This window comes from Lepidochelys kempii, chromosome 18, assembly GCF_965140285.1.
Source record: "Lepidochelys kempii isolate rLepKem1 chromosome 18, rLepKem1.hap1, whole genome shotgun sequence".
Taxonomy (NCBI): domain Eukaryota; kingdom Metazoa; phylum Chordata; order Testudines; family Cheloniidae; genus Lepidochelys; species Lepidochelys kempii.
The window spans coordinates 6879522-7002091 of NC_136397.1; the positions used below are offsets into that span (position 1 = coordinate 6879522).

At 41.8% G+C, this 122570-nt stretch overlaps 1 protein-coding gene across 6 annotated transcripts; it reads left to right on the forward strand.

Annotated features, from left to right (window-relative positions):
- Window positions 1-5439: 5439 nt before the first annotated feature.
- SPEN (spen family transcriptional repressor) lies at window positions 5440-111452 on the forward strand. Of its 6 annotated transcripts, none has more exons than XM_073316860.2 (15): window positions 5440-5773; window positions 35208-35528; window positions 39517-39993; window positions 74340-74500; window positions 78140-78340; window positions 79675-79826; window positions 83184-83309; window positions 83946-84059; window positions 85257-85370; window positions 86730-86830; window positions 96754-104656; window positions 105484-105897; window positions 107848-108042; window positions 108601-108759; window positions 110334-111452. In XM_073316860.2, exons 1-15 carry the CDS (start codon window positions 5691-5693, stop codon window positions 110463-110465), a joined length of 10653 nt encoding a protein of 3550 aa, XP_073172961.1. In that variant the 5' UTR covers window positions 5440-5690; the 3' UTR covers window positions 110466-111452. The 6 variants fall into 6 exon arrangements, with proteins under 6 accessions (XP_073172961.1, XP_073172962.1, XP_073172964.1 ...); XM_073316861.2 differs by having other exon boundaries at window positions 74343-74500; XM_073316864.2 differs by lacking the exon at window positions 5440-5773 and adding an exon at window positions 5994-6829.
- Window positions 111453-122570: the final 11118 nt, after the last annotated feature.

A 122570-nucleotide genomic window follows, 5' to 3' on the forward strand; every position in this document is an offset into this window, starting at 1 on the left:
CAAATTTATATAGTCAACGGGCAGGGATACTATATAAAATACTGATTTATTAGCAAGATGGCAGACATAATCAGAAGACTCAAATTAAGAGAAGCTTCAGTGAATTTCTATATCAAGTATTCCTGAGAATACTTCAGCTACCATAACAGATCATGACTGTGTAATAAGCACAGAAGCCTGTTACTTACGATCACTGGTAGAATATAATAATAATTATCTCACTAGATATGACCAATGTTCCATCTAATCTTTTATGCAGACTCTGACATTTGGCCAATGTCTGCTTCAGAGGAAGGCATAACATCTGCCCCCTGATGCGTCTAACTGTGCATTTACTTTATCCTCTGGAGGACTGAAATACAGAATGACTGATAATCCTGAAATGCCCTTAAATAACAGTATGAGAAGTGATAATTTTAGCAAAAGTAACTGCAGTTGCTGTTCTTATTCACTGTCTAATCTGTTTTTGACATGGATGAACTCCTTGCCTCCATAACCTGTGGCAATAAGTTCCACGCATTGGTTAATATGTTGCATAAAAGTGAACTGCTTAACCATTGTCAATATTACCTGTTAATTACATAGGGTGGCCTTTTATTTTTGGGTTAGGGAAACAATAAATAACAGTACCTAATCGTCCTTCTGTGTTCTATTTCTTATTTTATATACTTCTAAGAACATTTTCTTACTCTTCTGATTTCAGAACTATATAGTTCCAGACTTTTTAATAGGTCCATGTATGGAGGCATCTCTTCCCCATGGCTCTAATTGTTGTCGTTCTTTCTGACCTTTCTGGTTTCTGCATCTCTCTTCTTGAGATGAACTTGAACATAATGTTCAGGCTGAGAATGAGAGTGTCTTATACGTCTCCCTTGTTAATATGCGGTTTGACGAGTTATTCCCTTGTGGCTGTTACTGTGTACTGAGCAGATGTTTTCAGTGAGTTGTCCACAAGGGCTCCTAGATCATTTTCTTGAGAGGTGAAGTGTACTTCAGAACCCATTAGTGTGTACAAGTCATTTAAATGGTTCCTTCCAATGTGCATTACCTTGCACTGAATTCCATACGTTTTGGAACAATGGAGACCAGGTCAATCTTGCTAGCATCAATTATGGTGCCAACTATAATCCATTAAAGTTTGTGTGAGAGTTTGATTGCTGTCAGGCTATGCAGGCCAAATTAATCCCTGGAGCATTCTATTGAAGCCAGCAGAGTTACGCCAGGGGTGAATTTGTTGTCATGTCTCTGATGCTGGAGCTTTTTCTGGAGTACGACTGACCTCTGCCTTAGATCCAGTCATGAATCTCAGCACCAATCTGATTTTTTTTCCTCCTCCTCTCTCCAGCCTCCATGGAAGTCCTGCATACGTCTCACCTGTTGTAAAACAGAGTTAGGGGATTCAGTTATAATGCAGTTGTCACAATATTGTGTAGTCTTAGTGTAGATAGGAACTGTTTCCCCACAATCAGGTTAAAGTGTTGGGCAGTCCAAGACTTTACCCCACGTACACATACATGGCTATGTACCATCCCTACTGTTTGTAGTGATAATTAGGCCTTTGAATAACATGACTTAAGCTATTTCCCTTTCCACCGCTGACTGAATAGAGTTGGCTGACTTGCTTTTGTTTTTAGATGGTTCTAATCTGCAGACACCCCTCTTTACCCATAACATGCAGGAATCCACACCCTTGAGAAATGTAGCTATGCCGATGGCTGGTCTACACCAAAAACTGACATTAGTGAGGCTCCTTTTACAGGCCACGCCTACGCTACAAAATTAAGTCAACCCAGGGGTGTGAAAAATCCACACCCCTGTGTGAGATAGTTAAGATGACCTACCCCGGGTGTAAACAGCACTAGGTCGATGGAACAATTCTTCCATCAACTTAGCTACCGCCTCTCAGGAAGGTGGGTTAACTACAGTGATGGGAGAACCCCTACTGTTGCTGTAGTGAGTGTTTACACTGAAGCACTGTGGCAGTGTTGCTGTGGTTAAAGTATAGGCGTAACCTTGGTTTTGCCCCTCAGAGCTCTTGTGTGACAGTAGGGGAGGAGAAGCAGGCAGCGTCATAGCTGAAAACTGCATTCTGAACTGGAAAGTGAAAATCACAACTTGGGAAAACTGTGTAAGAATAAGCAACTTTACTGTAAAACTTGGAATCTTTTACCATTTATCCTGGAATGGATGTTTGTAGAGCTTTTTAAAGGTGTAAAATGCTATATATAGTAAATGCTTATTTATAATGATTACTCTATGTATTTCTGCTTTACAAGTAGCTGGTCAAAGTCTAAAACCCAATTCCATGGAAAAGAAACTGACGTGGTAAACATATCACTGAAGAGAGCTGGTAATATCTTTTGTTGCTTTAACATTTTGAATGCTTTGGTGCACATGGCTTGAGTGAATGTTTGTAAGTGGGTGGTGAACGGGGTCTTACTTAACTCTTGGGTGGGAGGAATAATTTCTCAGCAAGTAAAAGCCTTCAAGCTATAAAGTTAAATGAAAATATTGTGAGCACATTGGGGCAGGGACCCTCTTAATTTGTGCTCAGTACATCCCTGAGCGCATAACTGGGCACTCAGTGGATATTAACAAGCATGGATTGACTATGAATCCAGTGCCATTGAGCTTTGCTCATCCCAGCAAATAAGAATATGGTTTCAATCAATAGAAAAGCATTGTCAGCAAACAGGAGGCTTTGGCCAAAGGAAATGCATTGAAATATTAGTCTTTTTTCTTTGTGCTGTAAGCAGCTAACCAGGCTTATGTGGCGCCAAAAGAAATGATGTCTCTGGATTTGTGTTCAGTTTTACCCTAACCTCGAACTGGTTCACTTGGGGTTTGAATGCAAAATAGTAACTTGAGCGTCTCTTCTTCCAAACTCCTATGAAATAAATTGATTCTACGTGGAAAGGGGCCGTGATGCAGCCGCACCCCCTGGCTTGAAGTAGTAATAACAAACACCAAATACATGGTTTCCATGGCTTCCATCATCAGCACCCCCACTATAAAAATTGTTCCAGCACCCCTGGAAAGGGGAGACGGCTGGATCTTGCTGTCGATAAATCTGTATTGTTGCTCTTTGTTAAATGGGTAACCTTCTCTGAGTGCAAAATCGTACCCAGTTTCCTTCACAGCTGTTAAAAAGCTGCCTTCCAAGGAGAGGATGGGACAAGATGCTGGAGAGGATAGTACAGTGGCCTTATAAGTATTTAGTGTTTAATAGCTACTAGACTCCCTGGAACCAAAGCTTCATATCCAGGCAGGGTTGATTCAGCTCTTCCTTCTTCTGTATTGGGACACTGAGTTACATGTTGCTAAATGACAGGTTTCAGAGTAGCAGCTGTGTTAGTCTGTATTGGCAAAAAGAGTACTTGTGGCACCTTAGAGACTAACAAATTTATTTGAGCATAAGCTTTCGTGAGCTACTGCTCATAATGCATCTGATGAAGTGAGCTGTAGCTCACGAAAGCTTATGCTCAAATAAATTTGTTAGTCTCTAAGCTGCCACAAGTACTCCTTTTCATGTTGCTAAATGTGGCTCATTTAGATGAGACCTTTAAAAAGAAGGTCCTGTCTAATCTGTGTAAACACTAGGGGCCTAATCCTGTAAACAGTTAAGTATGTGAGTAGCTTTACTCTTGCAAGTGGTTCCCAGGATTGGGTGCCTGCAGGATTCAGTGCTAAAGATCCTGTGGCAGTTTGCATAAGAGTCTGCTCTGTTATGTCCTTTGCCAACATTTCTTCTCCCTCCCACTTTTGTGAAAGGTGCTGATTGGTTGTCAACTTCCCCTCAAACCCCAGATGAGGCTTTATATAGTGGTATTGTCGGCATGTGATGGAGATAGAGATGACCAGAGCTATAGAATTGTAAAATAGAGTGTAACATGGAAATCACACTTCTCTAATATAAAATGAACTTGTGCTTACTTTCACATGGAATACTCAATGTAATTAAATTGAGTTAAATTTAATTTTGCTTATACATATTGCATATATCTTTTAGAGGGAGAATGTAAGACTTAAGGCTGGGAAGATTCTTATGGCCCTGATCCTGCAATAACATCTCCATGGGTGGGGCCTAGGGCCCATGCAGCTTCATTTGAAGTTGGTGGGGTGTGCAAGGGTCTCCTGTAAAGATCCAATTGTGACTGGGATCTAAGACTGTAAGAATTGTTCATTCCCTCTGGGACATCTGGCATTGCTAGGTGGACCTTTGGTCTGACCCAGCATGGCCGTTCTTATGTTCTATCTACACCTCTAGTGAGGCACAATTTTTAAAATGTCAATGTGATTGACAGTAATGTTGCACAGGGTTATTACCGTAAAGTGCCTTTGGGGGTGAAAGTTGCTATGTAAATATTTTAAAATATGTGCAATTTGAAACCTGATGCTTTAGGGATTAAGCCAATCTCTAACTATTAGATCAGGATGAGACCTAACATGAGGGACAGATTATCCCACATTTGCCTAGAGCGGGGATGTTTTGTCTTCCTCTGAAGCATTTGGTACTGGCTACTGTCAGACAGGACACTGGACTAGAGGGTCTTGGATGTGATTTTGTCTGTGTTCCTAAATCTAATTTAAAATGTCACCTGGGATGAAAATCTGATTGATTTGTACTCTGTGGTATTCCTGTGGTACGTATCATGCTGGTATTGAAGCACCATATACTGCTATCACTTTTCTACTCTATGGCCAGAGATTGGCTGCTGTGTGTGTGAATAATTTATTCCTAGATGTATAAAAAAAGGGCCCGATGCTGTGCTGTTACACTGGTGTAAATGCTAACTCCCTCCATTTCCATGGAGTAACCCCGGCTTCACACTGGCATTTCTGAGATCAGCATGTGCTTCCAAGGGCTTTGTCGGTGCCAGAAAATTCAAGAGGCCAGGTGGGTGAGGTAATATTTTTTTATTGGTACGGCTCCTGCGGGCGAGAGGAGAGGAGCGCTGGAGCGAGACAGAGCTCTTCTCCGGGAAGTGCAGACCCTTAGTGTCCCTGGCCCTGGAGACCCAGCCAAAGTGGGATGTGGTGCTGCAGTAGGGAGGGCACCAAGTCATAAAGGGTTAAGCGGGCTCCCTGCCCCCCTTCTCCCCTGGATGCAGCCCTCTGGTGTAGAGAGAGCATCAGAGGCCCCAGTCCACTCCCAGGGCCCAAGTGCCCTCCTGAACTCCATAGTACCAAGTGCCCCCCTTGGACGCCAATGGGAGCGGGAGGAGCAGGGACGCCTCGCTCCCTTCCCCCTCTTTCGTTTTTTTTTTTTTTGCGCAGGCGCAGTGGCGTGAGGAAGCAAGCCGTGCGGGAAACGAGTCATTCTAGCTCGGCGCGTGCGCAGTGGGGCCGGGAGGCTGGCGGCCCAGGGCGTTGGGAGCGAGCGAGCGCTCCCCCCTCCGTTCTCTTCCCCCCCCCCCCCGCCCCACTCTGGGCCGGGAGTGCGCCTGCGCCGGGCTTGGCGGCCGTGTGTGAGGGAGCGGGGAGAGCGGAGCCGCCACAGAGCGCGAGAGAGCGCGAGGGGGGAGGGGGCGCCGCGCTGCCGCCGCCGCTGAGGGGAGCCAGGAGAGGAGCCGCAGCCCGCCGGCCCGGAGCAGGGGCCCCAAGGGATGGTGTCCGCCGCCGCCGCGAGGGGAGGCAGCTCCTGGCACTAGGGCACAGGCCGGGGCGCGGGGGGGCCGGCGCGGCGCAGCATGGTCCGGGAAACCAGGCACCTCTGGGTGGGCAACTTACCGGAGAACGTGCGCGAGGAGAAGATCATCGAGCACTTCAAGCGGTGAGTGACCGGGGGGGGGCCGCTCTTGGGGGGGCAGGAGGGGCCCTGAATCCGGGGTGGGGAGCGCAAGGGGGTATCTCCGCCAGGCTCGGTGCGCGCTGCGCTCCCAGTGTATGTGCTGGGGGGAGATCTGCGTGTGGCTCCCCCCCTTCCTGCCCACGGAGCTGTTAAGGGAGGGGGCAGGGTCTGTGCATGCCCCCCTTTCCCCCCCCCAAAATAGCCCAAGCAGCTGGGAGAAAACAGGATCTTCTAGGGCTTCCCCTCACCCAGCCTGGAGCCAGCGGTGAAGGGATGGGAAAATCTGTCTCAGGGTATCATAGCAACTCCTGCGGAGACTCACCCCCATGGACTGTGTGTGGAAATCGCTCTGATCCCAGGCAAGAAGGTGTGTGTGTGTGGGGGGGGGGTTGTGGGTGTCAGAGGAGAACAGAAATATCTGTACGCGTCCCTGCACCGCGGTGAAGATCTTTGTGGTCTCCTGTAAGATAAAATCCTGGAGGTTTATAATGCGGAAGGAGCTTCATGGAGAAATATTGGAGCCTCGCAGAGCCAAGGACTAGCAGGAGCAAAAACAGCCAAGGATGGAAAAGCCAGGTGAAAAGAGGGAATTCGCTATTTTCTACATGGATTGGATGTTTTGTGAGGTGCAATGTGTTGGAAACAATTTTTAATCTCCGAGGCTGGTCATCTTCCTACTTGGTGCCATGATTTTAAAAATCCTTTCTCAGTGTTCAAATGAAAAGGGTTTTTGTTTTACATTTTTTTTTCTTCATATCAACCCATTCCATTACTGAAGGTAGCTGGATGCCCTGCACTCAGGTGTGAGCAAGTGACTGTAACGGCGGTGCATCTTTGGTTAGATGCTTTTTAATGAAATTAACTAAGAGGTTTGTAAAGTGGATGGTGGGAACTTAAGTGCTTGGAAATACAAAGGTGAAATTGAAGATCATGGAAGTGTTTGAAGAAGCCAACTCCCAGTGGATCCTTTCACTAAGAAACAGTGTTCTGGAATTTATAATACTGGAGCGTGGACTGGTATTGTTTTAGAGAGACAAGGTGGGTGAGGTAATACCTTTTATTGGACCAACTTCGGTTGGTGAAAGAATCAAGCTTACACAGAGCTCTTCAGAGCTGGTGTTGTTTTTTACGTTTATAAATTCTGTATTTATTCTCTCTGTCTCTCTCTATTCTGTAACCCCCATCACATAGGCCATAATGGAACAGTAGTTTGCATGATTTTATATTTTTCCTCACCTCTTCCATATCTTCTCTTAAATGATCAAAGTTTAAAAAAAAGGTTTGTGTTCATCTGTCTCTTAGTGGTATTTACGCAAATATTTTTTTTACCTGTTTTGAGGGATTACATTTAGTTGGGTGGAAGAATAAACAGCACTCTTTGGAAATGTGGTCATTATAAGGTGAACAAATTGCACTAGAACCTTGTTAAAAGTGTAAGGAAAAAAGTAGTAGTTCTAGGTGTGTATTATAAATAGCCAGGATTGGGTCTGCTCTCATGCTCCAAAAGGGTTCTTAGGCTTCTTTTTAATCTTTCTTACTACTGCTTAGTGTAGGAACATTATAGAGCGTCCTTAATAGTGAGTCACCATGGGAAAAATAGACTTGGTTACTAACACATGAGGAGCTTGGACAGGGAAATGGAAGAAGGAGCAGGAGAGCTGCCCTATGGCTTTTTTTAAGCCTGATTATTTTGGTTGTTGCTTGATCTAAGATATTAAATCTTCATCTTGGAAGCATACATGTCTGCATGTAAAGCAGGGTTTGTGAATAGTAAGTTCATTCATAACCACTTAAACTAGGCATAGTGTGTGTGTGTGTGTGTGCGCCTGCGCCCATTTGTAATCAGTCCCCCATTATTTTAAACTAGGAAGTGAATAAAGCAAGGGATTGTGATTTGAATAGGAATTAGGCAGGGTTATTTAGTAAGAAGCGTTAGTTGGGCTTTCCCCGCTTGCTACCTTAAAATCCTTGCATATGAAATATTTAATTTGTAGGCGAATGAGCAGATTTAATGCATATTGTTGGAGTGGATATATGTAAATGTGTTAGTATTTTGCTCTCAATCATCTTCCTCATAAGGGATGTCTGTCTTGTCATTGCACTGTTTTCAGTGGATGGGAAATTCACATGCATAAATGTGCAAACACGTGCATTGCAGCATTTGCTGATCGGTGACATGCTGCTAGCCTTGTCCCTTGGCAGCTCTGCCTATCTGAGAGAGGCATTTGCATGCTTTTTGGTGTGTCCCTTTTATAGTGCAGAGGCAGGGAAAGGGAAGGAGGAAACATTCAAAGAGATTTCTTTTCAAGTGGTGGATGGTGCAGTGGTCTGGCTTGTGTGAATGACTTTCTAAAATGGCGGCTAGGACTCAGTTTATGTGGGAAAGAGCAGAGCAGATCTCCTACTGCACAGAAGGAGGTGGGGAAACTGCAAAAGGAGGCAGCAGGAGCTGCGTAGCAAGAGGGTTCGCTAGGCTCCCTGATCATAACTGCATTTAGTTGCAAGACTTACTTTTATTTTCCTTTGCACATCTTAGACTGTCAAGAAATGAGTAGAGTTGTGTGTGTACAAGGATGTGATCTCTAAAGGAGTCCCTTCAGGTCTTTTTAGGCACCAACTAGGTGGTTTGGTAGAGGCTCATTCCTGATATATTCATACTTAGTGTTCAAATTTGGATTGTATGAGTAGTGTAAATTGTGTTAGGATGGGGCAGAAAATTAATCAAAATGGTTTAAAACTAGGTACTAGCATAATAATTACTCAGAGCAGGGAGGAAATACAGCCATACAGATCTGTTAACATTGTATGAAATTAAAGGAAACAACCCTTCTCTGCCTTTGGATCCCGATCATTAATTACATTGATAATATTAATCAGAAATTAATATTCCTGGGATTAAGTTTTACATACAGAACATTTACATTTCTCTTCAGGGTAGTGAGAGTCTGTATTAACCATAATTTTAGTTACGTAGGTGATCAGGGAATATATAAATACTTGGGTTACTCTAGAATATATACTCTAAAACTCTTAGTTCCAAGCACGATTGAATTTAAATAGCAAAGATGAGGAGTACTCAAATGAAATGGAAAATTTGGCATTCTGGTATTTTTCCTTTTTTCACGTGACATTTTTAAAGCAGGAAAAAGCTGCCATGGTACTGTTGCTTAGAGAGGGATCAAGAAAATGGCAGGATTTGAATTGTTAATTGCTTTTTTTTTGTTTTGTTTTTACCTTTCTGAATTTTGATCAGTGGTTTTGGAAGGAAATGCAAGTTCGCTTAGCCGAAACCTTTCATTTCTGCACAACCTGAGTCTTTTTTACAATTTAGATTTTTAGCTGTTTCTTAAAAACAAAAATCCCACTCCCAAACCATGCATTTATATATATGTGTACACACTCCAAATAAGTAAAAGAGGTGTGAAAATCTAAACATTTGGTCACTGATATAGGTATTTAATATTTTTATTTAATACATTGTTTTGAGCTGTGTTTAGCTCTCTAAATTACTAAATATTTGTTGCTTAAAATGGTTAAGTACATATCTGTTGAATGAAGTTTCAGTTAGCAGCGGGATCATCAAGGGTACTGTATGTGCACAATGGAGCAAGCCTTTCTTTGTATGTTGGTTAGTTGAGTGGGGGAAGGGCCAATTTACCCAATAATTGTATTGCAGTCTTGTTTTATTGTGGCAGCAGCTTAGCTGTGCTGGACATATACATATGAAAGGCAGCTTGCCTGAGCTTGGATATGTAATGTATAAGGTTGGCTTCTTGGAAAGACCAGCTCTTTAGTTTGGAGCTCTTTTCAGATTTAGCTGATCTTGGCTAAATCAAGTTCCCACCCATCCCCCAGTCTGAGAACAGGAAAGAATATGCAAAGAAGCTGACCAAGCAGTATTACAAAGTTGTAGTTACAGAAGCAGAAAAGAGAATTTGTCAAAAATACATCACTACAATAAATGCTTGCCAAGGAACAGCCAATGTCAGTTATATATATATAACTTCAGTGTACCAATATTTATACTAATTTTTCCAGTTGATACCTGTAAAATATATTGCAATTTCCATATATAAGCATGTGTGCAAATTAAATCTTTGCGATTACAATCTTATGCTAAATATTTATTTTCAATACTGTACTGTAACTGAAATGGCTGGTTTTAAGAAGAAAATTGATACACCCTTTAAGACGCAGTAAATGTACTCCCGTGTGAGAGACTTTCATTTTTATTTATTGTAACTTAGCCAAATTTGCTCACTTTGTTTTGAAGTCTGTCTTCGTATTTTGGGAGGGTTGTTTATCTAGGCACAAATATAAGTGCTTTGTAGCAGCAGTTTCTTCCAATATTTTATCTATACTGTTCTTTTTAAATTCAGTTTTCTTTTGCATAAATTGAAGTGAGATTCTTTGGTGGTAAATGCTGGTTTTAAATTGGAGAATAGTGGAGTTGTCAAGAATTGTGACTGATGGTTGACTTCTGTGCCTAGGGTATCTTTAAAAATCTTTTTTCAAATCATATTTCTGTCTTGCTGTTTTGAAGAGGTTGCTGATAAATTACCAGTTGTGAATTTAAAAATATTTGGGTCAGCTTGTGTGTGCGCACATCGTATTTGTGTAGTTTTCATGTAGGTTTCAAAATATACAATTACTGACCGATTACATTTAGTTTTCCATTGTGTCTCAGACCTTTTCTTTAAACTCTTGCAAGGCTTTAAACTAGCACAGGAAATCAGGGAAGCTTGTTCTTAAAATAGTATATTTCATGCTATGATCTCTGATGCTGGAATTCAGTCTTCATTAAAACAGTAGTTAGCTGTGAGTGAAGGTGTTTCTTCATTGCAATAATTAAAATGAGCCCAGATTATTGCACTCTTGAATAGTAGAAAAAAGTCATTCACCATTACTGAAACAGATGCACAGCAGCTTGTGGAACAAGGAGACTAAATATAGTAACATTTGTCCATAGCACAAATGCTACTCTTCCATACTTTTCCCTTGTTTTTACCCTTTGGTTATCCAAAGACCTGTTGCTTTGCCTCAGCTATTTGCATTTTAAATGGAAAAGACCAGTGAGACCCGTTAAATCATTAGGAGTCATGTAATTTTGATATGCAGACTTTTATTGTGTGCGAAATATTAGCCTGTGTAGAGGGAAGATGTTCTCAGAGCCAATATTGTGAGTTTGAGAAACACAAATACTATTTTAAATTTCAGTTCTTATGGTTACAGCTCAAAAAAGGCCTAATGCAAATATTTTACATAACTGTTAATGTTCTTCTAAGCCCGTTTTAGAAACCTTGTGTTCTTTGGCTTCAGGTTGTCTTCACTTCATTGTTGAGGGCAAGGTGGAAGTAATATGAATTGTTAAATAATAGATTCTACTTTGAAATATGGTTACTCTTTGAAGAGTCAGTCCGTAAAAGTGGCATTGTGGCAGTTCCATGTTTGTTTTCATTTACTTCCATATCTCATTTTGCTCAGTTTACAAAAAAACAATAATTTTTTTTTTAATGGCCAACACTGCAAACTCATTCTAGCCTTGCAACATAAAGTCAAGCTGTGTGCTTTATGGCTTATGAGTCGCCACTGGTAAATAAAGATTATACAGTTGAAGTTGGTCGTCAATTCTGTGAATGGTGTAAGGGGCAGAATAGAATCCAGTGTGGTCTCCAATGACTGTATTGGCTCTGTACTGCTAACCAGAGCAAACTTTGCTTTGTCAGAAAGCCAGGCAGATATGATCTGGAGCGTGTACAGGGGTCAGAACTGTTGACTAAGAAATTACCATTTTTTTAACAGAGATGCTTTTCTGAACATAGCATTGGCAGACTTTGCCATTGATTTAAATGAGAACCGGCTTGGACAATAATAGTAATAGTTTTCCTAGTAAAACTCTCCAACCATGCAACCAAAGTACTATGTTCCCAGGTCTGCAAAACAAGTTTTGTTACTTATAATTAGCAATGGTTCTTTGGTACGTCAGTTCAAATGTAAACATAAAGATGACCTCACTAAATCAACTATATAGTCAGAATAAAACTGAACATTCCTGTCCAGGCTTAATATTTGGGGAGAATTTTTTTATAAAAAGGGGGTCATAGTGAATTCTGATCTCTTATTTTGAATGAAATAACATTTTGTGGCTTGTTTTTAACTTCAAACAAGTAAAAGTGCTTTGGTATTTCATTAACAAATCCCCTCATCAGCAGTGAAACTTGTGAGTAGTTTATGGCTGTACTTCCTTGTTGAAAGCAGCCATTAAGCACATTTTAAAATATGCTTCAGCACTTAATTTAAAGGTGGGCTTTCTTAAGGTGCAGGGCGGGAGGAATAAAGCTAAGGGTAGGATGTGTTTTATTACAGTAGTGCCTAGAGTCTCTGGTCAATTTCAGGGCCCACTTTTGCTGAGCTCTGTACATATGCATAGTAAGACAGTCCCAAATCCAAAGAATTTAAAATCTAGATAGGGAAGATGGAGGAAAAAGGTGGGAGAGGAAGTAGTATTCCCATTTTTCAGGTGGGGAGCTGAAAGATTAGATGACTTGCCCAAGGTAATTCAGGAAACCTCTGGCATACAGGAATTTGAACCCAGCTCTCATGAGTCTCAGTCCAGTGCCTTAAACCACAAGACTTTTTCCCAAATAGGTTTCCCCATTGCTAAGGCTATGTCATCAGAACTTTTGTGGCTCAGAGGTGTGAATAAACAACCCCCGAAGGGACATAAGTAACACTGATGTAGGTGGTGGTGTGGATAGCGCTATGTCAGTGGGAGAGCTTCTCCCATCAACATGGCTTCTGCCGCTCACAGAGGTGATTTTATTATGCCGAGGAGAGAGTTGTCTCCCATCGGCATAGAGCATCTTTGCCAAACGTGCTGCAGCTCTGTATGTGCCTTAAGTGTTGAATGAAGCCTCATTTGAATATATCTATCCATGGGGCAGTCAGTGTTACTGGTCCCAGTGGAGTTTCTCCTGTTTCTTGATGATTTTGACTTAATCTCCTAAACTTGGTGTGCATCTGTTCCTAACTAAGCTTGATCCCCTGAAGGCCATGAGCACAGATTTCTAAATATCCTTTTAAGTTTCTGTGTTGGAGTTGCAAGTGGTTGTCTGCAACCACCCACTTCTTCCCCAAGACTTAGTCATTTCAATAGCTTATGATCCATGAATCTTCCAGCTGCTTCAGACTTTATTTCTCGTATATAGGTGAGGTGTTGCAGCTTGTTGAGACCAGACTTTGGTTTGGGAAACTCCTGTATATTTGTATTAGCAAGAAACTCATGAAAAACTGCAAAAAACACAAATCTTGACTGAGCTTCCATTAAGCATTTTTATATCATTAGCTGGCTAAGAAAGATGAAGTGGTGTCACTGGACTACAGTTTTCTGTAATCTGGTGAGCCTTTTTAATATCTTCAGTGAAGTATTTTCACAGATCCTTGTTACATTTGATTTGATTTAGCATAGCTTCTGTTATCACTGCAAGGGCTACTTCTAAGTTATGTCATATTTTAGTATTTCTGTGGGTCCTTCCAGCTCCCTTTGATGTTGTTATAAAGTAATTCCATGTTTCCATAATGTTTCCGTAACGGCTTTTCAGACAGATTGTGCTATTATTGATGCTTTATTGTATAAGTTGCTTGGTTTATTCAAAAACTAAGCATCGTACACACCTCTTTTGGTGACATTTTTGAAGTAACTGTTTAGAACAGTGTTCTTCACTGCAAGGCCTGTGAGCCAGTGGCAGCTCCCATGGACCCTAAGTGTGGCTCCCTGTTGATCACCCTCTCCAGTGGCACAGTGAGGCTGCAGCTAAGGCAGGCTCTCTGCCTACCCTGGCCCCACGCCACTCCTGGAAGTGGCCAGCATGCCCCTGTGGCCCTAGAGAGGTAAAGGGGGGAGCAGAGGTCTCTGTGCACTGCTCCCATCTGCAAACACTGCCCCCACAGCTCCCATTGGCTGGGAACGGGGAACTGTGGCCAATGGGAGTTGTGCGGGTGGTGCCTGCAGAGAGGGGCAGTGCTCAGAGCCATATGCCCACACAGATGCACGTTGGCCCCTTCCAGGAGTGGCGTGGGGCTGCCCAAAGTAGGTGCCGCCCCCTTCAATGGGCAGGTTCTGAATAGCTCTTCCAGCAGCCTCCCGGAGCCAGCCCCCCATATACCCTCTTGTACCCCAAGCCCTTGCCCCAGCACTGAGCCCCCTCCCAGAGCCTGCACCCCATAACCCCCTCCTGCATCTGAACACTCTGCCCTAGCCTGAAGTCCCCTCCTGCACCAAACTCCCTCCCAGAATTTGCCCCCTGAGCCCCCTCCCAGAGCCAGCCCCCCATGCACCCTCCTGCACCCCAAGCAATATTACCAATAATGGTAATATTACCATATCAACCAACAGAGAACTCTGAATGCTCAACTGTCTGTGTCGACTATGTGTTCAACCGTCTGTGTCGGGTTGATGTGACTCTCACATTGAAGGTTTCTTTGCTGAAGTGGCCCCCTCTTCAAAAATAGTGAAGAGCACTTGGTTAGATCATATTAACTGCTAAATTTTGGTTCTGTTGGGATAATTGTTGGACTCTGATTCCATTTGGATCCTTTCTTAAAGATTTATTCTCGTGCTGATTTGTGGTTATGGAGATTTCATAATTTTGAGTGTCTTGGGAGATGCACATATATTAAATCCATTCCTCAATTTACAGTAGTGGAATATTATTTACTTCAAAGTTTTAACGTTGCAGTGCAAACAGAATCCTGATGCCATGTCATTTTACATGCAGTGTAAACTCCTGTAAAGCTCTTTGGGCATGTGATCCTGTCATCCCAAGGTGCATCCATACAAGGGCCTTGGCTTCATTAATGGGGAAAAAAAAAAAGTGTGCTCTTACCTGGTCCACTAACAAGTAGTAAACACAAGGTAACATCCTAGTGAAGGTAAGGTAATTTGCAGTTGATGGATAATTTGCAGTGTTTACTTCATATGGCAGCTACAAACAGCTTTGTGTATGATTTTTACCTTGGGTTAGTTAACATATGTTGGCTAACATAACGTAAGAATGCACCTTGCTTCTTATTGAAGATGCACTGTTGAAATAGTGTTTTCTTACCATGTGTTAGTGAACGCATTCAGTTTGAAGTAAACACTCAAGGAGCAGTGACGGACAGTTACGTGGATGACTTAAACGTGCCAGGAGGGGGAAAAGGTAAGTCAGATTTAAGATTTTAGTAACCCAGAACTACATTAGATATGTTAGAGAAATAGGCATGTATGTCTCTCAGTGATAATGGATTACTCTGGATTCTTTACAATGTAATCTTACATTTTTGGATTGCATGTTGGTGATCAGTGACTTCCTGCACCACCATTGATTCTACCAGCAAAAGGAAGAATATAACCAAGAAGGGTGCTAGGTTGTCAGTAATATGGTATAAGGTAACCCATCTACTTAAACCACGTCAGAGAGCATGTAAGAGAGTTGGTCCATGAGCGAACATGGACATTTTTTTTTAATATTGAAAACTCAACTAACATCTAATAGGGTACTGTGATCAGTATAATTTATGCTAGAGGAGTAGAGTATACGCCGGGAGTCCTACAGACTTTCAGCATTACAAGAGGCTGCTGAGGGTGTTGATCATATTTCATTTCCTAGAAACCTGTCTGTATCCTATCTATCCAAATATCAGCGGTCTCTCTAAGAATGTGCAACTGTTTTCTCTAAGAAATAGAGAAGATGTGTGAGATAATTTCTTTTATTGGTCCAACTTGTTTTGATGAGAGAGACAAGCTTTCGCACTTACACTGACCACCTCTTCAGGTCTGGAAAACTTGCTCAGTGATATAGATACAAGTCACAGTGTCATACAAATTGGAACAGATTGTTTAGCATAAGTGGCATCCATCAAGGGTTGAGATGATTATATATCCGTATAGCTGTAGCACCTTCATGTTTTCCCAGCAAACAAGGACTGGCCTCATTAAATCCACTTCCAAAGTAGAAATAATCAGTTTAAAAAGATTATTCCTTGGTGAATCCTTGAGGAAGTGGGGAAACGTCAGAATAAAGTTGTACAGATATTTCTGTCCCTTCTCCACTATCTTTCAGCACTGTAGTGAAGAGCAGATTGCTTGGTTCATGGAGGAGGAGTTTGGAACTGAGACTTTCAGAAGCTGCCTTGTGAAGCTGCTGCTGTGTTGGTTGAGTTTTGTTTTTGCTACCAAGTGCCCACTAGCAAAAGCTGTCTTGTTAGTTATTTAGTGCATTCTTCATTGGAGGGTGATTAATTGTGAGCTTTCATGGTGTTCTTAGATGACAATAATTGAAGAAAAAGGAAAATATTTAAACAGTGAACTAAGGAATAAATTGAAAATATAATTATTTAATCACTATAATCTGATTTGTTTAGCCACCTCTTCAGCATGCCAATTTAAAACTCTTGGGAAACGTGATCCTGAAGCTGGAAAATCAAACATTGTGCAACCAGTTAATGGCTTACATTCATAAGATCTTTGTGTTGTTCTGTTGGTCATTGTAAATGGTTAGCTTTAGACAAAGGTCACTGTTTTGTAAACTGGACTAACAAATAGCTTGCTTGTCATCTTTAAAACCTAATGATCCTACTGGGATAATAGTGGAACTACAGAAGTGTTTCACCTCCCTGTTTGTTTGAAGTATTCTCAATATTCTGTTTGTGGGTTTTCTTTAATATTGGGCTCCCCCAGTATGACTAAAACTTCATTAATGTTTTACAGTGATGTCTTAGGGTGGAGTGAGGGCTTTACTTAAAGTGCTAATTGTGTCATAGCTTCAATATTTTGATGGTTTTTATTCAATCTGCTGTACTCTATAATTGCAGCACATGTTATATAAAAACTTGTAATGAAGGAATAAAAATCTAAACTTTTTTAGAGAGGCCTGTCCATGTAACAAATAAAAACACAGTGGTCCTTAAAAACACAACACAACATTAAAGTCTTACTCCTAGATTTCAAGGTCAGAAAGGACCATCATGATGATGTAGTCAGATCTCCTGCACATTGCAGGTCACAGAACCTCACCCACCCACTCCAGTAATAGACCCATAACCTCTGGCTGAGTTACTGAAGTCCTCAAATAATGATTTAAAGACCTCAAGTTACAGAGAATCCACCATTTACTACTTTAAATCTGCAAGTGACCACCAAGGCTTCTGCCGATCTGTCCTGGGGGAAAATTCCTTCCCAACCCCAAATAGGTTGATCAATTAGACCAGGGGTCTCAAACTCAAATGACAATGAGGGCCACATGAGGACTAGTACATTGGCCTGAGGGCCGCACCACTGACACCCCCCACCCTGCTGCCCCAGCCCTGCCCCCACTCCACCCCTTCCGTGAGGCCCCATCCCTGCTCCACCTCTTCCCACCCCTTCTCTGCCCCCATTCCAACCCCTTTCCTGAACTCCCCACCCAACTCTGCCCCCTCCCTGCCCCCAGGGGGTGCAGGAGGGGGCTCAGGGCAGGGCGTCAGGGTGCAGGAGGGGTGAGGCAAGGGGCTTAGGGCAGGGGGTCGGGGTGCAGCAGGGGGCTCAGGGCAGGGGGTTCGGCTGCAAGAGGGGTTCGGGGGGGGGGTCTGGACCAGCGCACACCAGGGGCAGGGCAGTCTCCCTCTCCGCCCTGCCCCCTCTCCGGGAAGCGGCTGGGACCTGGGAGAGAGGGGCACAGGGGTCTGTGTGTTGCCCTGGCTGCTGCTCTGCCAATGGGAGCTTTGGGGGAGGTACCTGGAGGAGTGGCCAGGGCAACACACAGACCCCTATGCCCCCCTTCCTGCAGGTCTCAGCTGCTTCCCGGAGCGATGCAGGGGTGGGGCAGGCAGGCAGGGAGGGAGCCTGCCCTGCCCCTGGTGTGCAGAGGGCCGGAGCCGCTCTAGGTAAATGCTGGGGGGGGGGCAAGGGGGTCATGGGGAGCTGGCGGGCCACAGAAAATAACCACGTGCACGGGCCGCATGTTTGAGACCCCTGAGTTAGACCCTGAGTATGTCAGCAAGACCCAACAGCCAGACCATCTGGGAAAGAGTTCTGTAGTGTTCCTTCATCAGCCACTGTAGATATTTGCTTCTTTTTAAAGAATAAACTCCCATGTACCAAAGTATAAAGGACAACTGGTAACTAACCTGGTAACAGAATAAAATTGATAATATGAAGACTGTGTATGAAGTAATCTGAAACATATTTCATAAAACAGAACTCTTGGAAATGCACTCTGTGTAAAATTTATATTGTTGGCATCTGCTATACTTTTCTCTGGCTCCTACATTAGCAAAGACCCAAGTCTTCAATGTCAACCTAAAGGTAGGTTGTGACCTGGCCCAAGCCGGGGAAGCTAATGATCCATCCAGTAGACCAAATCCTGGTCATGTGCCACCTAAGGCACGTTGTGCATACACTGAGAAGAGTGGGGAATCATGAAATATGTAGTGTGTTTGAATTGGAAAAGTTTCTTTATTCTCTTAAAAACTAGCTACAAAAGCTCACCACATAGGCAAGATGGTATTTGACTTGCATGTGATCTAAGAGCCTTCATCAACAATGTTAGCTTCTGTTTAAAGATACAGACTTTTGTGTTAAAGGCAAAGGAAACTATGCTTTTGTTCGCATTTTTTTTTAAAAAGGAACAGTATGACAAAGACAACTTTGAAAAATATTTTAATTCTGTAAACTAATGCTAAAACTTTCTTAGTCTCATTTTTGATGTGATGTACTAAGTGTGTGCCTAGTCACAAAGCATGAACTTCTAAATCTTATCAAAGCAATATTGGAACTGCTCAGCATAAACCATTTCAAAGCCAGAAGATTAAATAGTGGCAGAGCTGTTTTGGCAGAATAATAATTGATCTCCAGCATCATCTTATACTACACCAAGTGGGTTTACTTCCGTATACCCATAGCTGGAGACAGTACCAAATTGGTTGTAGGGACCTCTTGTCCATGAGTTACGGAGGATGATGGTAGGCATATAAAGTACATAATTGGGAGTCAGATCTGGATGCCAGCTGGGTTTTCATCATTTAATATCATGGGTAGCTAATAAGTTCTCCTTTCTGAAATGGATCCTCCTTTAGCTACCTCAAAAAAAATCAGTGATTTCAAATTTATAATTTCATTTAGCATATGTTGGCTTTGGAGTGGTGTAAATTTGAGTGAGAGATTCATTCCATCTAGATAGGTAAAAGTATATTGCTTTCAACCAAACATGAGATTGAGCTAATATTAATGTCTCCACCACAGGGTGGATGAAAATAATTTAGGAAAAATGACTGTATTTGAATCAACATAATATTTTAATTGAGATTTTTTTTATTTATATGTTGCTGTTTCTTCCTGTTCTATAGTTGTAAATGACAAACATGGATGTTTTGTACTTGATTCTTGTTGGCAGAATTTCAGATTTTACATAATTGTTTTCTAAGAAGTTTCACATTTAAAATGCTCATCCATGCTACAAAAGATATGTAAAAGTTCTCATTAACCTCCTTACTGTGAGACCAACACCAACTCAAACAAAATTGATAGGCAACTACCCTCTATTATATTTGCAATCTACCTTCTGATTGAATTTTCATAAGTCAACAAAGCTGAAATACTTTAACCAGGCTATACTGCTCCTCCTGGGTTTGTAGTCAGTGGGACTTGTTCTTTTAAATCACTTAGGTTGTTTTGCAAATCCTACTTAAATAGGCTCATAATCCCATATTTAGGTGGGATTTCCAGAATTACCAAACACACAGTGGCTGTGAACTGAGAAATAACTCTTAAGTTTCAGGGTGATAGGGGAAGTTTTCCTCTTTGAATTGAAAATTAGTGAAATTCCAGGAGTAGGTGAACTTCCAGAATTCGTGACTATGCCTGCAAGTCCTGTGATATGTTGTAGCTTTTCCTACTTAAGAATACTCGGAAATGGCATGGAGGCTACCAAACTATCTTGGTTACAAGGCAGTTGATTAACTTTTCCTATAAAGACCACTTTACAAAGATGACAGGAATGGGTAGCCTCTCAACAGCAATGAGCAGTTGCTGGGAGGAAACTATTTATTTTAATAGGTCCATGTGAAATCTTCCCTATAGCTAGGGCACTACCACATCCAGGTCCATTTTGGTCAATTTCATGGCCATAGGATTTTTAAAATAGTAAATTTCATGATTTCAGTTATTTAAGTCTGAAATTTCATTATGTTTGTAATTGTAGGGGTCCTGACCCAAAAAGGAGTTGTGAGGTGGTCGCAAGGTTATTGTGTGTGGGGGGGGTTGCACTACTGCTACCCTGACTACTTCACTGCTGCTGGTGGTGGCGCTGCCTTCAAAGCTGAGCAGCTGGAGAGCTGCTGCTGCTGGACAGGAGCCCAGCTTTTAAGGCAGAACCACCACCAGCAGCAGCGCAGAAGTAAGGATGGCATGCTATGGTGTTGCCACCCTTACGTCTGTGCTGCTGCCGGCGGGGCGCTACCTTCTGAGCTGGCAGCCTGGGTAACAGCTCTCTGGCCGCCCAGCTCTGAAATCAGCACAGAAGTAATGGTGGTAATATCATGACCCCCTAAAATAACCTTGACTCCCCTGCAACTCCCTTTTGGGTCAGGACCCCAATTTGAGAAATGCTGGTCTCCCCCTTGGAATCTGCAAAATATAGAGTAAAAGCACACAAAAGACCAGATTTCACCGTTGATGTATGTTTCATGGCTGTTAATTTAGAGAGACTGGAGAAGAATTACAACTGTGTTCTTTCCTCAGTCTGCTACTGAATGGATGTAAACCCACTTGACTGGAGGTCTTGGAGAATCAGACTTACCAGATAAGGAGTGCAGCAATGAAAACTTCATTATGATGTACTGTGTCTTTAAATGTAATTCAGACAAATCCTAGCATATACTACAAAAAGGAAAAATTAATTTATGGAAGTTTTTTTATTTAGAAGATGTTTTATGCACATTACTAATTTAAACTTCTATAGAGTACATTCAGAATTTACACAAATGAAACTACATCTGAATGTGATGGCTCTTTTTCTTGTACACAGAATTGCAGTGTTACATTATTATTTCTAACCTAAACAGCTGAGTATCTCTTTGAGATTACAGGGCCAATTCAAGTTGATAATCTAATTCTAAAAACTAGAATAAAGCCAATGCACCTCTAATCCTAAGAAAAATTCATTGGGATTGTCGGGTCTTGTCTGCATGCAGTTATACTGGTATAATTTAGGATGTGATTTCTTCCCCCGCCCCGAAATGTATATGCTGCTAAAACCTCTTGTTTGAGTGCCGGTATGCTGGTATTGTTTATTTTCTTTACTGTATGGGAATAGATGTATAGTATATAGCACCTTTAATACAGATATAAGTGTCTTTAGTAGGGGATTGTACTGCTTAACTATACTTGTATAGTTAAAGCAGTACAACTTTTGCGTGTAGACAAGCTCTCGGTTACCACACAGTCAAAATTTTGGTTTTACCCCTGCAGCATCAGTATTCTGAATGTATTGTGAATTCAGTAAAAATTCTGAAACAATTGAATTGCAATTTATACAAGTAATGATCTATCACATTGTTAAACTAGATATAGCAGAGTGTTAAGGTTACATGAAAATGTGGGTGCTAAAAGGACTCCTTGTTTGTGTTGTTAGCTTTAAAAGTTTTGATACAAACTTAAGTTAATCCTGCCTTTTTTTAAAAAAGACACACATTAATGGAATTTGCTTCAGAGCCTCTTCATTTCAAGTCGTATTGCAGTATTTCCAAGAATCCTTTGTGTTCAGTCTTTATCAACCTTTCCTCACATGTGAATCACTACTGCACTGGAAATGTTCAGTGGCTCAGAGCAGGTTTGTGTGCATGTGTATGCCTGCAGAGCCATGCTATATTTTCTGTGTGCGCTAAGAACATTACACTGAAGGAATGAGGGCCAGAACTGTGGCTGGGAGTGGGGCTGGGGCTGCCCATGGGGGCTGGCCTGGGCTACATCCCCATACCAGGTTGCGTCCCACAGTTTGGGGATCACTGGACTAGATGATCACAATGGTCCCTTCTGGCTTTAAAGTCTGAGTCTATGGACTTCGCATCTGCAGTAACAACTCCATTTACTCCTACCGTTTGTTCTAACGCTCCTCTTTTTCCTCTTCCCTCTCCTGAAAAAGGCCCTAGCTTAAGAACTAACTTCCAAACTTTAATTTATTAATAGTGGCTAATGGTCTAATAGTAAAACTCTGCACAGAAAGATTAGAATAGCTTTTTAAAATGGCTGAGACAGCACTCCTTCAGTTCTAGGGGATTGGGGATAAGTGAACGTCTGTTCACTCAATCACAGGGCTTGTCTTCATGTACAGCGCTACAACAGTGCTGCACTTTAGTGAGGATGATCCTATGCCGCCGGGAGAGCTTCTCCTCTTGGCGTAGTTATTTGACCTCCCTGTAAAGCAGTAGCTATGTTGATGGGAAAAGCTCTCCTGACGAAATAGTTCTGTCTACACGGGGGGGATTGATTTAAATCAGGGAAATTTAAATAATCAAATTGAAAGCCTTGGTTTAAATAATATATTTTAATCAACTTTTCCATTTGTACTTAATTTCTAAAGAAAGATGCATTCTCATTGGTTGAGATAAGCATGTCGATTTGCAACTAAGAGCCTTCACATTATATTTGGTACATCTTTTTACTACCTAGGAGGGTACACTATAAGTATATATTTAAGCAATTATATAGTTTAATATTTTCAGATTCTATCAATTTTTCATTTTTGGTATGTTAGAAAATGGTGAAGAATATATTGCTTATTTACTAGATTAACTTTTTGCTCATGATTTGTGTCAAGTTGTATTAGGATGGTAACTGGAATTTATATGTTTTGTATGTTCAAATAAATTTTATTTTTATTGAACAAAATAAGCCCTTAATACAGTACATGAACTATTGTGCCAATTGGTGAAGCGTGACCTCAAAAGTTGGATGTTTCTTTTCCTGATTCTTTCTTTATATAGAAAAGTAGCCTTTAACTCAAAGCTTTTTTGATAGAGGCTCATGGACTTATGGATTTATTTTTTTGTTTAAATGTTTTAAGAGTTTATAATTTTAGGCCTTCTATTTTGTATTGTATTCAGATTTCATTTTAAGCAAGTTTATTTGTAAAAATTTATTATAACTTAAAATAAACAATTTAAATAAAACAAATTTTCTTTATTTAAATCATTAATATGTATCCACCTTGGCGGCTGGAAGCTCAATAAAAGCCTCTGTAAATAAATGTTGGAGAAGCAGAGCTGGAAGAATATTGCTATCCAGAAGCACTGCTACTGGAAAACAGTAGGAATGGGATAATTAAGGCACTTTTCTGAATCATTGCCTTCATACTGTCTATTCCCATAGTAAAATCAGGATGCTAGCGTTCCCATGATGTCAGTAGCTTAATTCTTGCATGGTATGCTGATGAAGCTAATATAAAATTTCTCAAACTTTTGTATAGAGTGAACCAGATCTAAAGAGAACTCTCCCAGTCATAATCATGCAGACCACCTCCCCTCTCACTCACAATTGCTTTAACATCCCTATGGCAACTACAGCTGCTTACAGGGAAAAGTAATATTAGAAAAGTCTTTGATATATATTTTAGCTGTCTTTAATGTGATATACCATCTTGGAAACATGGAAAGCCAGCACCATGAGACCAGTCTGCTGTACAGAGCCTTTCAGCAAGTACTCCATAGATTACTGGTTGCCTCTGTTACCTTTACTTTAAACCTAGTGCTTTAATTTTACACCCCAAGTTTCTCTTTACAAGGTGTTGGTCCAGAAATCTGCTCCACTTTGGACTTCTGGTGTTGAGAAAGATACAGTATTTGGATCAGTGGTATAAACTGGCCTTGCTGGTTGCTTGCCTCTTAACATCTATATTTGTTTTACAAGAATGTTTTAACATCATTTCAATCCTGCAGTATTTTGTTACATTTCAAAAGAAAATAAAAACTTGTTCAGTAGATCAGATCAAGGATATCAAAGGGTATCATTTGATATTTGTAATAAGCAGAAATGGTTACATTAAAGATATTTTCCACATTTCCAAAGTAGGCAGATTTATCTTGAAGGGACAGCAGCATGAATGAGGTTAGTAGTCTGCTACAAGTAGTCATTAAATCAAGCTGTTTTTGGTATATCTGTGATGTCAAGAACCAATATAGAACCTGATCCAAAGGTCATTGAATTCAATGGAAAGTCACCTATTGACTTCCGTTGACTTTGGATGAGGCCTGTAGTAATTAAGATTTGGATAGAGATGTTTATAGTAGATAGTGCTCTTGGCTTCTTTTAAGTTCAGCTGCTTGGCGGGTTCAGCAGCCGTATGTAAGTTTCTGTATTTGTAAATCAGCTTTTGAGATCTAATTTAACAAATTATAACACTCTCTCTGAGGTTGTTTTGAGTGGCGGTGCAGTAATGATTAGCAGCTGAATTCATCAGGTTACTTTTCTTTGAATGTTTATTTAAACTTGGCTTGAAATGTACATTTTAGTGGATGTAGTGAATTCAGTTTTGTATCTATGATAATGTAGACAGAATTGAATTGTTAAAATTTGTATATTTACAAGCTTGGGAATATAGTTCTGATTAACTTGTTGGTTTTTTTCCCTTATGAATGAAAACGCCATGGAAATATTTTTTCACCACATGGCTCAATTTGAAGTAAAGCAGAAATCAAATTTTAGGCCTGATATTTAAAATGGAAAATTTTGGATTTCCATTTGTTAGAAACCAGATAAGCATATTTCATTCAATTTCCAAAATATCTGATGGAGTGTTCTGTAGCTATTCACCAGCTATTAACGTTGAAGGAGTTGCACAGCTAAAATCAACCACCTTAATTTGGGGTTCTCTGAAAATTGAAAGAAGTTGGCATTTGTGTGGTGCAAAGAAATGTAAAATATCCTGTTGGTCTAATGAAAGTGCCAACTAAAGTTTTATGCGGGCTTTAACTGTAAAACTCAGCAGTCAGTCCTTGTGTATTTAATAACCTGCACTTTGTATTTATAACATCAGTTAGTTTTCAGGTTGCTTAGGGTCAGATTAACAATTATGAATATGCACTGCAGGATTAATTTGGAGACCAAAGAAAAGCTGATTCTAGCAGGAAAAGAACTCTTAACCTCTTCGTTCTCCTTTTATGTAATTTCAGAAGTCCCAATATAAAAATGCAGAGGTATTTTGTTGGGCTGTATTTTTCACCAGGCTAATGGAAATTGCATAATGATACTTATCTTTATATAGTGTTGTCTGTAGAGCACTGTGCAAAACTTTGCATATAGATATTTTGGAAATTGAATGAAATATGCTTATTCATAGATACTAAGGTCAGAAGGGTCCATTATGATCATCTAGTCTGACCTCCTGCACAACGCAGGCCACAGAATTTCACCCACCCACTCCTGTGGAAAAACCTCTCACCTATATCTGAGCTATTGAAGTCCTCAAATTGTGGTTTAAAGACTTCAAGGAGCAGAGAATCCTCCAGCAAGTGACCCGTACCCCATGCTACAGAGGAAGGCGAAAAACCTCCAGGGCCTCTTCCAATCTGCCCTGGAGGAAAATTTCTTCCTGACCCCAAATATGGCGATCCGCTAAACCCTGAGCATATGGGCAAGATTCACCTGCCAGATACTACAGAAAATTCTTTCCTGGGTAACTCAGATCCCACCCCATCTAACATCCCATCACAGGCCATTAGGCTTATCTGGTTTCTAACAAGGAATCCGGTGTTTCTAACAAATGGAAATCCAAAATTTCCTAATTGCCTAGGAAAATTGCCTAATATTTGTTTTCTGCTTTACTTCAAATTGAGCCATGTGGTGAAAAAATATTTCCATGGCGTTTTCATTCATAAGGGGAAAAAACCCAACAAGTTAATCAGAACTATATTCCCAAGCTTGTAAATACACAAATTTTAACAATTCAATTCTGTCTACATTATCAGAGATACAAAACTGAATTCACTACATCCACTAAAATGTACATTTCAAGCCAAGTTTAAATAAACATTCAAAGAAGGGTAACCTGATGAACTCAGCTGCTAATCATTCAATCAAAGACATCCTTTGCAAATAGACAAGGACACAATTAAAAAAAGAATCCACTGTGTCTTGTTCATTTGACATGTAGTACTTGATGTACGTAAATGCAAAACTCAACCTTAATTATTGGACTGCAACTGGAAACTTCATAGTGTAGTATGGTGGGTAATTTGGTAGAGTAATGAAGCCTTAATAATAGATCTCACTACAGCATCTGTTAAGTCCTTACTAAGAAGTAGAGTGCATCTGCCATTTTTCATGTGAATTATGGAGTTTGTAAATTAGAGCATCTAGAGTTGAAGCTTTTCTTTTTCCCTCCTGCCTGTTCTGAATTTTACACCAATAATCTGGGTAGCCTGCAAAGGATGGGGACCAAGGTTATATTTTTGTTTACTATTTGCCTCCCAGGCTACTCTGTCTTAACGGCAAACTTTTCAGTTTTGGCCCTGGGCAACATAACTGAAGTTGATACATTTATTTTCATGCCATCTTTCATCTCAGAGTATCCCTAAGTGTTACACAGCCTATATGTATCTGATAATTACTATGTAAATTGCTTCCACACCACTGAAATGCAGCCACTTCTGGGATGGAAAGGAAGTACACTCAATTTTTAAAATATTTTTATATTATCTTGCTTCTCCCTACCCTGAAAATCTTGTAAAGCCATTTTTAAAATTTATTTTTCCTTCCTTTTTTACCATTTTCAACTTTTTCACTTTTTTTTTCAAGTCACCTTGATTATTTTAGAGTTCTTGTTTTCTTCTGTTTGCTGCTTTTTGTATCCATATTTTAAAAGTTTTCTTCCAGATTCAATATTTTCCAGTATTTCTATCAGTGCCTCTTTCAAGCTTCTGTTTGTTTCAGATTTGCTTCAGGTCTTTTTCTGTATCTATTTATAAGCTCTCTTCTCTTTTTTCTTTCCTACCAGTGCATTACCATTTTGTCAGATTTCAAGGGGAGCACTGGACTTAGCAGAGTGGAATTCACAACACTTGTATTTCTGATGCTCCTCTGGTCTCAGGGTGACTAAATGTGTGCAGGGTCTTGTAAGTTTTGTGCCACTTTTGGCATAATGTAACTGTTGATGCAGAAAATAATAAAATTACAAACAGAAAAATACTTTGAGATATGTAGTATATAGGACAAGTAAATGTATGCAGCGATTAATACAGATGAAGATAAAAAATATACACAAGTATCAGGTCAGGCATGTTATTTTTATTCTGTGGTGTATTTTTATTTCATATTTATATTAATGCCCAAAGGCCCTAATCAAGATCAGGGCCATATAGTGCTAGACCATGTTCAGACACAAGTCACAGCTTTCTCTCTCTCTCTCCTCTCTTCCCCCCCCCCCCCCCCCCCCGGAATCTCAGATCCCATACTGACTTGGGCTAGCACTATGGGGCTAAAAATAGCAGTGTAGCTGTTGCTGTTGGGGCTGGAGCCCAGGCTTGGAAACTTGGTAAGTGGGGAGGCTCTCCAATTCTGGGCTCCAGACTCAGCTGGAATGTCTACACTGCTATTTTTAGACCCTTAATGAGTCCAAATCAGTTGACCCATGCTCTGAGACTCGCTATGGTATTATTTTTTACATTGTTCTATGCATACTCTAAGTCTCTTCATGTTGTAGTCTCATGGCCTTTGTCTTCAGCTGTGGGTGTTGAAAACTTTTACAGATTGTGTCGACAAGACCGTTTTTGGTACAGTTCATGTAATGGTGCGGAAGATGGTTTTGTCCCTTCTACATTGTTAGACTTTTAAACCATAAACCATAGTTAAACCTTTTAAGCACTGCTTCCTTGGGATTTGTTCGTGACAGCTGTTGTCAAAAGTGATTCCTGACTCTGTACTAGGTTATAGACTAAGCTAGGGTGTGCAGTGATTCAACTGGAAATTCTGTTATTCCTCTGGCATGTAAGAAGCATTTACATTGATCAACAGTAGTTCCTTATTGTCCTGTTCTGCGAGGCAAAAAAATGTCACAAAGGATTTAGGAGTATAAAACTGATGTGTCCTGAATAGCGGAATACTCTAGAACTCAAGTGAATAGAAGCTCTGGATTAAAAAAGCTCTGCTAGGCTAGCTAAAAAAAATCCAAAGGAATGAATCTATAAGCCTGTGTTACAATATAGCATGTGTATATTTTCCATTGCTGTGCCTTTTAACCAGTAAAGTTTTCTTTAATATGAAAGAGAGCACAGATTTAGAATAGTCCCTGGCATCTAATTTTTGGACTAGTCTAAAGTTATAAAATGGGTCAGGCTGATCTAGCCATCTGGATAATGATTATATCAGTTAATGTTGTTTTATTATAAAAAATATCAGTGGGAAAAGAAGAATGATTGGTCAACAAAGCTTCAGACTGTGAGAGCACTCGAACAAGTCAGGATCTGTGTCCTTCAGTTATATCATAATTTAAAAAGAGGGAGAGTTTGGGCATTGCACAGGTAGAATAGCTGCATTTCTCAGGAGGCTGAAGGTATTTGCCTTTTCATTTTGTACCTTACAAATGAATTTCAGATGTACAGGTGTCCTGCTGTAACAGCACACCTTGTGATGTGTCATGGTCAATATCTAGTGTTGGAGAAATACATGGAAATGATAAATTAGTTTTTTGTTTGCTGTTGTGTCTTGTTACTGTAAGTAGGATTTTTATTATGCTAACTGATAATGAGATTGAAGCAAAATGTAAAGAGGCTTTTCTGCACCTGGGATTGAAATTACACATTTTTGTGGTGTTGAAAATATCTGCATATGGGGCTGGTGTACTTGCTGAGAGCTCCTCTTGAGATTACAGGAGTTAAGGGGATAAGGGAGGCAGGACATTTTATTTTATTTCTATAATATGTCTAATTCAAGAAATGTGTTTTTTTTTTTTGAAATGTCAGTAAAAACTGGTTCTTTGCCTTCTATTTCTTAAAGCAGAATTTGCCTGAAATACAGGTAATAAGATTTGAGAGCCTAACTAATTTATATGAGTAAAACCAAATTAAAATATTTGTTTAAATCTTTTGCCATCCAGCTCCTTTACAGTAGCCCTGTGTTTAAAAATATTTACTTAAGGAATAGTTGAAACTGTTCAGAAGAGTGAATAGTTGTGATAAATATCTAATTTGTGGTGAAACCAAGTGGCTAATTGTTGCAGTGAAAAACGTCAGCCATGCAAAGGTACCCTTCTGACCCAGCAATGGCTATAGCCTTTAGCTTTTTAATTTCCTTGTTACTGATTTGCTTAAAGAAAGTTGTTTAGGGAGAGATGACTTTGGCAAACTGCTGCCTTGTCTCTTCTGTCTCCTCCCCAGTCAGCAGGGCTTTGTCTCAGTGACACGTTGGTCCTAGGGAGGAGGAGAGAGGCTGGCTTTGGATTGGTGGAGGGAAGTGTTTCCCAGACTGGCCATTGTTTGCCTGTTTGTGAGGCAAAGATGCGGGCGGGGGGATGATGTTGAGGGACGGAGAAACGGGCGCGCACAGCAGCCATATCGAGAGTCCAGAGACATTTTAGTTGCTTGATTATAGAGATGCTGGCTGTACAATGAATACAACAGAGTTTAAATCATTAATTCCTCTTCCGCGTTTGAAAAGCTGGATTAGTGTAGGTGGAGCTTAGTCGGATTGAACAATAATGATCTAGCAATAAAAAAAAAAGGGCACCCCACTTTTGTTTACAGTCCCTTGTTGCAATCCTGCACTGACAGCGAGGGGGACTCAGTGACCTAATCGGTCTCTTCCATCTCTGTATTTTAGAATTCTAGTTTGCTTCTTCAGACAGAGAAAGATATGGCCTCTGCATTCTTCTTTACAGAATAATCAGAAAACAACAGTTCCTGAAGTTTCAGCTTCCTGCTGCGAGTCACTGAAATGCTGCATTGTGTAGCGAGATTAATAACTGCCCGTCGACACCCTGGTAGTTACTGATTAATCAGCATGAGGTAGACATGGGAAGAGGCATTAAAAAGCCTTGTTTTCTTTAGGGTTGGTAGAGTTTAGAGCACAGCAAACGATCTTCTTTGTTTTCAGATCTGTCTGCCTGTGATTGTGAAACAGTCTTATTGGAAAGGACTGACGCATAAATATAAATACACGACCTGAAGCTTTCAGAGGAGCCCCTCCCTCTGCCAACGTTACCGAAGGTCGTGACGGCTTTTGTTGTCCTCTTGTCCCCTCTTCCCAGCCCTTCCGATTGTGGACAAAGGTTGCACCACACGAAGTCCCTGTTTGCTCTGCTGCTGCTCCTTGCAGTGTATCTCCCGCCATCTTGCATTAACTTGCGACCACAATATTGAAATGTATCCTTAGTGCTGCTTCTCCTCCCCCAACTCTCTAGAAAGTATCATTTTCTTGTAATGTATTGTTCTGCTGCAGTAACCTGCCTTGTGATGCAGCATTGCAGATCTCCCCTCCTCTCCCTTTAGGATCAAATAGCATGGAGCAATGCAGTTCCCCTTCTATCAGCAACTGCAAAACCAGGAGCAGCCCGGAGAGCAGCCAATGGGTGGGGCTGGATCGGATCACTAGACAGATTAATCTTCACGATGGGGTACTATAGAATGTGTGTAATCAAAGGGCATAGACCGCGTTGGGGCAAGGAAAATGCAAATCTTCCTGTGTCAGCAACTGGCTTTGGATGCTTAGCGCGCGCTCTCCTCTTTTTTTTTTCTCTTTCTTTTTTCTTCTCCCCTTGCTTGCTTGTCAACCCCCGGCCCCCTCCAAGAAAGGCAATTATCACAAGTCATCCCCATTGCACCTCACGGCTATAGTGCAGCATACTCAAGCTGCACATACATTTTAGCATCTAGATGGTGGAGAGATTAAAATGATTCATCTCAATTAAAGTTGGATTATTTAGGACTATTGCTGCCATAGAAGTAGGATACCAGAGTAATTTAAATTGCTCATGCTTTTGCCTGCCTAAACAGCCCACTGGGAAAATCCATGGGTTTTTGTGCAGTGAAGTTATCTGTTCCTCTAACATTTAAGGACGACTATTTCAGGCATTCAGCAAAGATCAATTGTATTATCAGACTATTTAAAAGTATTGCACTAAATCTCCTGTAAATTTGTAATCTAAGATACAAGAGATTGAACAAAGTATTTTTTGTTTGAAATAAATAAAATTATGATTCTGCATTTCACAGCACTCAAAGTAGTTTTTTACACAAGAATTAAAACCATTTGTCAAGCAAATTGTTGTTTGAGCATGCCATTTTTAGTATAAAACTTGCTAATAGATGATTTGGGTATAAAAGACATAGTATTGTTCTTTGCTTCTTTGGTGTGCATGAGGATCAAATTCTGTTGATGTACGGCATGTACTGCACTTCTTGTTCTCCCATAACTTAAATAAAAGTATAGATGAACATTTGGTAGATTACTAGATCTCAGTTTATCCTATGGTGAGTACAAGCAGCTCCTGGATTTTTTTTAAATAAATTTTTATAAACTTGAAAGTGCCATAACTAGCAAAATGGGAAAATAAAAAGCTTGTCAGGATAGTAAGTGGAAACCAGTATTTTAAGAGCACTTGTGTGAAATGTAACTGACAGATGGCACTACTTCATTGTTAGCTAGGCTATATATAATTGTACTCACAAAGGTCCTTGGGATTATATTTTTTGTGAGGAGTTCATGATTCAGTTGTTGCTGAAAACAAAGTATGGAAAAACACTGTCAATTTGGATTTGTGAATGTTGAGAAAATAAAAATGCAAATTGATACACTTAGTACTACACGCTGAATTCATAAACTCAAAGGAAAACAAAATCGAAACACTCAGCGCTGTCTCATCTTTTCCTTTTTTAGTCTTGTAGGGGGCCAGTGTGGTGGGTTTTTTTTTTGTTTGTTTAAATGTTCTGGTGGGAATCAGATGATATTGACTGGTTTGACTGAAATACTAGATTGCCATAAATGACCATGAGGACAGTTAATCTCACTTTACCCAAAGGGCCTCTGCTCACTTTTTTCCTTCCATCCTCTCCTTTTTACTCTTAAACATCTTGTTTCTTTGTACGTTCTTATTATCCCCCTCACTATTTCTCTACCATATTCCTTTTTCTTTTGGTCTCTGCAAATATTGTTTTAAATGCAAGTCCTAATACAACTATCCCACGTACCACAACCTCTGAGCTGGCGGGAAACTTTGAGAAGCCCCTCCTTCTGAAAGTAGCCTTCGAATATTCTGTAAATACAGAAAAACTGAGAGTGAAAATTGTGGATTTTGAGAATTTATTCCAGTGCAATTTTTCTAGTGATTTTGGTATAACCTTCTGAGGGTTTTTGTAAAGTGCTTTTAAATTGTAATATTAATATCTGTGATACCCCCCCAGGGTGCCATCTGGACTGTTGAACAACTGTGTCCCGTCAGTTCTCCGACCGAGGGTTCCTTTTATGCTGCGAGAGCAACCATTCCTGATCTGCTCTGACAATATCTAGCATGTAAATTACTCCCAGCTACGTTGTATGAGTTCTGTGGCCAGCCACTCTTGAATTACACTGCAGAGTAACACCAGCAAATTCCCAGTCCCAGACTTTCCCCAAGAAATGTGTGTCTTGGCCAGGAGAGGGCTGGGTAGTACAACACAAGCGCATATAAAGTCTGTCTTTTTATTAATAGAAAATGATATGCACAAATCCTGTTATCTCAAATGGAGTTTCCCAAGCACTTCAATCCAAGCACACTGGTTTAAATAAAACAAGTTAGATTTTTAAGTGATTACAAGAAATGAGGCATAAAAGTCAGAATTTGTATAAGAAAATGAAAAGTAAAACGTAACTAATATCTAACTTAACACGCTAAGTGAATTCAAAGCAAAGGTCTCTCACCACATGTTTTAGCAGTCTTACTGGCTGGACTCTTTTCGGTCAGGATCTCTTCCCCCAATTCAGTGCTGCCGCCTTTGTTCTTCAGATCTTGTTGATGTCATGTGGGTAGATAGAGAAGCAGAGATATAACTTGAGGTCTGACCCTTATTCTTATACTTGAAGAATTTATTCTTATTCTTTGAGAATCTTCTTCAGTGAGGGTTCAGGAGACGACAGATTGTGGGGATAGGAACCTCCAGCTGTTTGTTTGCCAAGGTGTAAATTTCTCTCTCACCGTTTTTCCTGCCAAAGAATTATCACTAAACCAGGTGGTGGTCCCTTGGATTTTGTTGACCCCTGGCTAAGGCATCAGTTTGCCTTTTGTCTCTGAGGAACTGGTTTGTGGCTGCTTTTCTAAACTTGGACTATGTCTCAGTAATGTCATAAAGTAGAATTTTATAATTTTACATATAGTGTTGCTGATCATTATTGTTCTGGTAAAATGTGTGTGGCAAATTGTGTTTTCAAATGATACCTCACAAGGCATACTTTGTACAAAACTTCATAGTCTTGTAAAAGGGGTGAACATCAAGGTACAGACTGTTACTTTTCCTTTAATTTAAGGCAAATGGCAGTACCTGTATCTGTTTTAAAGTGCCAGACACTGGAAGCTCTGTTTTCACACTTAGGCAGTCTACACTGCCAATTTCAGCGCTAAAACTTTTGTCGTTCAGGGGTGTGAAAAAACACCCCCTCGAGCAACAAAAGTTTTAGCTCTGAAAAGCGCCATTATAGACACTACCACCATTCATTTGGGGTGTGTGGTGTGGTGTTTTTGTTTTTTGTTTTTAAATTGCTGGGAGAGCTCTCCTCCGGTGATAAAGCGTGACTATACTGCCCTTCTCACAGTGCTGGCGCTGCTGTGGCAGTGCTGTAATGTGGGCAGTGTAGACATACCCTAAGTTCTGTCTCCTCCATGCTGCTTTTCATTCACAGTGCTGCCCAAAGCTTTTATGGTTAACCAGCAACCTGTTCACTTAATTTTAAAGATGCTTTTGTTAACTACATGTACTATTTACTGAATAGTGAATAGTATGTTTGGTACTGTATGAAACAGAGGAAGATAGAATCTACATCTAGATTTCAATAGCATATGATTGGGAAGTCCACTCGTGGAGTAGCTTTTGCAATTTTATTTAAACTGTTAATGAAATTCATGCATGTAACGCAGTTAAACATAGCTCCTGAAATAATCTTCTCCCATGAGATGCTTGCTATTGATTGTGACCTCTTTTTCCTCCTGGAGCAAGTAGCTGAGAACAGTTTTGATATTGCTTAAGGTTTAACTGTGTGTAATTTTACCTTTTTATCACAAATTTTATAACAACTTACTGTATCCTCATGAATCAGTCATACTAATTTTTGTAATCCTTGTCTTTACGATTTATAAATATTTCTTACTCTTTCTCTTGCAAATTCCAACCCAGTTTGTCAAGAGCTTCCAAATTCTACATTTTACATTTTGGAACTCTTTTATTTTTTGTAACTGATTAACGTATGCAATAAAATGCCATTATCTGCTTTTTAAAAACGTCTTGACTGAGTGAATTGGCTGTTCAAAATTTTAATGTGGAGCTTGGCATACATAGTGCCTCTAAACTGTTTCAAAAATATACTTAACACTAGATAGTCTTCATCTTCCTGTCTTTTAAATTTTTTTGTTTATCAGTTTATACAAGTTATTGTAGTATGTTGCTTGTAGTTTTTTTGCAAGGAGGTGAATTCATATCCATAATTGATTAAATCCTTGCTATTATTAATAAGCCATGGTTACAACTTATACTGCGTTGCAGTTACTTAACATCAGGGTCATGTCATATTACTTAAAGCTTTCATGAATGTAACTGGTGTGTTGTTGTTTCATAGTGGGGAGTTTAAAGTTGAATTCTAGTAGCATAGTTCAGTGGTGAATTTGTAGGTCACACTTTAAAATCAAACTGAGAAGCTATTGTAAATAAGTTTGAGATCAGAAATCAGTATCAGAATTAACAACATTATTTTAACACTGAATTATCTAAATTTAGATCAGAGTAGTAAAATAGCTGTCAAGTTTTTTCTTAGTGTTACAACTTTATTTGTAATTATTTTTGCAGTTTTGGAAGGTTAATTATGTCGAGATTGTCAAATCAGATTAAAAATTAGGAGTACGTTTGCAACTATAAATGCCTTTTTATTTCTTAGGATGTTGTTGTTTGGGAATATATTCTATTAAGATGGATCTCTTAGTAGCCTAACCAGAAATGCTTCTCTGATCAAAAAGGAAAGAAGCCTGAAAATAGTTACTGAAAGTATAAATGGTAATTTTCCTCTTAAACAGCCACCTAGAAAAACAAACAAATCCTTATTTTGAAATTAGTTTACTTACTATTTAGAAGACTCAATTGTTTGAATATGTATTTTTTTTACACTTCAGTATTTTTAATGTGATCTTTTGTATTAGCATTAATATATTTGCTTTGCTTTGTTTTTTTGCAGATATGGACGTGTTGAAAGTGTCAAAATTCTCCCCAAAAGGGGGTCAGAAGGTGGAGTGGCGGCCTTTGTGGATTTTGTGGACATCAAAAGTGCACAGAAGGCACACAATTCTGTCAACAAAATGGGAGATAGAGACCTACGGACGGATTATAATGAACCAGGAACCATTCCGAGTGCTGCTCGGGGATTGGATGATACAGTTTCCATAGCATCTCGTAGTAGAGAGGTTTCTGGGTTCAGAGGAGGTGGGGGGGGCCCCACTTATGGCCCCCCACCATCACTTCATGCACGGGAAGGACGTTATGAGCGGAGACTTGATGGGTAAGTTCCAAGGTTTCTCTAGGCAGGTATTTTGTATTTGATATGGTGAGAAACGCAAACTCATATATAGGGCCCCCAGATGGATTTAAAAGTTTGGGAATTATCTATGTTTCCTATTTTGGGTTGGAAACGGAAGTGATTCCTATCCCAGTGGCTGGTATCTTGTGGATCCATAGAGGATGTTTTCTGCAGCTGGTTGGATATCTACTCTTGAAATAAGGTGATCTTAAGATTGAAGATTTCCTGTGGCCAGCATCGATATTGGAGTTATTCTTCTAGAAGTAATGATTACATTTTTTTGGATAAAATTCAGGCCTTATTCGGATGTATCCCGGCTACCAGATGGAACTCTATTGCTGCAGCACAAGTTCTATATGGAGTATCTTCGGAATATTAGAAAATAAGATTTGAAAGCTTGATGCTTAGCCCTCAGTTTTTACTATATACAGTTTTTATATATTAATTGGATTGTCACCAAAAATTTCTAGTAGACTTCAGTGATGCAGCATCTTGGATTCTACAAACAACATTTAGGCATGGAAACATGTATTGGATGAAGAAGATTGAAGGCAGCTTTTGATGTTTCCATTTTGGATCTACATCAGTTCCAGATTTTTGGGATTATTCTTCCTGATGGTATTGTCAAAAAAAAAAAAAAAGATGAACATTTCTAAAATTTGGAAATTATAGTCATTCTAAAAGTACTGGAATAAGAACCACTGCCTTGAATTTATGGGATGCTTTACAGCCAAGATGTATATGATGGTGTACAGCCAAGGGGAGTGGATTACTATCTAGTATCTTAAAAAGCCATTTGCTACTGCACAGTTAAAGGTACTTTAGTTTTAAGGACATGGTGCTAATTATCAGTTTGTGGATACATCAATCAAAATTGACTGGGCTGGATGGTTACAAAGATGGATAGAGGATACCGGCTGGCCAGCCATGATGCATTCCCTCAAACATTGGGTGTACTTCTACCAGCTGCTTGATTCAGACTTAGGGCTGGAAATTAAAATAATGGATGCATTTCTAAGTGTCAACTCTCAAGAAAGAAGTCTGGGGGTTTCAGAGTTATGGTTTCAGTTTGGGACTACTTGCTTCCTGTGGATTTTTTTTATCTTGTCACTCAGATGTTTTTCTTGTTGGTTCATCTAAAATATCATTTGACACCCTTACCCATTAAGAAGGTGGATTACCCCTATAAGAGGGGCCAAAATTGGGGAAGTTATGGTCACAGTTCTCTCCCTAGATTTAATTGGGAATATAGGTCGTGTTTCCACACTTGGAAAAGGTTGGTATGCCCTGCCCTGTGTATATTAGCCCCTCTCCTAACCCAAGTCAAACCCTCTCTTTCCACTAACTCCAGTAGTTCTTTGTACTAATAGATAAATCAGAAAAGCACTGTAGCCATTAGATGTTCAGCTCTGCTAGCTCTTGTCTGTCTTCTGTGTCCTTTTAATGGATAAGGACTTTGTTCTTTTATGTCAGCTATAACAGTAACCTTCTAGCAGTATTGCTTTTTCTGTTACATCATTAAATTATCTTTCACTGGCTAACATTTGATAGGATGCTAAATGCAATCATTGATAAAATTGTTGATCTTGTTCCTTCAAAAGGGTGAAAGAAAGAGAAACTCTTATTTGTTAGGCCTGGAAATAGTGTTCTAATCCATAGTTACAAGCAACAGACATGTAAGTAGAAGAATATGTAATGAATTTTAAATAGGACAGAAGTTTGTAAAATAAAATTCCAATTTTTGTTAGCGTCGTTAGCTTTTTTTTTAAAGAGAGTTGGGAGGAAAAAATGCAGTCTAGGCAGGCACTTACTGGTATGCAACCTTAAGGTGAGGCAGAGTGTAAGAAATATAGGATAGGTATAGTGTAGGAATTATGGATCCAGGGCTTCCGTGGGGCATATTTGTAAATTACTGAGGTAACTTTTGAAGATATTCATCAAGGAAGATTCTAATCCAACTACCAGTTTGAAAAAACTGAAATATTTCCATGATTTTTGATAGAAGACAAATCCTATGATGTGGCAGAAGAGGAGGAACTATGGAGTGAGTTGGGTTATTAAGATCCAGGGAATTGATAATTAATTGGTTCTCCAGGAAGAATCTGAGACGGTAGAGGGGAGAGGTTAAAATGTTCCTCATAAAATGGATAATTAGAGTTTGAAGTTAACATAGACACTGGCATATTTATAATTGTGAAAATATGTTTTTCAATCATTTGATGTGTTCTCTATCATTCTTAATCTGTCATTTTGTAGACATGTCTTGAAGACGTACCGTCCTGGTACCTGACTAAAGTAGAATACTAAGCTATCTGAAATATTCTGTTAACTTCATCTTTCAATTTTTGTTTTACCCTTAATTGAGATAGCACACTAACATTCATAGAACATACAGCTGTCCTCCAATGATGTACAAAATGTTTTTAATATTGAAACACAGAATGGGCCTTAGCTACTTTAAACCAATGTGTTTCAGTGGCAGAGGGAGGATATATAAATCCTTTGACTGCAATAACGAATTGAAAATCTTAATTAAATTAGCTTTTTTGGGTATGTTTATATCTCTTCATGTGAGGTTTTAATACTTTTTGGGACTTCCATCCTCTTTGATAGTTAGTTATCCTTGAGATTTAGCCATTTATTTTTTCTGATATTAGCAATCAAAATATTTGTTTAGGAGGAGCAACATACCCAGGACTCTAGGTGTAGAATTCTGATAATATCAAAACTCCTTGTAATGAGGATGGAAACATTTTAAAGAAAACCTAATTTTCTGGGTTTCTCTGTGGGAGCTAACTAAGACCGTATCTGAATCACGGAATGATCTTCAAATAATTGTGGCTGATTTGTGGACAAGACATGGACAATTGTGGAAAAGTAATAATGGGCCTTTATTAACAGCAATAATTTGGAAAAGCCACAGTAGACCTATTTGTTTAAAAAAAAATTTGCTGGAACAATATAAACACTCAACTGTTATGTTATCCTTGTGAATTTTTTGATAACCAGACAATTTGCTGCAAGTACAGGGCTGTAATGAGGGCAGGGCAAGCTGCCGGGGGTGTGGGGAGAAGGGCAGAGAGCATAAAAATGAGGAAGGAAACTGGTAGGGGGCAGAGCCCTGCAGCGGGCATGGTAATGCCCACCTTACTTCTGTGCTGCTCTACCCCCTACTGTTTTTTTCCCATAATTTTTCTGCCCATTCTCTTCCCCCCACTTTGTGCCTGGGTGGCTGCCCTGCTCACCCCACCCTGGTTAAAAGCCCTGCCCAAAATGCTCCAAGATCATTTAATGTACTAATGGGGTGGGAAAAGTGTGTGGTGCAAACCTTAAAATGTATGCAAAATTGGGGACTGCAGAGCAAGCGAATTTAAAACAAAATTGCGGTGGAAGCCTAATATTGCTGAATCTGCAATGTCCACAATATCACGAAAGAAGTAGGACCTTAGATATAACCCCTTTTGAAAGCAGCTTCTTACTTCCGGGTCATGCTTTGCACTGAGGCTTTCATGGCTGTAGCCTAATTTGTAATGATATTTCTGCAGAAACATAATCATAAAATGGAAAATAAATGTTAAAGTTCATTAACATTTTTAAAAATTAGACGAAAGATGCGGAAAAAAATGGTTTCACTTAAGTTATAAAGGCTTACTTTAAAAAAAAAATTCAAATTCCACATGAAAATGTGGAAAAAAAATTGATATATTTGTGCTTTGAAGGACACTGGTCATGAAAGCCCAGTTTATGATTAAAGCAAAATGGTTGCTCAGCTCTACTGTGTATAAATATAACTTTGGAATCAAGTAAAACGTTTAAGTGTGTCAGTGTTTGCTTAATAGGTTATTGCTGTTTAGTGGAGAACCAGTTGCAAAAATAAAGTCAGTGCTGAAGTAAATGTTTGCATGACTTGCCTTTTGTTTTGCTTACCCTTCTCTGATTGATTAAATATTTTTCCCCCTTATAAATACAGGGCTTCAGATAACAGGGAGCGTGCTTATGAACATAGTGCCTATGGACACCATGAACGGGGGACGGGAGGATTTGATCGGACAAGACATTACGATCAGGATTACTATAGAGACCCTCGAGAGCGGACATTACAACATGGGCTCTATTATACTTCCCGGAGTCGAAGTCCAAACCGTTTTGATGCTCATGACCCCCGTTATGAATCTAGGGCCCGGGAGCAGTTTACATTGCCCAGTGTGGTACACAGGGATATCTACAGGGATGATATTACGCGGGAGGTACGAGGCAGAAGGCCAGAACGGAATTACCAGCACAGCAGGAGTCGGTCACCACATTCGTCCCAGTCTAGGACCCAGTCTCCCCAGAGGCTGGCTAGTCAAGCATCTAGACCCACCAGGTCCCCTAGCGGCAGCGGCTCCAGAAGTAGATCGTCAAGTAGTGATTCAATCAGCAGCAGCAGTAGTACCAGCAGCGACAGGTAGGTTAACAGCTTTTGGTTATCATGGGTGCATTGTTAAATGAAACCAAACAGTGATCAGCTCGGTGTGAAGAAAATTGCTACAGAACAGTAATCCTTTTCTCTGGACAGCATCCGTAGTAAGCAAACATGAGGAACAGAAACCTCAGCTATCAAAATGTGGCACTAATCCCCAGTAATATCTGGGGAGGTCCACTACAGATTATTCTGAATTTTGTGCATGAATGTAGAAGTGAACAGGCATGAAACATAAGGACAATGCATTGTAAAACAGACTTGAATTATTAGACAAAAATGGAGTGTAATAGTTACTGATTCTTCAAACACTAGTGAATTTTCTGTAGTATACTGTGTAAAAATAATTAAGTCATATTAATGAGATGTCACTACAGTCCTTTGAGAAGTTTTATCAATTTCTTTACAAGAAAACCTTACACTTCTAAAAGAGTGTGCTTGTCGAAAAATCTTTAATATTCAATTCCTAGGAACTTCATATAGTCAGCTGCATGATTGCTTCAATATTTCTGCTATTTCAGTATTGCAGTATAAAGTGTATGTGGTCAAAATTAGAGTAGTAATAATAAACCTATCAAGGAGCTGAATTTCTTTCAACAAGCTGAAATATCCTGTTGAACTCCTCCTTGTTCACCTTCTTGAATTGTGATCAACACTGTAAATGGATTTAGAGACTTAACAGCCTAACAGAAAAGTAATCATAGAAAAGTAGGGCTGGAAAGGACCCTGAGAGGTCATCTAGTCAGTCTATCCTTCTGTGCTGAAGCAGGACCAAATGTACTTAGACCAGCGGTCCTCAGCCTTTCTGTGGGAATAGCATATTGCTATTCCCAGATGACTGTGGCCGGCGCCAGACACCATGCCACTGAGAAGCAGCAGCGGCAAGAAGCACTGCCACCGAAATGCCGCTGAGAAACAGCAACGCTTCTCGGTGGCATTTCGGCAGTGCGGTGTCCTGCGGGCCCCAGTGGGTGCTCAGGCGCCTGCGGGCACCGCATTGGGGACCACTGACCTAGACAGTCCCTGAGTGATGATTGTCTAGCCTGTTCTTAAAATCCTTCAGTGACAGGGATTCCACAATGATGGTATTGCAAAATGTAACTGAACTGTTCGGTAAAGAGCTCAGTTGCTGAGTAAGTAAGGCAGGTTTAGAGCTGAAAATATTTCTCTTGCTGGGCAATTATTTTCCAAATTCAAAAATACTGAAAACTCTTATTTTTAAGACATTCGTTATGACCATAATATTAATTTGGATAGTCTGATTATCTCTTAGTGAACAGAATCTTACAACTGGTAACTCTCTAATCAAAATAATTACTTTAATCAAACATAACGGTTTGAACTCATTCCAGAAGATAGAATGATTTTGAAGGGAACCTGTAAAGGGAAAGAAAACAACTGAGTTTCTGCTCCTTTTGGCTTCTTCATGATGTATGAAAAGGCCCCAAGAGGGTTTCTTTCCTTGTGTTTTTCTAATTTATTTTAAGGAGTTTTTGCTGTGTTTTTTTTTTTTTAATTGAGAAATTCAGATATTATCTAGGCTGGAAGACTATGATGAGTGGAGAATTAGTGAAATGGTGACATCACAAGAGCAATTAAGAAGAGAAAGAGACAAGCCAACCATAAAACAGCCTCATTTAGTATCCTATCTCCTATTTTTCAGCGACAAATTAACATTTTAAATAAAGGAAACATTTTGTTAAATATTTAACACCTTCAGACATGTTAGAACTTGAAATAAACATCACTGAGACCTCTCAGAGGTCTCCAGCAAAACTAGAGAGGATCAAATGTGACATGCCTGATCTCTCTTAGGCTTAAAATATAAGCAAGAAAAATATCTGTACTTTGGGGTGAGTTTTATCCATCATAAAAAAAGAAAAGAAACAGCAGAAGCCCAGCTCACCTACATATTTACTGGATACAAGTGTTGAGGCATTAAAATCTCCAACCTGGGGTGAAGAATTCAGAAATTCATAACACGAAGTATTGCTCCAATGGAACAAAATGATATTTTTAATAAGAAACTATCAATATCAGTTATGTTTTGGTAGTTCATTTTCCCTGTAACTTTTATCTTAATGTTGCAAGATTAGATGTGTCTCTGGAAAAGAAATGTTGATGCTCTGATCTTATTAACCAGAGCAGTGAATTTAGACTCAATGAAGTACTAGTAAGTTTTAAGGGTAGTGCCTTACATCCTGAAAGAACACACAATGCTTTTTACACACTTTACAAACTGTGGAATAGAAAATAATAAACATTATATCATTTGCATTATAAAACATGTACATTACATCATAACATTACATTTCAAGAATAACTACTTTTTAAAGGGTTTCAGAGTAGCAGCCGTGTTAGTCTGTATTTGCAAAAAGAAAAGGAGTACTAGTGGCACCTTAGAGACTAACCAATTTATTTGAGCATCGGATGAAGTGAGCTGTAGCTCATGAAAGCTTATGCTCAAATAAATTGGTTTAGTCTCTAAGGTGCCACTAGTACTCCTTTTTCTTTTTACTTTTTAAAAAGAAAAAGCACCTTCTTACTCAGTAGACCTCTTGTTACTTTTTTTTATTCCTGTTAACAATGCAGAGCTATGGAGAATGAAATGCATCCTGTTATGGTTTGTATAATCTATAGAATTGTTTACCAAGTTCCAGATGCATTTCCCATTGTTTTCAATGGGATTGTAGAGATGTAACTGGACACAGAATTTCTCCTGCAATAAACATAGATGCGATTGGTTGACTCAGAAATTAAACTCTGAAACTATAGTAGGGTGTCTCAGTGCTTTTGGAATACTTGAGATTCTTTTATGGCTTATTAATAGTGAAAGATGTGATCTTTTAAAAATATTTGGAAATTTACAGAAACACTATGAATTCTGTGGTTAATTGGCAATAACTAGTTAAAATCACCGGTAGCGCTCAAGATAATTCTCTACATCAAGCCTCTTTTTCATGTCTGTCTCTCACTTTCTCCATTGTCAGTTGTGAAGTTAACTGTATTTTTGTACAGCGGTAGGTCACTTCTAGACCCAAATGTACGTATTTAGGGTCAAATTTTGGGAGCTACTGGGAAAAAAAAAGGGCGGGGGGGTTTAGGTAGTTTTCCGAAAGCTACCATGGAAAAATGATCAGAAAACTAACTGAGTCAAAATATGGTGTATTTTAGTTTCATTCTTTGAAAGACATAAACTATAGCAAGGGTCATACAGACTAAATATAATGTTAAGATTAGAAGATTTCCCCTAATTGGACAAAGTTGTGAGGAAAGATGCTCTGCATGTTTTCAAAATGTAAACATTTTGTCTTACGTAGGTTTGGAGTGTGTTGATTCCACTTCAGTTAAGCTTAGTTTTATGTATATGTTTTAAGAGGTCTTTTGTTACTGTTGGATGCTTTCTTTAGGGTTTTGTGATGAGAACTGCAAATAAATAAATTAGAACATAAAAGACCAAAAAGGACATTATTCTCTTTCAGAATATCAGAGAGGAAAGCTGACTTATGTGAAAATCTCTGAATGATTCCGTTTTTTTAAGTAGTAATTTTGTAAAGTCAAATGAGTTAGCACATTTCTTGTAGTTGCATGTGTTATGTCATTGATTTTAAAATCTTCATTTAGCAACATATTGAAGCACGTGGCATTGAGGTCCGTGCCACTGCTTGTGTTTAAAATGTGGAAATACCTTTTCAATCAGGGCTTAAATGTCTTCCCAAATTCTGGTAGAAGTGTTTTAGATCTCCTATGATACTTCAGTTCAGTGAGGGAGCTTTCATGGCAGAGACTAAAAACGTAAGAGAAATCATTCAGAATATTGTGTGCACACATATAAAGTAACTAGAGTTCCTTCCACTTCTTTTTTGCAAGAATGTTTGGTCAGTGTTTAAGTTCAAGGTACAGTGGTTGTTTTTTGGTTTATTAGCTAGTTGCATAATTAGCTGTGATTCGCACCATAAGCTGCAAGCTCCTGTCCAAATATTATAGCACCAGACTCGGCATATATGCAAAGTAGTTATGTTCATAGGGATAGGATACAGAGGGACCTAGACAAATTAGAGGATTGGGCCAAAAGAAATCTGATGAGGTTCAACAAGCACAAGTGCAGATTCTTTGCATGGGATTCTACCATCCTCTGCTACAGAATAGGGACCGAGCGGCTAGGCAGCAGTTCTTCAGAAAAGGACCTAGGGGTTACAGTGGACGAGAAGCTAGATATGAGTCAACAGTGTGCCCTTGTTGCCAAGACTGCTAATGGCATTTTGGGCTGTATAAGTAGGGGCATTGCCAGCAGATCGAGGGACGTGATTGTTCCCCTCTATTCGACACTGGTGAGGCCTCATCTGGAGTACTGTGTCTGGTTTTGGGCCCCACACTACAAAGAAGGATGTGGAAAAATTAGAAAACGTCCGGCGGAGGGCAACAAAAATGATTAGGGGACTGGAACACATGACTTCTGAGGAGAGGCTGAGGGAACTGGGATTATTTAGTCTGCAGAAGAGAAGAATGAGGGGGGATTTGATAGCTGCTTTCAACTACCTGAAAGGGGGTTACAAAGAGAATGGATCTAGACTGTTCTCAATGGTACCAGATGACAAAATGAGGAGTAATAGTCTCAAGTTGCAGTGCGGGAGGTTGAGGTTGGATATTAGGAAAAACTTTTTCACTAGGAGGGTGGTGAAGCACTGGAGTGGGTTGCCCAGGGAGGTGGTGGAATCTCCTTCCTTTGAGGTTTTTAAGGTCAGGCTTGACAAAGCCCTGTCTGGGATGATTTAGTTGGGGATTGGTCCTGCTTTGAGCAGGGGGTTGGACTAGATGACCTCCTGAGGTCCCTTCCAACCCTGATATTCTATGATTCATTCTCAGAAAGCATCTGTATAATTTGTTTTTGTAGCACTGAATGAAATGTACAGCAGGAAATTCTACTTAGTGTCTGAAAGTGAATTTGAGTATTATGCCATTTATAAGGTGTTCCCAAAGTTGTAATAACAGGGAATTTATAGATTAATTAGGTTGTTGTTAAAAAATTTACTTGAATTGATCAGTATTGAAGTTCCTCTTTGCAGAGCATCAGAAACTGTAGAAAATAAAAGCATTAATGTTGCTTATGATACTTTAACACAAAATATACAAACAAAATCAAGAACTAATGCATTTTAATCACAGGAAAAACAAGTGCAACAAAAAGTTGGGGAGCATGGAGTCTAGACCAGTGGTTCTCAAAGCCGGTCCACCGCTTGTTCAGGGAAAGCCCCAGCGCGCCAGACCGGTTTGTTTACGTGCCATGTCCGCAGGTTTGGCCAGTCGTGGCTCCCACTGTCCGTGGTTTGCCGCTCCAGGCCAATGGGGGCTGTGGGAAGCAGCGGCCAGCATGTCCCTTGGCCCACGCCACGGCCAGTGGGAGCGGCGAACTGCGGCCAGTGGGAGCCGCGATCAGCCGAACCTGCGGACATGGCACTTAAACAAACCGGTCTGGCGCGCCGGGGCTTTCCCCGAACAAGTGGCGGACCAGCTTTGAGAACCACTGGTCTAGAATACATTCTGTTTTGTTTGTTTGGTGAATGCAGAAATTAGCAAATTTAGTTTCGTTACATAATACCAACTTTTCCCTATCATTGTCCCCTTCTCCTTCTCTTCTGCTTAGTTTGTCTTCCAGCTAGTGATGAGTCGTTGATTTAAAATGGGATTTATGATTTTTGAGTGGGTTAGGAGATGTCTCTGCATGGGACAGTTGAAAAATTTATTTGGGATTTAGGCTAACTGCAAATGTAGATACTTGGATACTTTTGGGCTGGTTATGGTGATCACTGAGTAAAAGAATTCCATACAGATAAGTTATATGGAATGAAGAACTTTACTGGAATGAAGAGTTTAGCTGAATGGTACTTTTGTATCTCTTTCTTTAATACATGAAAAGTAGGTCATGGCTGTTTACATTAATTTAGTGTATATTCCTATAGTAGTGGAGAGAGACTGGGGCAGAGAATTTTTTTTTTAAATTGCTTTCATTTTAAGTATTTATAGCAAAGGCAATAATTATCCGGAAGATGAAAATTTCTGATCTTCACCTTTTTGTTCAGATAAAGCCATATGCCACTTTGATGTTATCTTAGACTTAGGAAATGTGAATTATGGAAAGAAATATTAACTATAAGAAATCCAACTCTCGTGTCTTCAGTTTTGTAGCAGCCATCCAACAGTCTCATTTTTTTCTTCCCTGTGCTTTTGTTCATGTTTCTGTGTCTGTGCTATGTCTAATCTAAATATAACCAGATCAGCCTCTTAAAAAATGTCACCCTCGGGAGTATATCAAATTTCTTCAAATTGACTACAAGCAGAAATTTTTCAGATGGCTTTAAAGAAGGAAGAGGTGCCTTGCTCTTGAGAGACAGAAATAGAGAGAGTAAGACATCTCTTCCTTCTTTTAAAGACATCTGAAAATTTCCTGCCTGTAGTCTGTATAAGTCTATATGTATATATATGTATTTTTTGTGTGTTGGTGTATACACAAAATAGTTTGCTATATGATTTACACAGATGGTCAGTAATGCTGATGTTGACATATGCAAAATACATTACATGACCATTATATGATTTCCTCCTAGCTGGTAAACTAATTCTAAAGCCATGTCTGCACTATCACTTATGTCAGCAAAACTTATGTCGCTCAAGGGTGTGAAAAAACCATCCCCCTGAGTGACATAAGTTTCATCCGCAAAAGCGGTAGTGTGCCGCCACTCGTTGGGGATGGTTCATCGGCATAGAGTGGCTACATGAGACATCTTACAGTGGCGCAGCTGCATTGGTATAGCTGTGCCTCTGTAAGCTCTCTAGTGTAGACATAGACTAAATGTTGAGGTTTAGGCTCTTCTCCGGGATAGAAACCAGGATAAGGCTATTCGCCATCTCATTGTATGAGGGTGATGACTATTTCTTTCTCGTTCAGAAATACATAAATTTGACACTAAAACTGTTGGCTGTTTACAGAGAAGACGGGAGAAAACATGCACATTGTATTAGTTCATCTGGATCCCTTTAGAGTAATCAATTAAAAATAAATATTGCATAATAGGTTTTACCTTTTTCTGAAAATCTGCTTCTTTTAGTTGCCTGACACTTTCCAGAGACATAATCATTTATTGTGTTTATACCCTACTGTGAACTAGTCAGCAAAATGGTGTAGCTACTTTGGGGCGTTTTTGGTCAAAAATACAGCAGTATTAATCACTTTTATTGCAAATAGTATATTATTGATGTTCAAGTGCTGAATAAACAGCATTTTGGATTTGTTATTCTGGGGATTGCTGGCATTTATTCTTATATAGTGCAGCCTTTATTTAGCTCTGTTAAGTGATATATTCAACATCATTACCCATATTTGTGACACATCTTCATTTGTGATTAAAAATACCCCATTTTTAAGTGTTTCTCTGGGTTTAAACCTCCCAAAGGTATATTTGCAATCAAAACGGGGACTGAATGACTGTTCAGCCTCTTTTCTGATAGAGTTCATGTGAAGCTTTGCTACAATTTCTTGAACTGGTTACTTCAGTGCATGTGGGTAGAGGAAGGTATACCTGTGTTGGGAATTTCCCAGTCTCTTAATATGTACTTTAGAGAGCTATGATTTTTCTGGGAATAAAATGAGAACAAGTCAGACAGCAGTTTTCAGAGTATATAAACAGAGAGGATTGTATGCTGAGAGAGTTTGCTGCATTTGAATAGTGGGGATTGGGGAAGCAAGGAACTGCTTGTTTGTGTCTCCAGAACCAGTCTGAACTGGAATCATGCAGTTTGATTTGGCTGAATGCCACCTCCCAGAGGCTGTATGTGAGCTGTGCTTCCTCCTTCTGCCTAACTTCTACAGAGCAGGAGGGGGAAGGGCAGGGAGAGAGCCAGCAGGGTTCCAGCCATGTGACAAGCAGGAGTCTTGTGGTTTGCATTGTGGGGGAAGGGATGTGCTTACAAATGCTAAGTGAAATGGTAGCCAATTAACCCGGATATGTTACTGGGAAGGTGGCATTTTAGTTAACAGCAGTGATGAGCGTGGGATACAAAAATAAGCAGAAGTTACTTCAGAAGCCTCCCACCTTACCTTCTTTTTGAATGAAAAAGTTAAACTTGTAAACCCCCTTCACACTGAAATTTTCCTTCTGCCATATGTTGCATGCGCATTGCAGTGTGTTGAATGTGTAATTAGAACATCAGAAATTAATTATAGCTGCCCCAGTAGGGCCTTTATAGTTAGAAGAAAAGGAGTACTTGCGGCACCTTAGAGACTAACCAATTTATTTGAGCATAAGCTTTCGTGAGCTCACGAAAGCTTATGCTCAGATAAATTGGTTAGTCTCTAAGGTGCCGCAAGTACTCCTTTTCTTTTTGCGAATACAGACTAACACGGCTGTTCCTCTGAAACCTGCCTTTGTAGTTGGGTCTGAGTAATTTTTTTTAATCAATTCCCTTATTTTTGTTAGGGTTTAAATGTTGCTGTTAAATTGTGCTTTGGACTAAAAATTTCCTATATACATTTTTGGCTTAGAAGCAATTCATTTCAAAATTACTTTTTTAAAAATAAACTGAATACCTTTCAGTTTTATACAACACCCTATTTAAAAGATTTGAGGGTCTGATATAACTCAAAAGCAAGGAAACTCAGAACAAAAGATGAAATTTGGTATTAAACATATCCTTGTTATGCCTAGGTATTTTAGCATCCTATGAGGATTGTAATGACTATACAATTCAAATAAAGTATCATCATTGTACTGTGAAATGTTAATATTTGAAGGTAAAGCTGTGTAATAAATTTAACTATGGTAACAATACTGAAATCTTTACATTTGTATCAGACTTTTTAACTATAATGGATTATTTCATTTTTGGTTGAAGTATCTCTTGGTTATCTAGCATTCGCTGTGTTAAATAAACAAAGTATCTCTTTCACGTCTGACCAAAAGCAGACTCTCGACAAGAGAAGAACTTCCCAAATTTATAGACATGCAAGTTATAAACATAGCACAATATGAAACCACAAAAAAGGGACAACTTCAAAGCACTTTGCCCTATTGTTTTATGGTAACCCCCAGTAGTTCTTACTCAGTAGTAGTGGAAAGCTGCCAACACACAGTTGCAAAGGAGTACAAGTGATTTTATGTAATCTAGCGCTGGCTTCTCTCTTTTGAAAAACGTGTTAGGACTTTTCTGTATTGATAAAAGTCTAGATCACTTTGTTATTCATATTGTCAGTTTAAGTCATCCTTACTATGGTCTTTTTTTGTATTTAAATTTACGTTAGTGTGCATATTCTCTTAATATTCTCTGCTTGGATTAGTTATAATTTCAGAAGGGGGTGGACACTTTCTGTAGTTTAAAAACTGGGTTGTTACCCAAACATAGTTTGTATGTTACACTAAGTGTTAGCTCTGTTTTTGTTACCTTTATCTGTCACTTTCTAAATCTGTAACTGTAGTAATTTATCTTATTCATGACCATCAGTCTTTACACTGGATTTCCCTTCTGCACCTGTACTTGGTAACAGAGACCAGAACTTTACAGCTCCTGTTGGGACTTAAGGCTCCTTTTCAAAAAACATTCCCAGAATTCTTTGCCTCCAAAGGATTGCATACAGACAAAGCCAGACCTCTCTTTGTGCAGAGCCCTTTTCTTACCTAAATTTAAAGTTTGGAGTTTAACGAATGCATCGTTTAGGGAGTCCTAAGTTTATATGTGTGTATCTTATTAAAATTATGTAGATATTTGAATGGGCTTTGGGCTATTCTGTACCCTCTGAGGGCATCCTTGTGTTGGGGATAGACCTATTTATTTGGGTCTGAGGACTGTCAGGAGTTCAGACTTCTTTGGGATATGGTGCTTTGTTCCTGATAGTTAAGCCCCCTGTTTTATCACCTAGGCCCTTCACATGAGATTCCTTCATCTTCATTGGTTCCCCTCCTTTAAGAGGAAGCACCACAGAGGTTGGTGCCTCAGGTTCATCAGTAAGACACCACTTCTTGCTCACCTGCAGGCAGCAGCTGTTCTAAAGAAGTGGGAATTGGTATCTGACATGGAGTTCAGCAGTCTGCAAATTCTGGCTGTCTTACGGGGGTAAGCAATTCCTCTTTCTGTAGTTTTATCCTTTATAGCTGCCACCTTTCCAGTAATTCTGCTACAATGGCAAAAGCAATTGAACTCTGTGTTACAACTTCCACAACTGCCTTCATTGGGGCTGCACATCTAGTGAGTTACAGGTCCCATGTAATCTTTCTGTTCAAGCCATGGAATGGAAATTTCCTTCTGTGAATCATGAAGCTACTGGAATTGTATTTTCTACAAATGATATGTTGAGCACGTGGGTGGATTTTATTATTATTTTTACTGCAGTCTTCTGGCTTCAAGTTTTGGTCCAAGAAGTCTTGCACAAAGGATCTAGACAAGGCCAAGAAAAGGGAGATAATTAACTGAGGTCTTATTTGCGTGATGAAGAGCTTCTGCTATGCTCTAGAAGTGAACATCATCACTCTCTGGGACCGGTACTCAAAGGCAGGAAGAGATCTGGTTCTTCTGATTCGTTTTCTAAAGAACAAAAGAGAAGAAATCCATATCTAGGTAGAAAAAATGAGTAAAAGAACATCTTTCCTTCTCTTTCAGGAGGGATATTCCCATCTGGAGAAGGAAGAAGTACAGGGTAGGCTGTGAAGTTTTTGAAAGAGTTGGCAGCATAGTAGTTCACGTTTGATATTCACATGGAAGAATTAAAAAGAAAAGAAGAAAGGCCTACTTAAAAACTTCCTGGAAAATACGAGCCATTACAATTAAAGGGAAAATTCTCATTCCGTGTCCATCTTGCCTTAAACGATGCAACTAAAACAGAGATGGAACATCCCTGTAAATCTTGGATTAAAATTGCAAATTTAGAGTCTGTGTTGTCCCCAAAAATAAAACAATTTTTTGATTTCCCTGAAGATATAGATGTAGTAGTGGACATTCCTAGTTAGGCACTGTAATACCTTCCATAGGAGAACTTCCTCCTTAAAGAACTAAGGTACAGGAAGGTAGAGTTCTCTGTGAGCCAGGGCTATGAGGCTGTAGCACTCATCTTAAAAACAACATGCTATGCTCAAGCTGTTCTGGCCTGGACATGAACTGATGGCAATCAACCTGCAATGGAAAAAAGCTGAAAACCATCTCCCAAAAGATCTTACAGGCGTTATCCTTCAATTTGGATGTTTCATTGGATCAGATTTGCGGGTTACTTCAAATCACCATGCTATAGAAGACACATCTGAGTTAGCTCCGGGAATGCAAATTCTCAAGTGATGAAAGTACTAATGATTGCATCAAAGTATTTAGTGGTACAGCTTTTAGTGTGCCACTAGATATCCCTCTACAGAACATCAGACGGAATGTCAGACCAATCTATTTGAGTAGGTAGCCATTTCAGAGCTAACCGTACTCTCAATTTCTGCAGAGAGACTCCAACGATGGGAGAGGAAAAGAAAACAGATTTGGAAGAGGTCATTTCTTTGGTACACAAATAAATCTGCCTCCACTCAGAAAAATTCTGTGTAACTGTGCACTGATGCAACCATTCTGAGTGGAGGTTGTAACATAAACATCAGTAGAAAATCACAGCCTTGTCCCCTAGGGCAGATTCTTAACATCTCAGATATCAAGAAAATAATGAAAGCAGCAATGTTCAAAAGAAGCAACATCACACTTTTTTCCAAAAAGATACCACTGCCAGATCTTGATTATGTGCTATATTTTTGTAGTGCACCCCAAAAAAGGGATCAGAATTATACTGGAGTCAAATCTTTAAACAATCAACAAGGTCAAGTTACACATGGAAACTGAAGTCTGTTGTAGCCATTTCCTCCAGATTTCTTAACCTCAGTAGATGTGAAAGAAATGAATGTGGAAATCCACAAAAAATTCTTCAAATCTTTCCACACTTCCAATACAAAGTTCTTATCTTTGGCAACTAGTAGAGAGAAGAGGATTCACATCCCTTCTACATGCTTGTCTGATTCCACCTGGAGAAGATTGCTAAACCAAATACCAGCCAGCCCAGTTGTCTGTCTTCCTATTTGCAGATTCCTGAACATCACCTCAAAGAATCCACTTATTACTATATTGTCCTATTTCAAGTCTTCTAACATAGTAATGGAGAAAATCTTTACCTCCAAGGAGAGACCACTCATATCAACTGTTCAGATGATTTAGTAGTCGCCAATAGATATCTAATGTGACTCTCTTCAGGAAGTTTTGTTTTCTGTATTGACATGGCTCCAGTTCCACATGAAACTGCTTCAGATGTCTCTTGCCTCTTCATCTGTAGATATACTCCAACATCAGCCACAAAGGTGGTGGTTATACAGGTCATAATCTCATCCTACAAATGATGGCTACTCCTGCACAAGTTTATCTGAAAGCTCTCTCCTGGAAGTAGAGAGAATTATGATAACTGTGGACATAGAATCATAGCATTTGATGGGACTGCAAGGGTAATTTAGTCTAATCCCCCGCCAAGATGCAGGATTTGTTGTCTAAACCAACAGACCTGAATCTGTTCAGATGGGAATCCACCTACCTAAGAAGGCCAAAACCAGTTCCTCATGGACATCAAAAAGCACCAGCTGGTTAGAGCTCCGGTCAGATCATCTGGCACTTATAATGGCCAGGAAGAGACAAATCAGGCACATACTGGTATGACAGAAAATACAATGGCAACATGTGAGTGTGATGTGGGGAACAAAAATCATTTCCATTTCACAAGGAAGTAGAATAGTCCATAAAAGTTTTTCCTCATAAAAACAAGAGACAAGTGCAGAGTTGGCTGGTTACTCTGCCCCAGAAATGAGCAAGTGAAATTGAGCTTCTGTTCTACACTACAGCTGTATGGGGACTGAGTACTAAACTCTTGTACACAGAGCAAACCCAATGACATGTATTCCCCTGCAGGAGAAGGAATTCATCGGCTCTGATAACATGAGCATCAGTCCAGACATAACCCGAGTAGTATCTGTCTGCTTTTCCATCTATTCCATTCCTCCTGAAGATAATAGTAATAAACAAAAATCAGAGAGAAGATGCCATGGTAAATACAGTATTTGTAATTCTGTAACACCATATTGATCTTGTAGAATGTTGTTTTTAAACTAATCCAGATGAAAGAAAGTTAATCTGTCAGTTCGCAAGAACCTTCTCAGACAGGGACTCTTGCGTATCCACATTCAGCTGAACTGACATTGACTGCATGGAAATTGATGGAAGCTTCTGTTGAAGAAGGGCTCTTAGACCATTGGAGACCCTTCTAGCAACCAGAAGGGAAGCGTACCACTCTGTCGTATGTCGGAATCTGGACGAAGTTTCAACATTGATACTGGGAACCTGCAGAGGAGAGAGAAGAGTTTTACCCTATTTTTGCACCTTTATGATTTAAAAAGAGGGTGTGAAAGTATTTTTAAACTTTTTTTTAATACTGGAAATACCAGGTCTTGCTTTAACCTTTTTTTCCCCCGTTTAACTTTGTAGATGTCAAAACCACATTAATTTTCCAGTCATCACAAGAGGCTGAGATCTGAGTAATTGAGAAGGGATTTTTAGCCACACTTTTTAAAGCTCTGGGTTTCTTGTTAATTGGCACTATTAATGCTCCTGTTGTTTAGTAGTAAAGCTCTCTTCATGACAGAGTCTCTAGTCCTGCAAGGAATCCTGGAGCAAAAATAGGGAGACTAGATTTACTATTCCTGATATAGCTAAGGTAAATGAACAGTGGTTGTTTGCAGAGGTGTAGCTGTGTTGGCTCAGGGTACATGAGAGACAAAGTGGATGCAGTAGTAACTTTTACTGGACAAACTTCTGCTGGTGAAAGAGGCAAGTTTTGAAGCTCTATAGAGCTCTTCTTAAGGTTGTCTTCCCTTTCAAAGGTTTCAGAGTAACAGCCGTGTAAGTCTGTATTTGCAAAAAGAAACGGAGGACTTGTGGTACCTTAGAGACTAACCAATTTATTTGAGCATAAGCTTTCGTGAACTACAGCTCACTTCATCGGATGCATACTGCGGAAGTGAAGAAACAGATCGATAGAGCCAGAAATGCTCCCAGAAGCCACCCACTACAGACCATGAAAAAATGGCCAGTCCTTGCCTACAAACAGCCCCCCAACCTGAAGCAAATACTCACCAGCAACTACATACCACACAACAGAACTACTAACCCAGGAACCTATCCTTGCAACAAAGCCCATTGCCAACTGTGCCCATATATCTATTCAGGGGACACCATCACAGGACCTAATAACATCAGCCACACTATCGGAGGCTCATTCACCTGCACATCTACCAATGTGATATATGTCGTCATGTGCAAGCAATGCCCCTCTGCCGTATACATTGGTCAAACTGGACAGTCTCTACGTAAAAGAATAAATGGACATAAATCAGATGTCAAGAATTATAACATTCATAAACCAATCGGAGAACACTTCAGTCTCTCTGGTCATGCGATTACAGACATGAAAGTTGCGATATTACTACAGAAAAACTTCAAAACCAGAGTCCAGCGAGAGACTGCTGAATTGGAATTCATTTGAAAATTGGATACAATTTACTTAGGTTACCTTGCATAATGACTTAGCCACTCCCAGTCTCTATTCAAGCCTATTTCCCCTTTGATTTTTCCTCCCCCCTCTCCTTCCCCCCCTTCCTCAGAAGTTCTTGTTAAACCCTGGATTTGTGCTGGAAATTATCATACACATTGTAAGGAGAGTGATCATTTTAGATAAGCTATTACCAGCAGGAGAGTGGGGTGGGGGGAGAAAACCTTTTGAAGTGATAAACACCCATTTTTTCATTGTCTGTGTGTATAAAAACATCCTCACTGCATTTTCCACTTTAATTATGCATCCGATGAAGTGAGCTGTAGCTCAAGAAAGCTTATGCTCAAATAAATTGGTTAGTCTCTAAGGTGCCACAAGTACTCCTTTTCTTTTTCCCTTTCAGAGTCATGGAATTTATCACCCATTTCCTCAGGCACTCCTTTAAAAAATGTGTAAATAACAGCATGTTGGATTTTTTTTTGAGGGGGAAATTACCTGGGATATACACTGAAGGTGGTAACTAATTAGAAGTATTTAAGGATAGCTTCAAAAGGCTCTAGAGTTAAGTTTTTTTTATATGTTCTGGTTTCCCTTAATTTGTACAAATCAAAAAGATTACATGAAATAGAAGGCTGAAGTCAAATTATTTTTATTATTTGTCTGTCTTGTAAAATATTTCCTATTGCAATATATAGTAGCTGTTTTAAAGTCTATTCTACATAAGCTATAAATGCTGTACCAGTATACACCCTGAGCAGGTGGGCTTTGTATTCAGGAGTTCCTTGGGAGTTGGGGAAGAAATCTCCTTCCATCCCATAGCCCACAGTGTGTCTGGTTAGCTTCTTCATGGCTTCTACTTCATGTTCATGGGTTGAGTAGCTTTTGCTAACTCCATGCCACCAGTGCCATATGGTTTGAAGAGTGAGAAGGAAAAGCCAGTGAATCAGTGTAGCTGTGGATACATAAGTCCCACCTCTATAAATTCTACTGTGTAGGCTCCGAATCATGCCCCCCCACCTCCCACCCCCGTTTGGCAAAATGGAGCTGTTCTAGTTTTGCTGTGGTAAGGGATCTGAATTTACTGCTTAGTTTACTGACAAAAGTCTCAGAGTAGCAGCCATGTTAGTCTGTATTCGCAAAAAGAAAAGGAGTACTTGTGGCACCTTAGAGACTAACCAATTTATTTGAGCATAGGCTTTGGTGAGCTATAGCTCACTTCACTGATGAAGTGAGCTGTAGTTCATGAAAGCTTATACTCAAATAAATTGGTTAGTTTCTAAGGTGCCACAGTACTCCATTAGTTTAAATGACTACACAAGGTGCAAGGCAATGGAGAATCAGAACCCATGTTTCTGGGGTCAGAAATATCCCTTACATACGTATTAATTCTCATTGTGATTATGAAAGTTACTTCGTCCATTTTTCTTTTCCATTTCAATGTTTTGACAAAGACTACCATTTTTAGAAATGCTAAACTTACACAAAGTGATATCTGCCATAAATGGAATTTCTATATTAAGCCCTTTGCATGTTCCAAATTTTACTTAGTAGGCATTTGTTTATCAGCTGTTTATCTTGGCATTGGTTTTAAATGCAACTCCCATCTGAAGAACAATTGTGTTTATGCCAGAGAGGATACATGATTTCACAATCACTTTAAACCCTAGCAAACTAGAAATTAAACAAGTGATATTTTGTTCAGTTGTTAGAACAGCATCTTGAAGATAGAGATAAATATGAATTCTGCCGTCTTTAGGCCTGATTCACCACTGCATTATTGGAGTTTTACCTTGAAATGAAGCTACACCAGCATAAGACTGAAATATCTTAGTGGTGAAATCACATCCTGCATTTTTAAGAGACTAAAGGATGTTTTTAAAATGATACAGTAATAAAGTTCACTTTTTGATCTCTTCATATTTTTAATGTACGTATGAAAAACACTTTCTCCCTGAAGTATAATCAGCAGAGCTTCTAGACAAAGGTACTATGTTTGACATAGACAATATAGTTTAACCAAAATGTTTTTAGAACTGTTTTTAAGAAATATTGGCTCTCCAGGGAACTGACTGACTGGGGGGGGGGGGGGGGGAATTCCCCCAATCTCCACTTACTCCTTGACTCAACAGACAATAAAATACTTAAAAGCAGAAATTCTTTCTTTGAAAAAAATGCAACAACCCCCTAATTTGTGTATAATTCTTGTAACACACATCTTTTTACAATAAATTAATACATCTTTTAGTGAAAGCACTCTAGAGTTATATTTTTAATTCTCAGAATTTGCTTCCTTTACTTTTAAAAGGGATTGTAGTCTAGTGATTAGAACACGAGTGAGAGAAGGCAGATCATTTAGCCTTTCTGCCTCAGTTTTTCCACTGGAAAAATAAGGATCATAACACACACATGCCTCTCACGGCTGTTGAACTTGAATCATTTTGAAGATTTAATCAATTTTTAAGGGGAAATTGCAAAATATCAATTTAGGTTGTGTACAGATACTTGATAAAAGTTGTTTGTTTGCTAGTTTATGTTCATTTCAACCCGAGGGGTTGGAAGCAATTATCCTAAATGGAATAGGGCCGCCCTCTAGTGAATTATGCTATCTCTTTTCAAGCATTTTTCTTAATATTTCCCATAATTGAATTATCACAAAGGTGAGCAACTGAGAGAGGGAGGACTAGTGGAGATCAGTCCACCAACATTTTAAACACTGAATGAAATCATAGTCCCATAAACGTCAATGAGAGTTTTGCCATAGACTTCAGTAGGGCCAAGCTACCACCCTTTGTCACGTAAACCTGGTCAGAGCAGGTTTAAACACTGTGGTTAAGATGCCAGCAGCCTGTCTGCCTTAGTGCTCCAGTGTGTGGTTGTAAGCACCAGTAGAGATGCACCTGTGTGGAGATATTTGTAGGGCAATGGTGGATTTTTTTTTTTTAAAGCCGGTATAGGCAATGCCATAGTGTGTATCTGTCACTGGTGGTTATTCACAAATAGGGCCTGTTACTTTAACTTAATCAGATTAAAAACAACAGTTTCATAAAAATACTTTTTATGCGAGTGAAAATCAAGGTCATGTACATTAGAAATTACATAGACCATATCCATTTATCATGTGTTCTCCATTATTTTGATATCCAAGTACCTCGGACTTTTGAAAGTTATACTTACAGGATGGTTTTCACAAGTGCTCAGCCCTGGTCTAATTCTGCTTCCACTGAAGTTAGTGGTGAAAGAGGAGGATTGTGGGTTGCCCTCACCCCTTTGCCCCTTGTGTTGGTGGGAGTTTACTTTAGTTGTGGACAAGTTCTGTCAAGAAGTGGAGTTTATGCTTTGTTTGGAAAGTGGTGAGCTTCAACATTACTTTGTTTCCCTAGCATTCAATTCTGTGGTTGTGGCCAGTTGTTGAGAGAGCTCTCTTTCCTGATTTCATGAGTTTTATTTTTGAGCTTTGTTAGTTCCGTTGTTCCGAAGTAACATACATGTTTTAAAAGGCCATGATTGCAGCAGTGGTTTCTCAGGGAACTTAAACCACTTATAAAGGGCTTTGAAGATTAATACAAAAAAAACCAAAAACCCGCAAACTCCTTGTCAACATAGCTATACCGACAAAACCCACAGTGTAGATAGAGGTATTTCTGACAGAAGAGGATTCTGTCAGCATAGCTAATGTTGCTCAGGGAGGTGGTGTTTCTACACTGGTAGAAAAACTCCTTTATGTTGCTGTAGGGTGTATCTACAATAGGAGGCTATGCAGACATAGGCTTTGTAGCGCAGACGTAGCCTGCTGCATTTTCAACCAACTGGAAATTTTAAGCAGATGGCTTTATGGATGGGATATTTTGGAAGTGGCAAATTCTTTGAAGTGATTTCCTCTGTCCCATCAGCATCACTTTCATCTGTCCCATGATTGGCTTCAGCCAGCTGTTTTTTCATTATTTTTGATATTTCCTAACCATACCAATATAATTAGTAAAAAGGATATTAAAAAAAAAAAAGTACTTGTGGCACCTTAGAGACTAACAAATTTATTTGAGCATAAGCTTTCGTGAGCTACAGCTCACTTCATCGGATGCATGCAGTGGAAAATACAGTGGGAAGATTTATATACATAGAGAACATGAAACAATGAGTATTACCATAAACACAGTCGCGAGAGTGATCACTTAAGGTGAGCTATTACCAGCGGGGGAGGGGGGGGAACCTTTTGTAGTGATAATCAAGGTGGGCCATTTCCAGCAGTTGACAAGAAAGTCTGAGGAACAGTGGGGGGGGGGGGGGGGAAATAAACATAGGGAAATAGTTTTACTTTGTGTAATGACCCATCCACTCCCAGTCTCTATTCAAGCCTAAGTTAATTGTATCCAGTTTGCAAATTAATTCCAATTCAGCAGTCTCTCGTTGGACTCATACAGGACAATCCCAACAAAGAAAATAACAGAACGCCACTAGCCATCACCTTCAGCCCCTCCAACGCATCAAGGATCTACAGCCTATCCTGAAGGACAACCCATCACTCTCACAGATCTTGGGAGACAGGCCAGTCGTTCTTACAGACAGCTCCCCAACCTGAAGCAAATACTCACCGGCAACCACACAACAGAACCACTAAGCCAGGAACCTATCCTTGCAACAAAGCCCGTTGCCAACTCTGTCCACATATCTATTCAGAGGACACCATCATAGGGCCTAATCACATCAGCCACACTATCAGAGGCTCATTCACCTGCACATCTACCAATGTGATATATGCCATCATGTGCCAGCAATGCCCCTATGCCATGTACATTGGTCAAACTAGACAGTCTCTACGTAAAAAAATAAATGGACACAAATCAGACGTCAAGAATTATAACATTCAAAAACTAGTCGGAGATCACTTCAATCTCTTTGGTCACGCGATTACAGACCTAAAAGTTGCAATTCTTCAACAAAAAAACCTTCAAAAACCAACTCCAACGAGAGACTGCTGAATTGGAATTAATTTGCAAACTGGATACAATTAACTTAGGCTTGAATAGAGACTGGGAGTGGATGGGTCATTACACAAAGTAAAACTATTTCCCCATGTTTATTTCCCCCCCTCCACCCCCCACTGTTCCTCAGACGTTCTTGTCAACTTCTGGAAATGGCCCAGGGGTGGTTCCCCCCCCCCCTCCCCCCGGTAATAGCTCACCTTAAGTGATCACTCTCATTACAGTGTGTATGGTAACACCCATTGTTTCATGTTCTCTACGTATATAAATCTTCCCACTGTATTTTCCACTGAATGCATCCGATGAAGTGAGCTGTAGCTCACGAAAGCTTATGCTCAAATAAATTTGTTAATTTCTAAGGTGCCACAAGTCCTCCTTTTCTTTTTGCAAATACAGACTAACACGACTGCTACTCTGAAACAGGATATTCATAGTGTCCCGGAATGAAACTAAAAGATAACATTGTAAAACCCTAGTCATCTAGGGTTAAAAATATTGCCGTTCTCAGCCTGGCAAGTGCACCCTGGGCCTTCTGACCAGGGACTGTGAAGGAAGGGACAACTAATTTAAAAAATGAAATACATGGGGTGCTTCAGTAGTGCCAAGAAATTACAAAAATCAACATGCCAGTTTCTCCTGGTGTTTAAACAAGTTTGTGTGTGTTTAGTTGGAGTGCTTCATAATTTGAAATCTAACATGAGATTACTATAGGATTCCTTTCCAGTTATGTGAAGACAGGAAAAGTTGAGGGCTAGAAGGTATCCTAGTTTTCTTCAAGTACTTGCACATACCCATTCCACATCAGGTTGCATGCATGCCCTGTGCATAGTTGCTGGAAATTCGTCCCTCGGTGTTACCCCGTTCGGTCGGCTTCAGTGTCGTCTGCTCATGGCGCAGCATAAGGGGACCAGCCGACTCCGCACCCTCTCAGTTCCTTCTTACCGCCTGTGATGGTCACTGGAACTGCTCTTCTTGCTTTGGCAGACAATTCTCAGTGGTTTGCATTGTTTCTCCATCTGTTTCTTTTCTTTCTCAGCCACTTGTTGTTTTTCTAAGTTTTGGACTTTAGTTCATGGGTGTAAATAGTCCGTTGGACTCTCACAACTGTTAATGGAGTTTCCTCTACTCCCAGAGTGGGGCATGACTCAGTCTCCGTGCTTTAAACCGTATGTCTCCTGTGGCAAGCCCATGCCTCTGAGCAACCTGTACTCCAGCTGTCTAAAGTGCTTGGGTGAGACTTGTATCTGCTGCCAGTTCAAGCCATGTACAGAAAAGGACAGGGAGGCCAAGCTGAAGTTCCTCCTGATGGAAGCATTGCTCAGACTGGTTTTGGAGCTGAGCTGGTCAGACTTGGCTCAGAGTACCTTGGTGCCAGTGCAGAGTGCTGCTTCTGCTGCAGGAGACTCTCAGCAATGTTCCCCATCACCAGGGCTGAGAGAGACGCATAAGAAGCAGCGATCCGAGAGGGACCATTCTCCGGATACAAGCACAGGGAGTGCAGTGGCGTGTGACCTGTGTCAGGCCATTCCCTACCCCTGCTCCTCAGGTTGCACTGTTCGCAGGCTCCATTGAGTCCAGTGCTGGACCAACTGTTAGCACTGGGGGGACATCATGGCGCCAGCAGGCTTGTGATGCTGTCTACCCTGGAGGGCAGGGGTGGCCCTTTGGAGGAAGGGTTGGAGTGGGGATGGGGCCTGGATCAGAGCCAAGACTGAGTACCCCTGGCACATTAGAAAGTCAGCGCCTATACCTCTGAGTGCCCGGCACAGTGGGCATTGGCCCATACAAATGCAATGGCCTTTTTGGAACCCCTGGGATTTTACTCTGGTGCCTGACCCTCCTTCTAGCCATTCCTACTCTGTGGTGTCAGAGAGAAGGGCTCATCTGTTGCACCAAACAGGGCCCGACCCGGACTCTGGTACCGAACCCAGTACAGATCCTCGGGACCTGGAGCTGTGGGTTTTAGTCGGTACAGAAGGAAAGGAGGGCCTTGTGCCAGTTCAGGCTGCCGCTGCCACCACCTGCCTAGAAGAGGCAGTGTTGAGGATGGGCAGTTTGATGCCCCAGGATGATTACAGTCACCAGGAGCTATTGAAGAGAGTGGCCTTAAACCTATGGCTGGAAGTGGAGGTAGTTAGTCCTACCACAGTCTGGTTGACATCTTGGCCGCAGTAGCCCCATCAAAGGTGCCTCTACCTCTCAATGAGGCCATCATAGGTCCAATCAAAACCCTGTGGCAAACACCATCCTTTCTGCACCCCACTTTGAAGAGGGTAGAGAAGAAGTACTTTGTTCTCGCAAAGGGGTACGAATACTTATACTCCAACCCCCCTCCCAAGTCCCTTGTGGTCTCGTAGGCCAATGAAAGAGACAGGCAGGGGCTGCAAGGGGAGATCTCCATAGTGAGACTCAAAGAATCTGCACTTTTTTGGTAGAAAGGTGTATTCTACTGGTTTACAGTTCTGCATCTCCAACCAGCAGGCATTGCTAGTGAGGTACAATTTCAGTGTCTGGGACTCTTATGTCAGAGTTTACAGACTTGTTCGCCCAAGAATCCAGGCAGGAGTTCTCCGCTCTGGTGGAAGAAAGGAAGGCTATAGCTAGGTCTTCCCTTCAAGCTGCCCTGGAGGCAGCGGATATGTTAGCCAAAGCCATGACATCAGTGGTAGCCATGCAAAGGTGCTCTTGGCTCCAGTCCTCAGGCCTACCGACTGGAGGTTCAACAGTCCCTTTAGGACTTTCCATATGAGAGAGCTTTGCTCTTCTCAGAGCACACAGATCCAAGGCTCCATGGTCTGAAGGACTCCAGAGCCACCCTCAAGTCCTTGGGTGCATCTGCCCCAATTCCTTCAAGGAAGCATGTCAGGCCTGAACAACCGGCCTGCTTCTTGGCTCTGCCACCCTGTCAGGACCTGGTCAAAAAGCAAAGCAGAGGTTATAGGTGCAGACTACTGTCCCTGTCTGCTTCAGCCTTGCTACCTGGCCCTCCTGATACTCAGGAGGCTCCAAGCAGAACTTTGGATAGGGGCGCCCAAAGGCATTATACCAGATCCTTGGCGTGGTCATAAAGTCATAGAATATCAGGGTTGGAAGGGACCTCAGGAGGTCATCTAGTCCAACCCCCTGCTCAAAGCAGGACCAATCCCCAATTTTTGCCCTACATCCCTAAATGACACCCTCAAGGATTGAACTCACAACCGTGGCCAATGCTCAAACCACTGAGCTATCCCTCCCTGCTCCAAAAACTTTAATACATTTACCCTCATAAACATCCTGTGCAGCAGGACACTATATTACCCTCTTGTTACACTTAGTCTTTCTGTGCTCAGTTCTCTAAGTGACTTGCCCAAGGTCAAACAGGAAGTCTGTGGCTGAGCAGGGACTTGAACCTGGATCTCCCAATTCCCAGGCTGGCGCTCTGACCACATCATCATCCTTCCTCTTGGTCCCTTATCACCAAAGACTGTTGGGTGCTGAGTTCAGTGGAGGAAGGTTATATGCTTCAGTTTATTTCCACCTCTCCCTCCAACCTCACCATCCCTGTCCCTCTTCAGGGACCCTTCTCGTGAGCAATGTTTATTCTAAGAGGTGCTAACCCTCCTCATGATAGGAGCCATGGAGGAGGAACCTCAGAACCTGAGGGGGAAAGGGTTTTACTCCTGTTGTTTCCTAATCCTAAAGGCCAAGGGGGGTCTTCAGTCTATCCTAGACCTGCATTGCCTCAACTGTTATCTCAAAAAGCTGAAGTTCCACATGGTCTCCCTGGCCTCCATCATTCCCTCCCTGGATCCAGGGGACTGGTATACTGCCCTCGATTTGAAAGATGCCTATTTCCACGTCTCCATTTTCCGAGGCCACAGAAGGTTTCTCGTGTTTGTTGCGAACCAGACCCATTCCTAGTTTACTGTCCTCCAGTTCGGCTTGTCAGCAGCCCCTCGGGTCTTCATGAAATGCATGGTGATAGTGGGGCCTTCCTGAGATGGCGAGGGGTGCAAGTATACCCTTACCTCGATGACTGGCTGATCAAGGGCTGGTCCCAGGCCGAGGTGGAAGCCAGCATCCATCTCGTTCAAGCAACCTTTTGAGCACTGGTTTTGCTGATTAAACAAGCAGAAGTCAACACTCATCCCAGTACAGAGGATAGAGTTTATTGAAGCGGTGCTTGATTGTACCCGGGTCAGGGCCTTCCTCCCAGTGGGCTTGTTTGGAAGCCCCCTTCCAAACAATTGTCACTGATATCACAGGTCAAGGCCCACCCTGTCATGACAGCCCATTTCTGCCTCAGGCTATTGGGTCATATGGCTGTGTACACATATGTGGTGCCTTAGACCCCTTCGGGCTTGGCTGGCCTTGGTGTATTTACTGAACAGTCATCATTTGGACTCAGTGCTTACAGTTCCCACTCCAGTCCTTGCCTCCCTCGAATGGTGGAGGGATCCCTTGTAGGCAGGTTTGGCATTCCCTTCGTCAGACCCCAACCCTTGGTATCCCTAATCTCAGATGCATCCGAGCGAGGTTAGAGGGCTCACCTGGGGCACCTCAGGAGACAAGGTCTGTGCTTCCAGGAAGAGCTCTCCTTGCATATAAACGTCAGAGAGCTCAGAGTGGTCTGCCTAGCATGCCAGACTTTTTTACCCCACACAGCAAGCAAGCTTGTATGAGGCCTTATGGACAACATAGCAGCCATGTTTTATGTCATCAGGCAGGGAGGGGCCCGCTCTTCCCCCGTGTCAAGAGCCCATTCACTTGTGTGAGTTCTGCATGAAGCACTCAATCCACCTTGAAGCTTCTCCCCTTCTGGGAGCCCAGAAGAAGCTGGCAGATCACCTCAGCAGGTCTTTCTCCTCTCACAATGAGCGGTCCCTTTGCTCCAATATAGCAAGGACCATTTTCCCGCAATGGGGGATTCCCCTTATAGACCTGTTTGTGACCAAGCAGAACAGGAAATATCAGTTTTGCTCCCTGTGTGGCCACAGCCTGGGCTTACTCACAGATGCCTTCCAATTCCCTTTGACAAAGCACCTGTTCTATGCCTTCCTCCCCCGTTCCTTTCATGTACAAAATCTTACTAAAGGTCAAGAGGGACAGGGTGAGGGTTATTCTTATAGCCCCCAATACTGGTTCAGCATGTTACTAGACCTGTCAGGAGCAACCCCAAGGTGCCTCCCCACCCCCAACCTGATTTTGCAAGATCATGGTCGAATGCTCCACCCAAACCTCAGTGCCCACCACCTGGCCTCATAGAAGCTCCATGGTTAAATCCTGTGGAGCCGGACTGTTCGGAGCAAGTCCACCAAGTTTCGCTAGGCAGCAGGAAACGATCTACTGGAGCTACTTACCTTGCCAAATGGAAGCGTTTCGCCATTGGATCATGCCATTGAAACTTCTCACCCACTAGGCCACCTCTCCAGACTGTGCTGGAGTATCTGCCTCATCTGATGAAGTGAGCTGTAGCTCACAAAAGCTTATGCTCAAATACATTTGTTAGTCTCTAAGGTGCCACAAGTACTCCTTTTCTTTTTTTAGTAAGGCCTAACTATTTCATGTGTTAAAGTACACCTAGGAGCCATCTCAGTTTTCCACCTTCCATTAGATGGTATGTCAAGTTATTCACATGAAATGTCTGTTTGCTTCCTTATGAACTTAGAAAGGCTATACTGGCAGATTCGGGAACCCATTCCTTTGTGGGACTTAAACCTGGTCCTGACAAGACTTACGGGCATTCCCTTTGAGCCACTGGCATCTGTCATCCTTTTCCTGGAAGCTTTTCTTTCTGATAGCAATTACCTTGGCCAGGAGGGTCTCAGAGATCAGGGCCCTTACTTCAGAACCCCCATACACGGTGTTTTTAAGGACAAGGTACAACACCCTATGTTCTTCCCAAAGATGGTTACATAGTAATCAGGCTATTTTCCTGCTAGTTTTCTTCCCGAAACCGCACAAGAATAGCGGGGGAGCAGTGTCTCCACGTGCTGGATGTTAGGCGTGCCTTAGCTTTCTATATTGAAAGGATCAAGCTGTTTTGTAAATCCATGCAGCTCTTCGTGGCAGGAGCAGATAGGATGAAAGGCCTATGCATTTTGGCTCAGAATTTCATCGTGGATCACTTCTTGCATTCACAGATGCTATGAGCAGGCAGGTGTCCCACCGCCTGCCATCCTGACTGCCTATTCTGTGAGAGCACAAGCCTCCTCAGTGGTGACCTGGTTGTTGGTGCATTCTTTTTTTTTTCCTACTATGTCATCACCCAGCAAGCTTGAGATGATGCTGGGTTTGGTAGGTCAGTGTTGCAATCCGCATCTTCATGTATTCTGAACCCACTTTCTAGGATACAGCTTGGGAGCCACCTCTGTGGAATGGACTTCTGCAAGCACTTGAAGAAAAGACAATTACTAACTCTTCTGTAACTATTACTCTTCGAGATGTGTTGCACATGTCCATTCCATGACCCACCTTTCTACCCCTCTGTCAGAATTCGCACCCTCTCAGTTCCTTCTTGCCAGCTAAGTCAGCTGGTCCCCTTATGCTGCACTGTAAGCATGCAGCACCAGAAGGTACTAGAGCCTGCCCGATGGGTACCACTGAGGGAAAATGTCTTGACTGTGCACAGGGCATACATGCACCTAATGTGGATTGCAACACATCTCAAAGAACAACAGTTACAAAAAGGTTAACCATCTTTTATGTGATTGTAGCATTTTTATAGATTTGTTTTAATGATTTTTTCCCTTGAAAAGTATACAATTTTTTTTGTATGCACCAGAGTTGCTTGATGATTCCCTGCTTATGCACAGTCTGATTTTGTCAATACTTTCAGATTTTGCACATCTGTGCTTTATTACTTTATTCTATAGATATATAAGTGTAACATTTACAGACCAAAATTCCTTGGGCGGCAAGTTTTCAGAGACACAAGAATGCCACATTTGCATCCCAGCATCCTTTTGAATACAAACATTAAAGTGCTGTAAGGCCAAGATTGTGGACATAGTGAACTATGTGGAAAGAGGATTAAATGTAGCACCCCATCTATTTCAAATCCTGGGTCCTCCAGACATTTGTACATGCCAAATCTACTTATGTACTCGTATTAAAACTGTTTATGAAATGGAAGATCAGGGTTCAAACACTCTGTTATGCATTAGTGTGCTGAACCTACCTCAACTATTACCCTCTAATCTAAAAATAGAGTAAGAAAGTCTAACATTTTGGTCTCAAAATTAGGAGAATCATTAATAGCTTGACTCAGTTTCTGTTGGCATTCAGTTTAGGTTAAATGACTTCTTATCTTAACCAGTAAAAAGCCATTCTTTGTCACAGACTTGAGGGACAGGTTATTCTTAGACATCTGCTAGTGTTGCCTTACAGGGCATTTAGTATATACAGAGCCACCAGTGGCCGATCCTCTTATTTAGGTCAGTGTTATTAGAGCAAAGTGAATCATCTCTGAAGAAGAGAAATGTTAACCCTCCACACCACACCTCTTGAGATTACAGGAGCTACTCTTTTCAACATTTGAAATCTAGTTGTAATAATTTCTATCTGGTTATGGCAAAACAGAAGCATGGGTTACTAGGGACCGATGGTGACTGAGTTTTGTCTTGTTGCAAATCCTGTACTTAATCGTCTTACAGTTTATTGGAGAGAGACTTAAATAGAACAATAGATCTGAGTTTGAGTAGGTTTCAAGGGGTGGCTCCTACTAGAGGTGTACAGGAGATACACAAATATCTGTAATAGTATATGTATGGCAGTTATAATCAACAGAGGCATTTGAGCTAGAGAAGCCCTCAGTTTTGGAACTTATTCCCTATTTTGGTCCGATATAATCTGAACTTGTTGACTCTGCAGGCATGTGCAGAAAGGTGTATCTCTTTAATCTAGCACTGAGGAAGGAGGAGCTTGACGAGCTATTGTTTGTGCGGACGATTAAATGTCATTTTAATTTGTGTATTGTAGTGTAAATTGTGCATTTCTAGAGTACTAGACCTCTTGTATGTATTAAAAGAAATCTGAATAACTTATCTGTCTGCCTATTTAAATACATAATTTTTCATCCAGAAAAGATCCCAGAGTGCTTTACAAAATGTGTAAGGGATGACTTACTCTACTTCTGGCATGGAATATGACACATCTCTGAGCCAGCAGTACTAAACAATTGGGAACATTTTTTCTTCTGCAGTTAGTAGTAACCTTTCTCCCCTACCCATTTAGCAGTAACTGTTTATTTTTATAAGCAATAAATTAAACTTTTCAGAACTGTATGTCAAGCTTTCTGGCGGTGTTTTCTTGAAATCTACCATGTTAGGTCCATGGAGCAAACTGAGAATTCTTCAAAAGCATGTTGTGTATCATCAGGGGAATTAAAAGGGGTAAACTTCCTAATGGTGAAAATCAGTGACATATGAGTAAATCATTAGCTGGTATATTTTGCATACAAATAATCTACCACTATTTAACACTGGTCACGTGATAAGGAAAAAATTGTTTTCATGTTCGAGCTACTTGTGCTTTCCTGACTAAAATTGGAAATCTTCTGCTGACACCAACCTTAGTGAATAACCTATTTAGTAAATTGGGCTTTATGCTGATAAGGGTTGTCCTGTCTTATTGTCCTTAATAGATCTTGGAAGGAGATAGCAGTCAGGATAATTTATAGGAAAAGACTGATTGAAATCAGCAGCTCTGCCTAGATCAGCTAGAAGTCCGTTAGTTTTGGAGAAAAATTAATGTCTGAGTACTGGTAAAAGAATTAAGGATAAGTTATAAATTATCCTTATAAGCCCTTTTTAAAGGGAGTTATAAGAAAGTCATTTTAATATTTATTGTTTTGCAATTTGGCATAAATTTCCCCCTGGAAAAAATCACAAGGATTTCAGATGGGTTTCTTACCCAATCTGACTTCATGAGACTAGATTTTAAAACCTGAAGTTTGTCGGTATGTTGCCTTCAGCATGCATTAATGCTTCTTTGTAATTTATTTTACATGAATGGCTGCAGTGTTTCCTCATTGCTGTAGCTGTAACAACAGCAGCTGACTCAGAGTTCTGAAATCAATTCGCAGACGCGACAATTGTCCCACATTTTAAAATTGCAAAAGGGTATGGCAGGTTGTGAGATCCCTTGATTAGCGCAGCCTGCCATTGACAAGAAACAGCAGGTATCCTTGTTACATTGACTGGTTTGGAGTCTCTCTCTTATCTCCTTTTTGCTGGGGAACAAAGAGAATAACTTTCTTTGTGTTCATTTTTTTTTCAAACGCATTCATTTTTCATACATAAATATAAATTATAGTATAATTTTATAATTTGTTGCCAGAACTGAAAAAATACAATTACTCAAGAAGATGGTATTTTCATGGAAATATGGGTATAAACCTTTTCTCTCAAGTCATTGAAAGAATAGAGTGAGACCTGAATATATGTTATGATACTGTAATATGACTTGGGATTTCCCCCTCACAATTTTAAACAAGAAAAAAAAGGCTTTAGATTTTGTGTAAACAAAAATGTTCTAGGTACTTAAACCAGTGATGCAAGTAAGTTTTGGCCTCCAATTCTGTAATCTGATCCCCACAGCTAGACCATTACACAGTGACAGAATCCCATAAAGCCTGTGGGGTTCTGTACGGGTGCAGGAGTCTACCCACCATGAATAAGATTGCAGTATTGGGCTCCTTTTTTAGATTTTTTTCCCTTGATTTAATAGAACATAAGGACAATGGAGAAGTTTATCTTGTTTATTTTCAGGTATGTTTTCAGTGTTGTTTAGTTATGAGCACCAGCCAGTTTTGTAAGGCAAATTATTATTTTAAGGACTTTTACACTAGAACCAGCTTGAAGAATGAAAAGTAAAAAAAAAAAAAAAAAGTCACCTTTTTTCATTCATTTTTGGCAGCACGGAAACCCCACCACCACCACCCTCCCACCCCCCGCGCTACATTTCAGAACATTGGCTACTGTTTTTTGGTAGCATTATGTACCAGTAAGTTTACATAGATGCTGAAGAGTAGATCTTCTCATCCTGAGGAACGGCTGTGTGCCAGAGCACATTTTATTTTAGTTTATGAAAAAATTAAACATGTACATTCTGATTTTTGCTTTCTAGTTGCTGGGGGAAAACAAAGTTATACGTTTTGGAACCATTTTCTCTCTTTTTGGCTTGACACAAGTCACTGATTAACTGTGAAAAATTTGTCAAGGAGCGTGATGGGAAGGATTCTTTAAGGTCATCTGTTTTTGTCTTTTATTAAACTTCCTAGGTTCTGAAATAGTTATTTTTGTAATTGCTTTAACTATAAAGCTGTGAATTGCTGCTGTTAAACAAGTTTTGTTGGAAGAAATCTTAGTAAAATACCTTTTTGTTGTCAGCTTAGAAATGAAGGAATTTTACATACTGTTTGCTAGAAAACTAACAGCCAAATTCTAATCTTAGCTGCATAGGGCACATTTCTATATAGCTTGCACAATTCAGTTTTGAGGGATGGCTTAAAAGGATATCTGTTTTTCCTTTGAGATTATATGTATTATTTGCTATCAAATGCCTTATTTTAATTTTGTTTTCCATGTCTCTCCTGGAACACAGCTGTAATTAAGCATTCCATCATACCCCAACTCTCAGAGGTTGAAAATTCAGGCATGCAAATATTTTCCATGCTTACCTCTGTTTCTTCAGCTCGAAAAATTCTCTCTCTCTCTCTCTCTCTCTCTCTAAAAAACGAAACAAAAATACACAATCTTCTGCATACTGGATCATTTCTAGTATTTTTTCTCTTTAAAAACTAAGGAAATGATGATAAAACTTCCATTTCTGGCATGTCTCAGGATTATGCATGAGTGGGTTTATCTTTTTCAATATATTTTTAAAGACCAGTGGCCTAATTTGCAGAGGAAGACGCATACTCCGCTCCCAAAAAATGAGTGGAAGTTTGTGGGCATGATCACCATCTCTGAAAAATTCTTCTCAATAGTTCAGACATTTGCATTAGTTCTTCTGCTAAGGATGCCCCAGGTTCCTGAGTGCTGAGGTTCTTTCTCTTAATGGAACACTCTACTAAAATCAGAATGGTCTGTATTTAAACAATCTGTCCAAAAATGCTATATGTGGCTAATCCAGTTAAAAAAAAATAAAAATAAAAATAAAATAAAATATGAATTAAGTGCTATTGTGGATAATACTTGATGTCCTCTCATTCCTTTAAAAAAAACAAAAACAAGTATCATATCACTCGGGTAAAATTTTAGTAGAGCTAAGTGTAAAATGCAAAATATTGTGCTGTTTAACTGTGTGGAAGATTTAATTAAGTGTAATACAGAGCTTTAACAGCTTAGGAGGATTGAAAATATATAAAAAGAAAAGGAGTACTTGTGGCACCTTAGAGACTAACCAATTTATTTGAGCATAAGCTTTCGTGAGCTACAGCTCACTTCATTGGATGCATACTGTGGAAACTGCAGAAGACATTATATACACAGAGACCATGAAACAATACCTCCTCCCACCCCACTCTCCTGCTGGTAATAGCTTATCTAAAGTGATCACTCTCCTTACAATGTGTATGATAATCAAGGTGGGCCATTTCCAGCACAAATCCAGGTTTTCTCACCCCCCCCCCCAAAAAAAAAAAACAAAACACACACACAAACTTACTCTCCTGCTGGTAATAGCTTATCCAAAGTGACCACTCTCCCTACAATGTGCATGATAATCAAGGTGAGAGAACCTGGATTTGTGCTGGAAATGACCCACCTTGATTATCATACCCATTGTAAGGAGAGTGATCACTTTAGATAAGCTATTACCAGCAGGAGAGTGGGGTGGGAGGAGGTATTGTTTCATGGTCTCTGTGTATATAATGTCTTCTGCAGTTTCCACAGTATGCATCCGATGAAGTGAGCTGTAGCTCACGAAAGCTTATGCTCAAATAAATTGGTTAGTCTCTAAGGTGCCACAAGTACTCCTTTTCTTTTTGTGAATACAGCCTAACACGGCTGTTACTCTGAAACCTGAAAATATATAAAATCCCTTTCAGCATTCTCGCTTCTAAAAGGGAACAATATGATATTAAGTGCTGCCTCATCTTTCAAAGAAGTTTCCCACATTTTTTGCCAATTTGTTCTGTAATAATTTATATTAGCAGCATTCCCTTTTAGACTAATAGAAACTTATTTGCACCATGCCAAGAAGGAATAAAAGATCACAGGGCAAAAGATTACCAGTGGGTTGCCATATGGTTTATTTTTAGGAGGGAATTTTTTTCAATTTTTTAATAGTCTGGAAAAAAAGGGAGTGAAATGGTAAGGTGGCAAAAAACTGCATTTAGTCAAGACTAGTATAGACAGTGAGAAACTTCTGAGGGGAAATAACAAAGCTAGGTGAATGGGCAACACGGATATAAAATTCAGAGGGTAGATAAGTGCAAAGTAATGTGTACTGGAAGAAATAATTTTAACTAGTTCTTTGCATTGCTTGGAAAAAAGACCTGGGCATCATTGTGGATACCTCAATGAAATCCTTTGATCCATGGGACACTTGGGGGATCAGGGCTTGGATCATATGGGCCACTTGCCCCTAGGGATGAGCATGGGGCACGGCTCCCATCACAGGGAATGGAAGTGACTGCAAGCAGCCATTCACTCACTCTTGATAGTTTATTATTCCTTCTGTCTCCCAGAATGAGACTGTCTTTCTGTGGAGCCAGGGGAGAGTAGGAGGAGGATACTTGGGAGGAGTAAGGACTGTGAAGACGTTTGGCTGGCTGCCAGACATGGGAGGTTGGCAGGGGTGGGGAGCTGTTATGTAAAGGGAAAATTGGGAAGAAATTAATTTACAAGGTGTGAACTTCTGGTAAGTTTTTTTTTGTTTGTTTGTTTTTCTGTCTTGTCTTTTAAATTGTAATTAAGCACTTTGGGGCAGAGACTCTCTTCTGTGTTTTGTATGATGCCTAGCAAGATGGGACCTCAGCCCTAACTGGAGCTTTAATGGTGTAGAGAAGGTAAATGACGTGCTCTTATTTATCATTTTTCACAATATAAAAATAAAGGAATAGTAAGTGAAATTAAAAAGCAACAAATTTAAAACTGATTCAAGTACTTTTGTACATAATATGTTAACTTGAAGATGATATTTTGATTTAGTGCTCAGCAGAATTCAGAAAAAGGAGTTAGGCGTTTGTTAGAAAATGAGACCGTAGAATAATTTTTTTCCCAGGGATATAAACTCTCATGCTTCAGTTTAGAGCAGTGGTTCTCAAAGCCAGTCCGCCACTTGTTCAGGGAAAGCCCCTGGCGGGCCGGACCAGTTTGCCAGTGGGAGCCGCAATTGGCCGAACCTGTTGACATGGCAGGTAAACAAACCGGTCCGGCTCGCCAGGGGCTTTCCCTGAACAAGTGGCGGACCCGCTTTGAGAACCACTGGTTTAGAGCATAAACCAATGGCCAAGAGGGAGTAAGAAGACACTTCCAACGTGAGCAAGTTCTAACACAGTTGTCCACTATGGTGGATTCCTTGCATTCTTCTGTGGAGCATCTAATAGTAGTCACTGTCAGTCAGGATACTGGACTAAATAAATTACTGGTTTGATCTGGTGTGCAATTCCTGTTCCACTGCTTATACAAATGTTCTTGGGACCAAAGTCCTTTACCCTGAAGTTTACTTTTGAGATGGAGGCTTCCATGTAGGGGCTGTGAACAGTGTTTGATGGGTCACGTACGTTTAGCTAATTGTTGAACAGTTGGCAAAAACGTGCGTTAGTTTTCTCACAAGGGACGTTAGTTTCCAGTATCATCTGTTTAGAGGTGGGGCTCTTTTAAAGATGTGGCTGCCACATTGGGGAGAGACTATGAAGCCAATTTTCAAACTGACAGAAGCACCTGGCAATGCCATAGCATTTCCTTTTATGCGTGAGAATGCTGAAAGGGATTTTAAGGCCTCAGCAGACCTGTATATTTTTCCAGTCTTCCCACACAACTCCTAAGCTGATGAAACTTTGTGTTACATTCCATCATAATGCAGAAGATTGAATTAAGTGTAACAGGATCTATTTGACATTTTACCCATATTCTGTTTCCTTGACTGTCTCCTCTGAGGATTTTGTAAGAGAATATTTGGAAGATGAGTATGAGTTTTTGTATAAGCAGGGGTGTACTCGGGAAACTGGGTTTTCTGCATCAGCGAGGAAAAAGAAAACTTTTAAAGAATCCAGTCCAAGTAGTTTTCTTCATTAGCACAGTTTAGTATTGATCAGGGGTTCTCAAACTGGGGGTCAGGACCCCTCAGTGGATGGTGAGGTTATTATGTGGGGGTCGCGAGCTGTCAGCCTCCACCCCAAACCCTGCTTTGCCTCCAGCATTTATAATGGTGTTAAATATATAAAAAAGTATTTTTAATTTATAAGGGTGGGGTTGCACTCAGAGGCTTGCTGTATGAAAGGGGACACCAGTACAAACGTTTGAGAATCACTGGTATTGATGATTGCTATTTTAAAATATAAAATAATTTATATATGGGAAATGAATTGTTACTGTCTTCATGCTTTTGTCTGCTGCTATGAGATGGTATGTGGATATGAATAGTACCTTAGTATTCAGTAGCATGCACTTATGGCTTTTGATGGTGAGCATGTACGACTGTTCAGTAGTAAAAAGAAAAAATAAACTGATTTATGTTTTTAATTTTAAAACCATCAGCCTCCACTCATTGTCTGTCTGTCCTTTTCTTTTCACACTGAGTTGCTATTTCTTTTACCTGTTTCACAGCAGTGACTCCAGCAGCAGCTCAAGTGATGAGTCTCCAGCACGATCAGTTCAGTCTACAGCAATTCCAGCACCCACATCCCAGCTGCTTCCATCTCTGGAGAAAGATGAGCCCCGTAAAAGTTTTGGGATCAAGGTTCAAAATCTTCCAGTGCGCTCAACAGGTAAAAAAAATCCTTATGTGAAAGAGTGTCTCTTCAGAGTTGCCAGTAAGGGAGAAGAAAAGAGGGATGGGAGCAGGCTGATTAGAAAAAATTGTCTTTATCATGCATACCTGATATTAAGTAAATGCAATTTATTAATTACTCTCATAATATTTGCCAGTATCATTTAATAGTGAATGGGAAAATATAAGTGCAGTTTAATGAGCCATGCTTTAGGAAATTTAGTTCCAAGGTTATTGCTATGATAATGTTATAATAAAATTGTCAGATAATATGTGAAAAGCCTTTAGTTTTGAACAAAGATACATTCAGGAGACTTCAGTTATCTTCTGTTGGAGATAGAGAATCAGAGGGGTAAGATGTTGTATAATTTTTCATTCAGTTTAACGTTTGAGTGCCTCTGGCCAGTCAAGGGAGTGGCCCTTATGTGGCCTTTGAATATCAGAATTCCATCTGCTCCTTGCATCATTGAAAATGAAAATATGTACCGTGCTGCAGTGGCACAGCTGTACTGATACCGCTGCAGTGTATCTGGAGAAGATGCTCTATGCTGACAGGAGAGAGCTTTCCCGTCAGCCTGAATAAACCACCCCTGTGAGCAGCAAAAGCTGTGCGAGCAGGAGAAGCTCTCCCACTGACGTAGCGGTGTGTACACTAGCACTTAAGTCGCTTTGAGGAGCGGAATATTCATGCCTCTGAGGCAACATAACTTTCGCTAACATAAGCGGTAGCAGTGTTCCCTCTAATTTTTTACATCCATGTGTGGAATGAATTTTGTTATGTGCACCAATATGGAGGTGATGTGACACATCACCTTCATATTGGTGCACATAACAAAATTCATGTGTTGGGGGTGGGGCTGAGGGGTTCGGAGTATGGGAGGGGGCTCAGGGCTGGGCCAGAGGTTCGAGTGTGTGGGGGAAGGAGGGCTCTGGCTGGAGGTGTGGGTTCTGAGGTGGGGCTGGGGGGTGCGGGAGGGGGCAGAGGTTTGGGGTGTGGGCTCTGGGGTGGGGCTGGGGATGAGGGTTTGGGGTGCAGGCTGGCCCGGGGCTGTGGTAGGGAGAGAGGACTCCCCCCAGCCCTCTCTCGCCGCAGCAGCTCCAGGCTGCGGGAGAGGCACCTCTCCCTGGCAGCTCCCACTGGCCTGGGCTGGGCCGGGGGAAGGGCTCCTCTCCCCCAATCGTGGCAGGTCCAGGGCAGGCCCGTGCTGGGGGGGGGGGGGGGGGGGAGAGGCGCCTGTGCTGGGGCCGGGGGGGAAAGGCACCTCTCCCCGCCGCAGCGCAGCTCTGAGTCCTTGCGCGGGTCTTAATAGGCAGCTGTGCACCTTAGAGGGAACTTAGGGCGGTAGTGTAGACATAGCCTAACATATAAACGAGGAGTCTGGTGGCACTTTATTTGGGCATGATGCATCTGAAAAAGTGGGGTTTTCTACTAACGAAAGCTTATGTCCAAATAAATCTGTTAGTTTTTAAGGTGCCACCGGACTCCTCATTGTTTCTGTGGATATAGCCTAACATACTATTGGCAGAGCTGGTAGCATAGAAAGAAGTTTGCCCAACACTTCCCATTATAGGACCCTGGGTTGCTCCTGTGTCAGGGATGTGTCCTTTGCTGTCTCTGGAAAAACTGCCCAAATTTGACCAAGTTATAAGCCTTTGAAAAAAATTCTCAGCTTGTGTATGCTGAATAAACTTTAGAGTTTGTCAGCTAAATTCTATGAAGATTCTGTCTGTATGGAATATGCACCAGCCCAAGGCCTCACTCACGGAGCAGGACTTTCCTTGCAATTGCTGTTGTCTGCTGCTCTGAGCCACTGTGATGCCAGGTACTGGAACTGAGAGCAGATAGGCTCTCTTCTCTGTTCTCAGTGCTCCTGCTGGCCCCCAGGCAATATGGAGGAGGAGGAAGAAAAATGACTAAAATGCAAAGGGGTGGGATAGAGGGAATAGATGCAGCAAGGAGCCTGGAGGAGGAGGGCTTGGACCATATTAATTTGGCCTCCTACGTATGCATTCATTCAGCATTTAATAACAATTTAATAATTTAATAACAAGACATCACACTTTTTTTTACCATAGAACCCCTGACTTATTAAGTGCACATGATGAATGGTGCTCTGGGAATGAATATGGGGTTGTCAAGTTAATGAGACTGTTATCTTGAGGATCACGCCTCATGTTGCAGCACTTGGAAGGTGTATAGTGAATGAAGCAGAGGGCTAGGGGAAGAGAGGAGAGAGTCTCGTGGTTAGGGCAGTTGAATGTTGCCCTGGACAACTGGATTCTATCCCTGTTTCTGTCAGAGTTCTGTGTTGCTGGACAAGTCACTTAAAGCATATTTTTCTTGGGTGGCCACTAATTGTGTGTTGCTCATTTTATGGCTGCCCAACTTGAAACTCTGTGGCTGCGACCACTAGTAGCTGCAGCTGAAGTCACTGGGAGCTGTACTTTGAAGATCTGAAGTATTAAATTATCTGAAAAATCAGGCTATATAAGCATCTCAAATTGGTCACTGGAAATTAGTGGTGAGCTCTGACAACTGTGTCTCTCTGCCTCAGTTCCTCATCTGTAAAAGGATAATAATACCACCTTACCTCACAGGGTTGTTGTGAAAATACATTCATTAATGTTTGTCAAGCACTCAGCTGCTATAGTGATGAGCACCATAGAAAAGCCCATGAGGAAATAAATAATTCTGTATTCAGAGTGGGGTTTGAATAGTGTACATTAAATAAGGCATGTGATCACACATTGAGCAAAGAGGACGAAGTGAAATATTGAATATTTGCTCATTACATGATCACCATCCATCCTGCACCTGAATGAGGGAGGGATTCGGTGAAAAAGTAGTATGTGATTACAGACTATATCTTAATACGAGGAAGCTGAATTAAAGTGGCACAGACATTTTGGCATTTTCTGACCTTTTGAGTGCTTGACTTTGCAGTTTTAATATTCTTTGAATGTATTTGTTTGAGTAATATATATCCTAAGGAAGCGATATGCAAATCAAGGCATTCTGAGTAAAGGCTGCTAAAATGCCCTTTGTTTAGCATTCTTCCCCCCACCACCCCCCCAATGCATAGGCAGCTTGTGAAATCCCAGATCAGTTGTTTTTGCCAACACTGGATGAGCCTCAAATGTCTTTCCAAGAAGATTAGCACAAGTGATGCAAACAGTGGTATTCATAGATATGTGTTCAACCCAGTTTTGCAGGATTGCTGTTAGTAATATCTGCTCACTCATATTGAGAACAGCAAGGATGTTAATGAGATAAACAGTGATATTTTACATGTCCCCATACTCATTGTCTTAGGGCTGATGCCATTAGCAGTAGTTGTACCCTCTTCAAGTAGCTGCTCCACTGGCTGCAGAGATGTGGAAATCTATATGGGTGAGGCCTCAATTCTAAAGAGAAACATGAGGGCCAGTTGGAGGCTCCTAAATATGCAAAATTAACATAAAATATATGTTTTTAAAATATTATTGTAACTTCAGTGAAAATTGAAGGTCGGATAAAAACAAAGTGAAGTCACAATTTGGATAGAAGATCAAAACCTGTTTGTGGCTTTGATAGCATTGTAGCATTATAATGTTGGGAAATAATATTTGTATTTTACTTGTTTCTGTGTGGGTTTAGATACAAGCCTTAAGGATGGACTTTTCCATGAGTTCAAGAAATATGGAAAGGTGACATCAGTGCAGATTCATGGGGCCTCTGAGGAGCGGTATGGACTGGTGTTCTTCCGACAGCAGGAGGATCAGGAAAAAGCATTGAATGCATCAAAAGGAAAATTATTCTTTGGAATGCAAATTGAAGTGACAGCCTGGATAGGACCAGGTAAGGGAAAATATGTTGACTTCTTAACTTTCCTCTAGGGGTATAGTCATTATAAGAGTAGTGTATATATATAGTAACTGTTGTAAGATGGTAGCAAATTGAGTAAAAGAAACATTGTAATTACTCTGCCTTGCTGCAAAGCTATAATTTAAATTAACTGGTAAACATGACCGAATAAATCCCAGAGCAGGAACTGTGAATGCCACTGATCTATTCTAGGTACATCAGACAAGAAGAAAATTCTACAGTCGCAAACCCTCAGTGAAGGAAGCCTTCCATCCTTGCTAGATCGTTTCTTGTAGTGCCCGTACATTGTGTTCTGCTACTCTTCATTTCCACAGTGAAACATAGGGCAACACACAGTTTAGTTAGCATAGTCCATGCTTCTTAAGGGATATATTACATGTTTAACTTCCTATGAAGTATAAACACTTTTTGGTTACACAGAATAACTTGTATGATTTCAAACTTGGTAAAACGACATTACTTTTTTAGAGTAATTTATCTATATTTATTTTCTTTCTATGTTCTAATTAATTAATTGGTGTGTGACTTTCAGCTATCCTTTCCATAAAAATATCATTAGCCTCCCTTTCCCCAACTGTGGTAGCTTTTTCATTTTACTAAGTAGGCGTTATGGCATGATTACTGCATGGTTAGAAGGTGATGGGTACAGTACAAAATGGAATTTGGATGATAGTACTTGAAGTTGCCTGTCTCCCAGCCAAAACAGTTCAGATGTCTGTTTGAATCCTCACGGATTTATTTTCTGCCTTAAATGGCAAGTGTTGCTGCGAAAGGAGGACAGAATCCTTAAGGCCCTGAGAAATATGAAGTAAATGATACAACTTATGAAAGCCATAACTTTGGGTACACAAATTTGTGCTTTTATTTATTTGCCTTTAGCAAGTGCAGTGGAATCTACTGTACTTGAAGTTAATTGTTAAAGAAATAGATCCATCAAAACATTTTTCCATGTACCGAATCAACACATACACGAATACAGTGAAGCCTGTTGATTTAATTCCTGGTAGTAGAAGACATTTTGTTAAAAGAATAAATTTATAGAGCAGCAAAGGTAGAATGCCATAACTTTTAAACTTAGGGGCATCTAAAGGTCCCATTTCCTTGGCATTAGTATAGTAGCATGACTTACAGATTTCAAACCCCTAGCATTAATGGAGTTCACAGATATCTAAGAGGGCGCAGCTGTATTTTTGTCAAAGGCAGTGATAGCACTTCAGACAATTTCTAATATTCCAAAAATAGGTTTTCCAAGAAACTGAGAACACCTCAGTATGTTACAATATGCTTTTCATCTCTACGGTGTCTAGAAACGGAAAGCGAGAATGAGTTTCGCCCTTTGGATGAAAGGATAGATGAATTTCACCCGAAAGCAACAAGAACTCTCTTCATTGGTAACCTTGAAAAAACAACCACTTATCATGATCTTCGCAACATCTTTCAGCGCTTTGGAGGGATAGTGGTATGTGAATTCTCTTTGGTATAAGTTACTTTTGACCATTGCCTCAGTACAAAAACTGCGCATCAGATTATTGAATGATGTAAGAAGCAGTAAAATGTAATGATGATCACTTTGAGCATGTGAAATATAGTTATTGACATAAGTTATTTTTCTTGCCAGAATGTACTCCAGAGGCATTGTTTCGAGTTTGATGTGGTTTTAGCACACTTGTATTGCAGTGGAAATAACCTTGGGATGAAAATGGCCCTTGTGTGTGATTACAAGAAGTACGTTAGGTGCAGTTACAAGAAACGGTTAAGGATATTCTACAGGAGAGCAGTGCGGCAGAAAAGTTATTAATGGTCATCATGGATGTAAACATGTTCAATTCCATTTTCATGTCAGCATTACTGTTATGAAGTTAGTTTCTTGTTTTTTTTAAACAAAAAGTTTAACTGCTGCTTATGAAATCAGTCATCAGCTATGACTCTCTGTTCTGTAACAATGGGGCAGAGTGAGACAATGAGTTAGAGATGACATGAGGGAGTTGAACAAGCTTATCTGAGTGAGACAGTCACAGGAACGTTAATTCCCTTCTTTCTCCCACATTGTGCACTCTCTGTGGAGTAATAGCAATGTTAAGATTTAAGAGATTTTCCTGATGAATCAAATATCCGTCTACAGTACAGACAATAATATATGGTCTGCAGTATCAGACTTTCTGTATTGATAGCATATTTTGTTTACAACATTATTTTAGTAACTCTTGCTGTTGCTGTACATTCAGTACTGTTTTCAGTCTGTCTAGAAATATTTCAGTTATTGGCATTTGAGGTATTAGTCTTTCAGATTTGGAGGAGGAGATCTCATACTTATGCAAAATGCCATACTTTTTCTATCTGATATGCACAAATATGACTTACATTTTATTGTGAGATTGCATGGCAGCTCTGTGTATTGCAACACCTTTATAAACTCTGAAGACTGATTTATGAATCTGCACACTGTATGTAGCTCAGACCCTTTTCTGATGCAGAATTTCATGTTATACCATTTGAGCTGCCCTGAGGAAACAAAAATTAGTATGGGTAGTCAATAATAGTAGTGTGAAACATAAAATCATCACTGATAAAGTTTGCAGATGCGGGGGTAAATAATGAAGAGGACAGATTCCTGAGAATATGCAATGTAGATTGCATGGTAAAATGACCATATGTGTTTTAATATGGCTAAATGTGTACATATAGGAACAAAGAATGTAGGCCATACTTACTGTGAAGTAGTGACTGAAAAAGATTTGAAGGTCATGGTAGATAATCAGCTGAACATGAGCTCCCAATGCAATGTTGTAGCCAAAAGGGCTAATGCAGTCCTTGGTTTTGGAAACGAGGATTCTCAGGTGAGAGTAGAGAGGTTATTTGGCACTGGTGTGACCACTGCTGGAATACTATATCCAGTTCTCTTGTCCACAGTTCAAGAAGGATGTTGATATATTGGAGAGGGTTCAGAGAAGAGCCACGAAAATGAGTAAAGGATCGGAAAACCTGCCTTATAGTGATCTCAATCTATTTAACTTAACTAAGAGAAGACTAAGGGGCGACTTGATTATAAATCTACAGGGGACTAAGTACCTACAGGGGAACAAATATTCAATAATAAGCTCCAGTTTAGCAGAAAGGTAGAACATGATCCAATGCTAGAAGTTGAAGCTAGAAAAATAGTAACTTTTTTTTTAACAGTGAGAATAATTAACCATTGGAGCAATGTACTAAGGGTCATGGTGGTGTGTCTATCACTGACCCTTTTAAAATTAAGAGTGGATGTTTTCCTAAAAGATCTGCTCTAGGAATTATTGTGGGGAAGTCCTATAGCCTGTGTTATACAGGTGGTCAGACTAGATGATCACTTCTGTGAATCCTTGGAATCTGTGAATCTATGATGTCTTGTAAAGTGGTTTTATGTGAAATAGTGCCATATTATCAGTGTTATTAGCAGGCCAAAATTCTAGTAACAATGCAACCTTGCAAAAGTGTCATGAAAATGTAGCAGCCTAGGCACAGAGTAGACTTGTTTTTTACCCTTTTCAGTGCATTAGGAATATACACGAAATTTTATTCTCCTGTCAAAATAAATTGCTTGCCAAAGTTGAGTGGACAAATATAATTGCCCAGGCTGCAGTAATGCTACTCTAGACACTTGGAAATATAGCCCTTTATTAGTATTCCACTTTAATCATTAGGTTGCATCTGTAGAACTCCCATTCTTGAGTAAATCTCTTACAGTTTACTTAAGTTTCAGAGTAGCAGCCGTGTTAGTCTGTATCCGCAAAAAGAAAAGGAGTATTTGTGGCACCTTAGAGACTAACCAATTTATTTGAGCATAAGCTTTCGTGAGCTACTAAGGGCTTCAAGATGAGTCTCATGTTAAACTATGGCCTTGTCCCTAAATTTATTAACTATGAAATTAGTCTATCTTGAGCATTTGAACATTTATACTCAAATTAGTGTGCTAGCATTGGCGTATGGCTCACAAGGGAAGCTTGTGCTATTTAAAAGATCAGATCAAATCTCTACCTTCTATTTTCAGCGTGGAATGAATCATAATATGATGGGTTTGTTCTGACACTTGAGTATGCATGCCAGTACAGTAAGCCTGAATGCTGACCAAATGTCAGTTCTGGACCTGCTATTATTTAAGTTAATTAAAACCAGGTTTTGTTATACATAAATTGTTTTCCTCTGATTGTATCAGTTTTTGAACATGCCTGAGGTCTCTTGGGTAATGTGTCAGCAGCGGGATGTAGTTCATCTTTTTTTGCCTTCATCTAATCGGTGCCAACTAGTTTTAAGAGAATAGTTCAGTATTGTCTATTTATAGGAACAGGATGGATGGATAGAGTTTATTTGGAAAAGGAAGCCTGTTTGGCTCTTCCCTCACAAACCAGTTATTGGTTTGAGGCAGGTTGTTTCCCTTTAGGCCTTCCCAGGTGAAAACTAAGTTGTATTTCTGTGTGTTGTTACCGTTCTGAATACCTCCATTTGACACAGTATTAACAAACAAAAGCTGCTATTCTGTGAGAAGATCACATTAACAGTCTTGGGTATTCAGCAACATCCCTTTTTAGCTTTAAATTTTCACTGTGAAGAGCTTTTGTTGCATCAAGAAGGGTTTGGTTATACCACTGGAACGCAAAGCAATAAAGCAATGCACCTCACTATCTGCTAATGTTTAAATCAGCTCTGTGATTAAAATGTTAATTAAGCAATGCTTGCTATGGTACGTGGCTTTTTTAGAAAAAATATCCATTTAGATCTAGTTTATACAGCTGAATCTGTTTACTTGCTGGCATATTGCTGAGCATTGCCTGCTTTTTTTCAGGATATTGACATTAAGAAAGTGAATGGAGTTCCTCAGTATGCATTCCTGCAGTACTGTGATATTGCAAGTGTATGTAAAGCAATTAAGAAGATGGATGGGGAATATCTTGGAAATAACCGTCTCAAGGTAAAGAAATCCTCCTATAAACACATTATCCTTCTGGTTAATTTTGTTTTCAGTGTTATATAATTCTGTGTGTCAGCTTAGACTGTGGAAGTGAATCAGGTTTTTTTGTACTACTTTTGCCTTTCTTGCTGCTACTTTGTAGGTCAGATTAGATAGTGATATATTTTCAACCACCACCACGACAGACATTATTTGGTAACTTTATTGGCAATTGCAGCAGAGAGGCCAAGGATTGAATGGACATGGAGGCTGATTCATCTTCTCATTTTTAAAGGTAGTCCCTCCAGGTCAGTGTTTGGTGGGGCAGTGTAGAAAGATTGTACTGCTCCTGCCAGTGCTGCACCTGTTCTGGGGAAAAGAAGAAGATTTCAGTCCCCGGAGTTGTCAATCTGACAACTTTCAGAAGCACTAAATTTGCAGAAAACCCAAATATTTTAAATGAACGTTGTATTTTTTTAAGCATGCAGAATTATTCTTATGATTTTTGAGGTGCTTTCACCTGCGTGAGATGCTAATTTAAAAAAAACTATACCAATTAATAGTTTTCTTCAGATAATTCTAAATTAGGCATGCTCTGTTAAATTAGTTTAATAATTGTGAATTGTACTGATGGAAGTTTTGCCCTTTTGTGTTCAGCTGGGTTTTGGAAAGAGCATGCCTACAAACTGCGTGTGGTTAGATGGTCTTTCTACAAACGTAACGGATCAGTATTTAACGCGACATTTCTGCCGATACGGGCCTGTGGTAAAGGTAGGTGGGAGGCTTTGGTGTGTGGTTTGAAGTTTACTGTCTTCCTTTCTTTACATCCTGTCCTTTCAACCCTGACTTCCAGGGTTTTATAGCTCAGACACAGAATTTCTCTCTGGGTTGAAATTTGGCCTACAAGGTGCTGTAGCTTTTCAGCCTGTTGGTCCAAAACATAGACTAGTTGCTTTTGGTATTTTGATGACGATATTTTGAATGAGCCGAGATAATGAACTTTAGAACTAGTCTGCAGCTCTTGTGCAGTACAGTTTCTCCCACGACAAAGTTTCTTTAGGTTTCTGAAGTTGTTTCATGTTGGAACAATGCAGTCTAATTATATGATTATATTTATGCGTGTTAATTACATAATTAGACATTATGTTTTTTGCAAATAGACCAGAAATGACTCTGAAAAAAACCTGCAGCAAATTCACACAAGAAAAGGTACATAAAAATGTCAGAGTTGCACAACATAGTGGGGCACTTGAACTGTGAACTACCAGGTCCCATTGCATATAGGTATTTGAGATTTAGGCCATGACATTGCAAGCTTTTGAGCACTTGCTTAACTTTAAGCACGTGAGTTGTCCAATTGACTTCAGTGGGACTATTCATGTGTTTAAAGTTAAACTTGTGTAAATGTTTGCAGGATTGGGGCCTTAGCACCTTAAGATTTCTGTGGGTACATGTTGCAGCTTTGACATTCTTTTAATGTAGCTTTTGTTGTTTGAATGTATGTGTTGCAAAGACAAAAGGTGTTTCTAAATTGTGCACATTTAGCAATTGAAGAATGGTACTACAGTTTGTAACAATAAAAACTTGTTTTCATTTTGTGATTAAATGTTCCTCTTACCTTTTTTCCCCCCCTATAATTTATTGGAAATTTTTCAAAAATATTTACGTAAACTATGACACAGCCATACTCAGTCACCAAAGAAAATAATACAAGTAAAATACAGAAAAACAAAATAAAGGCATAATATACCTCAAGCCACAATATCCACAATTCAAAGCAGTCCCTTGTCCTTTTACTGTCTCTTCATTACAATGTGTCTCATCAAAAAAGCCTGAAAATTATTTTCCTTGATGAAAAATTATTTTCTTACCGGTGTCCTCATGATTTAGGATTTTGTTGGGACTGACATTAAGTCCTGTGGATGAGGCTCTTATTTGGTTTTTGTTTTGTTTTTTTGTTTTTTACAGGTGGTGTTTGACCGCTTAAAAGGCATGGCCCTGGTTCTCTACAATGAAATTGAATATGCACAAGCAGCTGTAAAAGAGACCAAGGGGAGGAAAATCGGTGGGAATAAAATTAAGGTGTGCAGAATGACCTCTAAAAAAAGAAAAAAAAATTGTATTCAGGTCTTACCCCTTAAAATGCTGGCATTTTGCAAACTGCCAGCCAAAAGAATATATAGGGGGACATATATGTCCCAAATCTCTAAGGGTTAAACTAACTTTTTACACTCGGCTTAAGCTGTTAGGACATTTTGAACTGTTACTCGGAAAGCCTTCTCCAGTGTTCTGTCATTTTTTTTTCACTGAACTTGCATCTCTAAGCTTCTGGGTGTTGGTGTCTATATTATTATTAATCAGTTGCTAGTGACTGAGAAGCAATACTACAAAGGCACCAAACTAATCCAGGAGTTTGAGGTGTTAGCCCAATCTCTGAATTATCTTTCTCCTCCTTTTCCTCCTCTCCTAAAGAGTGGGTAATCACTTCTAGCATGATCTTTCATCAGGTGTATTCAGCTAGAAATTGGATGTTCGTGGTGGTTAGAAGTTTTGAATACGTTATATAGTTTTCTAAGTGTGGTGGTTGAATATAATAAGTAGCCTTTATATGGAATAAAAGATATGGTCATTAAAGAATATGTATCTTGTGTTTGTAGGTCTTACTCCTTAGTGATTTTGACACAAAAAACACCCTTATTATGTGTTTGTGCTCTGTTACTGTGGTTATACCAGTTTTCTTTTAAACAGATTATTTAAAATTCCTTTTTTATGTAAAAACGGTTGCATTGTGTCAAATGCATTTTGACAAATCCATTCTAAATCTTAATTTTTTATTTTTTCCTCTGTAAATTTTGCCCTTATTTTCTCAGTGTTGTAGCAAGCAGTTGGGAAACAGCATGTCGTGATTAGAGCAAAGAGCTGGGAGTCAGGATTTCTGGATTCTGTTCCCATCCCTACCGTTGCCTTTCTATATAACCTTGGGCAAGTCATTTATACTCCCGTCTGTAAAGGGGATTAATAACGTTGATCCAACCTTCGTAAAGTGCTTTGATATCCTGGAATGAAAGGCACTATATAGCTGCAAAGTGGTGGTGCTATTAGTATTTAATCATTTTGCTTTTGTTCCTTGAAACAAAATTATTTCAGTTGACTTTTCTTCACTAGCTGAAAGAAAATATCCTGACCAGAATTTGTGTGTAGCTCCATAAAAATACATTGTGCTTTGCAGCACACTTATAATAAGGGAAAGGTCTTTCATCTCAGCAGGAGTAATTCCAGTCCTGAGGATTGGTGTGGTTTTTTTTTTTGTTTGTTTTTTTAAACTATATTGCACCCACTCTTTCCCTTCTGCTTCCATCTTGAAGAACTGCAGGAGACATTGAAAACCTGTCAAAATGGAATATTTCTTTTACTGAACATGTATTATCCTTTATTTTTCAGGTGGATTTTGCAAACCGAGAGAGTCAGTTGGCGTTTTATCATTCCATGGAGAAAACGGGTCAAGATATCAGAGACTTCTATGAAATGCTAGCAGAAAGAAGGCATGTATCTAATACAGTGATTCCATTCTCTTGCTTTTCAAATAGGATTTTAAATGTAGTTAAAATTCCAGGACATAACACCCAAATAATAATTAAAGTAATCTTTAAAATAAAAAATTCTCACATAAGCCTACTCTCTCCCACTGCAGTACTCTTTATCTTGTTGGCTCTCCCTCCTTTTTAAGATGTAAGTTTCATTGAAAAGTCACTGTTAGCTTTCTGCACCAAGTTCAAACTCTTCCTGTGGTCATAATTGACACAAATGATGCATTGAAGCAGACAGGTTGCTCTCATGGAATGTGCTGTAGTTTTTTGTATATATTTCAGTATCTTAGTTTTAATTTTTAGCTTTTTAAACTTTTTTTCACAGATGCGAATGATCAGCCTTGAGCTACACAAATTGGCAGATAAAAGCTAGGCAATGGATTATGGCTCTGAACTCCTCCATCGCATACTAAAATTCTTATATGGAGTACAAAAAAATTAAGGTGTATGTGAAAAATTTGACAAAGTTTTGGTCATCTAGTTTGTATATATGCTCAGCTACCCGGCTGACTTGCTGCTTCATCTATAAATAGCTAGGGAATGGAAAGAGTGCTTTTTGTAACTCCTCTCCCCACCCTCAAAATAGTATATAAATTAACAAGCAACACGTGCTATTACAACAGTCAGATATTTTTCTAATCTATTGAGCTGAAAGTGAAGTTTACACTCAGACCACCACTTCCCCAGTAGTATGATTTCTAGTATTGCTAAAATAGTAAAAGCTCTGAGCAGGACTTCAATTTCTCTTGCTATTTGTCATGACAAATATCTTCTATCTAGATATTTTTCTATAGCATCTGTCGTCATGGTGTGTAGGGATTGTACATGGGGTTGCAGAAGGGTCACTCATTTCTCTAGACCCTGGTTTAATGCAGCTTAACAGAGTTCCATGCAAAATTTTTTTGGATGGTTAAAAAAACCTACCAATTTTTTCATTACCAGTGATTGTGGTAAAGGATGGGCAAGTCCATATGAGTTGGTAAATTTTTGACTGTTTAAAAAAAAAAAAACTGGCTTATTTGTTAAGATTCTGAATTTCTTGTAAATGAGTCCAGCATGGTATCGTTTGCACTAATAAGCTACACATTATCTCAAAACGTGCTGCTCTTTAGATCAAAGTAGATCAAAATAACATATGTAATGTTGCCAGCTTTTAAAAAGTGAAGATTAGTTTGAAAATTGGAAATCATAATTCGCATAATGGAAATGAATTGATGTGTTCCCAAATCATTGCCAAGAATTGTGATCTGCCAGCAGGCAGACACTGACAATTTTTCCTCTGGCTGAGCTACACTGAATTAGAAAAAGAGAATTGCATTTAGTATAGACCATTTAGTAATGGTCTCAAGTTGCAGTGGGGGAGGTTTAGATTGGATATTAGGAAAAACTTTTTCACTAAGAGGGTGGTGAAACACTGGAATGCGTTACCTAGGGAGGTGGTAGAATCTCCTTCCTTAGAGGTTTTTAAGGTCAGGCTTGACAAAGCCCTGGCTGGGATGATTTAACTGGGAATTGGTCCTGCTTCGAGCAGGGGGTTGGACTAGATGACCTTCTGGGGTCCCTTCCAACCCTGATATTCTATGATTCTGTATATGTCATTTGAGCTGATCTTTGCTGTGAAATACTTCTGACTCAAACACAATTTTCTAGAACAAGATGAAAGTTAGGCATCTGTTTTTCTTTCTTTTTTAAAAAAAAATCACTATCATTATCAAAACTAGTGTCTGATTTGAGTGTTCACATAATCTTTACTTGGGAGTAGTGAACCAGGAAGCATAGATGTCTGTTGGTGTGAGGTTGGGGTGAGCGTGTTACTCATGAATAATAAAGCCACGACTTAAATTATGCAAGACACCATTTTGTGTAACAACTATCTACCACATTATTATATAATCTGCATGTGACGTGCATTTTACAGAAAATCTTTTTTAAATGCTATAGATAATTTCTAAACGTTTTATTGGGACTGTATCCTTCTAGCTGTAAAGCCAGGTTCTTCTTTGAGTGCTTGCTCATATTGATTCCAATTAGGTGTGTGTGCGCCGCGTGCACAATCGTTGGAAGATTTTTACCCCAGCCACACTCGGTGGGTCAGCTGAGGCACCCCCTGGAGTGGCGCCTTCATGGCGCTGGATACATGCCCGAGCTGCCCCCTCAGTTCCTTCTTACCGTGGAGCGCAGTGTAGCTGATCTCCACTCTCCCTAGCTTTCTCTCTTGGTACCTGTTAATAGTTGTTAATCATTGTTTACAGTTGTTAGTAGTTAGTTAGATTAGTGTACTTAGTAGGGTGGAGCGGGGTCTTCTCCTCTCTCCCCGTCCTGGTACCGGGGCCCATGCCGGGGTCTCTGGGCTTCAAACCCTGCTCAGTGTTCCTGAAGCCGATGCCAGCGGGAGACCCCCACGACTCTTGCCTAAGGTGTCTGGGGGAATCCCGCCAAGTGGACAAGCACCACATTTGCAAAGCCTTCAAGCCGAGGACCAAAAAGGAGCGGGACTTTAGACTTAAGCAGCTCCTTATGGAGGCAGCACTTAGCCCAGTCCCTTCCTCCGTGCACTGGGACTCAGCGTTGTCTTCCGTGTGCAGTGCCCCTGCGGCACCGACTGATCCGGCATCGCGTTCGGACTCTGCTAAAGACTCGCAGTGTCAGGCCTCCCCCAGCACCTCTACCACCGCAGCGCCGGTCCCTGTCTTCGGGCCAGAAGAAGCAACAGCCCAAGAAAGTGCCGACTGCTTCTTCTTTGTCAGTTCGACAGCCACTGACGCTTCCTGCACCGCAGCCGGAGCCGCATCCATTGCTGGAGTGTACAGGACAAGTAACAGCTCCTGTGCCATTGACTCCGGAGTTGCAAGGGCCGTCGACTCCGGTGCATGTTAGCTTCCCCGTGCACACCACAGTTGAGCTAAGGTTGCCCTCCACGCCAGAGACTTGATTGCGCTCACAGAGCCGACTCCCCTACAGAACAGAGGCATCTCTGATACGACCGCCATCACCGAGTGAAGCAGGGCAGCACTGGTCCCAGTCCTGATCTTGGTCCTGGCACAGATCCTGTTCTTGACACCGGTTGTACTCACGACGCCGCTCCAGCTCGCGAAGATCCGAATCGCGGTACACTCCCAGTACCTGTCAGAGCAGCACTTGACCTGGAGCTGATCCCAGCGCCGGTCTCGCTGAAGGTCACCGTCGAGATCCAGATCAGGCTCATGGTACTGATACAACTGCAGGCACCGATAGACATCTCGGTACCGTTCTACATCTCGCCACCAGTCCCCAGCACCGTACAGCACCGGGGGACTCCGCGCCGACATGTTCGGTGCCATCTCGCTCCGCCTCCCTGTCGTCAGACTGACAGGGTGGCCACCACACCCAGGGTGAGGATGGTGCAGGACAGTGGCTGGATGAAGGCCAGGACCCGGGCCAAGGACCTCCACAGTGGTCTTTTTGGACCCCCTGGGCATACTATCAGGCCCAAGGGGTTCCTTCAGGAGCTTCCCATTCCACCCCTTTGGAGCCCCGAGTACCGGAGGCCACTGTCGTCTTCCCCCCCCTGCCCCCCTGGGGTTCTGAGGGGACTGCTCCAGCACCAACACAGGCTCTTGCCGCTAGCGTGGTGGACCTTGGGCAACAAGTTCTTCCACATGAAGACCCCACACAGGATCCCTTAGTCCTGGGGGTATCTTCCTCATCCTCGCCTGATGAGGCAGTGGCAGGGACTATGGTTTCAGGCCCTCTTCCTATGGACTTCTGCGCCCACCAGGAGCTGCTCCGCAGGGTGGCGTGCAATATGAACCTCCAGGTAGAGGAGGTGGTGGAGGTAGAGGACCCATGGTTGATATTCTGTCCACGGAGGCACCGTCCAGGGTGGCCCTCCCAGTCGTATGGACTATAAAGGCCAAAGCCAAGACAATCTGGCAATCACCAGCCTCCATTCCACCTACGGCCAAGGGGGTAGAAAGGAAGTACTTTGTCCCCCTCAAAGGAGTACGAGTACCTCTACATGCACCCCCAACCGTGTTCCCTTGTCGTGGCTTCGGTCAACGAGAAGGAGTGGCACGGTCAGCAGGCCCCGGCGCCAAAATCAAAGGACGCTAGACGCCTAGACTTGTTTGGGTGCAAGGTGTACTCAGCAGGAGGCTTGCAGCTCAGGGTGGCCAACCAGCAGGCACTCCTGAGCAGATACGATTATAATTCGTGGCACTCTATGGAGAAATTCAAAGAGTTGGATCCACAGGAGTCCAGAGAGGAATTTGGAGCTCTGGTGGAGGAGGGCAAGAAGGTGGCCAGAACCTCCCTGCAAGCCTCTCTGGACTTGGAGGCTAGGACCCTGGCCTCAGGCATAGCCAGGCGCCGCATCTCGTGGCTGCAGGTCTCTGGCCTACCACCAGAGTTGCAGCAGACCCTCCAGGACCTACCCTTTGATGGCCAGGGCCTATTCTCAGACAAAACAGACTCAAGGCTGCAGAGTCTGAAGGACTCGAACTATTATGTGCTTTCTGGGAATGCATACCCCAGTAACGCAGAGAAGAACCTTCAGACAGCAGCCTCAGAGGTCCTACCTTCCCCCTCGGCCAAGACAGGATTTCTTTAGAAAACTCTGCCGAGGTGGTAGAAGAAGACAAACTGGCCACCAAGCCATTGGCTGGGCCTAAGCAGAACTTTTGAAGGTGCGCCCAAGGACGGAGCACCAGTCTCCATTCAGGATCCTTTTCTGCCTTTCCAAGATCTTCTCTCCCGTTTCCTCCGTGCGTGGTCTCACATAACATCAGACCGTTGGGTCCTTCGCATGGTGGAAAGGGGTTACTCCCTTCAATTCCCCCCCCCCACACACACACACACCCTCCTACCCCAACCCTCTTCAGGGACCCTTCTCACGAGCACCTCCTTCTACAGGAGGTCCAATCACTCCTAGCTGTGGGGGCAATAGAGGAGGTTCCAAGAGAGTCAAGGGGCAGCGGTTTTTACTCCCGCTACTTCCTAATCCCCAAGGCCAGCGGCAGGCTTCAGCCCATCTTGAACCTACACGGACTCAACAAATTCATGGTAAAGTTGAAGTTCCGCATGGTCTCTCTCGGAACCATTATTCATTCCTTAGATCCTGGAGACTGGTATGCCGCCCTCGACATGAAGGACGCATACTTCCACATTGTGATCTACCCAGCGCAGAGATGCTTCCTTCGCTTTGTGGTCAATCAGCAGCACTTTCAATTCACCGTCCTTCCTTTTGGCCTATCTACGGCCCCCAGGGTGTTTACCAAGTGCATGGCTGTTGTGGCTGCCTCCCTTCATTGACAACGGATCCAAGTGTTCCCATATCTCGACAACTGGCTTATTCGAGGCCGCTCCAGGAATCAGGTCCTCCAGGAATCAATTCTGAAGCACTTAGAGGAGAGGAAAGTGATCAGGAACAGTCAGCATGGATTCACGAAGGGCAAGGTATGCCTGACTAATCTAATTGCCTTCTATGACGAGATAACTGGCTCTGTGGATGAGGGGAAAGCGGTGGACATGTTGTTCCTTGACTTTAGCAAAGCTTTTGACACAGTCTCCCACAGTATTCTTGCCAGCAAGTTAAAGTAGTATGGGCTGGATGAATGCACTACAAGGTGGGTAGAAAGTTGGCTAGATTGTCGGGCTCAACGGGTAGTGATCAATGGCTCCATGTCTAGTTGGCAGCCGGTATCAAGTGGAGTGCCCCAAGGGTCTGTCCTGGGGCCGGTTTTGTTCAATACCTTCATAAATGATCTGGAGGATGGTGTGGATTGCACCCTCAGCAAGTTTGCAGATGACACTAAAGTGGGAGGAGAGGTAGATACTCTGGAGGGTAGGGATAGGATACAGAGGGCCCTAGACAAATTAGAGGATTGGGCCAAAAGAAATGTGATGAGGTTCAACAAGGACAAGTGCAGAGTCCTGCACTTAGGACGGAAGAACACCATGCACCGCTACAGACTAGGGACCAAATGGCTCGGCAGCAGTTCTGCAGAAAAGGACCTAGGGGTTACAGTGGACGAGAAGCTGGATATGAGTCAACAGTATGCCCTTGTTGTCAAGAGGGCCAATGGCATTTTGGGATGTATAAGTAGGGGCATTGCCAGCAGATCAAGGGATGTGATCATTCCCCTCTATTCGACATTGGTGAGGCCTCATCTGGAGTACTGTGTCCAGTTTTGGGCCCCACACTACAAGAAGGATGTGGAAAAACTGGAAAACGTCCAGAGGAGGGCAACAAAAATATTAGGGGACTGGAACACATGAGTTATGAGGAGAGGCTGAGGGAACTGGGATTGTTTAGTCTGCGGAAGAGAAGAATGAGGGGGGATTTGATAGCTGCTTTCAACTACCTGAAAGGGGTTCCAAAGAGGATGGATCTAGACTGTTCTCAGTGGTAGCTGATGATAGAACAAGGAGTAATGGTCTCAAGTTGCAGTGGGGGAGGTTTAGGTTGGATATTAGGAAAAACTTTTTCACTAGGAGTTTGGTGAAACACTGGAATGCGTTACCTAGGGAGGTGGTAGAATTTCCTTCCTTAGATATTTTTAAGGTCGGGCTTGACAAAGCCCTGGCTGGGATGATTTAATTGGGGATTGGTCCTGGTTTGAGCAGGGGGTTGGACTAGATGACCTCCTGAGGCCCCTTCCAACCCTGATATTCTATGATTCTGTGATCAGGTGCAGTCTCATGTTCAGCTCATCATGAACATGTTCAATCGACTGGGCCTCCTGCTCAGTGTCGTGAAATCTACTCTGGTACCAACCCAGAGGGTAGAATTCATAGGAGCAGTCTTAGACTCAGGCCTAGCCCGAGCACTTCTGCCGGAAGCACACTTCCAATCCCTGGTAAACATCTTCCATAGCCTGCAAAACTTCCCAACCTCGACCGTGAAAACATGCCTATGTCTCCAGGGACATATGGCCTTTTGCACATATGTGACCATGCACACCAGGCTGCGGCTACTTCCACTCCAAGCCTGGCTATCAACAGTATACCGCCCAGGTCAGGACAGCTTGAGCACGGTGGTTACCATCCCACCAGGGATACTGGCCTCTCTAGACTGGTGGCTGGACCCCAAATCAGTGTGCGAAGGGGTGCCATTTCACGCTCCGCAGCCCTCCGTGTCCCTAGTCATGGAAGCATCATCCCTGGGATGGGGAGCCCACCTCGGGGTCCTCTGTACACAGGGGCTAAGGTCGGCAGGAGAGTTATCCCTGCACATCAACGTACGGGAACTCAGAGCTGTGCGCCTGGCATGTCAGGCATTCCGAGTGTGTATTCAAGGCCGTTGTGTTGCAGTCCTCACAGACAACACAATGGCCATGTTTTACATCAACAAGCAAGGGGGAGCCCGGTTGTCCCCCCATGTCAGGAGGCCACTTGTCTGTGGGAATTCTGTATAGCCCACTCGATCCATCTGTTGGCGTTATTTCTCCCAGGAGTCCAGAACACCTTAGCGGACCACCTCAGCAGATCATTTCAGACTCACGAGTGGTCGGTTCGCCTGGACGTCATCCACTCTGTCTTCCTGAAGTGGGGCTTTCCCCTGATAGACCTATTCGCCTCTCGTGAGAATTGGAAATGCCAAGTGTTCTGCTCTCTACAAGGACGCTCTCCAGGTTCCCTGTCAAACGCCTTCCTCGTACAGTGGGAGGATCACCCATGCTACGCCTTCCCTCCATTCCCACTAGTCCACAGGGTCCTGCTCAAGCTGCGCAGAGACAGAGCCTGTCTGATTTTGGTCACCCCAGCGTGGCCCAGGCAGCACTGGTTGGTATACAACTCTCCTAGAGCTGTCAGTAGACACTCCAATTCCATCATGCGTACGATAACTTGGCTGGTGTCCCAACTACACACCTTACCGCCCACTCTACGCTGGCTCAGGCTTCATCTTCTGCTTTCCTGGCACACGTACCCATACTGGAGATATGTAGGGCAGCGACTTGGTCATCGGTGCATACCTTCGCTGCCCACTATGCAATAATTCAGCAGTCCAAGGGTGATGCTGCATTTGGTTCAGCGGTCCTTCACTCCGCGACATCTCACTCCTACCCCACAGCTTAGGTAAGGCTTGAAAGTCACCTAATTGGAATCGATATGAGCAAGCACTTGAAGAGGAAAAGAGAGTTACTCACCTTTGTAACTGTTGTTCTTTGAGATGTGTTGCTCATATCCATTCCAAACCCGCCCTCCTTCCCCTCTATCAGAGTAGCCGGCAAGAAGGAACTGAAGGGGCACTGGGTCAGCTGGGACATATATCCGGCGCCAGGAAGGCGCCACTCCAGGGGGCGCCTCAGCCGACCCACTGAGTATTGCTGGGGTAAAAATCTTCCGACAATCGTGCACGCAGCACGCAGTCACCTAACTGGAGTGGATATGAGCAACACATCTCAAAGAACAACAGTTACAAAGGTGAGTGAGCGTCTTTTTTCTTAGTATTATGAGTCTAAGTGTACGCTACTCAGGGGGAGAGAGAAATTAGAACTAATGCATTTTATCAAATTCTACAAATACCTTAGATAACTTTTCTACATAAAAATGTCACAATTTTAAGGCCCCACATATCAGAACTTCCTAGGATGAGAAGCAAGTGATATGTGCCCTTTTGAAAAACCAGGAATCTTCTTTCAAATAGTACAGAGCACCTGTTTTAAGTCTTTAGGGTCATGAAATATTTGACCCTAAACCTGTTAATGATTCAGAATTTTTGTGTATTGCACATTCTCGGTCTTATGTAAGTTCTTTGGGAACATCTGTGTCAGGCTGACTTTTTTAAAATGACAGCTGATCAAAGCTGCCTGAGCTATTGCAGTTGTTAGACACTGGCCCAAAGGAGACGGGTTAGGGGCAGAGTGCAAGTGAGGCAATCTAAGGCATATGATAAATGCAGTTTATCATTTATAAAGCATTTTGCCAGTTGAACAGACCCACTTGGGTGACAGTCTGCAGTGCAAAGGGTAGCCATTTTTTTTCAGATTAACTTTTTGATTTTAAAGAGACAGGTTTTGGTCCTGTATGAATTTGGCCTAAACCTTCCAATGGTGGACTCAAGCTCATTAGCATGACTCCACCTGTCCCCATTAGCGGTCTCCTGACAGTTGCAGTTCATAAAATTCTGTGATCTTTTGCAGAATGGAAGTGTGTATTACTTTTAGGGGGGTGGGGTTGTTTTACTTTTGTATACTACTTACAAGGTAGAAACATTCCACTTTTAGCACTATGTGCAAATGTGTGAAAGAGAGGGTGTAAAACGTACTTTTAAATGGTTGGGGAATCAGTACTGCATGCACTTTTAATGTAACAAAGATACCAAAAAAAAAAAAAAAATCTGCCAAGGAACTGGTCTTATTTATTTTTGGAGTTTTGAAATGTTGACACAGTTCCCTCTTACTGGTTACAACTTACTAGCTGAGAGATGGAAAGCTTGATGTTTGATCTGATGTATGTTTTCAGAGCTAACTACTGCTCTCTCGTTACTAACAGCTTTTGAAAGTGTGGGGTCCACACACACACGCTGAAGCTTTTGCGCTGTAGGGCGCACTTTCATTAAATTGGTTTATATTTGTTCCCTGAATAAGGACATAAATACTCGTTTGGCCAAAAAAAAAAAAAAAAGATAATTGGATTGATTCAAAGGTGTTCACCTAAGCTATCTGTTTAACAAAATGACTGATTTACTATGTATCTGAGACTAACACATTGATTCATCCACTATGCACTTATTCATTTTTGTTAAGTCTATGGGTACAGCTATGAATATCTGCCAGGATATATAACTAAATAAATAAACTATCATAAAATAATTTTTCATGTAGAAGAGTTTCATAATTCAACACTTTTTGGTTAACAGGGAAAACTAACCACTGTATTGTTCTTGTTTTTGGCAGAGATGAAAGAAGAGGATCTTATGAATATGCACCTGATCGTACTTACTATGAGACTGTTAGAACTCCAGGGACGTATCCTGAAGATCCTAGGAGAGAATATCCTGCACGAAGCAGAGAATTTTATGCAGAATGGGATCCTTATCAAGGAGATTACTATGACCCGCGATATTATGACGATCCACGTGAATACAGGGATTACAGAGGAGATCCTTATGAACAAGATATAAGGGAATACAGTTACAGACAACGAGAGAGAGAGAGGGAAAGAGAGCGGTTTGAATCGGATCGAGACAGAGATCATGAAAGGCGGCCAATTGAACGCAGTCAAAGTCCAACTCATTCCAGACGTCCACAGAGCCCTGGAGCGTCTCCCTCACAGTCAGAAAGGCTTCAAAGTGATTCTGAAAGGAGGATCTACAGCAGGTCTTCAGATCGTAGTGGGAGCTGCAGCTCACTTTCTCCTCCAAGATATGACAAACTTGACAAGACGCGTCCAGAGCGTTATGCAAAAAATGAGAAAAATGATAAAGAACGTGCATTTGACCAAGAGAGAACAGACAAAGACAAACGTTTGGTGAGGAAGGAGAAGCCAGAAAAACTAGAAAAGGATAAAACTGATAAGCAGAAACGAAAAGCAAAAATTCATTCACCAAGCTCTCAGTCTTCTGAAACAGACCAAGAAAATGAGAGAGAACCCAGCCCTGAAAAATTAAAGGGCAATAGTAAACAGAGTAAAGAGAGAGCTGATAAAGAAGGGACAGCTAAAAACCGTCTGGAACTAATGCCATGTGTGGTGCTGACTCGAGTAAAAGAAAAGGAAGGGAAAGTTATTGATCAGCCTGCTTTGGAGAAACTGAGAGCAAAGCTTGATAATGACACTATTAAATCTCCACTTCTTGAACAAAAAGTCCAGACATCTCAAGTTGAGCAAACAAAATCTGACCAGTCTAAACTGGAACCTGTTAGAACTAAGGTGCCAAAAGAGAAGGTTCTTGCCAGTCATGTAGAAGTAGTTGATAAAGAGGGAAAACTAAAGTCCAAGAAACACTTGAAGACAGAGCAGACTACAGAAGGGACAAATGCAGTAGATCTCGACAAGTTAGAGGCTCGTAAAAGACGTTTTGCTGATGCAAACTTGAAACCTGACAGGCAAAAACTGGACGTTAAAAGAAGCAGCCAAGACGAGGAAGATGCTGCACGCATGGTCTTGAAAAAGCAACTTGATGTGACAACTTCATCTAGAGAAGTTACAGTGTTAAGGGAAGGAGAATTGGAAAGAAAGCCCTTGAGGAAAGAGATGCTTAAAAGGGAATCTAAAAAAATTAAACTGGAAAGACTTATTACTGTTACCAGCCCCAAAGATACACAGGAGCCTGCTAACGTTTCCGTTGGGATTGGCTTGCGTCCCTGTTTAGAACTGCAGCCTAGGCTAGGAGAACCTGTTGATGAACCAGTGGAAACTCAAGAAATCCTTTCTAAAAAACTTAATCCAATAAAACCACAGCACAAGCAAATGCAGCTGTTAGATGATCAAGGAACAGAGAGCGAGGACATGAAGAAAAATTTCTGTGGTCTTCCCGAAGAGATGCCTGACCATAAACTTGGCCAGGAGAAACCTCAGTCAGCTGATACAGAAGAGAAAATTGGTATTGACATTGATTACACACAAAGTTACAGAAAACAAATGGAGCAAAGTCGCAGATTAAAACAGCAGATGGAAATGGAGATAGCAAAGTCTGAGAAGTTTGGCAGTCCAAAAAAAGAAGTAGACGAATATGAAAGGCGTAGCCTGGTTCATGAGGTGGGCAAACCCCCACAAGATGTCACAGATGACTCTCCACCAAGTAAAAAGAAAAAGACTGACCATTTTGATTTTGAAATTAGCACTAAAAGAGAGAGGAACTACAGAAGCTCTCGCCAGGTGAGCGAAGATTCTGAAAGGACTGCCTGTTCACCTAGTATCAGACACTTTCCTTTTCATGAGGATGATGACACCCTAGATTCCCCAAGGCTAATGCCGTTAAAAGAAACCAAAGAATCACCTAAAATAGAAGAAAAGGGTCTTTCATATTCCAATATGACTGTGAGGGAGGATTCCCTAAAATTTAATCCCTACGATTCCAGCAGAAGGGAGCAGATGGCAGAAATGGCCAAAATAAAGCTATCGGTACTTAGTTCTGAAGATGAATCAAGTCGATGGGAATCTCAAGTGAAACAAGAGCCTGGTAAAGTTGATATTAGCTTCCCAAGTAGTATAGTTAAAAGAGACAGCATACGAAAACGGTCTGTACGGGACCTGGAACCAGGGGAGGTGCCTTCAGATTCTGATGATGACAATGAAAATAAACCCCATTCTCCTAAAGCCTCATCATTATTAGAGAGTTCCAGGTTATCTTTTTTATTAAGGGACAGAGAAAGAGAAGAAAGGCTGTCAACTTCTTTAGAAAGAAACAAATTTTACTCCTTTGCATTGGATAAGACAATCACACCAGACACAAAAGCCTTGCTTGAAAGAGCTAAATCTCTCTCTTCATCTAGAGAAGAAAACTGGTCTTTTCTGGATTGGGACTCAAGATTTGCTAGTTTTAGAAACAATAAAGACAAAGAGAAAGTTGACTCTGCTCCAAGACCTATTCCATCTTGGTATATGAAAAAGAAAAAAATCAGGACTGATTCAGAAGGAAAACTAGATGATAAGAAAGAGGATCATAAAGAGGAGGAGCAAGAGAGACAGGAATTGTTTGCTTCTCGATTTTTACATAGCTCAATCTTTGAACAAGATTCCAAGCGTCTACAGCATTTAGAAAGAAAAGATGATGACCTGGACTTCATTTCTGGTCGAATATATGGGAGACAGACTTCTTCTGATGGGAGTAACAGTGCATCTGAGTTGGTGCAAGAACCAGTTGTTCTTTTTCACAGTAGATTTATTGAGCTAACCAGAATGCAGCAAAAAGAAAAGGAGAAGGATCAAAAACCAAAAGAAGTGGAAAAGCAGGAAGACAATCAGCCTAAGACTCCAGAAACTGTTCCTGATAATAAAGAACCGGAACATAAGTCGTCATTAGTTGGGCCTTCTTCAGTCACAGTTGTAACTCAAGAATCAGCAGCAGTCATATCTGAGAAGGTAGCAAATGAAAAAACAGTTGTGGATATAACGTCTGCAAGAGAAGAAAGGCCATCTGAACTTGCTTCAATAACAGAAGAACCAAAACCTCTTCCCGAACTTGTTGCTCCTATCAAAGTAGAACCACCTGAGCAACTTGAACCTCCCCAAGTAGTAGAAGCCAATAAAGATGTCATTCCTGCAACTCTGGCTTCTGAAGAAGACTCGGTATCTACAGAGCATCCTTCATATTTGGATACAAAGCCGCCTACACCAGGAGCTTCATTTTCACAAACAGATATCAACGTAGACCCGGAACCTGAAAACACACAGTTGATCCCACCACCTCCCAAATCAGTTCAAAAGTCTGATGAATCTAGCAAATCTAAAGAGGAAAATGCCCTACCTGCTGCTGACACTGATCCTAATTCAAGTCAGAAAGCAGAGGTAGTTGCTGATATTCTGCCTCCTGTTTCTGACAATGACATGGAAGTTGAACCCCCAGTTGTAAAAGATAAAAAATCATACAAAAGTAAACGTTCCAAGACTCCTGTTCAATCAGCCACAGCAAATGTCACAGAGAAACCTGTCACAAGGAAGAGTGAAAGGATTGACCGTGAAAAACTTAAAAGATCGAGCTCTCCTCGTGGGGAAGCACAGAAACTTTTAGAATTGAAAGTAGAAGCAGAAAAAGTTTCAAGAAATGCTGCTAAATCTCCTAGTGCTGCAACAGAGCCAGAAAACATAGAGCCAAGTTTGCCAGTAGGTCGAACTAGACGCAGAAATGTAAGATCAGTTTATGCTACCACAGGAGACAATGAAGGCCCATCTCCAGTGAAGGACTCGGCAGAGGTAACTAGATCTACCAGAAAAAGAGGAGAGAAGGAGCCTCAGGAGACTGCAACAACTGTTCCTACCACACCAAGAAGAGGAAGGCCTCCAAAGTCACGCCGTAAGCCTGAGGAAGAAATCTCTCCTATTAAGACAGAACCAGTACAACAAGAAGCAGAAGAGACTGAGACTAAAGAAACAGTGGAAACCCCTAAACCTGCAGAGGGATGGAGATCTCCTAGATCCCAAAAACTAACACATGGTCATTCATTAGCTGCAAGCAGTCAGCAGGGAAAAAAAGGGAAAAATGAACCGAAAGCAGATATCACTGTAGAATGTGAAGAGGCCACTGAAACAGCTGGTCAAGAACCAAATATTAGTGAGAACAGTAATAAATTAAAGGCTACAGACAAAGAAGCAGCAGCAAGCGAACAGAAACGTGACAGAAAAGAACTTGATATGGACAAAAATCTTCCAGAAACCCCCACAGTTGAGATTGTAGAGAAAAAAAATCCCTCAGAAAAAGCTACTAAATCCAAACGAGGAAGATCTAGAAATGCCAAGACAGTTGTAGATAAAGCATCCTTGTGTCTGAAAAATGTGGAAATACGTCTCAATGTTGATGAAGTCAAAGGTGCCCTGCGACCAAGTGAAGAGGAAGTAGAGCCTGTGGCAATGTCACCAGCAAAAATCAAAAGTCCACAAAAAGAGGACAGTTTGTCACCCCATTTTGTAAAGAATGAGCCAGAAGATCCATTCCAGGAAACAGAAAAAGAAATTATGCATGAACCAAACCAATCACCAGAAGCTGCCCAGTTAGCAAAGCAGATTGAACTTGAACAGGCTGTGGAAAACATTGCAAAGCTCACTGAAACACCATCAGTTGCTGCCTACAAAGAACAGGCAACTGACGTGTCTGAAGTTCGTCAGGAGGAGGAGGGAGACAAACCTGCACATCAGGCTAGTGAAACAGAACTGGCAGCAGCTATTGGATCCATCATAAATGATATTTCTGGAGAAACAGAAAGCTTTCCTGCTCCTCCAACTTATCCTGCAGAATCAGAATCTGAGATACCTCCAGAACCAGTGGTGTTGCCATCCTCTAGGGAAGAAATGGAGCCTGAAACTGATCAGGCAGTTAACAATATCTTGGAAACAGAAGCTGCTGTTGGACCCTCTGGCACTACTCCATCAACAGTAGAGGCAGAAAATAAGGAGGCTGAAGTGAGCTTCAGTGAATCTTCAAATTCTGCACAGGAAGCGGAAACGTTACAGGAAACCGAAGTTTCTCGGAAGGAAAAAGGCCGTCAAAAGAGCACGCGGCAAAGACGTAAAAGGAGCGTGAGCAAGAAAGGGGATACCGCCGAAGTTAGTGTTTTTGAGCCTGAAAGGGTACAAAGTAAGTCTCCTAATGCCAATGAAGTTAAGGCAAAACCAGAAGAAACCTTGAAAGATGAAAAGCAAAATAAAAACTCTGTTCAGGTTTCTACTGAATTGAATATTACTGATGCAAGCAAGGCTGCAACCACTGAGAGAATTTCTCATGAAGCTGTTTCTGAGAGCAGTGTCCCTCCTAAAGCTCCTCCTGCTCTGGATCTACCTTCCCAGCCCGTTCCTGTGGATGATGTGAGCCAAACTGGATTCAAGCTACGGTCAGCTATTGAAAATGCACCCGTTACTCCACCGAGTGTTTCAAATACAACCGTTCCTGCAGTTTCTTCTGCAACTGCGACAAAATTACCCACTCCTGCACCAGCTGGGATAGTCCCCCTTCATTCCAGCACCACCAGCGTGACCGAATGGATTGTAAGGCATGATGACACCCGTGCTCGTTCCACCCCACCACCAGCTCTTCCCCCAGATACTAAAGCATCTGATATTGATACAAACTCCAGTACTCTGAGGAAGATACTTATGGAGCCCAAATACGTTTCAGCAACTAGCCTTGCTTCTACGAATGTCACAACTTCTGTTGCTGAACCACTTAGTGCACCTCGTTTGGAGGAGGCACCTCATCCTCCAGTAGAGGCCATAAAACCAGTGTCAGAGGAAAAACCAGCAGTTCCTATCACTAATGCTTTGGATCCCCCAGTAGCAGAGGCACCAGTTTTCAGTGAGAAAGAAAAATTAAGTACAGTTATTGCCCCCAAAGCTACTTCCGTTATAAGCAGAATGCCCCATAGCATTGATCTAGAGGAAACTCCAAGGATAACATTGATGAAGCAAGTCCCCCAGACCCAGACATGTCTAGTTAATGCCCCTTCACCAAAATACAAGCAGAGACCTAGCACAAATGATAACAGCAGGTTTCATCCAGGATCTATGTCTGTTATTGAAGATAGGCCAGTGGAGACTGGATCCAGCCCAGGTCTGCGAGTAAACACTTCAGAGGGTGTTGTACTTTTGAGTTATTCAGGACAGAAGACAGAGGGCCCTCAACGAATTAGTGCAAAGATCAGTCAGATTCCCCCAGCAAGTGCTGTTGATATAGAGTTTCAGCAGTCTGTGTCCAAGTCACAAATTAAACAAGAACCTATTACTCCATCGCAGCCAGCACCCAAAGGCTCTCAAACTCCCACAGGATATGGGAATGTGTCCACCCATTCTTTGGTACTAGGAACCCAACCTTACAATACATCACCTGTGATCTCCTCCGTTAAACAAGAACGGACTACCTTAGAGAAATCTGAATCAGGCCACCTTTCTGTCCAGACTCCTGCTTCTCAGTCGGGGCCTGTTAAAGTCCTCTCCCAGACGGTAAACGCTCCACCTGTACTAGTTCACAACCAGATGGTACTCTCTCAAAGTGTAGCTTCCGTCAACAAAAAACTTCCTGATCTGACTGCTCTGAAAGTGGAGACTAAGGCTCTTCAGCCATCAAACTTGAGCCCTGGGGTCAGTCCTCATCACCCTTCCCTATCTGGTAAAATGCATTCAGAAGCAAACCATGTCAGCTCAGGACCCAACACCCCAACAGATCGGGCTATTTCTCATTTGGGGGTTACAAAACAGGAGCCACATTCCCCACGTACAAGTGGGCATTCTCCCTCTCCATTTCCAAGGGCTTGTCATCCTGGCAGTACCTCATCTCCAGCTTTATCTAGTAATACCTCTGTCATGCTGGCTCCAGGAATTCCTGTGCCTCAATACATATCCAGTATGCATCCTGAGCAGTCTGTTATAATGCCCCCCCATAGTGTAACACAGACTGTATCCCTTGGCCATCTGTCTCAAGGTGAAGTGAGAATGAATACCCCTCCTTTGCCTGGTATTCCTTATGGCATCCGCCCAGAAGCGCTCCACTCTCCCAGAGCAGCTCTACAACCTCAGTTAGAAATTAGACCTCAGAGATCCAGCACACCTCAGCCAGCTCCAATAAGAGACATAGTCATGCCTCCGTTATCTTCTCAGCATCCCCCAGAAGATGAGATGCATTACCATCATACTGTGTGTAGAGGGTCAGCCCCTGTACAGTCCGACGTGTTAGTAATGCAGACAGATTATCGCATGCATGCTACAGGTATAAGACTCGACCAGTACAATGTGCCTCGAGATGTGAGGATGATGATGCACCCACACATGGCAACAGTGGGTGACCACCACCCTGAAACTAGACAATCCAGAACACCAGAAGGGTCTGTGAAAACTCCCCCAGTCAGCAAGACTCCACAACCTGGAAAAGAGGCGCCCAAGTCTTCTGAAGTCAAAATGGCGCACTCTCCCCACAGTGAGCCCCGGCTCCTCAGCGTCCCTCCCAGCAGCCAGCTTCCTGGACTGCCTTTGACACAGCCTGTGGTTGTACCTCATGGAGTACAGATCATGCATCCTGCAGGGAGTTCCTTTCATGATTATAGATCTGTGTATGGCGACATGAGAAATTACCATGCAGCAGCCCAGCTTGGTCATCCTCAGTTCCCTGGAGCATCGCCAATTGGTCTGTCTTCACGGAGTATGACCCCATCTCAGGTGAGAAAATTATGATTTCCTCTGTTTGGTTTTCTTTACCTGAGTTTAAAACATACTATGATAAATATAGTCCTAATGCAATTGCATTTGACTGCAGTGGGAGTTACAACTGGGATGAGTTTAGCTCATTCCTCATACACTGTGCCCTCTCCATTTAGGGTTGTGTTTTAAAGTACTACAATGCTAAAAATCAGTTATTTTTGTTTGAGACATATGGGATAAACACCTTTTTGAAGCTACTGGGAAGGAATTAAGGGGGAGGATCCCCTAATTTATTTTCTTTTTATCATAACAGGGCTCCATTCTGGGAGTGCTTGAAATCTTTTATAAATTCCTAGTTGTAGTGATATAAGAGGGGAACAATTCCCGACATAGGCAAGCTGGAACATGGTTTGAGATAATCTCACTTGTAGCTATTTTCCTCTCCAGTAATTACTGTATTATACAGACCAATGGCATGGGAGTGAGAGAGAGATCCACTGGGTGGATGGTGTGGTCCAGCAGTTTGAGGTCCTGAATTGGGACTTGGGAGGTCTGGATTCAGTTTCCAGCTGTGCTTGATAGTCTCTGTGCTTCTCCTCCTTCATCTATAAAATACGGGTGATAACTCCCATTACTGTGGTGAGGATAAATTTATTAACAGGTATGAGGAAGTCAGATAGTACAGTGATAGGGAACATACTGAGAGCCAAATAGCTGTCTAGAAGGATTTAAGCAGGAGAAATCATTTGACTGTTTCCCAACAGTCTAATTGTTAAATGAGAAAGTTTTGTGCCATTCATGAATTCTCCAAAGTTTTCCCTTTCTCTCCCATTATTGCTTTGTAGGGTCTGCCAGAAGGTGAACATTCACATACCAGTCAGCCAGTGCGCAGCAAAACTCCTCAGATTTCCCAGGACTCTAAGGGGTCACAGGCAGTAGGACCTGAACAAACCCACCACACCACTGTAAATAGGCATGCAGCACAGATAGACCCTCATGTACATCTTCAGAGGACACAGGCAGATACGGGCCAGACTTCGTATCCTTCCCCTGTTGCCATTTCAATGAAACAGGAGCTTCCATCACCTCACCAGCCTCAGGCAGTTCAGAAGCAATCTTTGTTTATCCCTACAACTTCAGGCCCTGGGGCCCCACTGGGGCTGCCATTGTCTCGCTCCGAACCTCAGTCTGCTCTAATACAAGATCCATCTCCTCACTCTGTTTCTCAGAGACCTGTGGATATGGTTCAGCTTCTAACAGTAAGTATCACTCTTTCTCCTTGAGCTGCTGTGTGCTGCTTGTTTTTTTTAATGCCTGAACCAGGACTAGGGCAAGGGGAAAAATAAGCAGTAGTCTTCTGCCAAGCTCCTCCCACTTGTGACACCAAAATGTAGTGTGCCACTCACATTAGGTAGTGCAGCTCTTCATAATGTGACCATCCCTCTACTTTCTTGGGTGCTTCTATCACTAGTTGTCATAAATATAAAGGGAAGGGTAAACCCCTTTAAAATCCCTCCTGGCCAGAGAAAAAAATCCTCTCACCTGTAAAGGGTTAAGAAGCTAAAGGTAACCTCACTGGCACCTGACCAAAATGACCAATGAGGAGACAAGATACTTTCAAAAGCTGGGAGGAGGGAGAGAAACAAAGGGTCTGTGTGTCTGTCTATATTCTGTCTTTGCAAGGGATAGACCAGGAATGGAGTCTTAGAACTTTTAGTAAGTAATCAACCTTAGGTACGTGTTAGATTATGATTTCTTTAAATGGCTGAGAAAAGAACTGTGCTGAATAGAATAACTATTTCTGTCTGTGTATCTTTTTTGTAACTTAAGGTTTTGCCTAGAGGGGTTCTCTATGTTTTGAATCTAATTACCCTGTAAGGTATCTACCATCCTGATTTTACAGGGGGGATTTCTTTATTTATATTTACTTCTATTTTTATTAAAAGTCTTCTTGTAAGAAAACTGAATGCTTTTTCATTGTTCTCAGATCCAAGGGTTTGGGTCTGTGGTCACCTATGCAAATTGGTGAGGCTTTTTATCCAACATTTCCCAGGAAAGGGCGGGTGCAAGTGTTGGGAGGATTGTTCATTGTTCTTAAGATCCAAGGGTCTGGGTCTGTAGTCACCTAGGCAAATTGGTGAGGCTTTTTACCAAACCTTGTCCAGGAAGTGGGGTGCAAGGTTTTGGAAATATTTTGGGGGGAAAGACGTGTCCAAACAGCTCTTCCCCAGTAACCAGTATTAGTTTGGTGGTGGTAGCAGCCAATCCAAGGACAAAGGGTGGAATATTTTGTACCTTGGGGAAGTTTTGACCTAAGCTGGTAAAGATAAGCTTAGGAGGTTTTTCATGCAGGTCCCCACATCTGTACCCTAGAGTTCAGAGTGGGGGAGGAACCTTGACACTAGTGAAATTAGTTAACAATGTTGCCATTTATATGGATGTTCCTAGAGTCCAGTGATAAGAGTTACCACCTCATTGAGATGAATGAGAAGAGTCCATGAGTCTGAGTTAGTGTTTGACTGTCTACAGACTCAGGCAGGCATCGCTGCCTTGTTTTCCATTCTGTTCACATTTTGGAATATTATCTTTGCAAACCATGAAGGCTAGAGATGATTTATTTAAAAAAATGTTAGATTCTGGAGCATGAGGAGAAGAGAGAGGTGGGTAGAGGAAGAATGGTGATGTGGTTAGAGCGCCAGCCTGGGAATTGGGAAATCCAGGTTCAAGTCCCTGCTCAGCCACAGACTTCCTGTTTGTCCTTGGGCAAGTCACTTAGAGAACTGAGCACAGAGAGACTAAGTGTAACAAGAGGGTAATATAGTGTCCTGCTGCACAGGACGTCTATGAGGGTAAATAATATTAAAGTTTTTGGGTTCTCCGATATTAAGGTAATGGGGACCTTGGATAGACAGACAGATGGCCACTGTGATGAAATAAGGGTTGCACTGATGATTTGGCAGGATGTGGCCCAAATCAGTCCTTGTTGGGAACCAACTATGAGAAGGCATTAAATGTACTGCATTCTTAAAACACTATACTTGGTGTCATAATTGCTACTGAAAGCATATGAGCAGCACAGATGTGATTTGCCTCACAATTAAGATCACTTTTGAATACAAGTAGAAGCACTTTCCAGTCCATGTTTCATTATATCTTTATTTTACTCCTTCATTTGTTTGTATTAAGATTTTTTCATCCTTTATTTTCAGAAATACCCAATCGTGTGGCAGGGCCTTTTGGCTCTAAAGAATGACACAGCTGCAGTTCAGCTCCACTTTGTCTCTGGTAACAACGTCTTGGCGCACCGGTCCCTGCCAGCACCTGAAGGAGGACCTCCACTAAGAATTGCTCAGCGCATGCGACTGGAGGCTTCGCAGTTGGAGGGTGTGGCACGCAGAATGATGGTAAGGGGTAATATTCATACTGCCTTGTGGTCTGCAGTAAGTGATGGGGCCTCTGAAATATTGCTAGGGGCAAATATGTCTCCTTTGACATAAGAATTAAATGCAAACATTAATGGGTGTCTAGTCTTCACTTAGCTCAGGTGAGGGAGTGGTGTGGATTTGGGATCATACACCTCTTACGTTACTCTGCACTGTACGGAAAGGTAGAATGGCAATAGCAGACTTGTCAGACATTACCCTTAAGAGTACTTGGAACTAACCTGTCTTTTGCCAATGTAACAGACTTTTACTAGCTCAGAAGTGTCTAAGCAACATGGGAAGTGGAAGTTGTTAGGTTTGTACATTGGAAGCTGAGAAGTTTCCATAGTCTCGTCTCTTCTATTTTTTTAATTGGCTGAGAAGTCTACAGTGGCCTTTCGCAACACCCACAGCCAATTAATTCCTGAGGAGTTCAAAGAAAGGATTTTCCAGTAAAGGTTTAAAGATAATGAATGTGTGTCAAGAACAGGCATGTCCCTAGCAAATGCTTGTCTGTTAATTGTCCTCTTTTCTTCCCAGGTGGAGAGTGATTACTGCCTATTACTGGCCTTGCCTTGTGGACGAGACCAGGAAGATGTGGTGAATCAGACTGAGTCACTTAAGGCTGCATTCATCAGCTACCTGCAGGCTAAACAAGCTGCAGGAATCATCAATGTTCCCAACCCTGGCTCTAATCAGGTATTTGCATGGAAACAGTGAAACTTTGCAGTTAAAAATGAAATTAAAATGACACCATTATATGGTTATGGGATATAAACCAAAAAAATCCTTTTGTGGTTAGTGTCAAGGTGCATGCTTGTGTCTTTAAAAGAATTAGCATGTGAAATGCTAGCCTTTTATTTCTTTGGTGAAAATATAATGGAGTAAATCATTTAATTCTTATCGGTGAACTGCTAAGACAAAAGAAAAAAGTTTGTTTTGCCCTTTCATGCTTCTTTGATTCATAAATTTCTGTTTTTTAAAAACAAAACTGATCTTTGCTCTTTTTGAACATTAGAAATCTGAAGTCCTCACTTCCCTGTTTTTCATGTGATGTCCCAAGAACTTTTTTTCAGGACACCTGAAATATGGTTTTCATTACATCAATCAAAAAGTGTGTTTTGTATAACTACAAAACGCTTGTATTGCTGCACTGAGTTAGATTTGCTCTGTGTTTAACATGAACAAACTGTCCATTAGAATGAGTGTTCAATGTGAACAATGTGGAAGAGGAAAGTCGGATAAATATAGACACATAGCTGCTCCTTTGTTCAAAATGAATATCAATGACACTTGCTTAGTGTTTCATGATAAACCCGTTCAGACACTCGGTTACTGGGAAAAAAATCCTCCCCTCTGAGACGTGTTGCTACTGTGTCAGAAGCTGGCTTTAGTAATGTGAGCATGTGCTTTCAAAAAATGCCCTTTTGTGTGACTATTCTGCAACCCTAGAAAATGTTGCCACCAGTGTCCCAGTTTTTGATCACTTTACATAAGGCTCTGTAACCTTAAGCTGCAGCTTCTCATATCTCTTCCCTCATCCTCCACCAACTGAGGTCAGGTTTACACTAAAAAGTTAGCAAAAAAGAAAAGGAGTGTGTTTGGCGCCTTAGAGACCAACAAACTTATTTGAGCATAAGCTTTCATGAGCTACAGCTCACTTAGCTGTGTCACTCAGGGATGTGAAACATCCAAACCTCTGAGCGATGTAGTTAAGCTGACCTTACCCCTGGTGTAGCCAGCGCTAGCTCGATAGATCAATGGACATATTCTTCCAACTTCTGCTTCCTGGGGAGGTGGATTAACTACAGTGATGGGATAACCTCTCCCACCACAGTAGTGAGTGTCTACAAGGAAGTGTTCCAGCAATGCAGCTAGTGAATACAGCCTAAGATTGATGGGTGATATTGATTCCTAGAATGTCTGAAGCTCAGTTTTAGGGATGAAGAGCTGCAGCTCAGGTAACATCACTGTGTGATATCACAACCTAGGTCCTCTAAAGATCCAGCAAAGAGAGGGAAGTAAGAACTGCATTTAAGGTGGCTTTTTAAAAAATGGATATAAGCTTTTAAAAGGCAAAGCTTTCTCTGTCACACTATTTGCGATTCACAGTTCACCTTCCAAATTTTTGGCATTGTTTGGTAGGATTTCCTCATTATGGTGCCAAATAAGTTGTCTGGGTGCTTGCCAATGAGCTCACGGGAAAAACAAATAAATACAGGGGTTCTTAGCTGTTTTTTCATCCTTGTCTTTATTTTTTCATTCTTTCCCAGCCTGCCTATGTTCTGCAGATATTCCCACCCTGTGAATTCTCTGAAAGCCACCTGTCCCGTCTAGCTCCAGACCTCCTAGCCAGCATCTCCAACATCTCTCCTCACCTTATGATTGTCATCGCATCGGTATGAGCTGTTTGTTGGTTACTGACTTTTCCAAGGCCCTGCAGCAAAAAAGAGAGAGAGAAATTAATGACACAAGAAAATGCTGCCAGACTACCAGCCTCCTGCCCTAACCGGCCTCGATCAAACTGTTGCTGGGTAGTGATTCTGCTACCTTGTATGTTTACATATTGCTTTAGGTTATGGACAACTGATGCACTCAACAGGCGGACTGGTATTGGGTTTCTGTGCCTCCTTTTGGGGAAAATAAAGGATGGCTATATTTTTTATCAAAAAAGAAAAGAAAAAAAAAAAAGAACCTGAACTGCCTTTGCACTAAATTAGTGACTTGGACCTTTGCACAGTTGAAGACATGCTGTGACGTTATGGATGTCTTGACACACATTAACATGCGTTGTGGACTAAACGCAGGACCTGGGAACTTCTGCTGAAATCTGTGGGTCAAGGATCATTTCACACATTATCTTTTTTTTTTTTTTTTTTGGATGTGACCCTTCCTCTCCTCCACTTCCCTCTGCTGCAGTCATCTTCTCTTCATCTGGGATGTACAGTTTACACTGAAAAAAATAAAACAAAAGGGAGAGCTATTTTCCTTCCTGGTGGGATATGCAGAACTGAGTGGGCGTGTGTGTATATATAAATATATATATATAATATATATAAATATATATAATACTGACTTTAAAAAAATCAAATCCCCACAACATACATTTTTTTTTAATCTGTGCCAAAAATGTGTTTTCAGAGAAAATCTTATTTTCATACTCAGACTTTGTATTGTCACTCATTTGTAAGTGCGCTTCATTTAAACATTACCTTTCCTTGTCCCTCGTCTCACAATAAGTGGAAGTGTTATACACTTGTACAAAGACTTTTTACCTTCCTTCCTCCTCCTCACCTACCCTAACACTTATTAATTTATGGAACTGTTTTCTCAACGCAGTTTTGTTTTGTGTGTCCATTGGATTACAAACTTTATTAAAAAATACAAAACATGTTGAGCCTGGATGTGATCCATCAGTTGCTCCGGAGGGGGAGGGAGAACACAAGGAGATTGAGAATTTGTGTGCAAGTTTGGGCCAGCCAGCATTGCTAATAAGTCACGTCTCCTACTGTGGATATTTGCTGTTTCCCAAGTGTTTGTACATAGGAGCTTTTTAAAATTTTTCTTTTTTGTTGGTGAGTTTATCTTGTTTAAAAAAAGAATTTTATCAAAGATCAAATCAAACTTTAGCCTTTGTTTTTTGTGGTGTAAATATTTGTAAAACTCCAAAGTATGGGTTTTTTTCTGGGTAATGTTGAAGGCACTTTTAATTTTGATACACAGAATAAACTACAAAACCTTCAACAGCACAAATGAGCACATTCTAAGAAAAGCCTTGGTTTATTGTTTTAAGCAACTGTATCTTGTGTGTGTTCAGAACACACATCACTGAAATACTTTTGAAGACTTGTGTCGGGAGTTGTAGCTAGAAAGTCCTTAGTGGTTTAAACAGCTGATGCCGAGGGTTCTGATCCTGCCATCGGATCCAGCTGCACTGGGTTGGTGGGGGCTGTGTCCAATTGCAGGATCAAGGCCTAAGTGGAAAGTGGCTGCTGGGACAACTGATTTCAGTGATGAGATTTATATGTGGCTTCCTATTTGTGAAACCCATCAGTAAGAAACTGTCTGTTTGGATTCTCTCCAATGTGATGAACCTCAGCTGAACTGGTCTTGTTAAAGGAAAACTCCAGTGTGATATAAGACATTTTAATCATGACATCTTATTAAAAAGAAAGCACTAAAAGAAAGTGTTGAATTGTATTTAACCATCAAGCAGGGAAGGTGCCACCTTGACATTCTAAAGCAACGGTTTTTAAATGTGTTTTTCTAACTGCATTCAAGTCTTTAAAGCCAGCTGTTAAATTAACCCAGACCATGTTTTAAATGGTTAAACAACTCTTAACGTTAACTCAAATAAAAAAAAAATAGAACTTCTGTTTTCAATACTTTTCTAATGGGGACATTGCTTCTCTGATTCCTACTTAGCATCAGTAGGCCCTTCCTGGGAAGTCTCTTTACAACAGCAGTCCCAGTGTGAGACAGCAATTCCACGGAATGGAAATAAAGACAAGTGACAGACTTGTGCAAACAGTTTCACAAATGTCTCTTTCAATAATTCTGTAGTTCTCAAAGAGATCATCATTAAGCGCTGGAGTCTTCCTTTAAACTTTGTGCTGGGGGCGAGCTAATTGATGATGGAAATAACATTGCAGTTGCATGGTCAGTTTAAAAAGGAAAATCTGTGGAGAGCATTGCAGCCAGTGCTATGAAAAGGATCACACTACATGGTTAGCAGCCCACAAATGCAGACTGGACTGCCATTGCCTGCTCCAGTTTTGTCTGCTTTAAAAACGATAAAGGGAGCTTGCGTCTCCTTTGAGTTAAGCATAGATTTATGTGCTAAATCTCCCAATAACCAGGTGGTGATGGGTGTTCAGCACAGGAATAAATTTTAACTGAGCTTTTAAAAATTTGATGTTTCCTGTGTCTGAAATCCTGCTCGGTGCTTCCTGGCTCACGGAGGAACGAGGAAGGCTGGCCCAGTGGTTATGATGATAGTCTGGGGCTCTGGAGATCCTGCTCCAATTCCCTGCTCTGCTGCAGGTTTCTTGGGTGACCTTGGGCAAGACAACCAATGTCTTTGTGTCTCAGTTTATCACCTATAAAATGAGGGTATTTTTAAATCTACATGAGCCTCAGATTTGTTAATCAATGCACTATTGGTGTGCATGCAGCTAATGAGGCAGAACCAGACCTGTAAGTCACCGATAGAAGAGGGCATGGCCAGCTACACTAAGGAGCCTGCTGACTTTTTGTTCTGCCTCAACAGCTGCAGAAAGCTTTCTTGGACCTTACTAGCAAAAGCATTATAAAGAGAAGAAAGAGGTTTTGGCTGTAAGTTTGCCTTCTCCAGCCTTCCCCATGCTGAGGATTTAAGGGTCCAGTTCCTCTCTTCTGCTGAGACCTCATTGGTGGCCCTGCTCTCCCTCGCAGAGTGCAGCGTGGAGGAGAAGGCAAAGGCACAGATGTGTGCTATCTGCTCCACCCCACTTGTGGAGTGCCTGGATGGGATCTCTGCCTATTCTGTGATCAGGAGCCCTGCACATCTCAGCTGGGCCAGGGACTTTGATGGAGTCCCTTTGCCAAACTAGGAGCAGCAAATCTGGACCCAGACCTGCAAGAACGGAGAGTCCTGAAGCAGGCTTCAGTTCCTTCTCCCAAAACAGAGAGGGAGGGAGGAAGGCTCCCCTTCTGAGGAATGGGACAACACGCATGCAGCGTGTGTGAGTGTGGCTCCAACTGTAGCCCACACAGCCCCTCCCGTCCTTCCCTCTCCTCCTCAGAAGCAGAAAAGGCTGAAGAGGACTCGGGGGCCAGACAGCATTGAACCCCCTGTGGGCTTCCCCAGCAGCATGCTATTAGTTTGTGCATGGGATACCTCAGCCCCTGTGTTCCCAGCCCACTGCCATGGGGCTTCCCCTCCAGTGTTCAGTCCCAGCATATAGACTCAGAAGAGACCATCATGATCATCTAGTCCGACCTCCTGCAGACTGCAGGCCACAGAACCTCACCCACCCACTCCTGTAACTGACTCCTAACCTCTGGCTAAGTCACTGAAGTCCTTAAATGATGATTTAAAGACTTCATGTTGCAGAGAATCCACCATTTACACTAGTTTTAAACCTGCAAGTGACCCGTGCTCCTATGCTGCAGAGGAAGGCAAAAAACAAACAAACAAAAAAACCCAGGATCTCTGCTGATCTGACCCAGGGAAAAATTCCTTCCCAACCCCAAATATGGCTATCAGTTGTCCTGAGCACATAGACAAACCCACCAGCCAGACACCTGGGAAAGAATTCTCTGTAATAACTCAGAGCCTCCCCATCTAGCCTCCCATCACTGGCCATTGAGGATATTTGCTACTAGCAGTTGCAGGTCAGCTACATGCCATTGCAGGCAAACTCATCTCCATAAACTTACCAAGCTCAGTCTTGAAGCCAGCTAGGTTTTGTGCCCCCACTGCTCCCCTTGGAAGGCTGTTCCAGAGCTTCACGCCTCTGGAGCTTGATCTCTCTGGGAAGTTTTCACCTGAGCAGAGGAGTCAGTGTGTTGAATCCTAGGATTTACCATCATGGACCCAAACCTGGCAGCGATTTTTCTCCAGGGATAGTCCCTTTGTGCACACTTGGTCAAAGCCTTCCTCTCAGGAAGTGCAGGCAAGGGATTCAATGCTGGGCAGCAGATGGATCAGGACCAGGATATCTGGTTGTTCTCCCACAGTCAAGAGATCCCCTTAGCTCTCCCAACAAGAGATCTTGTGAGAATCTGACGGCAAGCATCCATGGGGCAAAATAGAGAGAAGAGATAGGGGAAGGAGGAACAGGTACCAGTTCCTGTGGTCATTGGACTTGTGCTTTTTCTCCATGTCCTCATGGGAAAAGCAAAGACCCCTACAAAGGTTGCAGTACTCAGGAAGGCTAAACCCAGGTACAGAAGTCCTTCATCTCCATTTGTTTGTCTTCTGATGCTGATACTCCAGGAAGGGGCACGAAGCACAAATCCAGACCCTGCAGGCCCACGAGTCTCTGTCTCTCCCTGGGAGGAGGGGCAACTTTCAGATTCCGACCAGGAAGCAGGAATAGGAGGAAAAACTCTAGTTGGAATTCTTTGAATCCATGCTTCAGAGTGGAGTATCCAGTTCACAATCCCCTCCTGAGGACCCTCTTGATCAGAGAAGAGGCAATGACGCCACCTAGTAGTATCCCGCAGGATAAAACATGGAACTTGGAATTCCTCTGGACTCAGCCACAGTGGATGTGATCAACGAGAGAAGGGGAGTTCCCAGGAAAGCAGGAGAGCCAGGTGGCTAAGAAGTGTCACCAGGTGCACTAGTCCTGATCAGATTTTGTTTCCCAAAAGCCAGTGTGACAATGATGTCCTTAGTTAAGGACACAGAGATACCAAAGGGCTGCATAGACAGGAGATGGGACACAACACTCAGGAGAAACTTTGCTTCCTCCATCCCTGTGAGCTCTTGATGCATCCACATGCTTAGCCTAAGCAGTACTGGCCTGTACAGATGGCCTATCCTTCGAATACTGGAAATGCCTTTGTTGGAGGCCATGCTCAGAAATATCTCCCTTTATTTCTGACTCTTCTTGGGATGCCTTTCAGGAATCAGCAAGAACCAGGGGCTCCAACATGCTGTCAGCGTGTAGGTGGTCATCCCCAACCATTTGCAGAGTGTTGGCTCAAATTTTCCAGCAAGGGTGTGCACTGGATCTATTCAGTTCCGCTTCCAGATTTATCCTTTCTCTCACCCCAAAGGACCCTCAGGAGAGTGGGGAAATGCAGTCAGCTCTTTCACCTCCTGCAGATGTGATAGAAAGGGGACAAAGTTGGTACTCTCCTTCCCAGTTAAAAAGCAATCCAAGGGCACAGGGCACTGCTCAATTGAGAGTGTCTCCTTAGGTAGAAGAGGTCCCAGAATGCTTCAGTCGGCAACCTAATAAATACCAGAAATCTCATTTATGAGCCAAGGTATATTGGATGTCACACACTAATGCTTTCCTGATGTGATCCAAAACATCCTGAGATAATTACAGCAATACTTCATAATGGGAAACCCAAATTCCTTCTGAAGTAGCACAATCAGCTTGAAATCTACATAATAGTTTTTAGTGAAAAGTATTTTCAGTGTGATTGGCCTGAGTCCCCTGTGACAATTGTGGTTTTGCAATCACACTTTCCTTAGTTTTCAAAAATGGTTTTCACCCCTTATTGCTGCGTGAAAGACCCACACAAGCAGGGGCTGATGCCTAAACAGGAGAAGCAGTGAAGGTGCTGTCACATGCACAAAGCAAACAGGAGGAAAGCAGACAGTACATGTTTTTTCTCCAGTTTCTTGGGTGCTGTTTGTACGAGTAGTAGTTTTGTGTGTAACAAGCAGGTAAACACGTTCAGATGAGTATTCACTTCATTGTGCCCCCTTTCACTCTTGCAGCACCACTGTGACATCGCGAGTGCACTTAATACTATTCTCTGTAGCTTGCTCATTCCCCCAAATGACTGGGAGGCCCAGTGTGCAGGACTGCATCTTGCAAATGGAGCGCACTGTTCAAAAATTGGATAATCCATTACAAATTATGTAGCACTTCTGAAGCACTGACAGTGTTAACACTGTACAAGTCACAAAATACAGACCCCTCCTGCCCTGAAGAGCTTACAATCAATGTACTTTGGGTGTATGTACAGGAGAAATGTACCCTGTTTAGTTTGATAACACTAAGCCCTGATCCTATAGGAATAGCACCACTGGGTTCAGTCATAGGCGTGGAGCCTTAGTTTGGTTTAAATTATTCGATTTTATCATGTACTACTGAACATGCTGTAATAATGCTGTAAAGATAATGGAATCAGGAGACCTCACTAAAGCAGCTACTATCAAACCTTTGCTGAGAAATGGGGCAGATACTGCCCTTTATTTATGGTTTCATTCAAGGCCAGAAAGGACCATTAGGTCCTCCAGTCTTACCCGTATATTATAGGCTATTAAATTTAATCTGATATCTCTATAAAACCCAAAGACTTTAGTTAGCTCTCCTGTGGACTATAAATTTTTAGTCTTTGTGCCACAGGGCACAGGCAAAGGACAGGGGAGGCCCAGGTGCCACCAATGCCCAAGGCAAGAATCTGGGGAGAAGAGCAGATGTTTAAATGACCTCTGTGCCTACGGGTAGGCAACATGTCTTTTGCCAGTCCACAGTCACCATGGGCAACAAGCATAAAAAGACGGATTCTTTAAACCTAGCATGGGAACCTAGTGAAACACCGTGATCCCTGGAGTGGGAAATCCAGGCCATCCCAGCACAGGGTAGAGAGTGGGGCTGGGAACACCCAGCATCACAGAGGTAGCATGTGACTAGAGCCTGTCTGATGGTAATGCAGCATTGCAGTCGGCATACGCATGACAGAACTTGCATTCATTGGAGGAGGGATTAAAATACCCCCACATGAGTACCCACTTTCTCTCCTGTCCTACCCCAAATTCTGTGTTTAAATTCCTCAATCTTCTCTCCTTAAACCCAATCCTTCCCTCCCTGCATTCTCCGAAGTCAGCCTACTTCCTCCCTTCAGGCCCTCCCGGTGCCTGCACCCTGGTTCTTCCCTTGGCCCATTGCTGTCATGCAATTCTGGTTGAAACTGACCGTCTCTCACCCTGCCTGCTGCCGGTTCCTAGCTCAAGCTTTTGGTGGGAAACTGGCAGCAGAGAAGTGAGTTACGTTGCATTATCCACTTTAGACAGAGCCTTAGATGTGGCCAGTTTCCCAGCCTCATCTGCTTGGGAACTAAACCGCTGCCAAAGGGCTAGCTGGCTGGCTGATCTTTGGGGCAGAAGTGGCTAGAAGTGCTTTGTGACTCTGCCCATCCATGCATCTCTGCATCCTTGGGTTTGCTTGTGCTGAGCCCCTTGCTGAGAATTCTTGAGACTGAGCTTTCCTGCTGTGGCTGTTGCATGGAAAGATCCTGTAGCCAGAACCAGTGCACGGCTGAGGGAATGTTGCTGATGTGTGAACCCTGCCCCGTACACAGGTGCTTCTGGGATTCACCAGCCCTTTTAAAGCCATAATTGGGTTTAACAAGAAGGAAGTGGAGTATCTGTTGTGCAAAGGGGAGAGGGGCTGTGGGAATTGTCATGCTCCCTGGATGGTCTGTGACCTGCTCTCTTCTCTAGCCAAATGCAATGTTATGGGCTGTGGGCCATACAGCTTTCGTGCACTTTCTTGCACCCCAAACCCTGCTTTTCCTCCAGCATTTATAATGGTGTTAAATATAGAAAAATGTTTTTAATTTATAGGGGGGGTCCGCACTCAGAGGCTTGCTGTGTGAAAGGGGTCACCAGGACAAACGTTGGAGCGCTGCTGCTCTAGTGGGTGTAATATCAGCAGGCTGCAGGGCGGAGAGAGGCTGTGGGCTCGGGGTAGGTGTGAGGGGTATCTTCTGTTCTACTCGGGTACTTGGACCGCGCTCACACCAGAGTAGCCGAGTTCCTTCCATTCGTGAATTCAGTGACGTGACTGACAGCTGTCTCCTGCCCACTTCGGAGCATGTGGGGGTTAGAAAGCCCCAGGATTCCAAGCTAGAGTTCTGGGCAGCAAAGGACCCAGAAACAGCTGGAGGCCACTAGACCCACAGGAAACCAGCGTGGAGGGGGTAAAGGGAAGAAGAAGGCCTGGTCTATACTGTGAATTTTGCCATATAGTTATATTGGCCAATTTCTAGCATACACGTGATTTTGCTGCTCTAACTTATACCAGTTCCATGAATGAAATAAACTACACTGGTAAAAGGATTTTTAAACCGGTATAATTGCATCTGCACTAGGACTGTTGTGGCTATAAAAACATCATAAAAAAAAAAATCCCCTGCCCCCTTAACTTACCTTACTATCGGGGAGAGACAAGGTGGGTGAGGTGATATTTTATTGAACCCACGGCTGTTGGTGAGACAGACAAGCCTCCAACTTCTCTCTCTCACCACAAGAAGTGGGTCCAATAAAAGATTTTTACCCCACCCACCCTGTCTCTCTAACCTCTTGAGAGGGACAGCTCCACAACTCTGCCAGTGACAAGAGTTTGTTTAAAGGCTGTTCCAAAGACTAGATTTGCTCAAAGCCTGTTTGGGGCTTTCCCCTGGGTCTGTGCCTGATCAAAGAGGAAGTTAAAGGTGTTTTGTTTGTTGAAACCCAGCAGACAAGCGGGGTTGGGATTTGGTTTCTCCTTAGAAAACAGAAGAAACCTGAGACTTTGACCCTGATTACACAGGCAGCCGAAGACTTGGCTCCCTGAACACAGAGGCTCAGTGATTTGTGATTTAACTCACACCCAAGGGAAAAAAGAACCTGATTCAAGATAATCCATATAAAGGAATTTGGAGAAATTGCAATTTGGTGCTATGGTTCAGCTGGGAGTTGGGGGGGGGGGGGAAGAGGGGGGTGTGGATAATGGAGGAAGCCAGCACTATGGAGAAGTTTACATTTGCATCAGGATTAAAATTCCTTTGTATCCCATGTGAAGATTGAATTTATCCTCTAAATTAGATACAGAAGCACTGCAAGGGCCATCTGAATTTTCTATGTATTTTTTTAAATGTAAAATCTTGGCTTTGCTTTTTTAAAAACCCCTCCTCTTTGAAACTTCGGCTGGTGTTCCAGCTCGCTGGGTTCAAGAATGGCTGGCCCAAGACAGCCACACACGTGTCTGTCCTAGGCCGGAGTTAGGCCCATGCATCACTTAAACCCACTGCATAGGCCTCACGCTGGCCCCCTTCTGCCATGCTGTGGATTAGGATTGTGATCCAGCAATGCAAGGCTCTGCTCCTACCATCATCTTATCCTCTGCTGAACTAGCTTTGACTCCTGACCTGGTTTGACCCCATGAGCTGCTCCCAGAATGTGTCCTCTTACATGTGCTGTCCTAGGCTGTGCACTATTCCACATGTTGTCTTACAAGGAGGGTGTGTGGTAACCAGAGGGTGCAAGCCCTGCTCAATGAATAGCTGTGGATATAAAGAGCTTTGAGATCCTTGTTTAAAATGTGCCAGGTTGAGGCCAGGCAAGGTCCCCTTTATCTCAAGCCCCTTTCTCCAGCATGCTGTTTCTCTTGCTCAGCAGAGTGGGATTCCCCTGGTATGATTCTGGTGAAGTGTCAGCTCCTAGATGGGCCTTGGAGACACCTGTCTCTCCAACAGGGCCATTGGCTTTTCCCTGCTTTCAGGGACAGCACGGCCATGATCAGACCCCCAGAATCCCTTGACAGACCCCGTCAGAGATGATTGTGCTAAGCTGCTGCAGAGCAGCAATGGGTCCCTGAGCATTAGCTCACCCTGGGCTTTGCTGCTAATCAGCCTCTTCCTTGTTCCAGCTGCTGGATCTTTCCAGTGAAAGAACTGGGAAGAATCTTCTCGGGCCTCGGGGCCAGCAGGAGTTCATTAGGGTGCCCTTTGAAAAGGGGGAGGAGGTGCTTGTGAAAATCCAGGTCAGCGGGCGACGTCGGTGAGTCTTACAGCTATCGAAGTAGCAGCCAAGAGCTGCAGTTGTGGACCAGGACCCACTTGGGCTAGGCTCTGCGTTGCCCCAGAACAGAGAGAGGTCCTGCCCCGAGGAGCTGCAGATGGCAGCAGTGCAGGGGCCTGCTGGAGCAGGGTAAATTTCACCCAGCAAGATGGAAAAAGCCCTTCCATTACATCAGCCAACCCCTCGCACCTTGCAGGAAGGTGCACCATGGCTCACCCGACCTGCTGCCAGTCAGAACGTAGCTCGCAGCCCCTGGGATTTGCTCTCCCTACACAGCACGACAGTAATGCCCTGGGCAGCAATCCCAGGGCTGGTTTTGGTCAGTTTTACACTGGAATTAAATAGAAATTTGTATTTCAGTTCTTGTGGGCGTCGTCAACCTTCCATCGAGCTTGAAACGGTCCACTTAGCCGGAGAGCTCCCATAAAATCCACTGAGCTGCCGGTCTTGGTTCCTGGGTGACCCCCCTCACGGCTGTATTTAAATGCCTAGGAATATCAGCGCATCCCTTAGAGAACAGGATTGGCCAGTCCAGTAGCTCCTCTGATCTGCCTTGTGGATATTGGTTTAGTGAGAATCATTCCGAAACCAGTACCCTGTGCAGCTGCTCTTTGGAGTGCTTGGGCCATTGTTTCCCCTAGCCCTGCCTGCATGTGATCGTGCAGTAGGGTCCAACTGCAATTTGTGTGTGAGAGCGAGAGCCCCCAGCCAGTACTGTGAACAGCAAAATCCCTAGGTGCCTTGGACTTGTTCTGTAAAAAAGCATGGCTAATCTACTTAGGCTGCAAAATGTATATCCCACAAATACCAGCTGGTTCTGCTGCGGGGAGGGGAGCGTCTCTCAGCTACAGGGCTCTAAAGAGATTTGTTCATAGTGCTGAGACATGATCTGTCTGGAAAGCTGCCCCCCCCCCCACACCCTATAGACAGAAGATCAAAGGCTTAATTCACACAGTTGCTTGATACGTCTTCCTAGCCGCCCTAACGGGGTTGCTTGTGTCAGCTTTTTAAAATAGCTTGAATGATGAGGGATTTTACTGGGGCTGAATTAAAGTTGCTTCTCTGATAGTTCCCAATCCCAGCAATGCAGCCACCCTCCTACCCAGACAGCGAAGTGCCCAGTGCCAGCTCTGGGCAGTCCATGTGACCTGACTCAGAGTGAGGTGGGGCTGGGCTGGGAGCTAGTTGTGAAAAGATACGTGGGGGGTGGCGCATCTTTACCATGTTAACAAAAAAATAAAATCCTCACTCGTTTCTGCTAGAATGAAGACGGTTGAGTTAATGCTGAGGGACTTAATGCCCTAGAGCAGCTAAGTGGGGGGCTCTGTGTGACAGCGTCCCGGTGCAGGGTCTTTGGAGAACTTTTGAACAACGGCTGAGTTGCCAGCAGGGCTGTTAGCTGGCTCAAGAGGGTTGCCACTAGTCTGGTTTTTCACCCAGGTTTTGGCTCATGTGTCTGGGGGCAGAGCCGGAATGGAGAGGGGCCAAGAGCTGGGGGGTGCTACAGTCCTGGCCGGGGCTGAGCTCTCAGCCCCCTGCCTTCCCCATGGCCCCAACCAAGCTCTTTCTCAGTCCCCCGATCCTGGCCAGGGCCCCGTGGAGGTGTCTTACCTTAGCCCTGCAGGGGAGGAAGGCCGAATGGTGCAGTCAGTGGTTAGGGTCCTCGGTAGCAACCCCCATGTGCAGCGCTCTGCTCTGCTCTGCCCAGCTTGTGTGTTCCTGGACACGTCCCTGCCCTTCGCCAGGCCTCCTCTGCGCACTGAGAGGTGCGCGGCCCAGAGCCAACAGCAGCCGTAGCCCACTGGAGCCCCGTGCAGCAGAGCAGCCCACCCATGTGAGCCAGGCCCCACAGGGTACAATCCTACAGGCCACGTTTGCCTCAACACCTTCCCTTCCATGCCCCTGCAGCCAGGGCCCAGCGCCTTAATGGCGGGTTGCACCCTAGCACCTACCTCCCCCCCAAATCTCCAATTGACCTTTGCAGCACTGTTACCTC

Coding starts and splice junctions, on each gene's coding strand:
- SPEN (XM_073316860.2), top strand. CDS start 5,691: ATGGTCCGGGAAACCAGGCACCTCTGGGTGGGCAACTTACCGGAGAAC. Junction 39,994..74,339: donor AGTAGTACCAGCAGCGACAG/GTAGGTTAACAG, acceptor CCTGTTTCACAG/CAGTGACTCCAGCAGCAGCT. Junction 104,657..105,483: donor GGAGTATGACCCCATCTCAG/GTGAGAAAATTA, acceptor ATTGCTTTGTAG/GGTCTGCCAGAAGGTGAACA.